The sequence below is a fragment of the Oncorhynchus mykiss genome, chromosome 21, assembly GCF_057628025.1.
Source record: "Oncorhynchus mykiss isolate SJ-2025 chromosome 21, ASM5762802v1, whole genome shotgun sequence".
Lineage (NCBI taxonomy): Eukaryota > Metazoa > Chordata > Actinopteri > Salmoniformes > Salmonidae > Oncorhynchus > Oncorhynchus mykiss.
In genome coordinates, this window is record NC_143042.1 from 39,153,697 (window position 1) to 39,297,875 (window position 144,179).

Sequence of the window (144,179 nt, forward strand, 5' to 3'; positions counted from 1 at the left end):
TATTTAATCCATTTTAGAATTAGGCTCTAATGTAACAAAATGTGGAAAAAGTCAAGGGTTCTGAATACTTTCCCGAACGCACTGTACCTTGTGAGTCCTCTGGATGTGAGTCAGTTTCAGACTACCCATGGAGATGGACTCGTCACAGCAAATGGGTTTCAATGATTCACCAATCATTACCATCAATTTCATGGTAAGACCTGATTTCAAAGAGAATAACATTAAAAGCTCAATGTACTTGTAAATGATTGCAAAGGATACATTTGTTAATGTAAGCAATACAATAATATACAACAAAATGCGTAACATACTGTACCTATCTATAGCTTCCATTGATTACATCATATAAAGGATCCATAGCACAAAACAATTGGAGGTCTGCTTTAGTGGTCTGTTTCACCATTTAATTAAAATGGCTATGAATTCACAAGACCTCTACGAAGTAAATGCCCCCTTTTGTCTGAAACTTCAGGATATTTTTATTTATTTTTATTTACAACAAATATTTCAATAAACTGAAGGGGAAGCATAGAAGTATAGTACATGGAACAGATCTGCCACAAAATGACAGATCTATAACCAGGGTCGGGGTGAATTCCATTTCAATTCCAGTCAATTCAGAAAGTTAACCAAATTCCAATTCCAAATGTTCTTCATTGAAAAGCATTGAATAGAATTGGAATTTCAGTGTACTTCCTGAATTGACTGGAATTTAAATGGAATGGACCCAAATCCTGTTTTTACAACCCATATTGTTTATCTGAAAATATTTTGGGTCGCTACAGACCTGGATAGTGCAGCTTTAAATAAACACTGCATGGAAAAAATGACAGATTTCAATGCAGTTGTAAAGCTAAACTTGACTCAGGATATGCACCCAAATCACTCGTCAAACAATAAATTCTTCAAAACAATGTATCGTTTGAATCCAATAATGTACACGGTTAGTGGATAGTAATTTAACACATCTGATGACCTGCAGACTGTAGAGTCCTTAGTTACCCTTAGACAATATGCTGATGTGTGATTTTGGATCCTGAGTGGCGCAGAGGTCTAAGGCACTGCATCGATGTTCTAGAGGTGTTACTATAGACACGGGTTCAATCTTTGGCTGTATCACAACCAGCCATGATCGGGGGTCCCATAGGGTGGCGCACAATTGGCCCAGCGTCGTGTGGGTTGGAGAAAGCTGGGGTATGCAGTCATTTTAAATAAGATTTTTTTCTTAACTGACTTGCTTAGTTAAATAAAGGTTAAATAAATAAATAAAATAACATTAAAATTGTTAAACTGAAACACATGTGGCATGTTTTGTTGAAGATGTTATCAATTTGACCATGAACAGGAATGCCAATATGCATTCCTAGTACCACATACATTTACCACTTTTTCTCCCCAATTTCGTGGTGTCCAATTGTTGTAGTATCTTGTCTCATCGCTACAACTCCCGTACGGGCTCGGGAGAGACGAAGGTTGAAAGTTATGCATCCTCCAATACACAACCCAACCCTGCTTCTTAACACCCAACCCTGCTTCTTAACACAGCGCGCATCCAACCCGGAAGCCAGCCCACCAATGTGCCGGAGGAACAATGTGCCGGAGGAAACACCGTGCACCTGGCAACCTTGGCTAGCGCGCACTGCGCCCGGCCCGCCACAGGACTCGCTGGTGCGCGATGAGACAAGGACATCCCTACCGACCGAGCCCTCCCTAACCCGGTCGACGCTAGGCCAATTGTGCGTCGCCCCATGGACCTCCCGGTCGCGGCCGGTTACGACAGAGCCTGGGCGCGAACCCAGAGTCTCTGATGGCACAGCTGGCGCTGCAGTACAGCGCCCTTAACCACTGTGCCACCCGGGAGGCCAACCACATACATCTTCTGTTGAGAAGTACTGCCATATAAAAATAAAAATAAAGTACATTGATGTAAAGGGCTTGTGCTAGACACTCCACTGGACAGCAGGAACTTAGCAATATCATCAGAGAGAATGCTCAACAGCATGGGGAGCAGAGAAGGGGATTTCATCTTTCACACACCTAGAGGTTGATTGCTTGATGGTATTGATGTCTCAAAGATAAGAGTCTGGCATTGGTTTATGAGTTGTTCGCAACACGCATTAAGCGAATTAAGTAAAAGGCGTTGATTTTGTTCACCCACACCAGAAGCGATCAGGACACACATGTTGAAATATCAAAACAAACTCTGAACCAATTATATTAATTTGGGTACAGGTCGAAAAGCATTAAACATTTATGGCAATTTAGCTAACTAGCTTGCTGTTGCTAATTAATTTGTCCTGGGATATCAACATTGGGTTGTTACTTTACCTGAAATGCACAAGGTCCTCTACTCCGACAATGAATCCACAGATTAAACTGTAAACCGAATTCCTTTCTCATCATCTCTGCTCCTTTCTCAGGCTTATTTTTTACTTCTTTGGACTTAATATGACGGTTGGCAACCAACTTTACGGTGCATTACTATAACCGACTGAAGTGTGGAGTTCAGTTCATCTTTCAATCAGCCATGTCGGTACATGCTCCTAAACACCAATAAGGAGATGGCACGTGGGTATATGCTCTTAAAAACCAATGAGAAGATGGGAGCGGCTGGACTTGCAGCGCGTTGGGCTCCACAATATGAACTATTTATATTTTAGCGCCTGGCCATGCAGACGCTCGCTCAGCATGTTAGGATGTTGATTCCCCAACACATAATAAAAGGCGAGGATTTGGTTTTTCGTCCTGTGGGACCCTAAGGGATTAACAATTTCAAATTCATCAGAATATAAAATAATCTGGAGTACAATATCATATTTAGAAAATATTGGATGCTTTTGAAATGTTTCTCCATCTTAGAAATCTGATAGGACGCCATCCACAGATTGGCGAAGACTGAAAACCTAATTTAGTACTGTCTTCATGGTTTCAAGAATTGTAAGGTGGTATTTTTATCAATCCAATTGCATCTGAATTTGAATTCATTTGGGTAAAAAAAATGAAAATGGGCCTCCTAATATTCGTCCCTTTTCTTCTGAGTGGACAGTGCTGATAATCCATGCTGAACAAAACTGCTTGATTGTCCCATATATGTGAGCTGCGATTGAATTGTCCAGTCTGTGTGATCCCCAAACCCTTTCAGCTTCACTTCACTGAAGGTCATTAGAGTCGTCAAGAATAGAGTTACACTTTTCAATGATGCTTTGTATTGTGCTTGAAGCAAGCATGTCGTCCTTGTAATTAAAAAAATGTCACAGCAAGGGTTCTTGTAATATAACAATGTGGATTATGGCTAGATGGGTAAATAGTTTAACAAGATTTGTGAAGTTTGTTGCATTGCACAGAGGACAAGCCAACATATTGCAAACAAGCTTGCATGGGCATCAGATGTTTGCCATACACTGTCCTCTCCGGTAGTTAGGATCAGTTATTTTCTCCGGTTGTTTTGAATGCTGACTTTTCTTTTTCTTTTTCATTTGTGATTGTTGTTTTGTTGTCATTTTTATTTATTACGGATAAGGTTGTGGGAGACAAAAAAGAAAGGGGCATGTGCTATCAAGCACTATTTCTGTCATGTGTGATCAGCATACAGAGTATATGACGTATTCTTACCTGGGTGTATTATATCAATTTTGAATATTAAGGAATCAATTTAGTTATTCCATGTCTAGGTAATTCCATGAGAAATGTTCCAGGAAATGGTGGTACCAGGAAGAATGCTATTTGTTTGTCACATGACATGCTGTGCATTCATTGAGATGGCTGTATTCAGTGGGAAAACCCACAGTGATGGGAACATTTCACATTGTGGCAGATAGAAGTATGACAAATAGAACTGACAATAATTTGTTGATCCTTTTATATAAACACTTTTATGTCACAACCCAAGGCTCAATGTCTGCCGTATTCTCTCTTTGTTCTTGTTTCCTTATTAGGATGCTTGTGGGCGGAGTTGGGAGGGTCGTCAGCTACATGGGAAACACCTGGGCCCGGTGTGTCCCAGGATAAATAGACCTCTTCCCCATTCATGGAAGAGACTCTCTCCATGCAGCCACCTTTATAGATTTTGTTGTATCTTGGTTGTTTGCTTTGGCACCTTTCAACACCCTGCATTATCACATTCATGCATGCAAATCACTCACTTACACTACTGATTACACACCATTGTATATTGTATTTAGTTTACGTAATTTAATAAATATATATTTTGTTGCTCCTTTTCTCCACGTTGTCTCCCTTTTGTTACGGGCTTTGAGCCGGTTCGTGACAATGTGATCCACCAGTTATGCTAATGTCTATCTAGGAAAATGCATGATTCTGTGTTAAGGTGTTTTCTTGAACAATAGGTTGCAGGTTGCGGGACCAACTCTTATAGTGGTGCTTCATGATCAGAGTTGTACAGGCTTGAATTCTCAATTGTGACTACCCTTTAAGAGTGAGACAATTTAAGATAGCACAATGTTTGAAGTTGACATATTGCCTTGAATAGAAATACGGTGCATTCTGCAAGTATTCAGACCCCTTGACTTTTTCTACATTTTGTTACGTTACAGCCTTGGATAAATGGATGAAATAAACGTTTTTCCAATCTACACACAATACCGTATAATGACAAAGCGAAAAAGGTTTTAAGTAATGTTTGCAAATGTGTTACAAATAAAATAACAAGTATTCAGACCCTTGCTATGAGACTTGAAATTGAGCTCAGGTGCACCCTGTTTCCATTGATCATCCTTGATGTTTCTACAACTTGATTGGAGTCCACTTGGTAAATTCAATTGATTGGACATTATTTGGAAAGACACACACCTGTCTATATGATCCCACAGTTGAGTGCATGTCAGAACAAAAAAAAAGCAATGTGTTCAAAGGAATTGTCAGAACTCCGAGACAGGATTGTGTCGAGGCACACATCTGGGGAAGGGTACAACAAAAAAATGTTCGCAGCATTGAAGGTCCCAAGAACAGTGGCCTCCATTCTTAAATGGAAGAAGTTTTGAACCACCAAGACTCTTCCTAGAGCTCGCCGCCCGGCCAAACTGAGCAATCGGGGGAGAAGGGCCTTTGTCAGGGAGGTGACCAAGAACCCAATGGCCACTCTGACAGAGCTCCAAAGGTCCTCTGTGGAGATGGGAGAACCTTCCAGGAGAACAGTGGCCATAAGGGAACCACTCCTCGGTAAAAGGCATATGACAGTCCGCTTGGACTTTGTCAAAAGGCACCTAAAGGACTCTCAGATCCTGAGACACAAGATTCTCTGGTCTAATGAATCCAATAACTATTTGGCCTGAATGCCACATCTGGAGGAAACCTGGCACCATCGCTACGGTGAAGCATGGTGGGGATGTTTTTCAGCGGCAGGGACTGGGAAACTAGTCAGGATCGAGGGAAAGATGAACAGAGCAAAGTACAGAGAGATCCTTGATGAAAACCTGCTCCAGAGCACTCAGGACTTTAGACTGGGGTGAAGGTACCTTCCAACAGGACAACGACCCTAAGCACACAGCCAAGACAACGCAGGAGTGGCTTGGGACAAGTCTCTGAATGTCCTTGAGTGGCCCAGCCAGAGCCCAGACATGAACCCGATTGAACATCTCTGTGCAGCGACGCTCCCCATCCAACCTGACAGAGCTTGAGAGGATCCACCGAGAAGAGTGGGAGAAACTCCCCAAATACAGGTGTGCCAAGCTTGTAGCGTCATACTCTAGAAGACTCAAGGCTGTAATCGCTGCCAAAGGTGCTTCAACAAAGTACTGAGTAAAGGGTCTGAATACGTATGTAAATGTAATTTCAGTTTTTTATTTTTAATACATTTGCAAACATTTATAAAAAGCTGTTTTTGCTTTGTCATTATGGGGTAGTGTGTGGATTGATGAGTGGAAAAACGTAACCGAATGTGGAAAAAGTCAAAGGGTCTGAATACTTTCCGAATGCACCCTTCTGACTTGGGGGCCCAGGCTTTACCTTAATGGGATTCACAAGTTCCTCACATGATACGCGGTTGTGTGGTTGAGTGGGAAACATTCCCAAAGCAAATGTCATGTTAATTTCCTGAGGTTGGGGGTTCTATTCTTCTGACTGTCTCCTTCTCTTCCGGTTTCTAATGTCTAAATAAAGCATTTGAAAATAATGTTGGAATTTCCATTGGTTCAAATAATAATAATACATGGGACTTATAAAGCGCTTTTCAAGGACACAAAGTCGCTTTAGAATTACAGAAAAAAAGACAAAAAACATGAGGCATAACAAAACATCAGACTAAACAAAACATGATTATGGCGAGGGAAGTACCTGGTTAGCTTAGAAGGATGTAGCTACCTAGTGCTAGCGCAGTAGATGGAGGCATTCACCCAATTGTTTGCAGACCACCATAATACCATAGAAGAAGTAGCTAGTTAACGTATGCTATGACACCGGCCCCGGCGAGGGCAAAGGACACTGTGTACCGTGTTCTAGCTAGCTAGCTAGCTAGCTACTTCCCTTGTCGTAACGTTGTTATCAAAACTGCAAAGGAAATAGTACATGTCCAAACTTTTGTGTTAATTATCCATAGCAAAGATGACGGATTTTAAAAGAAGACCCGTTTACCATTGAAAACAATTGTCAGGTACGGTCGGAGAGAATGCTCTGATCATTGGCTGATCCCTCCTGATGACCTAGATATAATCATGTGATCCTTCCTTAACCCATGCAGCGGATTGAGGGCTTCTACCATTTTACTGTAAAGGCAATGTCCATGCTAAAATGGCCTTTTGGTCACTAGAGGCCTCTATCTATCTCTTTGGCTTAGCACATTGACTTCTACTGAACCAGAAATAAAATGAGTCAATTTCCACATGACCGTTAGTCATGGTAATTAGGCTTCTCCAAGCTCTGCTGCTGCTGGTCATTAGTAGCCTACCAAACTTGCTAACTGCCTGGTACTCAGCACTCTATTGTCCTCTAATCACTCTGACATCAACGCAAATGTATTCGAAAATCTAATCCAACACTTCATGAGAGCCCATGAGCTCATGTTGCTCAACATTTCTATAGGCTATGCAACTGCGGGAGAAAACAGAGTGATGGCCGCAAATAAAAAGAGGAGGATCCCATCAGCTTTCTATAGGCTAGGCCAACTATATTTATTTCTCAACTTTTCTAATATTAAGCACATTGCTTATATTTACAACAGGAGTGTAGCCTACCTGTCTGGCATGAAAATAAATCACGGGGAAAAGTGTCTTTAAGTGCATAGATGACATATATTTATCCCCACGGCCCCTGTTTCCATCCATGCTAATGGTCCATTCTAAATCAAAACAAGTGTCACACATATGTTATTTAGTATATGTAAAGACAAGATTAAATCAAGATTAGTCTGATGGGTGACAATATTAGCCTATCACTTGTGAATGATATATTATCACTTGTGAATGTTGCCTGGCATAAGAAACAATGCCTCTTTTTGAGACTTTTTAGAATCATAGTCTCACACTTCATGTAGCTTAGCCCATTGGCCTATATGTTTTAATAAGGTTTGTATCACAACTAAAGTAGCCAAATAACTTCTTAAAATTAAGCACATTAACCCACTTTACAAGGGGTGTAGAGCCTAACTGGCATACATAAGCAGTGTGTGAGTTTCAAGTTTGGGGAAGATATTTTTCACCATAAAAATGCACCTTTATAATAAAAGCATTACATGCATAATTGCATTTGCAGTCACTTTTGATAATCGTGTTTTCCGCTAATGGGGCTTATTACCGTGTGCGCATTGCTGCGCTTATAATGTGAACAAATACACTAATAGTTTATCAACATTTTAAGCTAAACGTTCTGATCTGTTGCATCAGCCACATTGCATAAAAAAACATTTTTTTGATGCTAGTGGTTGTATGAATTTGGGATCTATTGTATCCCACAACTGTCCCAGGCTGTTTGTAATATTTATTTCTCGCACACAGTAGAATAGGTCGACTTTTGTACTGTGTGGGACAGTAGATTGGCATAGGCTAGTGCTTTTGCTGTTCGTTAGGCTTACTTATCTTGTTGGCTGGCAAATTGTGGACAGTTCTTCCAATGTTTTCAGTATGCACCTCAGATTTGGATAAGGACACGCCCAGTTGCGTCCCCAATATGTCTGTCTTCACTTGTAGCCTGTGAGAAAGACTAGATCACGTGACGGAGAGCCATGTGAGTGAGAGGCGCTTCTGATTGTGCAGCACACTCAGGGAGAAGGGCACTCCAAGCTGCAAAAAGCAAGGATTTTTTTAGGGTGCATTACGCCCACAAAGGGGATGCCACTGTGAAATTAGAGGCATTATAAAGCGCTTGTCAAATTGTGAATGAGAGACTATTGGAGTGTGTACAGCCTACGCAAAAAAAGCTGAGCAAATGCCTTTCAAGCGACTTTTTCAAATCATCATTATAGTCTCATCATGCAGCCTTACAATGTATTAAAAATCTAAACATATAGCCCAACGTTTGTAGAACAAATAAAGTTACATGAATAACTCTAAATTAAGCATATGGTAGTAACTATTTCTTTGTTAACTGCTCAACACAGAATAGCCACATGTGCGCACTCCCTCAAATCGTTTGGAGAAAATATTATAATTTTTTCTTCAGCGTTGTTCAGTTGTATTCTTCATACTATAAAATAATATAAAACAATACCATGGAATTATAAGAGAATCTTGTCTGCTAAAGGAACTAGTGTGGCCCACAACAATTTGGCATAGCCACATCAGGACCTAATATAAGGAAAACTCAGAGTATGCTATTCTTTTCATCTGAAATAGACTACATTTTCTTAATATCATGCTTCTTTAGAACTGTATAAAATGAATAATGGATTTATTGTTAAGGTGTAGGCTATGTTGCATGGATTTATTCGACTTTTTAATATGTCTTGTAGGCTATGTGTGGAAGCCAGGAGATCCTAAATGTGTTAATGTCATTAATTAACTGTCAATTACAGTGAGACCGACAGTTATTTGCTTGCCAATCACCAGCTGACAAAATTTCATGACCGCCTATGGAGTGACATGTCTTGCTTCCACTTCCGTCTCTATGTTGATGCATAGAAGGAGGCGTTTGTGCAGATGCAGAACCACCCACATGCAGGAACATCCTGAATTGCGGGCTGCAATTGCACCCTTCTCTACACATTTGGGGTGGCAAATAGCCTTGAAGTTAGAGAGTTGGTCTGAGTTGGTACATTTACCAGAATGTGGCTTGTTTGAATCCTGGTGCCGACACGTTGAACAATTTTTCTGTTCTTGAGCAAGGCACTTAGTCCCAATTGCTCCAGAGATAGAGTAAATAATGGCTGTGAGCAAATGTTTTCGTCACTGAGCAAATGTCAGGTCTGCTGAGAACAAACTTGTTCTATCGTTCAGCCTACAGTAGCAGCCAATGTGTGGTGTTCAATGTAGGCCTACATTCCATGAGACTTTTGAAACAAACCTGCAGGGCTTGACATTAACCTGTTTATCCACCTGTCTTTCAGACAAGGACGTGACTGAAAATGTTGTTGTGTTGTTTGATGCAAGAAACCACTTTACAAAATAAAATGCATTATTATTATTCCCATACCATTATTACAGACAATGAGACCAATTATACTACCCTCCGCCTATTGGCTACTTAGCTCATTCAAGCCTGTCTCAAAATACAACACGGCCCCTTTAAGGCAAAAAAAAGCTCTATACTTGACTCACTTTTCAAAGATGTCTAGAAATGCACATTTTGTACTCTTGTAGGAAGCAATCACTCCCCCATTGCTGACTACAAATGATCTATAACTGGGCTAATAACTCACTAACTAGCAAAACCACCGATTAACTGGCCCATCCATTTTGGCTAAATAGTTCAGATACAGGCATTCCTGGTAAGCACCGTAACCTCCAAACCTCAAAAGACTGACTTGAGCACAACAAATGGCAGGTACCCTAGTGGTTAGAGCGTTGGGCCAGTAACCGTAAGGTTGCTGGATGGAATCCCCATAGCTGACCATGTACAAATATGTTGTTCTGCCCCTGAACAAGGCAGTTACTGTTACAGGCACAGTTCCCCGGTAGGCTGTCATTGAAAATAAGAATTTGTTCTTAACTGACTTGCCTAGTTAAAATAAATAATAAAATATTAACAAATGTGCACAGGTGGCAACATGCAGCTTTCACTTTGATCTCAAAATAAGCACATCTGCTCAAGCTGTAAAAAACAGTTCAAAGTGAATGGCATAGACGTGGCTGAACGAATAAAACGGACAATATAGAGCTGGTGGGATTTTCCATGCACCGGCAGAACAGATACCTCTGGTAAGACGAGGGGTGGGGGTGTGTGTCTTTTTTTCAATAACAGCTGGTGTACGATGTCAAAAATGAAAGAAGTATCGAGGTATTGCTCTCCTGAGGTAGAGTACCTTATGATAAGTTGTTGACCGCAATATCTACCAAAAGAGTTCTCATCTGTATATTCGTAACAGTCTATTTACCACCACAAAGCGAAGCTGGCACTAAGACCGCTCTCAACCAACTCTGTAAGGCCATAAGCAAAGAAGAAAATGCTCACCCAGAAGTGGTGTTCCTAGTGGCCGGGGACATTAATGCAGGCAAACTTAAATCAGTTTTACCAAATTTTAAATGCATTTCACATGTGCAACCTGAGGAAAAACAATCCTGGACCACCTTTACTCCACACACAGAGAAGCATACAAAGCTCTCCCCCGCCCTCCATTTGGCAACAATATCCTCCTGATTTCTGCTTACAAGCTAAAACTAAAGCAGGAAGTACCAGTGACTCGCTCAATACGGAACTGGTCAGGTGACGTGGATGCTACACTACAGGACTGTTTTGCTAGCACAGACTGGAATATGTTCCGGGACTCACCAATTGCATTGAAGAATACACCACCTCAGCCATTGGCTTCATCAATAAGTGCATCGACGACGTCGTCCCCACAGTGACTGTACGTACATATCCCAACCAGAAGCCATGGATTACAGGCAACATCCGCATCGAGCTAAAGGCTAGAGCTGCCACTTTCAAGGAGCGGGAGACTAATCCGTACGCTTATAAGAAATCTCGCTATGCCTCAGACGAAACATCAAAAAAGGAAAGTGTCAATACAGGATTACGATTAAATCCTACTACACCAGCTCTGATGCTCATCGGACGTGGCAGGGCTTGAAAACTATTACGGACTACAAAGGGAAACCCGGACGCGAGCTGCCCAGTGACGCAAGCCTACCAGACTAGCTAAATGCGTTTATGCTCGCTTTGAGGCAAGCAACACTGAAGCATGCACGAGAGCACCAGCTGTTCTGGATGACCGTGTGGTAACGCTCTCGGTAGCTGATGTGAACAAAATCTTTAAACAGGTCAACATTCACAAAGCCGCTGGGCCAGATGGATTACCAGGATGTGTACTCAAAGCATACCCGGACCAAATGTCAAGTGTCTTCACTGATATTTTCAATCTCTCCCTGGCCGAGTCTGTAATACCTACATGTTTCAAGCAAGTCAGTAGCCATGAAGTGCTTTGAAAGGCTGGTCATGGCTCACATCAACAGCATCCTCCCGGACACCCTAGACCCACTCCAATTCGCACACCGCCCCAACAGATCCACAGATGATGCAATCTCAATCGCACTCCACACTGCCCTTTCTCACCTGGACCAAAAGGAACACTTATGTAGGAATGCTGTTCATCGACTACTGTACAGCTCAGCCTTCAACACCATAGTGTCCACGAAGCTCATCACTAAGCTAAGGACTCTGGTAAGAGTAGGCAAAAATATGTCTGCCATGCTGATCCTTAACACTGGGGCCCCTCAGGGGTGTGTACTTAGTCCCCTCCTGTATTCCCTGTTCACCCACGACTGCATGGCCAAACACGTACTCCAACACCATGATTAAGTTTTCTGACAACACAACAGTGGTAGGCCTGATCACTGACAACGATGAGACGGTCTATAGGGAGGTGGTCAGAAAACTGGCAGTGTGGTGCCAGGACAATAACCTCTACCTCAATGTGAGCAAGACAAAGGAGCTGATCGTGAACTACAGGAAAATGCAGGCAGAACAGGCCTCCATTAACATCGACCGGGCTTTTTATTTTAGCCTACATGGTAAATATGTTCTTCTTCTTGAGCTTCACTGTTGGTTAAGGGCTTGTAAGTAAGCATTTTACGGTAAAGACTACACTTGATGTATTCAGCGCATTGTGACAAATAAAGTTTGATTTTATTTCATTTTGATTGTAAGATAATTTATAATCTTACAATTTGCCTGGCAACTGTAGCCTATAGACTATTTAAACTACTATAGGACAATGATTTAGTTACCAGTGTCTTCTTTAAAGTATTAACATATTTTAGAAAATGTTGGAAAAATAAAGCAGCTCTGTATCTAAATATTTGTTTAATTGTTGTGTAGAATAAGATGTCAAACATTTCTGGAAAAAATTATCAATACTTATGCTATAAAATATTTGTATTTCACCATTTGATTCTATGATTCCAAAGCATTCTTTGTGTGTTTTGATGCTGTTTTGTACATGCATTGATACACAAACAAGTTTTTTCAAGACACTCTCTTAGAAACACCAACATTTAGATTGAAGAACCACGTTGAGAGTACTTTCAGAGTACTTCTACTCTGTTTTTAAAACACTTTCTGTGTGTCATAACATTTACACTTGGGTTTCCATTCAAAAACATCCCAAACACCAGATCTCAGTCTAGGTGCATTACTTCTCATGGTTTCATTTCACAGCCATGTTTTTTAAAATTGTCTTTCTATTTTGTGTAACAATGACCTATAATTTCAAGTTTGTCGTGCTCAGGTCACGTAGTCTTTTGAGATTTTGAGCTCACGGGGCTTATCAGGAATGACTATCTGAGAGTCTAAACTATTTAGCCAAACTGGATGGGCCAGTTCATGGGTGGTTTCGTCATCTCTGTGTGTGTGTTTGTTGAGACATTCCTTCGTTCTCTGTCCTACATTAAAGCATGCCACACTTCCTAACTGGGTTTCAGTCACTCAGCCTCCCACTTCACACTTCTCTTCTCTGAAGCTAACTCAGGTAAGACAAACATAAATATTTAATATTTACGCATATACTGTATGTCATTAACGTGTTACCTACTTTTTGTCATTTCAATGTGGAAATGTTGGTAATATTCGGTAAAGACGTTGATCAATGAGATTTCAACCTTTATTCACCCACTCAGCCAGAAGTTTGTTGAATTCCCAATGTGTTATTACTATGCCTACAACTATCTAAAAGCACAACCAAATTCCAATAGAAAAACAGTGTCTGATTTGATTTAGTTGTCATCTAAATGTGTTATCATATTGCTTCATCTAATATCAGAACCAAATGACCTGATTCGAGTTGAGATTACATTAACAGTACATAGTGCAAGTGATCAATGCTGTTTGAGATTCTGCTAGATTATTACAGTGCCTTTGGAAAGTATTTATACCCCTTGACCAATTCCACATTTTGTTGTGTTAGAACCTGAATTCATAATGGAATAAATCAAAAGAATGTCTTACCCATCTACACACAATACCCCATAATGACAAAGTCAAAACATGCTTTAGAAATTGTTGCACATTTATTGAACTGAAATACACAAATATCTCACTCACAGTGCATTTGGGAAGTATTCAGACCCCTCGACCTTTTCAACATTTTGTTACAGCCTTATTCTAAAATGGATTAAATAGTTATTTTTCATCAATCTACACACAATACTCCATAATGACATAGCAAAAACTATTTTTTAGAATTTCTTGCAAATGTATAAAAAATTAAATATAAGATTTACATACACTACCGGTCAAAAGTTTTAGAACACCTACTCATTCAAGGGTTTTTCTTTATTTTTACTATTCTCTACATTGTAGAATAATATAGGAAAACTAGGAAATAACACATTTGGAATCATATAGTAACCAAAAAAGTCTGGGATCTGAATACTTTCCGAAGGCACTGTACATTAGTATTCACACCCCTGAGTCAATACTCTGTAGAAGCACCTTTGGCAGCGATTATAGCTGTGTGTCTTTCTGGGTAAGTCTCTAAGAGCTTCCCACATCTGCATTGTGCAACATTTGCCCATTACAACAAAAAAAATCAATTCTGTCAAATTGGTTGTTGATCATTGCTACACAACCATTTTCAGGTCTTGCCAAAGATCTTCAAGTAGATTTTAGTCAAAACTGTTACGGCCACTCAGGAACATTCACTCTCTTCTTGGTAAGCAACTCCAGTGTAGATTTGGCCTTATGTTTTAGGATATTGTCCTGCTGAAAGGTGAATTCCACTCCCAGTATCTGGTGGAAAGCAGACAACCTGGTTCTCCGCAAGGATTTTGCCTGTGCTTAGCTCCATTCTGTTTCATCCTTTAAAACCCAGTCCCCAGGCCTTAACGGTTACTAGCTTACACAACATGATGCAGCCACCACTATACTATATAATTTTGGAGAGTGTTACTCAGTAATGTGTTGTGTTGGATTTGCCCCAAACATAACACTTTCCATTCAGGACAAAAGGTTAATTACTTTGCCACATTTTTTGCAGTATTACTTTAGTGCCTTGTTGCAAACAGGAAGCATGTTTTGGAATATTTTTAGTCTGTACATGCTTCCTTATTTTCACTCTATCAACTAGGTTAATATTGTGTTGATCCATCCTCAGTGTTCTATCATAGCCATTAAACTCTGCAACTATTTTAAAGTCATCATTGGCCTCATGGTGAAATCCCTGAGCAGTTTCCTTCCTTTCTGGCAACTGGGTCAGGAAGAATGCCTGTATCTTTGTAGAGATTGGGTGTATTGATACACCATCCAAAGTGTAATTAATAACTTCACCATTCTCAAAGGGATATTCTGTGACTTAAGGAAATTAAATCAAACATTGTCACATGCGCCAAATACAACAAGAACCTTAACATGAAATATTTACGTACAAGCCCTTAACCAACAGTGCAGTTCAAGAAGAGTTAAGAAAATTCTTGCAAAATAAACAAAAGTACTTAAAAATGTAACACCATAAAATAACAATAACGAGGCTATATACAGGTGGTACCGTTACCGTTTCGTCAGTGTGCAGGAGGTACAGGTTAGTTGAGGTAATTTGCACATGTAGGTAGGGGTGAAGTGACTAGGGGGGGGGGGGCTGGGGGGGGGGGGTCAATGTAAATAGTCCGGTGGCCATTTTATTAATTGTTCAATAGTCTTATGGCTTGGGGGTAGAAGCTGTTAAGGAGCCTTTTGGTCCTAGACCTGGTGCTCCTGTACCGCTTGTCGTGCGGTCACAGAGGAAACAGTCTATGACTTTGGGGACTGGAGTCTGACAATTTAATGGGCTTTCCTCTAACACCACCAGTTATATAGGTACTGGATGGCAGGAACCTTGGCCCCAGTGATGTACTTGGTCGTATGCATTACCCTCTAGCGCCTTACGGTCAGATGCCGAGCAGTTGCCATACCACGTGGTGACGCAACCGGGCAGGATGCTCTCGATGGTGCAGCTGTAGAACTTTGAGGATCTAGGGACCTGAGGGGGAATAGGTTTTGTTGTGTCCTCTTCACGACTGTCTTGGTGTGTTTGGATAGTTTGATAGTTTGTTGGTGATGTGGACACCAAGGCACTTGAAACTCTCAACCCGCTCCACTACAGCACCGTCAATAGGGGCCTGTTCGACCCACCGTTTCCTGTAGACCACGATCAACTCCTTTGTCTTGCTCACGTTGAGGGAAAAGTTGTCCTGACACCACACTGCCAGTTCTCTGACCTCCCTATAGGCTCTCATATCGTTGCCGGTGATCCAGTCTTTACTCATAGACTTAAGGGGTTGAACACATTTCAGGTTTTCCTTTGTAAACATAAGTCCACTTTGACATGGGTTATTATGTATAAGCCAATGACAAATCTAAATTTGATTCAGCCTGTAAAATAACATTGAAAAGAGTCAAGGGGTATGAATACTTTCTGAAGGCAATGTATAGCAATTGTGAAGATCGTAACAAACATGCAACCTATGCATGCCATCTTGAACATGCACGCTTTTTATGATTACGTAAGACATTTGTTAAGGTAGGTTAATGTTACATATGCCTCTTGGAGGGGGAACGCAACACCCTGCTACAACTCAACTCCCTGTGGAGTGAAAAAAAGTATGTGGCCGTAGGTGCGGAGGAAGGACGACAGAGCCAGAGAAAATGACCTTTTACAGGGAATGTATTACTCCTAACACGGTATTGTTGGGAAAAGGGCTGGACTGACCCCAAGCAAAGAAAGTTAAAGTTAAAGAGTACCCTCTCCTACCTTACCTGCCTACCCACTACTTACCTAATCTTTCAGCACCTCCTGGCATGCTAACCAAAATACAGGTGGTGGTCCGCCCAGATCTTACCTAGTGTGCGTACACAGTAAATAATACGGGTTACGCATGCCCGCAGGCCTCTAGCCTAAACACTCCCAATGTGCATTCCCCTTCACCCCCAGGAACAAATAAAACAGAATAATTACTAACTTAAAGTGAAGAATTTCAATCATCAAAAACTCTTAAGTCGTATTGGCATACACATACCTCAGAAAGCCGCTATAAAATACTTTTAACAAAACTTTCACAGCCTAACAACCAACACAGAACATCAAATACGCGCTCTCCTCCTAACAAAGGAACACTGGCTTTTATCCAGCTGGAGAATGAGTTGGTAATTGAAGACAGCTGTTTCCCCTGAGGAGAGGGAGGGTTCAGAGCTCTAATCATCGATGGGGCCGACCAATCAACTCCTTGAGGAATCCAGGATTCTGTTTCCTGAAATGCACATGCCCACAACAACACAGAAACTGGGGAACGTAACAGCTAACCTCAAAATGTGGCCATGTATGTGTTACTTTGATGGAACTATCCAAGCAGAAGATCTCCTTAAAATGTTGATATTTGGTTGCATTGACAACCAAACACAATTCCAAAGTGAATCCAACATATTAATGATTAACTTGAAGATGACATTTAAAATCAACCAAAGCTTGAAGCCCTAGGCCTATATATTGTACATTTTTTGTTGAACCCTGGATGGAATACAAACAATGACTGTTGATGACTTTGAATATGCTATGTAGGCCTAAATAGTCTCATTGATGATATATTACTTATAACGTATGGTTACATTTCATTTGCACTGTTAAACCTACCTTTTTGGAATGATTTTGATAGCAATAGTGAATATAGTTGTTAAGAGATCTCTCAAAAATCATTCAACAATCATTATTGAGCTAGCACATAGGTGACAAATATCAAAGCTAAGCAGAGCTGGGTTTAATTGGGATGGGAGACCCAATAAATAGCTGTAGATAGATCACCTCTCCAGTAGGAGGTGCTGCCTAGCCAATTGTCTTTTTGTGATACTGGATATAACGTTGAAGAATTTATATTGTTTCAAAGGTACAAATTCAACATATTTTATACGCTGAAAATAAATTACAATCATGACATAATCCTGTGGTTGAAAATCCACCATCAAAACAATAGTTTGCGTTGATTACTTTTTTCCAATCCAATGTATTTTCCACGTCACAATAAATTGACAAATTAAGTTGAAATGTTGACTAAACCAGTTTGTGCCCAGTGGGATATTACGGTATGTAATCGTAATTTACAGTTTACCTCAGACTATGATTGCTGCCATTTTCAAAGAAACAGTTATTAAACAAAGCTTAGTCTGGGGACAACTATACAGTAAGCACTTAGCACTGGACTTTTGTGTAATGAACATACAGCATTATGAAGAATTTCAACTCAGTTTGACTTCACAAACTATCTTGAAAACTATATAGCACTATTATTGTGGAGTGTGAAACATCCTCTCATATTAGTTTGCTGGTGGTGTGACTCCTGTCATAAAAAACAAATTAAAATCCCCACAGACACTGCCACCATGTCAAAGAAGATGGTCATTCAGCAGCCCAATCACTTTGTTCAGGCCGTCACATCAAACCAATGGAGCTCCGAAATCTGTGACTGCACCCAGGATATGTCTTCGTGTAAGTGTGTGTGTGTGTGTGTGTGTGTGTGTGTGTGTGTGTGTGTGTGTGTGTGTGTGTGTGTGTGTGTGTATGTGTGTGTGTGTGTGTGTGTGTGTGTGCGTGCGTGCGTGCTTGCATGTGTTCGTGTGCGTCTGTTACCACTCGATTCCATTCAATCGATAAACTATGCTTGTATCAATCAACAAAGAGAACATCCTGTTCACTGTGATTTCTTGTCCTCTATATCCTTCTATAGGTTGCTTTGCGTTCTGGTGCTTCCCCTGTTTTACCTGTATAACAGCGAGAGAGGCTGGGGAGTGTCTGTGTCTGCCTCTGCTAGACGGTTTCGGCTACATCCCCCCAGCCACCATGTCCATGAGGGTGGGCATGCGCCAGCGCTACGGCATCGAGGTACGGACACACAGAACCTCATGCACTAGTCTATTCTCTGAAGCCTTGATGTTTGCTTTAGATGTATTTTACTGACTTAGCTTGGCATGTCTTATGACTAGAGCCCTGGGTTGTTCCTGACTGATCATATGATCTGACCAGGAAATACTCTGGGCCTTATAGTTATAGGCAATATGTACAGGTATGACTATTGGTGAAGATGTTGTATTATGGAAAAATGTTGTGTCCATAGAAATTAGGTATATTTCCCAGTTCCTTTGACACTGTTCGTGTGAACGTGTGTAATGTCTCGTAGTAGTCTACATCTATCAGTCCCTCCATCTCTCCAGTAATTCATGATGTTTCCCTCACCTTAGCCAACTTCTAATCTGATCTCAGAACTGTCCTAACCAGTTTTCCGTAACTTCTTGCTCAGGGAGTAGCCTGGGTACCAGTCTGTCTGCACTAACGTTCCATTCCTTGCCACTCCCAGTCATGCCAAACAAGGAGTTGGAATGATAGCACAAACAGATTGAGGACCAGGCTAGTCGGGGAGTAATACATAATGTTCTGATGATGTCATAGTGCTGAACTCCAATCAGATATTCTACCCTCTCTTTGTAATTGATTGACAAATGTAGCCAGTACTAACAGATCCTTAATCAGGTGTAATGTGGAGTGTCTCTGTCTCTCCACTAATCTTAGATCAGTTATAATGTGTAACGATGTATCTCTGTCTCCTCCCTAACAGGGCACCATGTGTAATGACTGTGTCTATTCCTTCTTCTGCCTGCCCTGCACCTGGTGTCAAATGTCACGAGAGATGAAGACCCGCCTCCAACCCATCACTCTCATCAATGCACACACAAGATAAGGAAAGACCTCGCTCTTTCTCATACTCCTCTTCATCATCACTGTCGCGTTGAGTAGGTCAGAAGGCAAACTGAAAAACCTCACCTCTATCAAATAAAAGGATGGTGGACCAGCAAAAGTACTTCTGTGCAAGGGTGTTTATTTACATAATGAATCTGGAAGAAAAACAACGGTACTGCCATCAAAAGTATAAGACAGTTTAAAAAAAATAAATAAAAAAAAGAGGAGGAAAATATTATAATTAATTAAAAATATATTGGTGCCCCATCAACAGCTCCATCCAACATGCCCCCCTCCCCTTTAAACTGAACAGGCACTACAAAGCCAGTCAGTCCTATTGCCATAGCTCTGGTCTTTATCCCAGCATAACAGGAAGCTACAGAGACGGAGAGAGGAATAGAAGCAAACAAACAGCGCGCTCATTCATAACATTGATAAGTACAATAAACGTTGCTTAACATGAACGCGTGTCTGTATATTATGTATACCATAACAAACTGTTACTGACGGGAGGTAAGACTAAAGTGTGTAATAAAGTGTGTAATGTAGGTACTAAGATGGCGAAGTTAACTTGTGTGTCGAACCACATTGCTAACGTAGCTGATAACGGAGCCGGCGACGAGTGTGCATGTGTTCCAAACGCTGCCCGCGGCCAGTTGCGGACTTCTCTGTCACAGTCGCACACCACCATCATCATATATCAATCTTCCTCTTCATCATGGTCATTAGACTAATCATATTAAATATCATAAGACATATGTGAATGGAATACCAACAATATCATACTTATCGTGGACTACACATTATATCCTCAGTTGACTCTAATAAATCACTCACTGGCACCAAACCCCTCACCATGTAACGTCACTCAGGCACGTGTACTATTTCGAGCTAGTCTGGGTGTTGTGGAATGTCCAATCTTCATCTTTCATCATGCTGTCACAGGTAGTTCACATTCACAACTTCCTCCCTGTCAACAGCTAAATACAGTATGTTTGGTCCGCATAAATACATTTCCAAAACCCTTTTAAAACTGGACCATTGTATTGCAGAAACATACAATTGTATTACGAGAGAAAGTTATGAAAGATTAACAAGGAAAAACAGATATATATATATATACATTCAGTGCCTAAGGAAAGTATTCAGACTCCATGACTTTTTCCACATTTTGTTATGTTACAGCCTTATCTAAAATGTATTTAAAAAAAATAATCTCAAATCTACTCACAATACCTCATAATGACAAAGTTAAAACAGGTTTTTAAGTTTGATAATTTATAAAAATTTATTTACATAAGTATTCAGACCCTTTGCTATGAGACTCAAAATTAAGCTCAGATGCACCCTGTTTCCATTGATCATCCTTGAGATATTTCTACAACTTGATTGGAGTCCACCTGTGGTAAATTCAATTGTTTGGACATGATTTAGAAAGGCACACACCTGTCTATATATATTTGTCAGAGCCAAAACCAAGCAATGAGGTCGAAGGAATTGTCCGTAGAGCTCCGAGACAGGATTGTGTCGAGGCACAGATCTGGGGACGGGTACCAAGAACACAGTGGCCTCCATTCTTAAATGGAAGAAGTTTGAGCTGTCCGCCCGGCCAAACTGAGCAACCGGGAGAGAAGGATCGTGGTCAGGGATGTGACCAAGAATCCGATGGTCACTCGATGACAGATCTCTAGAGTGCCTCTGTGGAGATGGGAGAACTTTCCAGAAGGACAACCATCTCTGCAGCACTCCACCAATCAGGCCTTTATGGTAGAGTGGCAGACTGAAGCCACTCCTCAGTAAAAGGCATATGACAGCCCGCTTGGAGTTTGCCAAAAGGCAGCTAAAGGACTCTCAGATCCTGAGATACAAGATTCTCTGGTCTGATGAATCAAAGATTTAACTATTTTCTAACATCTCTGGAGAGACCTGAAAATAGCCACACAGCAACCCTCCCCCATGTAACCTGACAGAGCTTGAGAAGATCTAAATGTAATTTATGGTTCGGGAAGACCATATTCATAGTTTCCTCGTGCATAAAGGTGGTGGAATTATTAGGGAATTAAGTCAAGGTCAGACACACCTCCGCCACATCTTCATTTATTCGATCTCCCCCAAAACGAATAGCAGGTGAATAGCACGCTATTCTCATGCTTAAGTTTGATGTCAGAATATGCACAGAGAGAAAAGTGCATAAAAAGGGAATTACGTTCCATTTATGCACGCTTAAAACTCGGGTCGGAATCAGCATCCCTGAACAATAGAAGGAATTGCAAAGCCGTTAAAAAGCAAGTTGCAGCCAAGTAAAACGTATTTCATTTTTGACACAAGTTGGCATTGAGTTGCAGATAGAGCCAAAAGTTAGGAAAAAGTAACAGTCCATTGTTGTTGCTTGTTGTTCATGTTCTTCCTCCTCAGTCGAGCGGCTGGCCAGTCACCATGGCAACACACGTGATAATCAGCAACAACCAACAGTCTCAGCCTCCTCAGCCCTAGACACCAGCTCTAAAAGCCACCCACTCTAACCAGTGGAGCACTGGCATCTGTGGCTGCTTCGACGACTTACAAGTCTGTGAGTCTGTCGGTCAGAGTTCAGTTTACATCTGTATTTCAGAATGTCTTATTAAAACATGGCATATTTTGAGACATCAACCTCTTGATACAACCACTCTTTATATTCCATGCATACAAAATAACTTCATAAAAACACAGCGCTACACGCTACTAATCACGGTGAGTTAGATACGTCTCCTATCAGTGCTAGCAGATCTTTTCTCTGCCCTGCACACTCTCACCCCATCCTCAGGCTGTTTTGCCTACTGGTGCTTCCCCTGTTTTGCCTACACTACCACCTCAACGTTCGGAGAGTGTTTCTGTCTCCCCCTGCTGGACATCTTAATGAGATTTACCCTGGCTGGTAGGGGTGTCTTCCCGGACCCCTCGTGTCCATGTCCATGAAGGTGGCGGTGTGCAACCGCTATGCCATTCATGTAGGTTAACAAATTGAGAGCTGTACTATTAGTCTGAACGCCTGAATGAATATACTAAAGGGAGACTATCAGACTAAGCTTATGGACTTTGTGTAAGCGTGAGGCAGTGCATTCTCCACAGCACATGAGGGCTTATGTGGGCTTGTGCCTAATAATACAAATAATAATAATTTATTCAACTTATTTAGCACTTTTCAAAGAATCTCAAAGCACTCCAAAGCACAAAAAAAGACAAGTAATTTAAAAAAACAACATCTGAGATGGACAGTCATTAAGTTCATGGCTTGAGTGGTCATCTGAGGTAGGTGGTCAAGCGAGAGAGAAAGTCCGGAGGTAGGCAGAAAGCACTCGCTGTCTCTGGCTTTTCCATAATAGAACTCAGTCACATGAAGTTTGAGCTTAGTTTTAGCAGTCAATGTAATCATACAGTATTCCAGGTTTGGTACCCTTGCAGATACCTTATTGCAACTGTTTGTGACTAGAAACACTATAGAGTACTAAACATGACGCCTACAAGATCAAAAGATAATGACTGTTTGAGATTATAGTATTTAAGTCACATGTCACGTCTCTCTAAAGGGTGACATGATGGCGGACTGTGTGTACTCCACCCTTTGCAACATCTGCTCCTGGTGCCAGCTGGCCCGGGAGATCAAGAGACGCAGACAGACCTTCACAGTCATCAACGCCCAGTCCGTGATGCTGCCCGGTCAGAACATGGCGATGGCCTCCCAGCCTGGGGTCAATACATCTCAGACCACGGGTCATATCCTCTCAGCCTATAATCAACTCCACCCCTCAGGCAGTCTTGGCCACTAGGTTCAGGTAACCTTTGACCTTTGACCCTGCAAACACACCTCACGGGGTTAGCCACGCCCTCTGGTGGTAAAAGCTAAGGTATCTAATCTTTCAACTCTTTTAAAAATTATGCTCCCAATATATGTCAATGCCCCAATGCAGATGGAAATTTGTTAAATGTAGATTATGTAAGTGTTAATTATGAAAACATATAAATAGCTTTAACCATAGAATACATTTAAATACCATAGCCTGTAGCACTCACACTATGTAATTTAATGAACCTTTATTAACCTTTATTTAACTGGGCAAGTCAGTTAAGAACAAATTCTTATTTGCAATGATGGCCTAGCACCATTCTAAGCAAGCCTGTGATCACTTATTCTTACTACAGTTTAGCGTCTCTGTTAACTTAAGAGCCAGGCAGTTGTCAATGTCGTTGGATAAGGCCAGCAGAGCAAGTTAGAGGGGGAGGCTGTAGCCCTCTGATACGACTGTGGTAACAGTCACAGTGACTCATGTGCTGTGATTTTAATCATCGTTAAAGCTCACGTTTATTTTCCTTCTGCTGTGTCCTCCCTCCCTCCCTCTCCGTCCCTTCCTCCCTCATTTGACATTTTAGTCAGATTTACAATTAGCGCATTCATCTTAACATAGGTGAGACAACCACATATCACAGTCGTAGCAAGTACATTTTCAGTCAATAAAGTACTATAGTTATCCTCAAAGTCAGTGTTGGTAGGAAAAGGAGGGTGGGAGGCCCTGTGGGATTTATTCCAGATACTCATTGAAGAGATTGGGTTTTATACATTTTCGGAAGATGGTTGGGGACTCCGCTGTCCAGACGATAGGGGGAAGCTTGTTCCACCATTGGTGTGTCAGGACTGAGAAGTTTTAACTGGGCTGAGCAGGAGCTGACCCCCTGTAGGGGTAGAACGGCCAAGAGACCAGAAATGGCAGAATGGAGTGCACAGGTTGGGGTATAGGGTTTGAGCATAGTGTGCTCTGTCTCGCTCGCTCTCAATTCCATTCTCTCTCTCTCTCTGTCTTTCTCTCTCACCCTCCCTCTCTCCCTTCTCCCTCTGACTTTCCAAAACATAGAAGGACATTGCTGTACATTAGTGAAGGGAAGAGTCCATCTAATGTCAAATGGATTTATTGTCAAATACATTTTAATCAAAACATTATCTATACCAAATACTACCATGTGTTAATGTGAAAAAGAAAATGTTACTTTGCCTGCAACTTGTATATTTGTTGTTAAACAAAATAAACAATTGTTCGCTAAACAACTCTAAACTATTATCCTGCAACTTGTATATTTGTTGTTAAACAAAATAAACAATTGTTCGCTAAACAACTCTAAACTATTATTCTCCTGTTTCTGAAAATTTGACAATACAAAAAAATGTAAGAGAGACTCCCCTTAAAAAGGCCTACGAAGCATCATTATGAGTCAGAAACATGTATTCTAGTGTTAAAATGTACTACAAAGTGTAAATAGGATCATTTTGGTCATCAAGTCAGTTTAGTCTAAAACTGAGTTTGGAACCTGTGTGTGACAACAAGTAAATTAAGGTTGGGTTTGGATTACAATATCAACAAATCGTGCTTCCTTTTGCCATTCTCCACGTGCAAATCGTCCTTCCGCTTCCCTTCACTGAATGGGGCTCTGTTGTTTCATCGCCTCCCGCCGGTTTGAGACTGAAAATACCTATACACATTTGATCATGCCTCCACAGACAAAGTTTTGACTTTGTGGCTGCGGTAACTAGTGGAAACCAAAGTTCTATAGTTTGCATGCCCTGCCAAAGGACCAAAGATTTGTATAACTAGTCTCATTTTTCTAGCTGTGCTAGTACTCGTAGCCTAGTATGCTGAATAGGTGGTTGGAGTTTGTCGCTCCCCTAGTCTGCACCAGTAACGCTAGCTTGGTGTGCATCAAATGGTGGTGGTGCATATAACTATAGATACTGGAACATCATGTCCTAGCTAGCTGGTGTAATTTAGCCAAGGACTCTATATAACATTCTTGCTGGTTATGTAGGTAACGTTAGCTATCTGTTGATAGAGTGAGGCAGGCTAGCTAATATTTTGGCTACCATTAACGTAGTTAGTTAGTTGGATAACTAACTAGCTACCTCATGACAATTTATCATTTGATAACGCTAGCAAGGCAGGCTAGCTAACTAACGTTACCCTACTACAAGTCGGATTTGAAAGTCAGTTTGTAGCTCATACAAGTGTATTCTGTATTGTTTAGGGCAAAATTAAATAATGGATTCAGCTATGATGGTAGCTAATTAATTTCTAAGTCTGACTAATACAATGAACTAGGAACAACAAACCGTCACCGGCCTGAATCTAATCCAATCTGGAGCTAGTCAGTCAACATCTGTAAAGCATAAAATTAACTTGACCAGAGGTACTGCCCTGATGACACAGACAGCTTCATCAACAATGTAATGTGTGTTGTGTGAAAAGTTGTAATTACCCAGGTTTGATAAACTAGTAGGTCAAGGTTAATTACCCAGCTAAGCAGATACAAGTAGTAAGTCATTTTGGTTGTGAAGTGCATTATCGAAAAGCTTTGTCCTTTCCTGATAATAATTGACCACTTGGCTGGCCCTTGTATTACCGGCGCTCCCAGTCAGCACCACCTCATAAGATGAGGAAGTACATTTTGTTTATGAGAAATGTCCAATTTGCAGCTGAACATGCAACATAGAGAAGACCAGCAAACGGACCCTCAGCATCATGAAGACATGCCCTCGCTGTGAGCATTCCTATAAATGGTCAAAGGTCAAAACCGTTTAGAGTTTTGTCCCTATTCACCTTCATAACTTAGCCTGGTGGAACCAGCCTGATCGCTGCATTTGCCATTCTATTTCACTTCACGTATGATATCGGGAGTGAAATTGAAAGGTGAATGCAGCGATCAGGTTAGTTCCACCATGCTAATCATAACCGCCATTGATAGGGTTGTTTTTATCTGACCTGTTCAAACCTCTATATAGTATATGTTTGTTTCTCAGATATATAACCTATCCTAACTTCCGTTGGTAATATAACCGTGACTGTGTGTGTGTGTTCACAGAAACATGTATGGAGTCAGCACATGGAGACTTTCAAGATGAAGTCCAGACTGATAGACAGGCTTGATACTGATGTCTGAATTGGGGAGAGAGGCCTGGCACTTGGCATTACAATCTTACCAGACACACATTTTACATGTATTTTTTTTAATTATTGAATGCAATGTTATCAGTCAATATGGGGTGGGACAAACCCTGTGTGCTCTGCACCAGGATCTGGAAACTCCTATTGTATACGGGACACCACATGTTTGCCAAGGTCGCCCCAATTCCACTAGACCAAATGCAGATAATCACAGTATCTGTATCGGCTGGGAACGACAATGAAAGGTGCACATTGTTATATTAGCAGAACCCTGATTCTACGGTATTATGTGAAGGGCTGTTTATTTTACATGGGCCTGTTAATTAATTTGAAAGTTATCAAAACATTAGTTTAGAATATCTGCATAAATTCAGCAATTGCATTCTTCTCATATTACTCTGTAAGCTACTGAACTATTCAAAGGCGGCAGGTTGAGTGTTGGACTAGTAACCGAAAGGTTGCAAGATCGAATCCCCGAGCAGACAAGGTAAAAATCTGTCATTCTGCCCCTAAACAAGGCAGTGAACCCACTGTTTCTAGGCCATCATTGAAAATAAGAATTTGATCTTAACTGACTTACCTAGTTAAATCAAATAAAACATTTAAAAAGCGTACTCTGTCATCTCTCCATACTGTAGCCTGTAGTTATTGGGCAAGGATCTGACTATCATTAATGTGATGACTGCTATTTATCAGATAATTACCCACTACGTTTAATGATTACTCAATTAAATGAATCATGTAACAATTAACTCATTAGGAATTTGGGGCACCAGGGGAAAAGTTATTTACTGAGTTACTATCTCCCAACTTAAACTCTAAAGATGATCTCTTACATCCATAACAGTCAATTATTAATTATCAGTATCATTCTGAACGTCGTTGACTTCGTAAATCTGCATGAACCCTAAGTGATGAATCAGCAATACACAAATTGGCTTACTTATTTATTTACTAACTAAGTAAATAATCACACAGATATACATAAACACACACGGTATAGGTTATTGATTTTCTAACATAATGCAATGAAAACAGGTCCCTAGTGGACTGGCATGATATGACGGCTTGTTACACAATGAAAAGGGGGTGGGGAAAGATAAAGAGCAGGAGACTTAGTGTGGACTTATCTTACATACATTTGGAAACTACGATCACCGTAAATATGAATATTTAGCACCCTAACAACCGCTCATTCGGATACGAAATGCAACATATATTTATTTACATGTAGATGTCTTTCTCTGTCGTCTCTCTGTTGAAACCACTCGATCCGTCTATGGCACATATGTCAGAGTCAAGGCCCGCGGGCCACATCCGGCCCGCAAGAAGGTTTTTTACGGCCCCTGGGATGATCTTGATTTATTATTAGAACCGGCCCGCAGCAAGCCGGCAGCCCGCAGATCTTTTACACGCACCAATACTACATTTCCCACAATGCAAAGGTGACGCACCGAGCAGTAGGCTGCTTCATTTCAATATTTATTGGCACAGCAGTCGTCAGCATCACAGTAAAATTAACTTTCAGATACCCATCAAAAATGGCAAAACGGAAGGTGGATACTGAGAACCGGGGGTTTCAAACAAGGTGGGAGTCGGAGTATATGTTCACGAAGGTAGCTGGAAAACCTGTGTGTCTTCTGTGTGGAGAAAGTGTGGCGGTACTGAAAGAGTATAATCTGAGACGACATTATGAAACGAAACACGCGGACAAAAACAAGAATATGGACATGGAACAAAGGCTACAAAAGGCAGAGGAATTAAAACGAGGCCTCAAATCTCGACAGGCTCTGTTCAAAAAAGCCAAATCACAAGGCCAGGCTGCTGTCAAGGCCAGTTTTATTTTGGCAGAAGAGATCGCTAAATCAGCCCGGCCATTTACGGAGGGGGATTTCATCAAAAACTGCATGATTAAAGTTTGTGACGAAGTTTGCCCAGAAAAAAGGCAACTCTTTTTAAATGTGAGTCTGAGCAGAAACACCATTGCCGAGAGAGTAGACCAGTTGTCCATCAATCTAAAAGAGCAGCTTGTGAAAAAGGGAAAAGATTTTATTGCATATTCCTTGGCTGTGGATGAGAGCACCGACATTTCTGACATTGCCCAGTTGTCAATTTTCATCCGCGGAGTGGACTCCAACCTAAGCGTGACAGAGGAGTTTTTGGCTTTACGTCCTATGCATGGCACAACTACGGGGCATGATTTGTATGAAGAGGTGTCAAGATGTGTAAATGAGATGGAGCTGCCTTGGGAAAAACTCGTGGGTTTGACAACCGACGGAGCACCTGCGATGTGTGGACACAGGAGCGGACTGGTGGCGAAGATACGGGAAAAGATGCAAGAGGAAAACGCGACAGGTGAGCTGACAGCTTATCATTGTATCATACACCAGGAAGCGTTGTGCGGTAAAGCCTTGAAAATGGAGCATGTAATGAGCATCATCACGCGCACAGTTAACTTTATCAGAGCCAAAGGTTTGAATCACCGCCAGTTCAAGGCATTTCTGACGGAGTTAGAAACGGAGCATGGTGATTTGCCTTATCACACAGAGGTGCGATGGCTAAGCCAGGGAAAGGTGCTTCAAAGATGTTTCGAGCTTCGTGAGGAGATTTGTCTGTTCTTGGACAGCAAAGGGAAAGACACAACACAACTCCGAGACGAAATGTTTCTGTGTGAAATGGCTTTTCTGTGTGACATTACGAGTCATCTGAATGCAATAAACTTGCAGCTGCAGGGTCGGGATCGTGTCATCTCTGATATGTACAGTACAGTGAAGGCATTTAAAACCAAACTGACTCTGTGGGAGACGCAGATGCGGAAAGAAAATTTGAGCCACTTTCCCAGCTGCCAGACCATGAAAGAGAAGCTCTCTACCAGTGCGTTCCCGAGCACACAGTTGGCTGATAAAATAGGTATGCTTGCCGCTGACTTTCGACGCCGATTTGCTGACTTTGAAGCACAAAAAAGCAGGTTGGAACTGCTCGGTAACCCATTTGCTGTTGACGTGGAAAGCTCACCACCAAACCTCCAAATGGAGTTGATTGACCTCCAATGCAATGATGCACTGAGGGCAAAATATGCGGCAGTGGGTGCTGCGGAGTTCGCCCGTTTCCTCCCCGGCACAATGCCCCAGCTGCGCATCCAGGCTGCTCAAACGTTGTCTATGTTTGGCAGCACATACCTGTGTGAACAACTGTTTTCTTTGATGAACCTGAACAAAACATCACACAGAAGTCGACTTACTGCTGAACACCTCCACTCAATTCTGAGGATTTCTTCAGCTCAGAGCCTTACCCCGAACATTGATGAACTTGTGGAAAAGATGGGACACCACCAAGTATCACCCTCAACCTCAAACAAGTGAACATTACTGTGCAATCACATATTTAGAGTTTTTACTCAGTTCAAGTTTAAAAGTTAAAATTTAATATTTGTTTTCACTGCATGTTACTTCTCCTTAAACAAAGTGTTGTTTTTGATTAATAGATTTTTGCACTTTATTTTTTTGTATTTCAATCCAATTATATTTTAAAAATATTTCAGTTGAGTGGATGATAGAAAATTGCTATTATTGTTTTTTCTTTGAAGTAAATTTAGCCCACTTTTGCTAAAATAGAAAATATAGTCTACTGATGGTGCCTTGAATACCGGTTTCTTTCATTTAATGTTCATGTTATGGGGATATTTATATAAAGGAAATTTGTCTTTTGTGTCTGTTGAAAATTAAAGATTACTGACAGAGCCATAAGAAAATATTGCTTTATTTATCTGATCATATTGTAATATATTTGTTAGGTTTTCAGTAGGTTCAATTAGGTTCACTAGACTATATGCGTCATTTAAAAATTTTTCAATGAACATTCGAACAGTCCGGCCCTCGTCTTGTAGCTGATTTTTTTATTTGGCCCTCCGTCCATTTGACTTTGACACCCCTGGTCTATGGGCAGTAGTTTGATGTAAGTCACTGGTTGTCCACCAGAGGTCACAATGTCCTTCTTAGTTGTAGGCTTCTTTGTCTTGGAGTGTTCTTAGAATGGATAACTCCAGGTGTACCACACTGTGGTGAGAGGGATCTGTTCTTCCCTCCCTTCTTTGGTCAATTGTCCTAGACTACATTACATACCCAGCTGCAGACTTTGAATGTTTGGTCTAGTCTTCACCTTCTTCACTCGTCAAGAGTTTCAGCTGATCTTACCATTTTCTGGTTTTGTAGTTTTAACCATTTCAACATGTGGACCACGTCCTCACGTTCTTTGGTCGAATGTAAATTTCGTTACAAAGGGTTTTATACTCGGGAAGAAAGGGGGCGGTCTATCGCGCCAACACAATGTCTGTGCTCACTTGGGTGTGGCCACTGACTGAGCATAGGTTTACATGGAAAACAGTTTATCTAATTTTAGAAGGCTGGAATCACATTATCTTCACAAAAGTATTCTTGTACTTAATCATTTATTTTATTCAACATTTAGATACAAACCTGATAACTAGGATGTGTACACTTTCAGAGTTACCATTATCTTGTTATCCAATCCTTAATGACATCACTATTGTTTAGATCCCCAACAACCATTCCAAACGTTTGGATTTCAAAACTAATGTTCCAATGTCCAATCTTTTGACGTTAGAGTTCTCTACACACAGCACATTCCTTTGTTGGATACTGAGAGGCAGAAAGTTAGAAACCATTTATGACCGGTTAAGTCAAAACTGGGCCAACTCCCTCAGGAGACAGGGGTCTGGCTATCTTCAAACCTTTGCCTAGCCAGCACCTTTGATCCTCAGCAAGGAGAGAGACTCATGACAGCTCTGACAGATGGGTGTATCCTGGTGGTGGCGCTCAAGAAACACCCACATCAAACCACACCCCCCAAGCCAACTCATGTTTGGCTTCTGTCATGGCTGCCAGCATTTTTTGAGGAGCAAGCCAATGAATGAGTCCAACTCAGCGGGTGCAGTTCCCCTTTAAGGCAATATAGAAGTCTTACAAGATATTACATTGTTAGACAATCAAAATCTACAGAGTATTTCATCATATGGAAAAGAAGTAGCACATGTCCTCCACGCGCTGCCTCGCGCACCTGCAGCCGCAGGACGTTGTCAAACTGGTCGAAGAGGAGCAGCAGGTCCAGCACAGGGACCCCGTGGTAGATGGCCTCATACAGGCCTTTGGTGCCTCCGTGAGCCACGAAGGCGCGGGTCTTCGGGTGGCCCATGAGGTCATTCTGGGGGAGCCAGTACAGCAACAGGGTGTTGTTCTCCAGGGAAAAGGGTTGTTCTCCCAGGAACCTCAACACCACCTTATGGGGCAGCTGGGCGAATACTTGGGCCACTACCTCCTTAGGCATGGCAGACACTATTATTCCCAGAGACATGACCACCACCCTGTGCTTCCCAGAGCTCTGCATGTAGGCCTCTATGTCAGCAGGGAGCGGCCAAGCTGGACAGCACTGGAAGCCCCCCACATAGACCATGTTGGGCATGGTGGGCCGCAGGAACTCAAAGACAAAAGTCCACCCTCATCAGCCACACGTTCGCCAAGCGCGGCATGGAGTCCAGGTCAGCACCAGGGGAGAAGTGATGTTGGATGAGGCTTGTATACGCAGGGTTAATTATTAAATATTGCTCCACTAAACATAGACATAATGCAACCCATTCCTGGTTCTCTAAAGGAAGTCCATGTGGTTGGAGAGCTCTGGGCCCGACGCGGGGAAAGGATGAAGGTGAAGTGGCAGACCGAGCACATTGGCCAGAATGACCCCTATGGGCAGACCAGGGTCAGTCAGCACCAGGTCAAACCGGGCGTTCCAGAGTAAAGCCATGAACACCAATCATCAAATATGGTGGCTGCCGCTCTGGCCGCTCCAGTACTGCTTGCGGAAGGAGCGCAGGCAGGGTGGCAGGGACCGGACTCCCAGAATCCTTTGCATTATCTTGTTATAGTAGCTCTTGCCCACCTCGTCCTCCAACATGTGGACGGTGACGGAGGTGTACGGAGGGGAATTCTGGGGGATGTACCAGCTCTTGGCGGAGCGCAGCACGGTGAGGTTGGGACCTCTGGAGTGGAGCTTCCGTCTACCATCCAAGATTTACCCACCGCAGGCGCTACCGTGGCAACTGTTGCCAGGCGATAGGAGCAGGAAGTAAAGGGCAGACACAAAAGGAGTAGTCACTCCTTTTGGTGGAACCAGCCAGATCACTGTGAATGGCTCCACCAGGCTAGGAGAATCATACAACAGATATGGAATTGATAAAGGAGGAGCAAACCCACAAAACAAATACAAAATGAGTGTAAGCCAGAGCCAGCTCTGGTGTGAGATAATGTGATTTACAGGTAACTTCCAAGATAAAGGAAATACCAAGGTTTAGCTTTAGAGCATTTATTAGTCACACGCACAGGGTTGCAGATGTAAATGCAGGGTAGAGTGAACATCTTAAGCGTTGAGCTCCTACAGTGCTGGTCAAAGGGATGTAAATTGAACAGAAAAAATAATAATTTGAATGGATGGAATGAATGTGTCTTAATAGGGTGTTGAACCACCACGAGCCAGAACAGCTTCAACGCGCCTTCGCAAAGATTCTACAAGTGTCTGGAACTCAAACAACATTCTTCGACGCAAAATGTAATCCCTTTAAGAACAGGATCGCAGAGTGCTGAAGTGTGTAAATATCGCCTGTCCTCAACACTCACTACCAAGTTCCAAACTGCCTTTGTAGGCAATGTCAGCACAATAACTGTTTGTCAGGAGCTTCATGAAATGGGTTTCCATGGCCGAGCAGCCGCACACAAGCCTAAGATCACCATGCGCAATGCCAAGCGTTGGCTGGAGTGGTGTAAAGCTCACTGCCGTTGGACTCAGGAGCAGTGGAAACGCGTTCTCTGGAGTGATGAATCACGATTCACCATCTGGCAGTCCGACGGACGAATCTGAGTTTGCCAGGAGAATGCTACCTGCCCAACTGCATAGTGCGAACTGTAAAGTTTGGTTGAGGAGGAAAAATGGTTTAGGGCTGTTTTTCATGGTTCGGGCTCAGCCCTTAGTTCCAGTGAAGGGAAATCTTAACGGTGCAGCATAAAATGACATTCGAGACGATTCTGTGCTTACAAATTTGTGGCAACAGTTTGGGGAAGGGCCTTTCCTATTTCAGCATGATAATTCCCCTCTGCACAAAGCAAGGTCCATACAGAAATGGATTGTTGAGATCGGTGTGGAAGAACTTGACTGGCCTGCATAGAGCCCCGACCTCAACCCCATCGAACACCTTTGGGATGAATTGGAACGCCGACTGCGAGCCAGGCCTAATTGCCCAACATCAGTGCCAGACCTCACTGATGCTCTCGTAGCTGAATGGAAGCAAGTCCCTGCAGCAATGTTCCAACATCTAGTGAAAAGCCTTCCCAGAAGAGTGGAGGATGTTATAGCATCAAAGGGGGGACCGACGCCATATTAATGCCCATGATTTGGGAATGAGATGTTCGATCAGCAGGTGTCCACATACTTTTGGTCATAGAGTGTATTTAAGATTTTGTACATATGACTAACAATTGCCAATTTGCTGTCAACAATGACACAAATGGCTGAAACAAATCATAATGAGAAAGGACTTGAACATTTCCCAGGACATAGACATATCTGATATGGGTAGAAAGCTTAAATTATTGTTAATCTAACTGCACTGTCCAATTTACAGTAGCTATTACAGTGAAAGAATACCATGCTATTGTTTGAGGAGTGCACAATTAGGAACTTGAAAATGTATTAATTAAACAATTAGGCACATTTGGGCAGTCTTGATACAATATTTTGAACAGATATGCAATGGTTCATTGGATCAGTCCAAAACTTTACACATACATCTAGTGGCCAAAATCTAAATTGCACCTGGGCTGGAATAATCAATATGGTCTTTCTCTTGCATTTCAAAGATGATGGTACAAAAACAAAATGCATGTTTTTTTCTTTGTATTATCTTTCACCAGATCTAATGTGTTATATTCTCCTACATTCATTTCACATTTCCACAAACTTCAAAGTGTTTCCTTTAAAATGGTATCAAGGTTATGGTATCAAGGGTATGCCATTTTAGGTGAAAACTGAACTAAAGGGGCAGATCCTTAAGAGGGTTTAAGTTAAAAAAAAAAAAAAATTAAAAATGTAACAAATAATTAAACAGCAGCAGTAAAATAACAATAGCGAGGCTATATACATGGGATACCGGTACAGAGTCAATGTGCGGGGGCACCGGTTAGTCGAGGTAATTGAGGTAATATGTACATGTAGGTAGAGTTAAAGTGACCAGTCATAAATAATATACAGTGTAATAGAGGGTTCTGGGTAGCCCTTTGATTAGCTGTTCAGGAGTCTTATGGCTTGGGGGTAGAAGCTGTTAAGAAGCCTTTTGGACTTAGAAGGGCAGTGATTGGTAGATGGGTAACAATAACAAATCAGACATTGATGATCTCTTTAAGCATGGTCAAGAAAATAATTATGCTGTGGAGGATGAATTAAACCACCCAGACACATCAAAGATACGGTCGTCCTTCTAAACTGAGCTACAGGACAGGAAGGAAACTGCTTAGGGATGTCACCATGAATCCAATGGTGATTTTAAAACAGCTAAAGAGTTCAGTGGCTGTGATCAACAAAATTGTAACAACTGGGCACAGACCACGTCATTTCAACATAACATAATTGGGTAATATTTAGTTGAGACGTTGATCAATGAGATTTCAACCTATTTTCACCCACTCAAAAAGACAGCCAAAAGTTTCCAATGTGTTATCACTCTGCTTTCAACCATCTAAAAGCACATCCAAATTCCAATGGAAAAACAATGTCAGATTTTAGGTTTAGTTGTCACTCAAATGTCTATCACAGCGCTTGCAACTAAAAGCACAGCAAAGTTCAAATGGGAATACAATGTTAGATATTTTTTTAACTTATACAACAAATTAATGTATTATCACTGTGCTTCATCTAATAGCAGTACCATATGACCTGGATTTCAGTTGAAATTACATTAAAAGTATATGATGCAAGTGATCAATGCTGTTCAAGATTCTGACAGATTATTATAGCAATTGTGAAGATCTCCACAGACGTGCAACGACCTATGGATGCTATCTTGAACATGCAAACTTTATATAATTACACAAGATGAAATGTATAGTTACAGTAACCTCAAAATGTGTCCTTGGTTGTGTTACCCATTTTGAGGTTGAATGTTACATTCGTTTGTAAGGTAGCCTTAACTTTAGGCTATTTACTGTATTTGTGTTTGGTTGGCCACACAACCAAATATCAACATTTAAAGGAGATGTACAGTGTCGACTGCTTGGATATTTCCATCGGAGTCACTGGCTTAATTCTAGTCTTTAACTTTTATTTTTGGTTGAGTTGGAGATGTGAATCCAACATATCATTTGTTAACCTGTCAACAAAAGTAATATTGAATTGTGTTTCATTGTCAACGCAACCAGATATCAACATTCGAAGGAGATTTGTCTTCTGCTTGGATAGTTCCATCTGTGCCTCTGACTAAATCTGTCTAATAATTAACGTCTCCACCTCAACCAAAAATCTAAGTTAAAAGAATAGGACTAAATCAAATCAAACTTTAAATGCACTTTCAATAATGTTTTATTGCGTTGACAACCAAACACAATTCAAAATAACTACATTTGAAATCAGCCAGAGCTTGTAACCCTAGGCCTATTGTATTGTCCCCCCCAAAATGTTTTAATATATACAATAGCTGTTGACTGCAAATGTTATATAGAGTGATAAAGTATGGTCGCATTTAATTTGCTCTGTTAAACCTACCCCTTGGAATGACTTCAATAGCAACAGTGAATCTGTCTTGTTTTTAAGTGGAGATCTCTCAACAATAACTCTCACAATTGCACATTGGCAATAGTAGTTACAAATATCAAAGCTGGGCTTAGTTAAAAACCTGTATGGGAGACCAAAATTTTGCTGTAGATAGATCAACTCTCCAGTAGGAGGTGCTGCCCAGCCTATAGTTATTTTTTCTGATAGTGGATATAACGTTGAAGATCTGACGTTGTTTCCAAGGTACAAATTCTACATATTTTGTACAATGTTTTTCAATGTTGAAAATTGGTTACCATGATGACATAATACTGTGGTTGAAATTTCACTCTCAAAACAACAGTATGTTTTATTTTTCATTCATCTTTAAAAGTTACATTATAGAGTATTTAGTATAGATCGTTGACAAAAAAATGAAATTAATGTCACACCTTGACCTTAGAGATCCTTTTTATGTCTCTATTTGGTTTGGTCCGGTTGTGATTTGGGGTGGGTATTCTATGTTCTATTATTTGTATTTCTATGTTTTGGCAGGGTAGGGTTCTCAATCAGGGACAGCTGTCTATCGTTGTCTCTGAGAACCATACTTAGGTAGCCCTTTGTCCCACCTGTCTTTGTGGGAAGTTGACTTTGTTTATGGCACATAGCCTTTAGCTTCACGGTTTGTTTGGTAGTGTTTATTGTTTTGTTCGGCGTCTTTTCATTCTAATAAAGAAAATGTACGCTCACCACGCTGCACCTTGGTCCAGTTCTTCCAACGGCTGTCACAATTAAGCCAATTGTAATTCCACTTTGTAACACAATAACATTTTAAGAAATCCAAGGGGGTTGAATATTAATGATATCCACTGTACATGATTCAATAAAAACTGATGAAAAGCTCTTTCTATTCAAACTGCCCTTAGGGAAGATGGTATCTTGGAACTGTCAGCACCTATTGGATTTCAGTCTGGTGACATGCAGTATTTGAAGGAAAATACAAGATGAGAAAGATTACACTATGATATCATGTGTTAAAAATACAGCCTGGCCACCATTGTCTCACACTCCCATTCTCCTCAAACAATTTCAATTGTGCAGTCGGTGGCTTTTTTCCTGTGACTGAGCTACAAAGTTAATTTAGGGTGGGGGGGGGGGGGGGGGGGGGTGTCAATGTAAATTGTATGAATTGTTCAGCAGTCTAATGGCTTGGGGGTAGAAGCTGTTAAGGAGCCTTTTGGTCCTAGACTTGGAGCTCCGGTACCGCTTGCCATGTGGTTGCAGATAGAATAGTCTATAACCTGGGTGACTGGAGTCTTTGACAATTTTATGGGCCTTCCTCTGACACAGCCTAGTATATAGGTACTGGATGGCAGGAACTTGGCCCCAGTAATGTATTGGGCCGTACGCCCTACCCATCAAAGCAAAGGGTGGCTACTTTGAAGAATCTCAAATATATTTTGATTTGTTTGGTTACTACATGATTCCACATGTGTTGTTTCATAGTTTTGATGTCTTCACTATTATTCTACATTGTAGAATAATTAGTAAAAGTAAAGAAAAACCCTGGAATGAGGTGTGTCCAAACCTTTGACTGGTACTGTATATATATATTTTTAAAACTCCATTTTCTCTTCCACCTAAAGGCCATAAAATAACGTTTTACTAAAGATGACTGTCATCTGAAAGGAGTCCATTAACTTGTGTTGAATGTTGAGATTACACTGCCAATTTGGTCCACAGACTAGTGTTGAATGTTGAGTGTTGAGTTTATATTGGTCTCTTTGTTAAGCTCTTATCTCAGCCTGTCAATCACTTCCACATCTTCCGATGCAGAGGCTGATCCTCTCATCACAGAGCCTCTGTGGCATGTTATCTCTGACCCGGAAATACACCTCATGCACACACACACCTCTGAGGAATGCATTGTTTTAGAGAAGACAAAAGGGAAATATGTCGTGTTATAGAATCTAACCAAAAAATCGCAGTTGTTTCTCCAACCAACAATAAACTCACAGATTGTTAGAAGAAGAGAATCCATAACTGTTCATCAAATTACTGATTTCAGTTACACCTTTATTATGTAAGGACAAAGGGAGCCTGAGAACTACTCAATGACACATCACCCAAATGACCACCCTTGGCCCCCATAGACCTAATTTCTTAATTTCCTTTCCTTTCCTACACTCATAACAACCCTCTCCTTCTCACTCACTTTCTCCTCCTCTAATGGTCAGAGAACGAGGGAAGAGGGAGGAAGAGGGAGGAGAGGAGTGAGTGTTTTTGTTCAGGAGGAGAAAGGCGTTCTCCTGTGTTCTCAGGATGTGGCTGTTAAAGCCTGGAGAAGTGGGCTTCCTGTCTAGGGAAACGATCAGAGAACAGACAAGGCCCTGAGGTTAAGACGCTGTGTTCCCTCAGAGGACGCAGACACTTTGTGCTGCACAGATCACCAACAGATTGAGCAAAGAAGGGGTTCTGTGGAACGGTATGGGAGAGGTGAGTGAAAAGACTCTCAAAATGTTTTCTTGTGCTAAATATCTTTTTCATGCTTTAGTTGAGTGCGTTTTACCCTGAATATCATGCACCATTGCACCTGTTGACATGGTTGCATTGTACATGCATGCGTAATGTTCTGATTGAATGTTGTAGTAATGTTGTAGTAATGTTGAAAAATTATCCTTTCATCATCATTCTCCTCAGGTTTTCCACAAGGACTAGAGACACCCAATCAATAGATCCTAAGCAGAGCAATATATTGGTGCTGGACACCTGACTCTGGGAGCTAATAGAAACAATATGGACAGATCACAAGCATATGCATTTATGGATGACTTCGATTGGAGACAACTTCCTCGGTCAAACACATCTATTTTCACCTTTTCTACCATTCTACCATTGCATTTGTGAATGAATTTAATGGATATAAAATGCAGAGACTCTCACACCACCGTCTCTCTCTGGGAATATAGATCTGTATCAGAGGGTGATATAAGCACCTGTGTACTGTAGCACCTGGTTTCTTGTAAAAGGACTTTGAGGGTTCCGGCCCTCACCCAGAGACTGTCAGAGACCATGTCCAACAACAGTGACAGCTGCAACCTCCCCCTGAACACTGACACACTTGGTCTCACCTACATCTACAGCCTGGCCTTCTCACTGGGTCTCCCTTGCAACCTGCTGTCCCTCTGGGGACTGTACCAACTGGGTCGCTCCGGTGGGGGTGGCTGCCAGCTGGTCTACATTCTCAACCTGCTGCTTTCTGACCTCCTCCAGCTGCTCACCCTCCCCCTATGGATCCTGTACCTCCAGGGGGCTCACCGCTGGCCCTACGGCCGCCCCGCCTGCGAGTTTGTGGGCTATGTCTTCTACGTCAATGTCTACGCTAGCGTGGTGTTCCTCTGTTTGATAGCGTTGGACCGTTGCCTGGCTATAGTACACCCGTTGAGTAGTCGTGGCGTGCGGACAGTGCGGGTGGCGGCAGTGTCTGGAGTGGCGGTCTGGACGCTGACCTTCCTGTTCTGTTTAGGCGGGTTGCTTCCATCGGTGTTCGACGCAGAGAGGCTGCTGTGTCTGGAGCAGTACCCCGTCAGCCTCAGATATGCCCACTTTAAGATTGCTACAGTCATCATGGGGTTCCTTCTGCCCTGTGGTATACTGGGGTGAGTGGGAATATGAGGAATGATTGGCTGCCTGAATGTATGGTTTCATGAGGAAAAGGAGGAATGTTGCCTGTACTCCACAGAATGTATGTCCCTTTAATGTTTTTCAATAACAATTTGTCTATATTTGTTGATATTAGACACCCAACATTAAGTTGCTTTTATATACATGTAGTAACTATAGAAACTAGAAACACCACCATAATAACATTTTCTTGCATGGAAAAGTTTGAATGGCTATCAGAAAAGTATTGTCAAATGGTCACATCTAACATATTTATCTGATACGGACATGACCCTTGACCTTCGTATTTTTCTCACTTTCTTCAGTTACACCTCCGTCCGCATTGGGGTGACCCTCCAACAGTCGCCCTCCGTCTCCAATCAGGACCGCCACAAAATCACTGGCATCCTTGTCGTCATCACCGTCATCTTCATTGTCGTCTTCGGACCCTACCATCTGGTTGGGGGGTACCGTTTTGTCTCCCTCCTCCTCATAGACAACCCCTGTGAGTTGGAAAGGTCCATTTTCCTGTGCTACCGGCTGTGCTACGGTCTGACCAGCCTCAACACTCTGCTGGACCCTCTGTTCTACATCTTCCTGTGTCACAACGCCCGTCTGGAGCTCCGCAGGTCCCTAACGCCCTGTCTGGGACGGGGGCACACAGCCCCCAAACAGGTCAGACTCAGTCTCAGAGGGAATCCTGATCCTAGTGACAATGTGTAAAAACACTGGATTGGACAAACTGTTTTTGAATGAAGAAAACCTGGATAATCTGTATTGTGTTTCCTGTTTTTTGATGAGTTTGAATTCAGCAGGAGGACACATTGTGTAGCGAGACTGGACATACAGACAGTATATTACAGTGTTTTCTTGGACTTGCTCAAGGAACTGACTCCACTGGTTTGACTGCTGAGCATTAGTGATGGAAAAAAGCAGCAATTGTGCCACCCAGTGGGGAGAGCATGCATGTTGCTAGCTGAAATTGGAAATAGCGTTCCATCTACTTCACTTTTCTGCTGTGCCCGTCCTCTCTACCTGTTGATGCACTGCCATAGCCGCCTCAGTTACTACTGTCTAATGAATGCACTATAATAATAATCTCATAATGTCTTGACTGTTTGCTTGTCATGATTTTTATACTTTCATTTGCTATTCGCAGTAAATAACGTCAATTGAAATACATGATTTATTCATCATAGATATCTTTCAAAAAAAGAAAAAAAGAAAAGAGTATACCATCCTCAGCTGCTGAAATACATACCAACACACACGTACAGAATCAAACCATTCCTCGCAGCTGTTCTCTCTTAATCAGTACAGTAAAGGTTGTCCAGCTTCAGAGCAGAGGTTTGAATAATGGGATGCCAGTATATTCGTAGTTCACTGGTAGAGCTGAAACCGAGTGACCGTCATGCAGTTTTGTGGATCATTTTAATGCTCCTGATTGTCTGTCAAGGCTGTACTACAAGACCATCGAAAATATACCAGATGTATTTAGCCTATTCGGAATGAGTACCGTAAAAAAAAAAATCAGCAAGCAAATATAAAAGCATACTAGAGTACATCTGAGCCTATACTTCACAGTTCACATTGCTCTACATATCAGTAGATTAAACACACTATGAGAAGCGTTGCAAACACACACAAAATATGTCCCTCAGTACTGTATGTTGTACATGATACTGATTCAAAATTCTATGACATATCAATCGATCATTATGTATCCCACAGATGCAGAACCTGGACCGGAACCAAATTTGACAGACCTCTCAGTCAGCAGGGTGTGTCTTCTCCCACTTCGGCTCCAGCTCCTCCTCCGCCCTGGAGTCTTCTCCTCTCAGGCAGGGGGCGTTGTTGTGGGACCTCATCCCCCTCAGCAGCTATGAAGCACCGATAGAGGAGTGTTGGGTGCTGCGTTGCCGTGAGAACTCACCTAGGTCTTCCGCCAGCACGCTCTCAAGCACCGCTCCCAGAGACTGTCTGATCTTACCACACAAATCCGGGCAGCTGAACACATAGAGGATGGGGTTCAGCACACTGTTGAGGAAGGATAGACTGGCGGCAGGGGGTAGGCCGTGGGCCACGAGGCCCCGGAGGGAGGGTTGGTAGTGGGCTACAGCCTCCAGTGCACTGAAGATGTGGTACGGAGCCCAGCAGACCACAAAACTCACTACCACAGCTACCACTAGCCGCACAAAGCGGAAAGAGCGCCTTCTGCGGCCACGCCGCGTGATACCAATGTTCACCAACACGTAGCTCCCCACAATGACCACCAGGGGAAGTATGAAGGCCAGGAGGAGCTTAGAGAAGGCCAGGGCATCCTGGCGAGCCTCACACAGCTCTCTTAGGTCAAACTCCCTAACATTGAGGTACTGGGCGTAGTTATAGTAACACATGACCCGCCCGTCATGTCGGCGAATAGTATCCCGGAACAGATAGTACGGTAGTGTACAGAGTATTGCCAGGGCCCAGATGACCCCACACACTCTTCCGACCAGGCGTACATTCCTCCGGTTCTGGGTCCAGACGGGCTTCAGCACCACCAGACAGCGGTCGAGGGAGATGGCTGCCAGCAGGAAGGCGCTGACGAACATGTTGAGGAAGAAGACGGAGGAGTGGAGCTTGCAGAAGGTGGTACCCAGGGTCCAAGTGCTTCCACGGGCCAGGAAGATGGTGAAGAAGGGGAGGGAGGCTGTGGAAAGGAGGTCCGAGGCAGCCAGGTTGAGGATCCAAACACTGATGACTGTGCGGCGGACGCGGAAGCCCACCACCCCCAGGATGAGGAGGTTCTCTAGGATACTGAAGGCGGAGACCAGGCCGTGGAGACACACCGTAACCAGGCTCAAAGCCCCCACCCTGGCCGAGGAGTTGGATGGCATGCTTACGTTCACCATGGCCTGGATGAGAGGGCAGTAGACAGGGCTGCTGGAAGTGGTCATCTTTCAGATTCTGGTTCTGACACCTTGTCCACTTTGGCTCTGAATTCCTGTGCCCAACATTGCAAAGAAAACACAAAGAGGCATTAAGGATTGTAATGTTGTTGGTAGTCATGGCGATCACGAACTTGGCAGGTGACACTGTTGTGCAACTGTTGAACATATTATTAGTCATTGTGGTTTCTGTACAAAAAGTTAACTTGAAAACATTTCCCTGCCATCTCAAACTAATGAGAGAGAGAGAGATGTGGTTTATCTCTCCATCTCACCCTCTCCACATCCTCTGTTCTCATTGTAAACACATTGTAGGCTGGCTTTGACTGTAAATGTGTTGATGAAAATGTAGTCTATAGTAGACCTTTTCCAATCTTTAATATCAAATTAAGAGCTTTTGTGTAAGCCTACATTTCAAGTTAAATGGATCCAGATCCAAAAATTAGTCTTTATTCTGGAATTCAGCTACACTGAACATAAATATAAATGCAACATGTAACATTTTATAAGATTTTACAGAGTTACAGTTCATATAAGGAAATCAGTCAATTGAAATAAATTAGGCCCTAATCTATAGATTTCACATGACATGGGAATACAGATATGGATCTGTTGGTCACAGATACCTTTAAAAAAAAAAGCAAGGGTGAGGTTAGGAATCAGTCCGCATCTGGTATGACCACCATTTGCCTCATGCAGCGTGACACATCTACTTTGCCTAGCGTTGATCAGGCTGTTGATTGTGGCCGTGGTATGTTGTCCCACACCTCTTCAATGGCTGTGCGAAGTTGACAGATATTGGCGGGAACTGGAACACGCTGTCCTGCAAGTTGATCCAGAGCATACCAAATGTACTCAATGGGTGAGTATGCAGGCCATGGAAGAACTTGTGCATTATCACGCTAAAACATGAGGTGATAGTGGTGGATGAATGGCCATCTCACAGTATCTCTGTGCATTCAAATTGCCATCGATAAAATGAAACTATGTTTATTGTCTGCAGCTTAAGCCTGCCCATACCATGACCCCACCGCCACCATGGGGTACTCTGTTCACAACGTTGACATCAACAAACCGTTCACCCACATGATGCCATAAATACTTCCTGCCATCTTCCCGGTACAGTTGAAACCGGGATTCATCCATGACGATTACACTTCACCACCATGCCAGTGGCCATCGAAGGCGAGCATTTGCCCACTGAATTCGGTTACGACGTCGAACTGCAGTCAGGTCAAGACCCTGCTAAGGACGACATGCATGCCAATTGCACGGCCCCTCAAAGCTTGAGACATCTGTGGCATTGTGTTGAGTGACAAAACTGCACATTTTAGAGTGGCCTTTTTATTGTCCCCAGCATAAGCTTCTTGATATACCACACCTGTCAGGTGGATGGATTAACTTGGCAACGGAGAAATGCTTACCATCAGGGATGTTTAACAAATTTGTGCACATTTGAGAGAAATATTTTTGTGCGTATCTAACATTTCTGTGATCTTTTGTTTCAGCTCATAAAACACTTTACATGTTGCGTTTAATATTTTTTTTCAGTACATTTTAATTAAACATTTAAAATGAATGGATTACAAATAAAAGCACACGTTACCTGAGAATTTTGTCTCCTTATTGCGCTGGTTGTGATGAGTGTAGTTATGAAGGGTGTGCATTCAAACGCACTGACGCACCTACATTCACACCTGCTAGTCAGTTGAACAAGGGGATGATAAGCTTTTGACAGATTGAAGACAAAAATCTTAATTTCCTCATTCCTCTCTGTAACCTGATTCGTTCTGATACGCTCTATGAATCTTTTGATGCATTCAATCTCTCTCTCTCTCTCTCCCCCTCTCTCTCTCTCACACACACACACAAACACACACTTTCTTGGAAATGTTGATGAAGAGATTGCTGAAGGCCACAGCAAGACAACGTACTGCAATAATCATGTTTTTCTGATGGCTTTGTTAGTCGCTATGTTTGGTGTGGAAACTTTAAATGCCTTTCAGCAAAGCTCCAAACCCAACAATCCAGTAATCAAAATCAGCGTAGCACTAAAAATAACATAAGATAGAACAACAAAAAACCTCCATAGACTCCTGTGGACCCTGGTCAATGGAAGTGCACTATATAGAGCAGGACTATCCAACCCTGTTCCTGGAGAGCAACCGTCCTGTTGGTTTTCACTCCAACCCTAATCTAGCGCACCTGACTCTAATAATTTGCTGGTTGATAAACGAAATTGGGTTAGTTACAACTGGGGGTTGGATTGAAAACCTACAGGAGGGTAGCTCTCCAGGAACAGTGTTGGAGAGCCCTGATATAGAGAATTGGGTGTCATTTGGTATGTAGCCCCACAATGCACACTGTGATCTGAAGGTTGCACCTGTGTTCTTCTTCAAATAATCCTGCCAATCAGATCCCGTGCCACCCATTTGTAGCACAAATATGTGTGTACTCTGTTTTATTATACAATTTATACACGTAAAGGATAATTAAAGGACAACTACTATCAAAAACGGCAAATCCTATCCAAGCAGTCAATGTGTTGTTTTTGTCAATCTACGAGGTATAGGAGTTGCAAAATGTATGTTCTGGCACTGTGGTATACATCCTCCCCCAGTTCCACTCTAATCTTGAGAGGCATTTCTTTAAAACATGCATCCAATCCCCTTGATCCCTCACATAACTAGACCAATCATATGCTTCAATGTGCCGCGGTTGAAACAGATGTGGCAAGACAGGAGAGTGATAGAGGTTCTGCTCGTGATGTTACATTGCAGGAGCAGATCCTCCGATTTCAAAACGATTTGGATCCTAGTTGAAAAGTTAACGCGCTAATGGACTAATTAGATAAATACATGCAGTAGTTTACGATGCGTGAGATATAAGAGGTGTTCTGTGGGAATAGGGTCAGATGCGTGTGTCTCACGGCCAATGCGTGAGACAACTGAACTGTTGGCAGCTCTGCAATCAGATGTTCCGAACTCACTTCAATCGCGCTGTTAAAAGGCCTCGCTCGGCTGGTGCTAGCAGACGAGCAGATCAAATACACCGCAGGAACGCCTTTTCCTAATAATTCGAAATATTCGCACTGAATAAAACAAGTGTAGACTTTACCATGAAAAGCTTACTTACAAGCCCTTAACCAACAGTGTAGACTTTACCGTGAAATGCTGACTTACAAGCCCTTAACCAACAGTGCAGTTCAAGAAGAAGAAAATATTGACCAAGTAGGCTAAAATAAAAAGTAATAATAAAAAGTAACACAATAATAACAATAACGAGGCCATATACAGGGGGCACCAGTACGAGTCAGTGTGCAGGGGTACAAGCTAGTTGAGGTAATCTGTACATGTAGGTCGGGGCGAAGTGACTATGCATAGGTAACAAACAAACAGTGAGTAGCAGCAGTGAAGAAGAGAGGGGGGGTCAATGTAAATTGTCCGGTGGCGATTTGTATGAATTGTTCAGCAGTCTAATGGCTTGGGGGTAGAAGCTGTTGAGGAGCATGTTGGTCCGAGACTTGGCGCTCCGGTACCGCTTGCCATGCAGTAGTAGAGAAAACAGTCTATAATTTGGGTGACTGTAGTCTCTGGATGACAGAAAGTTTGGCCCCAGTGATGTACTGGTCCATTCGCACTACCCTCTGTAGCGCCTTATGGTCAGAGGCCGAGCAGTTGCCATACCAGGTGGTGATGCAACAGGATGCTCTCGATGATGCAGCTGTAGAATCTTTTGAGGATCTGGGGGCTCATGCCAAATCTTTTCAGTCTTCTGAGGGGGAAAGGTTTAGTCCCCTCGTTAGATCTAATGAGGGACTAAAAGGTTTAGAACAGTACTGTTATTCCCCAAATGTATTTTATTATTATTCCACTTCTTCCCAATTTTGCCAGTGTAATCACATATTTTAAATCTGATATGCCTACTCGTGTATTTGAAAATGAATGATAGGAGGCTATACATTTTTGCAGCCATACAAATAAGCATTGGATATTAAGTACTCCAGGAATTAAATATAATTTTTGACATTTTAGTATTGTGCACATGCCAGACAGAGATGGTGACTCACAACTCATAAACACGTCATATTGTGTCTATGTAGAGTAAAATGATGGAAAGGATCTTCAACTAGTAGGCGTAAACCACATTAATATATTCATTAGATTGTTCTTGAAGTTTGGGTGATTTTGAGAAATGAATTGCTAAACAAGAACATTTTCAAACACTCAGCACTTGGGAAACATAGATCAGGGAGGGCCAACCGTCCTGGAGAGCAAACAGGATTTTCTTCCAGATCTATTTTAAAGAGATAGTTCACCCAAATTACAAAATGTTTGTGTCCTAACCTTGAAAGCAGTCTATGGACAAGGAGATTGTGGTCTATGATTTGGTTCCCCTCTGCCATCAACCATGAATATAAAACATTCTTGTGCAGAGCCTTGATGTAGTGGCAACACTCCATGGTACGAGTCACATAAATGTCCTCTCACTGTCAACTGCGTTTATTTTCAGCAAACTTAAAACCTCTTGCCGCTCAGATCCCTTTAGCGGGATAATTTTTGTCTACATTCGGTGAATTGCAGAGCTCCAAATTCAAATTAAATTACAAAAAATATTTAATTTTCATGAAATCACAAGTGCAATACACCAAAACACAGTTTAACTTGTTGTTAATCCAGCCGGCGTGTCAGATTTCAAAAAGGCTTTATGGTGAAAGCAAACCATGTGATTATGTGAGGACAGCTCTCAGCAGACAAAACATTACAAACAGCTAGCAGCAAAGTAGATTGGTCACAAAAGTCAGAAAAGCAATAAAATTAATCACTTACCTTTGATCTTCGTATGTTTGCACTCACGAGACTCCCAGTTACACAATAAATGTTTGTTTTGTTCAATAAAGATTATCTTTATGTCTGTGTCCCTGAACAAAGGGGGGAGGGTCAAAATCAGAAGTAACAGTCAGTATCTCCTTATCTCAGTGGGAAGTGTGCAAAGGGGGGCTACTTTGAAGAATCTCAAATATAAAATATGTTTAGATTTGTTTAACACTTTTTTGGTTACTACATGATTCCATATGTGTTATTTTTGATGTCTTCACTATTAATCTACAATGTAGAAAATAGTCAAAATAAAGAAAAACCCTGGAATGAGTAGGTGTGTCCAAACTTTTAACTGGTAATGTGTATATTTTTGTTGTTGTTGCTTGTTTTGCATGCTATTTTGGCATTAATATGTGTCACATATCAGTTTGCAAACAATGTAAAAAATATCATAATGGAGTTAATAAAGCTGCATACAAACATGGTCTCTTTTTTTGTTTTCTTGAGTAAGGCAGCTCCAAAATGCAGGTGTTTCAGCCTAGCTCAGTGCTTTCTGTGGTGGTGGGTTTGGTAATGTTCTCTAGTTGCACCGTGATTGGCTCAGTGTTCTGTCACTCATGGGGATACTACATTACCGCAAAATCTACAGATAGAGCTTGAAAATTCAAACCCCTTGGGTGCTGCCATAGAGGTACATTAGAAGTGCTCATCCAAGGAGGCTCAAGGTCATTGGCCATAGATACAATTATGTCAAATCACGATATACATCTACATTGGACTGATCATGACAACATCATACTTTCAAAATCTTAGCTAGCAAGCTAGCAGTCATCATCACGAATTATGTCGACAATCTACTGGCAAATCCTTTTCCATACTTGTCAAATTATAGATAAAACATATCGGTGTTAATTGGTGCTCATTGGACACATTACACAACAAGTTGCAAATTCAACACTGAGTAGTTTGAAATGAATCAGTGGCTAACTGCAAGCATTGCAAAGCAATCACTAGCCTGCTATTCAGTGAAGTGGGTGTGTGGTCCAAGTCTGGGTTTAAGGGTCTCTTTTACAAGCTTAAAAGGATAAACATTCAACATTGGCCATGCTGTCAATCCAGCATGATTTATGCTGAGCTCAGCCAAGCTGAAAACACCTGGAAACTCAGAACTGGGAAATCTCAGACTTCAGTGAGTTAAAAATAAGCTCCGACTAGGAAAATACGTTTTTGCAAGTCGGGAACTCGGGCCTCTTTCTAGAGCTCCAACCTGAAGATTACTGACATCATCATGATTCAACTTAGTTTTTTTCCCAAGTTCCAAGTTGTCTTGAAACCACCATAAATCCAGGGAATGCCAGACTTTGATGACAAAGTTTAATGACAAAATTTGCCAACAAAGGTCCACCGCGCCACCTTCCTGTTCAAGTGAGCACAGCACAACAAGGTGAGACCAACAATGTACTTTGTGCTGCTGCATAAATTGTGTAATATGCCAGGGAGATATGTATACTGTAGCTAAGAAAGTAATACTAAGTGTATGTTGTGTAGTAAGCTGTTAGTAGCCCATGTGCCTCACCCTAATAATTTGGTCAATTTTCCCCTCATAATTTAGCCTACTGTTCTGACTTGGTGGTGCACATGTAGCCTATAACATCCTATGGCGTTCTGCATTAGCATCGAACAGCCCCCATGATATGCAACTTTTCAGGGAAGCTAGAAACCAATATACACAGGCAGTTAGAAAAGCCAAGGCTAGCTTTTTCAAGCAGAAATTTGCTTCCTGCAACACAAACTCAAAAAAGTTCTGGGACACTGTAAAGTCCATGGAGAATAAGAACACCTCCTCCCAGCTGCCCACTGCACTGAGGATAGGAAACACTGTCACCACCGATAAATCCACTATAATTGAGAATTTCAATAAGCATTTTTCTACGGCTGGCCATGCTTTCCACCTGGCTACCCCTACCCCGGTCAACAGCACTGCACCCCCCACAGCAACGCGCCCAAGCCTTCCCCATTTCTCCTTCTCCCAAATCCAGTCAGCTGATGTTCTGAAAGAGCTGCAAAATCTGGACCCCTACAAATCAGCGCGGCTAGACAATCTGGACCCTTTCAAAAATGATCTGCCGAAATTGTTGCAACCCCTATTACTTGCCTGTTCAACCTCTCTTTCGTGTCGTCTGAGATTCCCAAAGATTGGGAAGCAGCGGTCATCCCCCTCTTCAAAGGGAGTGGGTACACTCTTGACCCAAACTACTACAGACTTATATCTATCCTACCCTGCCTTTCTAAGGTCTTCGAAAGCCAAGTCAACAAACAGATTACCGACCATTTCGAATCCCACCATACCTTCTCCGCTATGCAATCTGGTTTCAGAGCTGGTCATGGGTGCACCTCACCCACGCTCAAGGTCCTAAACGATATCTTAACCGCCATCGATAAGAAACAACTACAAATACCTAGATGTCTGGTTAGACTGTAAACTCTCCTTCCAGACCCACATCAAACATCTCCAATCCAAAGTTAATTATAGATTTGTCTTCCTATTTTGCAAAACAAAGCATCCTTCACTCATGCTGCCAAACGTACCCTTGTAAAACAGACCATCCTACCGATCCTCGACTTCGGCGATGTCATTTACAAAATAGCCTCCAATACACTACTCAATAAATTGGATGCAGTCTATCACAGTGCCATCCGTTTTGTCACCAAAGCCCCATATACTACCCACCACTGTGACCTGTACGCTCTTGTTGGCTGGCCCTCGCTTCATACTCGTCGCCAAACCCACTGGCTCCAGGTCATCTACAAGACCCTTGCTAGGTAAAGTCCCCCCTTATCTCAGCTCGCTGGTCACCAGAGCCACACCCACCTGTAGCACGCGCGCCAGCAGGTATATCTCTCTGGTCACCCCCAAAACCAATTCCACCTCTCCTTCCAGTTCTCTGCTGCCAATGACTGGAACAAACTACAAAAATCTCTGAAACTGTAAACGCATCTCCCTCACTAGCTTTAAGCACCAGCTGTCAGAGCAACTCACAGATTACTGCACCTGTACATAGCCCATCTATAATTTAGCCCAAACAACTACCTCTCCCCCTACTGTATTTATTAATTTTGCTCCTTTGCACCCCATTATATCTATCTCTACTTTTCACATTCTTCCACTGCAAATCTACCATTCCAGTGTTTTACTTGCTATATTGTATTTACTTCGCCACCATGGCCTTTTTTTGCCTTTACCTCGCTTATCTCACCTCATTTGCTCACATTGTATATAGACTTATTTTTCTACTGGATTATTGACTGTATGTTTTGTTTTACTTTGCTGTTGTATGCGTCGAACTGCTTTGCTTTATCTCGGCCAGGTCGCAATTGTAAATGAGAACTTGTTCTCAACTTGCCTTCCTGGTTAAACAAAGGTGAAATAAAAAATAAATAAAATAGCCTGTTTTAGAGAAATGTAATCATTGAATATTGTAAGAGCATTCATTGTCTGCTTATATGCTCCCTTTTCTTATCCTACGGTTCTGACTTGGTGTACAGGGAGAATAATGTAAGAACGGGCCATGTTCTGAATTCTGTTGCTGTACATTTCAAAAGTGCTGAATAAATAGTTATATTGACTATGTCCGTCCTAGCTCGCTCATTTATGTCTTAATCGAAATTACGGATTCCCTCTCCTCTGCTCGTCATCACCTTATGCCATATTTTGTACATCTCAATTGTCAGTAGAAACCACATTTGTTTAAGCAAGTTAGCCATATCAGTTATGTTTTTTTTTAAAGGCAGTAAATTAAGCCGAATGAACTGTTTCGATGCCAGACAAGGCTCCACTGATTGCCAGGTGTGGAAGTGGTAAGGTGTTGGGACTGCTGTTGGGACTCTGCTGTTGGGACAGCTTTATGTTGGCCCTAACAGTTTGTGGGCACAGTTTGTCACCGTTATAGTGCAATTAATGTATTGTTTCATGTTGTGTTATGTAGTGACTTTGCTGGTATGCATCCCCCCCAAAAATGTGGGCTAGTTTGCCCCACCAAGATTTACATGATAAAATTGCAACTGGGCACAAACCATGGCAAAATAACATAGAATTGCTGGAAATGAGCTTTAAAACAGTAACATTTTCCAAGTTCCCCTTCTAGGGATTGTGCAAGGGGGGCAATGAAATTCACATAGCAAATCTCACTCCAAGTTTCTTCAAAAGTTGCCAGCCCTGCTGAATGTATGTACCTTAGAAATTGTTTTCACACACACACACATTTTATAGGTCCGAACTCAAAAATAGCTAGTTTTTTCCCCCCGAGATCCCAGTTGTCTAGAATTCACTGAAGTCTGAGATTTCCCAGTTTCCAGTTGTTTTGAATGGGCAGAAGTCATGCTGGATTGACAGCATGGCCAATGTATTTAACCTTTTCCGGCCCATTGTGTTGCATGTGAATGTTTAACTTTTACGTTTGGAAAAGAGACCCTTAAACTCAGACTTGGAATTTCCAAACCACTCATTGTTGAATTTGCGATTTCCAACTTGTGTATTATTTATGTCCAATGGCCGATGAGCACGGATACATTTTATCTATCATTTCTCTTCATATGAAGAATTGAAAAGGATGTGCCAGTAGTAGTCTTAATTCATGATGATGAAAACCTGTCTAGCTTGCTAGCTAAGATTTTTAAAGTATGATGTTGACATGATCCGCCATTTGTGTTTGTATTTATTTTAATTTTAAATGTGTCATTTATTAGACGCTCTTATCCATAGCGATTTACAGTAGTGATGCATACATTTTTATACTATACGTTTTTTTGTACATCCCAATCAAAGCTATGGTAGATATAACGTGTTTTGACGTCATTGTATCTGTGGCCAATGACCTTGAGCCTTCTTGGATGGGAACTTCTGATGTAAATCTATGGCAGCACCCAAGGTGCTGCACCAATCACGCGCATCTAGAGAACATTACCAACCCCTACACTCTGTATTTTCCGCTGGCTGCCCCACCACAGGAAGCATTGAGCTAGGCTGAAACACCTGCATTTTGGCACTTGCTCAAAAAAACAAAAAAAAAGAGATAATGTTTGTATGCGGCTTTATTAACTCTTTTTTAAAATTTGTTGCAAACTGATGTGACACGTATTAATTCCAAAAATAATCTAGAGCACCACCTGCCCCGAATGACAGGTCGCCACTGTGTCAGTGTGACTCCCAATTGTTGACAATACATGCTCTAATTGCATATTATGTGCCCCGCCCGACGCAGCTGCAGGAGGCTACATCCAATAATACCACACAGCCGGGACAGTGGTATTAGAACTCTGTCACATTCATTAGTCGGATTCCATTTCAAAACGTCTGTTGCAAAACGTTCTGCAACAGAAACCGTTTACTCCAAACGCTCTTCAACGTGACGTAAAAGCTGTTAGGTTCTTAAAATGAAGTTGTAGTTTCCACACGTTGCCATTCCAATCCGAATAGTCTGCAATGTGTTTGGGACAAGCTCAGCTGCACATCTATACATTATCGATTCTTCAACGCTCTAAAGTGGAGTGAAGTCCACAGGGTTCCTTCCAACTTCTCCCAGACGTTTTATTTTTTGGAAGACTCAATTGAACTACAATTTCAGTTTAAGAACATTTGGAGTAAACAGCCAAAAGTCTTGCAACAGAATCCGACTAATGAATACACCACCGATTCCCTCTTGGGCAGGTGTACACTGCTGCCCCTTGTTGGACTAATTCGATCTGCCACCTAACTGCCGTAAAAAACTTGAGGCAGCCTACACAATTTCCTTTACTCAAATCTGGGACATGATTAACCTTGGGGAGTGACTATCGCTGGGTTTATTTTTTCCACTACTTGGTATTGGCATCAGATCTTTTTCAGAGCTGATCTGATTGGCCAAAATACCAATTAGTGGAAGGAAAAAATATAAATTGGGCTTCATGTCTAAACAGAGCCTGTACTGGTTTCATAGTCACCTGGCCATTTATAAAATTCATCAGTCCCCTTGCAGGCAGTCTTCTGGCTACGGCATCACATCCCTCCTGGGTTCCTTAATCCACAGAACAGGCTGCTTAGACATTCTGCATCCTTAATGGAACGCTTTTCCCCATATAAAACACTGAACAAAATATAAATGCGACATGCGTTTGTTTCATGAGCTGAAATAAAACATCCCAGAAATGTTCCATTCGCACAAATCTTATTTCTCTCAAATTTTGCGCACTTTTTTTTTTACATCCCTGTTAGTGAGCATTTCTCCTTTGCCAAGATGATCCATCCATCTGACAGGTGTGGCATAGTAAAAAGCTGGTTAAACAGCATGTTTACACAGGTGCACCTTGTGCTGGGGATAAGGCAACTAAAATGTGCAGTTTTGCACAACCCAATGCCACAGTTGAGGGAGAGTGCACTTGGCATGCTGACTGCAGGAATGTCCACCAGAGCGATTGCCAGAGAACTTAATGTTAATTATCTACCATAAGCCAATTGCATTGATTTAGAGAATATGTCAGGTTGTTCAACCGGCCTCACAACCACTGAGTTGTGTGGGTGAGCTGTTTGAAGTCAAAATTGTTAAGAGTGCCCTGTGGTGGTAGGGTTATGGTATGGGCAGACATAAACAATGAACACAACTGCATTTTATCGATGGCAATTTGAGTGCATAGGTACCTGACAAGCTCCTGAGGCCCATTGTCATCCGCCGCCATCACCCCATGTTTCAGCATGATAATGCACATTCCTATGTCGCAAGGATCTGTACACAATTCCTGGAAGCTGAAAATGTCCCCGTTCCTCCATGGCCTGCATACTCACCAGACATGTCCCCCATTGAGCATGTTTGGGATGCTCTGGATCGATGTGTGCTCCAGTTCCCTTCAATATCCAGCAACTTCACACAGCCATTGAAATGGGACAAGATTCCACAGACCACAAATGAACATCCTAATCAACTCTGAAGATGTTGCACTGCATGAGGCAAATGGTGGTCACACCAGATACCGACTGGTGTTCTGATCCACGCCCCTACCTTTTTTTAAAGTTCTGTATTCCCAGTCATGTGAAATCCATAGATTAGGACTTACATTTATTTCAATTGACATTTCCTTAAAATTGAAATTGTTGCATGCTGCGCTTATTTTTGTTAAGTGTATATATAATGCCATAAGACTAACGAGATCCAGGGTGACGTGCTGCCTCAGCCATAATGGACCAGATCTAAATGCTCAGCGACTGCTTTTTCACCCTTATTAACATAAAGCCCATTTCTGTATGTAGACATTATCAATGTAAGCTGCTGTACAACAGGGTTTCCTAGGGCCCCCCGGGAGCACATTTAGGTTTTTGCCCTAACACGACACAGCGGACTCAAAACCAACTCATCAAACTTGAATTATTTTCAATCAGCTGTGTAGTGCTAGGGCAAAAACCAACCCAGGACAGAGTTGAGCGAAATTCTGCTAAAGGCTATCAATGTAAAGGTTGGCATTAGACTAACCTATTCAATTTACATGTCATCAGGTGAGTGATAACGTGGATTTCAGTTATCAGTCCCAAGGTTTGTGTGTCAAATGTTCTTGATTTAGCCAAATGGACAAATGCTTATCAAACAATGAAGTCCTTTATTGCCATCAGAACATGTGTGAAGACCAGCCTACCTGACACTGAGGAGTTGACAGTACCTGAACAGTACTACTAGCATACACACACAGAAAGGTCAACATTCTCTCCACCCAGAAAGACATGGGGATAGTGAGCCACAAGCGGCAGATAGTATTAAAGACAACGGAGCGAGGTACACATTTCACACTATAACAAGACAAAAGTGATCCATCTTTCCCAATCCTACATGCAGGCATGCACACATGAACCAAATATAGAAATACTCAGTGCGCTGCTGACGCATTAACACGCAGACAGTTGAAACGAAAAAGGGGTCAATCAATCTGGGTGATTGTAATTCAGTAAACACAATCCCTAACTAGCCTCAATACTTGTGTGAACATCTATCATGCTAAATGTTACACTGAGTATTACAATAAGTATTTAATGAGGGTAAGAAACAATTACACTAAGGAAATGGGGTTTCTTTTATTCTTAGTCATCCTTGTAAAAAGGCAGCCATATTGTGGGTGAATTTGAGTGGTGGAAAGCTATTCCGAACAGTACTTAAGTGTCTACGGTATGGATTCTAAAACACATTCAAGGTGGACATTAGCAGCAGTTCTAGTAGCGGATAAAATGGTGAAACTGAAACGTGAACCCTCTCCCTCGTGCAAAGCTACTGCTGAATGATCATGCAGTTGGTTTGTTGATCATTTTAGAAAAATAGTGCAAACTCAGAAGAAATCAACCAGTTCATCTCAAAAGACAGTTGATTTCATTTCCATTTTATTTCATATTTTCTATGTGGAAAGAACAAAACGCAGTTGAGAGAGGTAACCAAGACAGTAACATGAGCCACCAAGGGTTTCTGAGTCACACAACCCCCCCCCGCCTGTCGACCGCCACCTTTAGGAACCGGACAACCATCTCGCTTATAGTTCCATCTCAAAACACTGTCATTTCTCCTTTGACCACAACGCACAGTCGACCACACTGACTGAACCCCTCCGCCTGTGACTGAATTGCATGGTGCGGTCGTGCATCTGTGTAAGCCTGTGTGTGTATGGCTCTACTCATCCCTTTTGAAGCAGTGAGCATCACAGTCAGTCTGCCTGTCTCCTCCCCCAGCCACGACCACATGGACCATTCTAGAAGGGTGAAACAACGTGGCTCGCCTTCAACCCGTCTACCTACCTCCCCTCGTGGTCGTCGTGGCATGTGCGTTCAGACCGCGATTCTGCAGTTCACCCAGGCATTAGTAAGTGTGGCTGGAAGCTAGAGCGCCGTGCTACCCTACCTCTCTATTCCACACTGCTAGTGGGCCATGAGAAAAAGAGGCACTAAAATTCTCATTTTTTAAAGTCTAAATCGATCCATATATCATCAAGTCCTTAACCTCTCATTGTTTGTCGGTCAGTCGGTCTGTCAGGATGTATAGGGACAGCCCTGGACACTAGTGTCGAGCATGGGAGACGGGAAGTGATGCAACACTTCCTCCTACCCCGCCCGGCCAAAAGAGCGGCCTCGCCTGCCTTTGTGACCTCACCACCGACCCAGGGCTATGTTCCAAGAATTCTGTGTTCTCCCCCCCCCCCCCGATTTTAATCCTGTGGTTGCCAGCTCTCTCAACTGTGCACACGTACGTACAAACACAATCTCTCACACACACACACACACACAGCCCAAACGCTGTCCAGTCCACTCTCACTCAGGACAAGCGCCTTGAATTTTTTTGTTTGGCACCAGACTTTCTGGCCAGTCACTCGTTCCCTTGTTTTCTGTCCTACCACAGTTAACACCTCTACACTCTTAACTCCCATTCCCTCACTACTGGTCTGTTCTCTGAGCAAAAATAAAAGAAAAACCTCTTTCCTGTGACACAAAACTCAACAATGAACTTTTTCAAATTCAAGGCACAATGTCTATCAATAATCACATCGGTCTGTCCGTCATCACCAACCGACATTTAGGCCAGGGTACGTAGCACTCCTGACACTTGTTCTTCACCGCTTGGACTCATCCGCCTATCCCTCCCTTTCTCCAGCTGGCATCTATTCTCCTCTCAACTTTTAGAGACGCTTCTGTTTGAATGGGAGAGCGACCACAAGTCCAAAGCAGTAATAACATAAAAAAAAAAATTTGTCTCGTCCTGTTTTCTGAGATTCAGTTCTCTTTTAAATCAAGTCATATCCACCAGCCCTTTTGGCAACCTAGTTGTTTTTTAAAATAAGCACTAAGTACTGATAGATAGGATAACATACACCGTTACGTGTGTTTAAGTAAGATGCGACTGTCGTTTTTTTGTACTTTTTCTCTCCCCCCTCTCACTCAAAGTATGAATCCGGTATTTTGTTGTTTTTCACTCATCTGTTTTAAGGTTTAAGTAAATGCAAGCAGGGACAGAGTTTGCCATGAAGTCTTGCTCTAGACCTGGGTTTTTAGGGGGTGGGACCTAGTCCTCTACGAGACGCCGTTGACCAGGGTCTCGCTGGGCGTGGCCATGCCGTTGCTAGGGGAACGCTTGGAGGGCACCATGCGCTCATCCTTCTTGGCGCTGCTCCCGTTCTCCTGGGGGAACAGCAGAGGAGGGGAAACTGTCAGTTTAACAAGTTGCTATAAGCCGGTATTTTCTACGGTCTGTGTGTGTGTGTTTGTACTTTAGGCTCGGAAGCAGCAAGTGTCTCCTGGGGAAGGCTCTGTCGGCTCTGCGACTCGGCGCGGGATATGTAGTCTGCCACGGTCACTACAGACAAGAACCCAGAGAACAGTGATTTAAACAGGATATACTGTTTAATGACACATCCAGCACAACACAGTGACGAATGAGACTAAGGAAGGATACGGTAGACTAGATCAGACTACCCTTTTCCTCTAAGGTCTAGACTGACAACAGGGAGGGAGGTTTGGGACGTCTGACACACTGCTCACCCTCGGCTGGCTGTCTGTCACGGCTGGGGGATCCTCCCTCGGGGTGGTTGCCGCGGTTACGACGGCGGCGGCTCCTGTTGCGGCGCTGGGGTCGGCCCTCCTCATCTGATAAAGGAGAGAAAAAAAAAGAGGAAGTATGAGAGACGTAACTTTAACACTTCAACTTCAAACTAGTCACACAGCATAACTAACACTGGTACTCTCCAGACTTCCTACCCAGTCCGTTCTCGTTGGGTCCGACCTGGCTGTCTGACTCTGTGGCGGCGGCGTCCATCACGCTTGGCTCCTGGTCATTACGGCGACGGCGGGAGCGTCTCCTGCGGTCTACTCCTCCCACTCCCTCGCTGGTGTCCGTGTCGCCCTGCTCACTCTCACCCTCCAGCAGGGAGAACGGGTTGCTGTCCGGGTCCCTCAGCACTGGCCAGGAGAGAGGAGAGAAAGAAAGAGAGGCCTAGCATATCAAACTGTACCACCTTCCAGTCGTAATGAAGGAAAACTTGGCCATTAGGTTTGACCCGAAACATCCCAGTATCACCAAGGACCAATTTGATTCATTAGAGCACACCGGAACAAAACATTGTTACAGAACACTCAAAAGAGCATTTCTCATTGGACAAGGTCACAAAGTCCCTGCCAATTTCAGTTTGTTTCCCTCTATATTTGGTGCACAATGAATACAACCCTGTACCCCATTTGGACTATTAATAGGCCTGCTGTATTGCACCATTAATAAGCCTGCTGTATTGCACCTGAGCTGATAGAGTTGGTAGTCCTTGAGGCGGGTCCTCCGCGACCCCGTCCGGTGTTGGATCCACGGCCCCTGCCACCCCGACGGGAACCCCTCTCATCTCCGCCCACGCCTCGGGGCCGCTGGTCGCGCTCGTTGAGGTCCTCTGACTCAGAAGCGTTGGACTGCTCAGAGTTAGTACCTGGATAACAGAGTAAGGGGCAGCTAGAGACTAATCTTCAACTGACAATAGTATAGATTACGATAGTAAGTTAGCAGCTGTTTTGTCCTGACAGAGAAATGGAGTGAAATGAACAAATGGCGAGAGGGGGATGAAGGCAGGAATGATGGAATGTGGAGTGTTTTGTACAAAACTGTAGTTTTTAGTCCCAAGTGTGTGTGGTGTACCAGTTGTCTCAGCAGAAAACCCATGAGAGAGAATACCAAATAAATAGTCAGACCAGTTGGTGTTCACTGCAGCAAAGCACGTTACCAAATCGTCATGTCGACTGACGGAGTGTAGCCTGCAAACACCAAGTTCACACAGAACCAAACTATCCACTTGTAGTCAAAATAATAATTTGCCGTTTTAGATGGAAGCATGTGAGGATCGTTGGGTTGATTGTAAATGACTGTTTTATATCTTTACATTTTCTTAACATGAATAGATAGGCATCTCCTGACTGAAATGAAGTAGGTTGAAGGATGAAGGAGCATGGAGAAATCCTGAGTGATGGAGAACTACATCTTTGTGGAAGGGAGGGGGCAAGAGTTCAGGGTACAAGCAGACACTGTTAAAAAGGTATGTACACAGCTGTACACCGTCGCTGAGTAAACATTTGAAACGCCACTCAAAGTTTAGCCTCGTGTATGATAAATATGTTTGTATATTGAGATATTGGTCTTATCAGATGATAGAATGCAGTTAGAGCAGTAAGGGATCTTGGGAGTTGTAATCTCGTCTCACCATATCCAGAGTACTGGCTGTTGGAGGGCCTGCGTCCTCGTCCGCGGCCTCCGTAGGTGCGGGAGGTGTGGAGGTTGGTGGAGTTGCTGCTCTCGTCTGTGAGGTAGCCCTTCTCCCTGTCCCCGGGGCCGGTGCCTCCGACCCGACTAGGGGGGGCACGGTACCCCACCCCGATCTGACGGAGCTGCTCGTCAATCTGCAGCCGCTCCAGACGCAGCTGCTCCACTTCCTGTTAGAGACGGACATGTCAGGACATATATCATTAGGTATATTCCTATAGGGCAGAGAGACAGCGATACATGTCAGGACTTATATCATTAGGTATATTCCTATAGGGCAGAGAGACAGCGATACATGTCAGGACATATATCATTAGGTATATTCCTATAGGGCAGAGAGACAGCGATACATGTTAGGACATAGTGCCTATAAAAAGTCTACACCCCCTTAAACTTTCTAAATTTTGTTGCGTCATGAAGTGGGAATTAAATAGATTTAATCGTTATATCAGTCGCTAGGCTTCCATCCAATTTGGCAGATTTTCATGCGAATATTCTCAAATCTGCATAAAAACAAAGCACATTATCCCACCAGAGATATTTCCATCAGAGTTTTTGCGGATAAAAGGCTGTGCGTAATGACAGTGCACACAAATAACTTTTGCCATTCAATTCCCATGTACTGAATGAAAAATAAAAGTTAAATGGGTTTCCATCACCTTTTCAACTCTGCCGGTTGCATTGCCAATGTGCCAACTCTGGTCTTGGCAAATTAACTCTAGCCAATAGCTTGCAGAAGCAGTGCGGGTAGGCTAACTACATTGAGATTATGGAGAAGAGCGATATTATTTGCATTTGTCAAACAGCAGCCAAGCATCGATCATCATGTCACCAGAATAAGACCCTCGATATTTGTTGGAAAGGAGGATCAAGCTCATCAGGAATACAGTGTAGATGTTGTTAATGTTGTAAATGACTATTGTAGCTGGAAACAGCAGATTTAATAGAATATCTACATTAGGCCCATTATCAGCAACCATCACTTCTGTGTTCCAATGGCACGTTGTGTTAGCTAATCCAAGTTTATCATTTTAAAAGGCTAATTGATAATGGGCCTCGGTACGCCGATGTAGATATTCCATAAGAAAATCTCCAGTTTCCAGCTACAGTAGTCATTTACAACATTAATGTCTACACTGTATTTCGGATCAACTTGATCCATTGAAAAAAAAGCTTTTCCTTTAAAAACAAGGACATTTCTAAGTGACCCCAAACTTTTGAACGGTGTGAGTTATATATAAAAATCACACACACACACACCGTAAAATTCTTATGAGCACATAACCAACAATGCATTAAGAAATTTGCTAAATATTCTAAAAGGAAAAAGAGTAACAATAATGAGGATATATACAAGGGATACAGGTAGTCAATATGCAGGGAGACAGGTTAGTCAAGGTAATTAAGGTAATATGTAGGTAGGGGTAAAGTGGCTATGCATAGATAAGAGGGTAGCAGCAGTGTATGTGAAGAGTGTGAAGGAATGAGAATGTATGAGTGTGTGGCGTCAATATGTGTGTGTGTGTGTGTGTGTTGGAGTGTCAGTGCATTTTGTGCGAGTGTGTGATTAGAGTTCAGTGAGTGTTCATCGAGCCTGTGCAAGAGTGTCAGTGCAAAAAACAAGGGTCTCAAGGCAAATAGTCCAGGTTGCCATTTGATTAACTGTTCAGTAGTCTTATGGCTTGGGGGGGTATAAGCTGTTCAGGAGCCTTTTTGTCCCAGACGTGGCGGTCTGGAACCGCTTGCCGTGTGGAAACAGAGCAGTTCGACTTCAGTGGCTGGAGCCTGACTATTTTTAGGGCCTTCCTCTGACACCGCCTGGTATAGAGGTCCTGAATGACAGGAAACTCTGCCCAAGGGCAGTGTGGAGTGTAGCAGAGATGGCATCATCTGTAGATCTGTTGGGGTGGTATGCAAATTGGAGTACGTCCAGGATTTCTGGGATGCTGGTGTTGATGTGAGCCATGACCAGCCTTCCAAAGCATTTCACAGCTACAGATGTGAGCACTATGGTCAGTAGTCATTTAGGCAGGTTACCTTAGTGTTCTTGGGCACAGGGACAATGGTGGTCTGCTTGAAACAAGTAGGCATTACAGATGTTAAGGGAGAGGTGGAAAATGTCAGTTGGTCAGTGCATGCTCTGAGTAGGCATCCTGGTAATCAGTCTGGCCCTACAGCCTTGTGAATGTTAACCTGTTATAAAAAGCTCTTAAAGTGGTTGCTCCACTAAAAAAAGTTTTGCGATTATGCTGCGGTACTTAGAGGTCATTTGTGGTTTAGTACGGTACCCTGCATCACAACTTCATTGCTCCAGATCAGCGCAAGCAGGAGTTAGAGCACTGATTATGCTTTTGGGTCCCAAGGCGCAACTGTGTCTCTGTAGTACTGTAGCCTACTCCTGACAGGTCACTTTGTACAGCGCCTTAGTGGCGCGGCAGTCTAAGACACCGAATCGCAGTGCAAGCTGTGTTGCTACAGAAGCTGGTTCAATACCTGCGCTGGCCTCGACTGGGAGACCCATGAGATGACTACAGGTTTTTGGTTTCTCGCCCTCAAAAGCAACACAATTCTAAATAAAAGCTGGCTTTATTTACAAATTAGTAACAATGTCAAGAAATACCCCCCCTCAAGTTATTTGAAAAGTTATATTTTAAACACTGATTATAATTATTATTCATTTTGAATTATATAAAAGCCCCTTGGATATTCTCACAGATCTATTATTACCCCTGTTATTAGAAGGACAATATATATATATATAAAATATTGGTAATGGCACCCAAATGGCGCAAAAGGGGATTGCTTGGCAGATCTCCAGCCTTATCCACTGAAATAGCGGTGGGCGCTCGCAAGGTTCAAGGCATGGGGGCAGGGGATGGGCCGCAGAGCCACGCACAGAAGACAAACCTAGCCCATGAGGAAGGGGTGGGGGTAGACCCCCACTCCACCCCAATGGGTAGCACAGAGCAACACTTCCAGGGGCATTGCACTAATAATGGTGCTGACTAGGGAAACGTTCCTGCTGTTCTTAGTGCCAGTTTGCACGTTCAAACTAAAACAATGTAACTAATAATGGCGTGAAAAACACCCCGTAGATATTTATTCAGAGGGCAGATATGGTTAAATATTAAAATACATTAGACCTCTCACTAAAGGCATAAGACAAGTTTTTTTTTTAAATGACATGAAATGCACACATTTGTAAATCCCAAACTCTGAAAGTAAGTGGTTACAATAAAGAAAGCAAACAAAATGTAAACAAGCTGTGTTTTATTTACATTAGCGAGGGACAGCTGGTGGCATTTTGAAAACAGGTTTTCAAACACTTGTAGCCAGATTAGCAGGACACTACTCTTTATAGCCCGGCTACTGAAAGTCACCTTTCCAGTACTCTTCACCCCGGCCCATACTGCACCCATAACAGTTACCATTCGAGCTGTTTACCCCCCAAAAAAGGACATTGTGACCAAAGAGAACAGACATTGTTTTCATCAAGCCAGCTTCTTTCTATGGTGCTACCCGTTCCAGGGTTTGGATTTTCAAGAGGACTTGAAAATTAGCCGGAACTGAGATGATCACCAGAACTAAAAAAAATATATAAATAAAAAAAATAAAAAAGGTATTTTGGTTTAAAAGCATTTTCTATACAAAAAAACAAACATGTATATTGCCTATCAATGTGGAGGCATACTGTGTAATAAAATCAATTAAATAAAGGTTAAATAAAATAAAAAATGTGAATGTGTTTTTGCAGAGAATACAACCATGCCGACAACCATCCGTGGAGATCAGTGGACAAAGGGCTGGACAACACGCCGCACCGAGACAAGACAAAAGGTTGCCAAGAAAGCGGTTAGTTTGGCTAGATTCTTAAAATGTGTACACAGCATTAGTGTTGGAGTCAATTAATTCTTAATCGATCTACCGTTTCTATCATAGGCCACTGTAAATTGATGGGGGCTCAGGGGTGGTACCATTCTGCTCATCTGATGAAGGTGCACATGGATCAGATTCAAACTTTGAATATGAGATCAAGTCATTGAAGGCAGACCAGCAGAAAAAGAAACATTATCTGAGGGAAGAGATACGGGCGACAGCTAATGCATTGGTCCAGAGCGAGGCAGCATTGGTGGAGAATGACGCGTTGAAGAGGGCGAGGAACAAGAAAGTTACAATCCATGCCAGGCACACCTGTGAGCTCTGGAACTCCACCTCCGACAGGCAGAGTCAACATACCTGGCGGGTTCATCAGGTCATCCTGACATTTCCATTCCTCTTCTGACAACAGAACTTGACCAACTGCTCACTGGGCAGAGCAAGTGCCATCCGGACCATTATGCTGTTCTGCTATGTTTACTTGTCAGACTGCACAGTAGCCTGATAAGATATAAGCCACCTGCATTTGTTTAAATACTTTATTATCCAAATGTAAAAGCATATACTGTACAATACTGTATTTCTTCATCAGCATCTTTATAATAAAATGATAAAAATACTCATTCAAAATGCAGATGTTTATTAGTTATGAATCCATAAAATGACTATGGGAATAAATATCACAGAATGACAGAAATATTGGAACAAAGTTGTCTAATGAAGGTAAACTAATTTCAGTTTACTGGAAAATACTCTTTCAAACACACACACGGTCACGTTGTACAGTGCCATTATGGCTATTAGCAGGTAGCTGGACAATAGACTTGCCTAGGAGGGTAAGGGGGAGAATTCTATCGTCAAATGTATTTCTTAGTTAGGTTGGCTGTACTACAACTAGGCGTGATTGGATGAAACTGAAATTGCAACCACCAGAAAAGTTAAAACAAAAAAAGTATTATGCATCACATCTGACCGTGATTGGGAGTCCCAGAATTGCCAACTTGCCCAGCGTTTCTCTCCCTCTAAAAACATAAATGTTTTGGCCTTTACTCAGATTACAATCACTCACTTTCATTCTCCCTCCCAAACAAAATAACCTCCAAAGTATTGTTATATATTATCAAGTTGATGGCACAGTCCTATAGCCCAGCACCTACATAAAGCTGAGTGACTCACTCATTCATGGCTTTGGATCAAAATAAGTACCAACATTCTTTCTGATAGTCTTTAATAAATAAAATGTTTTGGTTATCCTGACCTGGACACCATGTACAGTATTATAATAGCCCCTTATGGGTTATAAGCAGGACAATATACCTTTACCAACACCTCTGTTTTGTTACTTTGTGGATGGGGCCTCCCGAGTGGCGCAGTGCAAAATGCGTTGCTACAGATGCAGGTTCGATACCCGTGCCGGCCACCACCGGGAGACCCATGAGGCGGCTTTTGGTTTTAATTTAGAATGTAATTATTGGCGGCGAGTCACGCCATATTTTCCAATATACTGTAGGCCTACCGTAGGTGACATGAGTCCCACTAGTGTTGAGTAATGTGCTGTTAAAAGTGGTGTACGTCTTATTTATTTAAAGAGCATATTGAAGTTCGAAGCAATAGGATTTGAAGCAATAGCCTACAACTATTTTAGCACAGTTTCACACTGCGCTGGGGCAAGCATGGGCACTGGTCTTGATAAATCAATGAGAGATTTTTATTTTCACTGAATCTCCATTTGGGTATTGGTTAGACAAAAATTATGGTGTAGAAATGTTATGCTCTTAGTGTAACCTTTATTTGACTAGGCAAGTCAGTTAACTTCTTTGATATAGGGGGCGCTCTTAATTTTTGGATAAAAAAATGTTCCCGTTTTAAGCGCGATATTTTGTCACGAAAAGATGCTCGACTATGCATATAATTGATAGCTTTAGAAAGAAAACACTGACGTTTCCAAATCTGCAAAGATATTGTCTGTGAGTGCCACAGAACTGATGCTACAGGCAAAACCAAGATGAAATTTCAAACAGGAAGTACCCCCAGATTTTGAAGGCGCTGTGTTTCAATGAGTCCTTATATGGCTGTGTATGGGTCACGAATGAGCTTAGACTTCGTCGTTTCCCCATAGTGTCGACAGCATTGTGACGTATTTGTAGGCCTATCATTGGAAGATGGACCATTTTACACTACATATACCAGGTGGCCGCTTGGTGTCCTCCGTCGCAGTTATTGCGTAATCTCCAGCTGCATGTATTTTTCTGTATGCTTCCGAGGAGAAACCCAACTGCCACAAATGATTTATCATCGAATAGACATGTGAAAACACCTTGAGGATTGATTCTAAACAACGTTTGCCATGTTTCTGTCGATATTATGGAGTTAATTTGGAAAAAAGTTTGGCGTTGTAGAGACTGAATTTTCTGGGTTTTTTCTTAGCCAAACGTGATGAACAAAACGGAGCGATTTCTCCTACACAAATAATATTTTTGGAAAAAATGAACATTTGCTATCTAACAGAGTCTCCTCATTGAAAACATCCGAAGTTCTTCAAAAGGTAAATTATTTTATTTGAATGCTTTTCTTGTTTTTGTGAACATTTTGCCTGCTGAATGCTAGGCTTAATGCTATGCTAGCTATCAATACTCTTACACAAATGCTTGTGTAGCTATGGTTGAAAAGCATATTTTGAAAATCTGAGATGAGTGTTGTTAACAAAAGGCTAAGCTTGTGAGTCAATATATATTTCTCTTTTCATTTGCGATTTCATGAATAGTTAAAGTTGCGTTATGGTAATGAGCTTGAGGCTATGATTACGCTCCCGGATACGGGTTTGCGCGACGCTAGAGGTTAAGAACAAATTCTTATTTACAAGGACAGCCTACTCCTTCCTCCTAGTTGGGGAATTGAACCCTGGTCTCCCGCGTGCCTGCACGACACAGCATTCTTTAGCTAAATAGCCCAGTACTGTAGCCTACTCCCTACGCTGCAACTTTTAAAGAACGAACCACTGTACATCGGCTACGGCGAGTGAGATCACACAGTCGTCCTGGACAGCTGGTGCTCTGATGCAAGGTTCAGTGTTGCTTGCCTTGAAGAAAGCATAGAAAGAATTATGCCCGTCTGGTAGGCTCACGTCACTGGACAGCTCGCAGCTGGGTTTCCCTTTGTAATCCGTATAAGTTTGCAAGCCCTGCACATATGATGAACGTCTCAGCCGGTGTAGCAGGATTCAATATTAGTCCCATAGACGCTTTGCCTGTGATGGTTCGTCTGAGACGTTTTACATTTTTTTGTAATTTAGCAGACGCTCTACTCCAGAGCGATTTAGTGTGCATAAATTTTTGTACTGTCAAGTATTGGTCCCCCATAGGAATCGAACCCACAACCCTGGTGTTGCAAATGCAATGTTCTACCAACTGAGCCACATGCGAGACATGCATATGTATGCAACAACGCATGATTGTTGTCTGTGAAACACAGCAAAGGCCTACACTTTTTGGCCTAAATGCAAAGTCTTATGTTTGGAGCAAATCCAACATGTCACTGAGTAAATACCTCCTTATTTTTCAGCACAGTGGTGGCTGCATCATTGTATGGGTATGCCTAATATCAGCAAAGACAGGATAGTTTCTCAGGAAGAAAATAAGCAGGATAAAGCTTCGAACAGGCAAGATTCTAGAGGAAAACCTGCTTCAGTTTGCTTTACACCAGACACTGGGATAGGAATTCACCTTTCAGCAGGACAATAACCTACAACAAAGCCAAATCTACACTGCAATTGCTTTCCAAAATAATGAACGTTCCTGAGTGGTTGAGTTACAGTTTTGACCTAAATCAGACTGAAAATCTATTTCAAGACATGAAAATGGCTTTCTAGCCATGATCCAACAACTTTACAGAGCTTGAAGAATTTCACCCAAAAATGAAAATGGGAAAATATCGCACAATACAGGTGTGCAAAGCTCAGACTAACTCAAGAAAACTCACGTCAAATCGCTGCTAACTGTTAACACATGCATTGCCTCAGGGGTGAATATTTATCTAATAAAGGTATATTAGTTTTATTTTTCATTAATCCTTTAACACATTTGGAATTGTATTCCACTTGACATTACAGAGTATTGTGAAGATCGTCGACAAAATTACAATGAAGTCCATTTCAACTCCACTTTGTAACAATAAAATGGCAATAAATCCAGGGGGTGGGGGTGTAGTCTTTCTATAGGCATTGTGTGTAAGATTCCTATAGGGCAGAGGCCAAGGTACATGTTAAGTTAAAAAGCATATGTGTAGCTAGAAGTGGAGTCGGAAGTTTACATACACTGAGGTTGGAATCATTAAAACTTTTTTTCAACCACTCCACAAATTTCTTGTTAACAAACTATAGTTTTGGCAAGTCGGTCAGGACATCTACTTTGTGCATGACAAGTTATTTTTCCAACAATTGTTTACAGACAAATAATTTATTTCAAACTTAGTGCCTCTTTTGCTTGACATCATGGGAAAATCTAAAGAAATCAGCCAAGACCTCAGAAAAAAAATTGGAGACCTCGACAAGTCTAGTTCATCCTTGGGAGCAATATCCAAACGGCTGAACGTACCACGTGCATCTGTACAAACAATAGCACGCAAGTATAAACACCATGGGACCACGCAGCCGTCATACCGCTCGTGAAGGAGACGAGTTCTGTCTTCTAGAGATGAACGTACTTTGGTGCGAAAAGTGCAAATCAATCCCAGAACAGCAAAGGACCTTGTGAAGATGCTGGTGGAAACAGGTACAAAAGTATCGATATTCACAGTAAAACGAGTCCTACATCGACAGCCTGAGAGGCCGCTCAGCAAGGAAGAAGCCACGCTCCAAAACTGCCATAAAAAAGCCAGACTACAGTTTGCAACTGCACATGGGGACAAAGATTGTACTTTTTGGAGAAATGTCCTCTGGTCTGATGAAACAAAAACAGAACAGTTTGGCCATAATGACCATCGTTATGTTTGGAGAAAATAGGGGGAGGCTTGCAAGCCGAAGAACACCATCCCAACTAGAGGTCGACCGAATCATCGGAATGGCGAATTAATTGGGGCCGATTTCAAGTTTTCATAACAATCGGAAATCGGTATTTTTGGACACCGATTTTTATTTATAAAAAAATATATATATATATTTAACTAGGCAAGTTAGTTAAGAACACTCTTGTTTTCAATGACGGCCTAGGAACGGTGGGTTAAACTGCCTTGTTCGGGGGCAGAACAACAGAGTTTCACCTTCTCAGCTCGGGGGATCCAATCTTGCAACCTTACAGTTAACTAGTCCAATGCAATAACGACCTGCCTCTCTCTCGTTGCACTCCACAAGGAGACTGCCTGTTACTTGAATGCAGTAAGCCAAAGTAAGTTGCTAGCTAGCATTAAACTTATCTTATAAAAAACAATCAATCATAATCACTAGTTAACTACACATGGTTGATGATATTACTTGATATTATCTAGCGTGTCCTGCGTTGCATATAATCTGACTGAGCATACAAGTATCTAAGTATCTGACTGAGCAGTGGTAGGCAGATGCAGGTGCGTAAACATTCATTCAAACAGCACTTGTCAGTTTTACCAGCAGCTCTTCGTTGTGCGTCAAGCATTGCGCTGTTTATTACTTCAAGCCTATCAACTCCCGAGATGAGGCTGGTGTAACCAAAGTGAAATGGCTAGCTAGTTAGCACGCACTAATAGCGTTTCAAACGTCACCCGCTCTGAGCCTTGGGGTGGTTGTTTCCCTTGCTCTGCATGGGTAACGCTGCTTCGATGGTGGCTGTTGTCATTGTGTTGCTGGTTCGAGCCCAGGGAGGAGCGAGGAGAGGGACGGAAGCTATACTGTTACACTGGCAATACTAAAGTGCCTATAAGAACATCTAATAGTCAAAGGTATATGAAATACAAATGGTAAAAGAGGGAAATAGTCCTATAATTCCTATAATAACTACAACCTAAAACTTCTTACCTGGGAATATTGAAGACTCATGTTAAAAGGAACCACCAGCTTTCATATGTTCTCATGTTCTGAGCAAGGAACTGAAACGTTAGCTTTCTTACATAGCACATATGGCACTTCTACTTTCTTCTCCAACACTTTGTTTTTGCATTATTTAAACCAAATTGAACATGTTTCATTATTTACTTGAGGCTAAATTTATTTTATTGATGTATTATATTAAGTTAAAATAAGTGTTCATTCAGTACTGTTGTAATTGTCATTTTTACAAATACATGTAAAAAATAAAATACAAATCTGCCGATTAATCGGTATTGGCATTTTTGGTCCTCCAATAATCAGTATCGGTGTTGAAAAATCATATTCGGTCGACCTCTAATCCCAACCGTGAAGCACGGGGGTGGCAGCATCATGTTGTGGGGGTGCTTTGCTGCAGGAGGGACTGGTGCACTTCACAAAATAGATGGCATCATGAGGGAGGAAAATTGTGGATATATTGAAGCAACATCAAGACATCAGTCAGAATATTAAAGCTTGGTCGCAAATGGGTCTTCTAAATGGACAATGACCCCAAACATACTTCCAAAGTTGTGGCTAAATGGCTTAAGGACAACAAAGTCAAGATATTGGAGTGGCCATCACAAAGCCCTGACCTCAATCCTATAGAAAATGTGTGGGCAGAACTGAAAAAGAGTGTGCGAGCAAGGTCAACACTCCTGACTCAGTTACACCAACTCTGTCAGGAGGAATGGGCCAAAATTCACCAAACTTATTGTGGGAAGCTTGTGGAAGGCTACCCGAAACATTTGACCCATGTTAAACAATTTAAAGGGAATGCTTCCAAATACTAATTGAGTGTATGTAAACTTCTGACCCACTGGAAATGAAATAAATAAAAGCTGAAATAAATCTCTACAATTTTTCTGACATTTCACATTCTTAAAATAAGTGGTGATCCTAACTGACCTAAAACAGGGAATTTTAACTCAGATTAATTGTCAGGAATTGTGAAAAATTGAGTTTAAATGTATTTGGCTAAGGTGTATGTAAACTTCCGACTTCGACTATGTGGACTGGCAAACATTTATATGATTTTATTATTTATTTAGCAACATAATGGGACCCACCCATACTTATGGGCCCTGCTCAAAAGTAGTACACTATAAAAAGGGAATAGGGTGCCATTTGGGATGCACTTTCAGTGGGGAAAACCCCATCACTGCAGAATTGACACAGCCTTAAGTCATGTGACTTTACCATGTGCAGCAGTTTGATGTGATTTCCCAGTGGTTTTGTGAAATAAGCCATGTAGGAGCCAAACACTAAGTTCTGCAGTGTGTACAAGGGGGGGGGTCAGTTTAGGCGTTTTAGGGATTGGGCTAAAGTACAGACAGCAGTTTACTGGGAACTTTTGGTTAGGTGAGGTGGTTGAGGGTGGAAGGGTTGGAGGGTGTCACTTCAGAATGCGACAGCTGTCGCCACTGAGCCTTGTGTGAGGTGGCTGACGATGGGTGAGGGGGTGCAAGGATGAGTAGAGGGTGCGTTATTTTTGGAGGCTAGGGTCCAGATATCCTGTAATCTACACCCCTACCCCTCGTCCCAACCCTGAGTAGGGGGCTATTTTTAAAAGCACAGGGTAAGGGCAAAATGGAGCCGCTCTCAGCAGCTTTCACATGAGGTAGGTGGAGGAGGGCGGGACAGGTGACCAATTTGGAATGATCTGACACAACCTTCTACACACTGCATCTACTCCCCTCTCCCCATACAGAAGTGGTGGTGTGTAGAATACACAGAAGAACACCAACCAGTGTAAGACAACGTCTTCCATGAATGTCCACTCAAGAGTAGCTAGACTAGAACTTGCCCTGGATTCAGGGTCAGATATTTTTTCCATTCCCTTTAACGGTTATGGTTAGGGAGGGGTTGGGTAATCTGATCCTAAATCTGTGGGTAATGGGAACTCCTACCATGCGTCTATATTCTGGCCATTGGCCCACAGTATGTATGTAAGCATGTATAAAAAAAATACACAGGCATATAGGGTCAATATATATCTTAACGTGTCGTAACAGAGAGGGGTCCAATGTTTAATTGACATGAGCAGAGGTCAGGCCTGAGAGCAGCAGTGATCTCTCCCCTCTGTGTGTGTGTGTGTGTGTGCGTCTCACCTGTAGGTAGGCCACATGGTACTCCAGTAGGGCCTGGGCGTTGCTGATGTTCTCTTTAGTTCCCACAAAGACAAAGGGGACCATGCCCTGGAGAGAAGGACAGTGTAAGAGAGTGGACTGGTAGACCGTTACGCTTCATTATACATTTGGAGGCGGACGAGTCCTGATGTTTAGTCATGGACATTTGGACACATTTGTGCATTTACACAAGGGCCAAATACCTGGTGTCTTTAAATTGATGTAGAAATACATAGAGGTTTCTCTTTGAAGGGACATTTCTTTTTAAATAAAGTGGGGAAAAGCACACTGAACAACAGTGATATACACCAACCGATGGAGTGGGCCCAAGCAACCCCTCCTAGAATGGGTAATGTACAGTACAGACATGCAGTGGAAACTGAAATGGGACAACTGACAGCGTCGACAGACCAAGCCTATGGATTGCAAAATTCCATTCACCTCTTGTTTAGGGGCAGTGTCTTCTCTGCCAGCCCCCTGCTTGCCTACCTCCTCACGGGGAAGCTTTTTGTCATTGTCCCCCTCGATCCGGACCCGCACCACCCCGGACTTGTCCACAATCTCCTGGATGACTTTGCCATTCTTGCCGATCACTTTTCCTGGGAGAGGAGAGAAAGAAGAGGGGGCATTTGGAGACCAAGGATTAGCTGGATGAATCCGTAAACATGGGCACCCTCATAGATATCATCCTGACCAACTTGCCCTCTAGTTTATTTCAAATTATAAAAGATGCCACAATTCAGACAATCTTTGTTTCTCAGTACATGTGTATGCAGGAACTTTCCTGATTGACTAAATCATGGGGGTGGGGCATCACTCACCTACGAGGTTCCTGGGCACCTGGAAGTAGTCTTCTTTGAACTCCAGGAAAACCCTGGCCAGCTTCACTGCTTCTGGGGTCTGCAACGCAAACACAACATCAATCCAACCTGCCATTAAACACATACAGAGAGAGATAAAGGCTGACAGCCTGCCACACAGACGCTGACACACACCAAGACCCCACTCTCACCACAACATACCCACCCACCTCTCCGTAGATCCTGAAGGTGCAGCTCTCCTCCTCCAGTTCGATGGCGGTGACACCAGGCACCTTCCTGGCCTGCTGGATGTTGGCACCGTGGGAGCCAATGGCCAGACCCATCAGGTCTTCCCTTACCTTCACCTCTTCCTGGTACGCGGACGCCAGCTGCTTACTTGTCTGGGGGACAAGGACAATAGGGTGTCTGTCTACATGTTGATGGCCAGTCTCCAAGTTACATTCTCAAGCGTGTTTGATTCTAACTGAATGAACATGGGGGGAGAAGTGTGTGTGTATACCTCAAGGTGTTTAGTGGCTTCTTCGTTGCGGGACATGAGCATGAGCTTGGTACGGATGCTGCGGAAGTGCATGTCGCTCAGGAGAGCAGCACGCTTCACTGTTGTCTCATTTGTTGACTAGAGAAAGCAGAAGTGTTAGTCTGAGAAAGCTGGTTAAAGAAGAAAAAGGGACATTACTAAAAATGCTAGCCTTGAAGCACTGCTCTCAGAGTAGGAGAGCGGATCTAGGATCAGGTCCCCCCAGTCCATATAATTGCCTAATAATGAACTAAAAAAGGCAAACTGATCCTAGATCACTAAGCTTCTCAGAGTAGGAGTGCTGAATACAGGCCCTGAAAGCAGTAGTGGCTGTGATACTGACCAACACGATGAGCTCGTGTGAGGCTGCACTGTAGAAGATGCAGTTGGCTCCAATGGCTTTCCTGAAGTCTTTATGGATGTTGTCGTTCGCACAGCTGTTGGTTAAAAAAAGAAGAAAATAACTTGGGTCAAACCACAGTTATTCACAACAGTGCACTATGCTGCTACTGTGAAAGGCTGATGGCCTGCCCAAAAGACAGCTCAAAGACAAAGCTCCAATGACAACATTTCGATGTGTATAACTGTCTAAACAAGAAACCCTTCACAAATAGCACCCTATTCCCTACACTATGTAGGAAGTAGCCTTTCAACAGTGCCGCCCCAGTGGTGAGGATGGTGTAGTGCACTGCCGGGGTCAGAGGTCAAACACTCACATGTTCCGTAGGTCTTCTGGGATGGCGATGGGGACCTTGTGGAAGGAGTTTCGGGAAGAAGGGCTGTTGGGGTTGACGGGCCGGATGCGTTCGTGCGTGACGATCTCGTTGTATGTGGCGTCGCACGCTGCGTACTCGATAACGTAGAACTAAAGGGTTCAAATAGAGAGACAAAGGTTCTCAGAAATGGCGAAATTGCAAGAGAAAGAAAATATTTAATGAATAGAAATAGACCCAGATTAATATAAATATGGGTAAAATAACAAGAATCATTCAAAAAAAAGAGTATATTTTACACAGAGCTCCACCATATACCTTTATTAATAAACAACGTTTCAATCCTGCAAGGATCTTCGTCAGATCATTTCAAATAACAAGGGTTTTCAGAGATTGAGAAATGGCAAGAGAAATAATGTGTGCCGAATAATAATAATGGGGACTATAGTGTGTTAGGCTAGATGAGGTACTTCTACCAAACTACCTAGGGAGCAAACAGAGCAAACAGCCCAAAAGACGTCAATTATTCATTCCACACAAGACAACTTGCATTGAATATTTATAGGGCTTTGGGTCAAGGTTAATCAGAAATGGCACTTCTCTTTAAAAATGTAATTCAGCTAAGGTTTTATTCATGTGATAAATTAACCAATAGTCATTTTCTTAGTCCCGTCTGACAGAGCGAGGGCAAGAGAAAGAGCGCGAGAGAGAGAGCGAGAGAGATGGAACTCCACACAAAGCACAAACCACACAAAGCTGACATTCCAAACCTTTATCACTGATCAAAATAGTGGTCAAATCCAGCATCAAGCCTCACTAACGGCGTCCGCATGTTTCCCATTCGAAACAGTTTGTGCATATATTATGACGACAATGTGACGTTTGTTAGTTTTGGTCGTCGGCAAGGTTTTTTGGGGAACTGCTAATAATACTAGGTACATTTCATATTCACAAATGCAAATGGTCTAATTCAAAACCAAACTTTATTCACTTTATAAATGAACTTAAACAATATGGCACTACTTTAACTAAAATGAAAAACACAAAAAAAATTCTCGAGCCAAGCGGAAGTTCGGAGCCAAAGTCCACACTCCATTGGTCATTAGTAGGGATTCTTCAATTAAGTGTTTGTTGTCATTCAACGATACTCGTTTTCATGCACATTGACAGCACCAAACATCTTGGACGTAAAATTGCACGACTTAGATCCCCTCTGCAAAATCATAAAAATGTACAACAGATTTCTTAAATCATCTAAGATTAATTCTGAAAACTTTGAAGAAGCATAGACTGGCTACAGCTTCTTAAGACGAACAAACAGTTCCATTACCGCCTTCTCGTTTTCCAAGCAAAGGTTGTTTTTTTTTTTTTTTAAGTATGCGAGTGCACTCGTTCTGTTGGCCTAGCCGAGTTCGGTACAGCGTCAGCCAAACTGAAGCATGCGGAAGCATTAACACCCCCTCAGTCACATTCTACTGACCCAGTCTGGAAGACAAAGTGGTTGCGTCCCAATAGTGCACTATATATATAAAAGTGTCCCAAATGACACTTTAATGTTTTTTTTTTTAAATGTAAAAAAAAATTATATATATATATATATATATATATATATATATATATATATATATATATATATATATATATATATATATATATATATATATATATATATATATATATATAATTTTTTTTAACATTTAAAAAAAAAACATTAAAGTGTCATTTGGGACTCCGTGTGCCAGACAGGGAATAGTGTTTAATGTTAGTCGCTAAATTCCTAAATCAACCCTCGGCCCCTACTCAATAGCCAAGCCAGAAGATCTGAGAGGATTGGATAGGTATATAATAATATATAAAACATATATTTTTTTTAAGGTAGTTGCTTCAGCTTTCCTTCTCAAAGACTAGGTGGGATCTACAGAAGTGCTAGGGGTAAATATGGAATGTTGAATCTGTGTGTAGTCTAGGTGACCCTACAGTACGTGCCTGCCTGCTTTAAACAAGCTATGTGCTTCCTGCTGCATTAGTTATCCCAATTAGCCTACATTAGAGTGCTGTGTGTGGGTCTATACAAGGGATGACTGAGGGGTATCCCGTAGTGGACGGAGCGTGTGTGTAAAACGCTGATGCATCACACAACATGCACATGACATTGCACAAATGACTACTTGGACTGATCAAGAAAATTAAAAGGGGACTATTTAGCAACAGTACACCAAAGTCTTGGTTGAGATATGGGGATGTTCATCACCTCTTCACACAGAGTGAGACCCGACCATGTTGCATGCAAGCACACAGAATTGTTTTTAAATCACACACACACAGTGCCCCCCCCTACCGACCCCATGCCGGCCCCAGCGTGCACCCGACCCCTAACTCACCAGTCCCTGACTCACCTCTCCCTTCATCATTCTCACCCGGGCCAGCCACCAGCCACATGGCTCCTGCTCATTGGCCCTCGAGTACACCTGTTGGAGGGGTAGACAGGAGATGATTATACCGGGACATACAGGTGTTTATACCTGCTCGGGTTGCAAAATTCCAGTAACTCGCAGGTTTTACTGAAATTCTGGATTTCCTGATCATTTCATCATGCTTAGGGATGCCCCAGAGCAATGATACCAGAACAATTACAAGAAGAGGGGAAACTTTCTGAAATCTACCATGTAACATTAACCAAACAGGTCAGGCAAAATATTTAGTAAAGTGATTATGTAATGATATGATAAACAGTGAGATGGAGTGTCTCTCCATGGCGAAGATGATTAGAGTGCTGCTGTGCTGAAGAATGGAATCCTAGCTGGCTAATCATGTCTAAATTGGACTGTGGTTAATCCGTCTCCACATCGCTCTGCCGTAGTGAACAGGACTCTGGGTAATCTCTGGACTGGCTGGGACCTGGGCTCATGGGTAGTAATCTCCAGCTATGAATGGAATCACGACGGAGGAAGCAAACTAAACCACTGATAGTGATATGGATTAATGCGTGGTATGGAATGCTTTATGACATCACATGTGGGTAGGGTCAGTGCTATCCGGGATCCTTGAGAAATCCCTACCCTTACTTAAACTTAACCATTTAAAAAATGTCAACTTTAATGGGGTAGGGACATCCCAAGTATCCGAATAGCACGGAGCGTGTGGGCAATGGACTAAACAGGAGGTAGAAACCAACCAAGGAAGGAGTTTCCACTGTTTTTCTGGTCAGGTCACACAGTGAGGAAAAACTCCTGGCCCTCAAAAAATAATGAGGGGAATTAGGTTGGAAAATTCCAGAAACATTCCCAAATTCCACAGTTTTCTCAGAAATCCCAGGTGGAAGATTCCTGGAATGTTTCTGGAATCTGTTTTGCAACCCAAGTGGGAGATAGTGGGATCTGGAGAATTTGGGGACATAACATGAGCGGGCAGACGTACCTCCACCTCCTCTCCCTCACCGATGTCCTTGTGGTAGTCGGCTGGGGGAGGCAGCCGAACGTCACTGAAGGGCAGCTGTCTCTCTGGTTGCCAGCTTTTTTTGGCGGGGGGGGGGGGGTGGCAGCGAGGTGGAGAGAGCGAGGGAGACAGATGGGGAAAAGGGAAACAAACACCTTTCAGTTACAACAGTAGGAGGAACATCAGCTGACCCCCCCCCCCCCCTCTTCCTGTCATGTGATTTATGAAAGTTCACCTCCTGTCCAACACTTTATATTACATTGACAGACATCGCCACACCAGTTCGGTCCAGAATAAAGTCTGGGTGTGTGATAGATCAGGCTGATGGAGGAGCTATAGGAGGTCGAGTTCATCGCAATGGCTGGAATGATACCAAACAAACACATGGAAACAATGTGTTTGTTCCATTGATTCCATTCCAGCCATTACAATGAGCAAGTCCTCCTATAGCTCCTTCCACCAGCCGCCTCTGGTGTGTGCGCATGTGTAGCAGAAACTTCCCGGAACACAGACCCTAATGAAAGTACCATAAAGAAACAGGAACGAGACCCAAAAGCGTGTCAACCCCGAACATAACTAAAGCTTAATAGTCATTCTGCCTGAAGCAGTGTTCTCTAGCTGACAGACAAATCACTTGGTGACAGGCAGTCAGTGGGGGCCAGGAAGTGAGATGAATGAGCGTTTACAAGAAGGGGAAAGCCATAAACCTAATAGAGTTACTGGATTACATATGGTAATGATCCTAAGACACCACCTATAATGTACATTAGATCATTTATCTATGGGAAGACTGTGTGGGTGAGAATCAAGCATCATATAAAACTAGGATATCCGGTAGGTAGTAGCGTGTCCTTTTACATAAAACACTCCAAATGAGAGCTCAATCTAAAAACAGTTCAACCTACTGGCTTCAGATTCACAGAAAGATATTTATGTCAAATGTGAGGGGGTTCATCATAGTTGTATTTAGGGATGAAACGGTTACCGTTTTCACAACAAAAAAAATCCTGACGGTTAGCATTACCGTTTCAATTTTTAATAATTAAAACCATGTTTGATTAGCGAGGTTTGAAAAACTCACGGTAAAAACTGTCCAGCATCAACCAAAGTTAGCAACAGTCCGCCATGTTTTGTGTGAAAACATGGAGGAAGGCAGTGACAGGACCAAATCTGAAGTATGGTCGTATTGTGGGTTTTACAAGCGTGCTGAGGGAAACTGAAATCGAAGATGGTTCCCGGTTTACAGAACATGCAAAATAAATACGTTTTTATTAATAAAGTAAATAGCTGCGAAAAGGGGGCAACACTTCAAATCTCTTGAGTAATTTTCATGACCACCACCTACTACTTTATAGCGAATGCAAGGTAATTTAACTTTTAGCTCAATGCATGATGTGGGGACTTTGGAAAGGGGGAAAATGTTATGGTTTGTCTGTAACTTACTAATAGCTTGTCAATAATGTAAACCGAAGCTGTCAGTGTTACCTACTCCTGTAAAAACACTTCACGTTGTTCTGCTGTATGTGTCGTGTGTCTGCAGACTATTTGCCCATTGCACACGATAACACGCTATGTAGTCGTCACCCTACCTAACATATTTTGTTCATTTAATATCTGGCAGACGTCAACTTGGTTTTAAAGTGTTCCAACAGGAAAAACACTATAGACTCCTGTATTTATGTCAATTGTTGGGCTCATTGCAATTTGTGTTGTTATTTTAAAATGTCAAAACTGCACATTGGATTTGTTTACATATGGTTGTATTGTTCTCACATGCACATTGCTTTACCCGTGTTGTTTTTATATGCACATTTGATTTGCTTACTTTTTTTTATTTTACCTTTATTTAACTAGGCAAGTCAGTTAAGAACAAATTCTTATTTTCAATGGCGGCCTAGGAACAGTGGGTTAACTGCCTTGTTCAGGGGCAGAACGACATTTTTACCTTGTCAGCTCGGGGATTTGATCTTGCAACCTTCCGGGTACTTATCTTACGCACTAAACACTAGGCTACCTGCCGCCCCAACTTAAGGTTGTGTTCATTAAAAATCTGCACTTGGGAAACTTTTACCTCTCATGGCTACATGGTGCCATCTTTAAAGTTATTATTTTAATGTTTACGCACAAAAAAAGTGCATAGTGATTCTAATTTGATTGGTCATCTTTCAATATAAAACTTGGTGAAATTATTTCAGTGTGTATCAGTACACTTAGAACATTTCCAGCACATTTGAACAATACCGCGATAATACTGATAAGCATAAATTGTCACTATAATCATGATATGAAATTTAAACCCTGTTTCATCTCTAGTTGTAATATAGGCTAGCTAGCCAATATAATGTAAAGGTCAACCCTATTTTGAAGTCAGTGGTTCAAATATGAAGGAGAATGGTGTCAAGGAGCAGTAGCCAGCAGTCTCACAGAAAGCATGGCTTTTCATTCATTCACGTAGTATCTCACAACCAGCTACTCTTACACTTCCACAAGGCAAGAGGACAGGAGGGAGGTTGTTGGAACAGTAGAGCCATCCCAAGAATGGCAGGGGCCACTGTCCAGCCCCCCTGCCTGCATACCATAGGGAACTATATTTAGCAGGGGACTATATTTATTTACAGAGTCAACTAGAGAAAGAGGAACAGGGGGTAGGAGGAGGGTGGCTAGCGAGCTGGGATGGAACAGGACAGGGGGATATGAGTTCCAGAAAGAAGGGGGTGGCGGGGAGACTATAAAGGTTTTGTGGACAGCTGTGTCCGGACCACAGGTGGTTCTGAAACGGGGATTTCAGGACAGTAAAACTAGGCCAAAGAACTGGGGGAGAGTGATGACTTGAGCAGAGTGGCTAGACTGGTGATAGTGTGCAACTCGGACAGATCTTCCATGAGTCAGTAACTACACAAGCAGAGGGTCAACTCTACACGTTATGTCACGAGAGAGAATGAAAACTTACTTGTTTTCGAATACTATTGTGAGTGAGTCTTCGTGGACATCTTTGATGAACCCCTGAAAAAGAAGAGAGAAACCCCAATCGTTATGTTAGGCAAACGTCTACGCCACTGACTGATGGGAGGGCAGAGGGACTAATGGGTAGACTCATAACCCATGAAAGAACTATGACTGTTACTGAAAAGACTGTGTAGCCATCTTGGGGACAGGGAAATATAACTGAAACTCTCTGGATGTGTGAGAGCTCTGGGGATGTGGCAAAAAAACATAATTATCTTGACAGCAGTAGACAGTCCTGCTGTGCTGGACATCTCTCATTTCAATGTAATAAATGTGGCTTTGCGTGTTGTCAGAGGGTAAAAACAGGTCTGACTACATGGGTATCAAAAGCGCACACGACCGTGCCCACTGGAGAAAGTAATGCGATACCATATCCTTGATCAACAACCATTACGAGACCCCCTCGCCCAAATCTGTTCCTCATCCATCACAGTCAGCCATTAACAGATCTATCACAGTGGCATAAACTCTCCATCAGGGTGGGAGTAGAGCGGAGACAGGGGGGGGGGTTGCCACGGTGCTCAGTGTTACACTGCCTTATATGGGGCCGATGTCGCTGGCAGTGGCACTAGGGCCTGAGAGGGAGTGTCAGAGCTGAGGTGAGGAAGTTTTACCTGCTGGAAATGAAAGGGCCGGCACTTCCCAGGAAAACCTGCTTAGATTTCAGGAGGCAGTCTAAGCGAGCATTAGGCTATGTATGAAAGCCCTTAGCATTAGATTCCCTCATATTACACAATCTCACAGTAACTTCACAGCTCTGCTGCCACTTTCTCAGGCCCCAGAGAGATGGCCAAAGAGCCAGATGGAAGCCAGATTGAACTGCAATGTCACAACACAAACAGCCACCATTTGTGTCGCTGTCACGCAAAAGTGCAGGCATGGGCACAGACTGGATAGGTAGTACCTACCACAGAGGAAAAACACTGTCCTGATAGCTGCTGTGATGGAAGAAAGGAGGTAGGCCTAATAGCTATATTCCATTACAGGGCCTACTGAAGTAGCCACGTGTTGTGTGATGTAGTGAACAGTGTTCCATTCTACTATCAGGTCAAGGGTCAGGCAAGCCATTTGGCATGGCAGTCGTGGTCACATGACCCCAGGAGAGCACAGCGGTTAGAGTGGTCATTCACGGCCGTACAGTGATGTCACTCCTTCTCCGGCCATGTGCTGTTCCAGGAGGACTAGAACTCCCCACATGCCCAAAGAGGGTCTCCTCTGGGGGTGCCAGGTCTGTGTAGAGTGGGGGTGCCAGGTCTACACCCCTGACATTACTGGTAACAGCAGGATATTCCTTTTGGCATCTGTGTATGGGTTACTGTAACTGTGCAGAAAGGGCAGCGCTGAAGGGGATTGTAGTTTGTGTGTGTTACGCATGTGCAAGACATCAGGCATGTCGTCTTCACCTAAATTATCCAACCAATCTGGTTCCTCTGGAAATCATAATCACACCTTTAGAATACACAGGGAGAACTCGTTCTCAAATAGCTTACCTGGTTAAAAACGTGAAATATATAAATAAAATCTGAACAAGAGTGAGGAGAGAAATAAGCACGAATGGCCAGAATGCAAAACTGTCAGCCAGTAAACAGAACAGGTGAGAGGGAGAGGAGTGTAAAAATAGTCTAAACCACGAGTCAATGAGAGGGGAGAGTGGAGCTAGAGAAGAGACCGGAAAAAGTGAGGAAACAAATGAGACGAGGCTAAACAAGAGGTAGAGAATGACAGAATGGAAAGATGAGGAAAAGAGGGATAGGAAGAGAGCATGGAAAGGGGGAGGACTATGGTGTTGACTGACTGGCGGAGTGTTGAGATTAGGATAATCTGTTCTACCAACACCTGATTCAGTCCCTCAGTCATTGTCAGCCCTGGGCCATTCAACCCATAGCAAATCACTAGGGCCTATTCAACTGTCTGCCAGTACACACACACACACACTTACACTACAGCAACCATTTGGCACAGACATTGAATCAAGTCATTTGACTCAATTTGAGGAGTCACTAAATAAAATGACTGAAATCGTTGACTTCCCCTTGTTGTGTCACGTATGGTTATTAAGCCATTGTGGTGTGATGATTTTTTTGGAAACAGTCATATGACTGACTGCCTGACTAACTAAGTAAGTAATTTGATTCAATGAAATAATGAAGGCTGACTCAGCCCACTCCTTGGAAAGATAATTGAAGGGGGGGTTATTGCTCGGGATAAACCGGGCGAGCAAACAAACAGATCGATATTTCATTAGGTATCACCATTTCAGATGTGGCATCATTCTCCAATCCACATTCTCGCCAATTTGAGAGGTTAGCTAGCAACTCCAACCAAAGAAAGGAGTGCCCGGGAAGATGTTAGGTGATGCCAGACTAGGTAGCTAACTGGCTAACGTTAGCTAACTGAACAGCCCAAACAGAAAACATAGTTAAGACATTTGGAATTTAGCTAACAAAAACAGGCCACGACAAGCGTTCACCACAATGGCAAACCCTGACGAAGTAGAAATCTATGAATAGCGACCTTATCATTTGATGTTGGGCCTACTCAATGAATGATGCGACCCGAATCTGCCAACTAACAACGAAGATGAACTCACTACCTAGCTAGCTACTCTAGTTAAAACAAAACAATGTCGACTGATTAATATTTGTGGTTGTTTAACGTTAACGCATGACTATCATAATTACACCGGTCATTTCCTTTACCTTGTAGAAGGCCCCGTTCGAGCCGCGAACCTCCACCGCCAACCCGTCCATAGTAGTCGGTAGGTCCCCACGACTAGTCTTTTCTGAAGCCGCTACGACTCCGTGCGGTTCCGGTACCACCCCCAGCTTCCCTGCCGCTGGCCCGTCGCCGCTCTCCAACCGTTTGTGGATTTCCAGTGTTTCGGGTGGTGGAGGGAGAGGGGTGAAGGGGCTGGGGAGTTGGGTGTTGATGGGATCAACAGATACCGTTAGGTAGATAGTCTCCAGCGGTCAACTTGACGTTTGCTCACACTAGTTAGCAAACTATCGATAGCTTTGTTAGCTGGCGTGCAACGGCAAAATCAAGGTGCTGTCCTGCGTTGAGACGGGGACCGCGGCAGTCAAGTTGCAATGTGCTTCAAAGCTAGTAAACTAATGATGTTAGCTATCGCTAATTACCTAAGTTAGCTATCACCAACACCTTGACTCCGTCACTTGCGGGGATGTTAAAACAGGCATACAAATGCAGCAGTCGATGTAATGTTTTTGTATAAAGTCGTCAAAGGGATTCCTTTATTTTATATTGAAGTACAATTCTGCTAGGAAGACTCCTCCCGATAAAAACGTATGTGGTGCACTATCGCCCGGCAACTCCTTTTACTCCAACCGCCCGTCCCCTCAAACGCACGCCGAGTTACGGAATGACCTCGAAAATCCCACCCCTCTTGAAAGATCCACCCAAAACGACATCCTGAATGATCATTGGTCAAAATAATCGTCAATCAACTCTGGATTTGTTTTTATTGGTTCAATAGTTAGAGGTTGGTCAGTGTATTATCCAATAAATGAACCAAATATCAATTGTTGTAATATCTATTGGAGATGATTCCTATCAATTATGTTGGCCAAATTAACGTGCTCTTATGCTGCGTTCGTAACCAAGTGGGAATTTACCATATAAACTGAGAATTCCAATTGAACTGGCCTCCAACTCATAATTAATTACCAGTAGGAAACAAATTTATCATCCTGAGCTCCCACTTCTCCCACATTCAGTCCTCTGACGCCACCTACTAAGGAAATTACCATGATAACAGCATTTTCGGCAGTTAAATGCAACAACAAAACATTATTTATAAAAAGCAATCTCTTAATATGGTTTTTGAACACTATAATTTGTTTCCTAGCATGATTGCTGTACTTTTAGTGTATGGTTGACACCGTTTGTTTGCTATTAACCAATCAGTGTTTCTCAATGAGTTCAAAGCACGTAAATGCATCTAACTGGGGCCGCAGGTAGCCTAGTGGTTAGAGCGTTGGGCCAGTAACCGTAAAGGTTGCTGGATTGAATCCCCGAGTTGACAAGGTAAAACTCTGTCCTTCTGCCCCGGAACAAGGCAGTTAACCCACTGTTCCCCAGTAGGCTGTCGTTGTAAATACACATTTTTTCTTAACTGATTTGCCTAGTTAAATAAAGGTATACAAATAAAAAATACACTCAGATTTACTACTTCACAACTGGAAATTACCACCTACCTACGTGGTTATGAACATAGCATTATGGCTAGCCAATTTTGTGGACAACTACATGCCACCATTAGTCTATGGGTGGTCTGCAGTTTCTCAGTGAAATGTTATTGAATGAAATATGCAATAAATCGGTATGACACTTCTTACTGCTCTAAAATCTATTTGCTGGAAAAACAACATTTTGACTGATTTCACTTTTCTATGCATTATTAGAATATCAGGTATAATTCAGTTAGGAAATGCAGGTATTTATATACATTTCGCAACATGTAAAATCATTTCAATTTCTAGTCCTAGTTGAAGAAATAAAAACAAAAGCTTGTAACCACAGATTCCTCCTATTCTACCCTGGTTGGTCGTTATGAAAGGACCAACCTTACAAAAACCCTATCTGAGGGACCATGGATGGCCATGACAAGAATACGAGTTTCTTAAGCACAATGTTATAGTTTCAGCACAATGTTATGGTGTGTCTGTGATAAAGTGCTGCTTTGCTTTCTTGACATCATAATAGACCAAACAAGTCCTACAGGCCCTAGTTTTATCATACCTGGACTAGTGCCCAGTTATATGGTCAAGTGCTGCAAAGAGGGACATAGGCAAATTACAGTTGGCCCAGAACAAAGCAGCAACATCTGGCCCTTATATGTACTCGGAGTGCTAATATCAATAACACGCATATCAATCTCTCCTGGCTCAAAGTAGAGGAAAGATTGACTGCATCACTACTGGTCTTTGTGAGAGGTATTGACGTGTTAAAAGTACATAACTGTCTGTTCAAACGGCTAACACACCTCAGACACTCATACATACCACACAAGACATGCCACCAGAGGTCTCTTCACAGTCCCCAAGTCCAGAACAGATGCTAGATTACACACAGTACTATACAGAGCCATGACTACATGGATCTCTCTTCCACCTCAAGTAACTCAAGCTAGCATTAAAATCAGATAAAAAAAAAACCCAGATAAAACAACACCTCATGGCACGACGCAGACTTTGAAGAGACACACACTCTAAAACGCACACTCTACACACACCCACGCACTATTCTTAGTAATTAAATGTAGTATTGTAATATTGTAATGTAACAATGGAGCAATGTCAATTTGTATAATGCGCAATGTTTTGTATGATCTAATGTTGTATCTCTGTTTGGACCCCAGGAAGAGTACCTGCTGCCTTGGCAACAGCTAAAAATACAAAATACTAATTATGGACCAGGGCCTGTATTCAAAAAGCATCTCACTGTAGTAGTGCTGATCTAGGATCAGGTCCCCCTCTGCCAATATTATATTATTCATTATAATCTCAAAGATCAGCACTCCTAGTCTGAGTTACTTAAGATGACATTAAGGGATATGAAGTACTAGGGGGAAGGCTTGTCCGGCCTGAGTGGCAAGCTGTGGTAACCGAACATGAGGGGTCACAGGTCAGCTATAACAGCTATAACAACTTTGTCACATGGGTCTGACAGACCTATGATTAAATACATCCTTTGGTTGAAAAAGAGCAAGTATGGAGATGTCATTGCATTTTCTTTGCTCCATGCAGGAGGAAGACAGGTCCCACTGGGCACACGTCCTTTCACCATGTAAATGTGGGTAATATTTGGCGAGAGATTTCAACCTTTATTCACCCACTCAAAAAGACAGTCTGAAGTTTATTGAATTCTCAATGTGTTATTACTATGGAAAAACAATGTGTGATTTTTGGTTAAGTTGTCAACTAAATGTGTTATCACTGTGCTTTCAACCATTTAAAAGCTTAAAAGCACAACAAAGTTCAAATGGGAATACCATGTCAGATATTTTATATTTATACAACAACTTAATGTGTTATCACTGTGCTTCGTCTAATATCACAACTAAATGACCTGGATTATAGTTGAGATTACATTAAAGTCCCCCGCCTTCTCTGCACCAGATAGGACTGTTTCGGGTTTTGCCATGTTTATTGTTTTGTAGTGTGTTCATGTTTGAGTTTCTCTTATTAAGGAACCATGGACACCTACCACGCTGCACGTTGGTCCTCCGATCCTTCTCGCCTCTCCTCTTCAGACGAAGAGGAGGTGGAAAACCCTTACAAAGTCAGTGGCACAGATGGAACTATCCAAGCAGAAGATCTCCTTTAAATGTTGACATTTGGTTGCATTGAAAACCAAACACAACTCAAAATCCAGTTTGTCTATAAATTAATAATTGATATGTTGGTGTCACGCCCTGACCTGACTATTCTTTGTTTTCTTTATATATTTTGGTTTGGTCAGGGTGTGACGGGTGGTATGTGGGTTTTGTACTGTCTAGGGGTTTTGTAGGTTTACGGGGTTGTTTACCATCTAGGTGTTTATGTAGGTCTATGGTTGCCTAGATTGGTTCTCAATTAGAGGCAGGTGTTTATTGTTGTCTCTGATTGGGAACCATATTTAGGCAGCCATCTTTCGGTATTTCGTGGGTTATTGTCGCACGTTAGCGCAGTGTTAGCGCAGTGTTTCGTTAGCAGTCATGGTCGTTTTGTTTTGTTCAAGTGTTCTTCCTTCAATAAAGAAGAATGTATTCACACCTCTTTGGTCCCCTCCATACGACGACTGTGACAGTTGGATTCATGTCTCCATTTCATACAAAAATAAACATTTTATTCAAGGTTTGTCTACGTTGAAAATTTGTTACAATGATCAAATCGTATTTGTCACATGTGCCGAAAACAACACTGAAATGCTTATTTACAAGCCCTTAACCAACAATGCAGTTAAGGAAAATACCCCCCAAAAAGTAAGATAAGAATAAAAGTGCAGCAGTAAATAACAATAGCAGTTGAAATGTTTCCCTCAACGAAACAGTTAACTTTTTCAAATGCAATGTATTTTCTACATACATTACTCATCACAACATTGATTCAAACATGTTGTGTCCAGTGGTGTACTGCATGTCAAGTTCAGACATCAGCTCAGTCAACTAAAGGGGTCTGCTCTCAGATTTCCTCAATGCTTCTCCATGGTTGGTTGAGCAAGCTCAACAAGCATCCATTGCATCCAATGATTTGGGCCCATTTTACTCTTACAGTATGTAAGAGTATATTCCCATAGTATGATTGTTAACTTAGTCCTTCACATATAGGCTTAGAGAAAGCTTTTCTTAAACCCAAACACTTTATAGCATGGGGAAAACTCCCCCTTCCCCCACCAATAGTTTTCACCCACAACCACAAGGCATAATACCATATTGCTGATATTTGCTCAATCTCAGGGCGTAGGCTTGCTGCCATGGCTTTCAGAGTCAGTAAATATTAGCAAATACATTAGTAAAGGGTGACATACACAGACAATAGTAAATGGGCTGCCCTTTACAGTAACGTAGTATGTAACAAGGCACTTTTGATCCCTCGCAATCACCTCCATATTAACACCAGACAGTCACCAAGTCAAGACCAGCACAGACCTCTCAATAGGTGGGTCATTTTTCCTTGTTAACTCTCTGATGTTGTTACATGGACTGTTATTGCCACATACATATGACAGCAAAGACATTACTGTGTTACACAAAATTGACACCGTGTGCTAGAAATCAAGATTGATTAACGATTCTGTGTTTGGTTTATGCCAAGGTGCCATTTCAGTTCATATAAATCTAGCACTTTGTGACATCTGCTGATGTAAAAAGGGCCTTATAAATACATTTGAATTCAATTGATTGATGTACAATAGTGTTTTGGCTGTTACAAGTTAATGTACAATGTACAACAATGTCATGATTATGGTATTGGATCACAACCAGTGGAGGCTGCTGAGGGGAGGATGGCTCGTAATCATGTCTGGGACGGAGCAAATGGAATGGCATCAAACACATAGAAACCACGTGTTGATGTACAGTATTTGATACCATTCCACTAATTCCGCTCCAGCCTTTACCACAAGCCACCCTCCCCAATTAAGTTGCCACCAACCTCCTGTGATCACAACATCAAATCTAATAACCTGCATAACACTCAACAAGTGGTATTTTCCTTGTAGACATTTTGTGGTCTTAGCAGAGATGGCAGACGTTGGAGCAGTTGCCTGCTGTGAAGACATGGGCAGCTGTAAGAGCACAAACCTGTCTGTCTGTCTGTCTGTCTGTCTGTCTGTCTGTCTGTCTGTCTGTCTGTCTGTCTGTCTGTCTGCCTGCCTGCCTGTCTGTCTGTCTGTCTGTCATCTGTCTCTCTGAGGGACAGTCCTATCTCAATTCCATATTGAAATTAACTCAAATTATGATCATATACGAAGCCTTCATCAGCACTATTTACTCTGTTGAACTATATATAACCTCATAAACACCCAGTCCATCCTACGGGATGCTGTGGCTCCTGGTGCTCCTGTTGTCTGTGGTGTCTCACGGACAGTGAGCTTGGCCAGTGTGCGTGTCTCCCCCTGCTGGACGTGTTCTACTGTGCCCCAGTCCCATCTGTTGCTCTATCTGTGAGTAGCTCAATGAGGGAGAGTTACCACATCCAGATAAATACAACAGGTGTCATGACAACTACGGCCATGTGTTTTTCCTGAGCAAGTCACCTGACCGGGAAAACCTCTAGTTAGCTCTAGTCCTAGTTTTAAATTCTCTCTCTGTATGACGGGCAGACAATTTTCTGCGCTGCCCTATTTGGGTGGGTAGTGGACTGAATATCATCACAACTGTCCATTACAGACAGGTCCCTGACCTGTTCCTGAATTTCTCTCTCTCTTCCCTATAGGGGTCAATGTGTGATAACTGCCTAGTGGTCACATTCTGCAGGCTTTGTGCTTCGTGTCAGATGTCTCGGGAGCTGAAGACACGTCGGATTTTCACAAAGTCAAATTAATTTGTGTTATATGGTTCATGGTGATTGTATTTAAACCAAAGTGGATTGTTTTGTACATCAGTTGGGGTCTCTATAAGTTACAATATCAGGTCCTGAACCTAGCATGAAAGTACATCCTTGTAGCGGTGTGAGTCAAAATGTTTGCCTTGGGTTAAATTGAGCCAATGGCCGCCATACCCAATACAAATTATAATTACATTTGGTCAGTTTTATGCATAATATGCATAGTGTTTTTGCAGTGTCATGCGTATAAACTCAAGATAGTGCATTTTTATTCTTTCAGAGCAGACATCGTCATGCATCTCCCGTGTATACAAACACAAAACAACAAGGGGTCTAGCCCCTCTTGAGGTTCTTGAGAGAGCAACCACGGTAGTGAGAGAAGAAGTCCATTCTAGCAGCAGCAAGGGATGAAAAATAGACCATGACGCTGAAGAGGTACATTGACAAAAAAATTTAAATGTACCAGTGCAAAATATAGGCCATGATAGAGTAGCAGAGGCACTCAAGGTCTTATCTGATGACATTGGGTCTGAGCTCACAAAATATATCAAGAATCTCACAGACCAGTTTCATGGTACTTTTTAAAATCTTTACTAAACGACATGTTACTACTGGCTTTTAGTAAAGCCAGTGTGTCTGTGCATACGGATGACTCAGCAATATACACGTCAGCTACTACAGCAACAGAAATGACTGCAACACTTAACAAAGAGCTGCAGTTAGTTTCAGAATGGGTGGCAAGGAATAAGTGAGTCCTAAATATTTCAAAACTAAAAGCATTGTATTTGGGACAAATCATTCACTAAACCCTAAACCTCAACTAAACCTTGTAATGAATAATGTGGAAATTGAGCAAGTTGAGGTGAATAAACTGCTTGGAGTAACCCTGGAGTGTAAACGGTCATGGTCAAGACATATTGATACAACAGTAGCTAAGATGGGGACCTCTCCTGGCTCAAAGTATAGGAGATTGACTTCATCACTACTTGTATTTGTGAGAGGTATTGACATGTTGAATGCACCGAGCTGTCTGTTTGAACTACTGGTACACAGCTCGGTCACCCATACATATCCCACAAGACATGCAACAAGTGTCACGTTCAATCAATCAATCAATCAAATTTATTTTATATAGCCCTTCGTACATCAGCTGATATCTCAAAGTGCTGTACAGAAACCCAGCCTAAAACCCCAAACAGCAAGCAATGCAGGTGAAGAAGCACGGTGGCTAGGAAAAACTCCCTAGAAAGGCCAAAACCTAGGAAGAAACCTAGAGAGGAACCAGGCTATGTGGGGTGGCCAGTTGTATAATGCTAGGAGACAAGTGCCGGAAAACGTAATAGGGGGTTTTATTTTCCCTACCCAAACAAAAGAGCGAGGTGTAAACCTCTAAATAATGCACAGGACGAGACCCATAAAACAAATGCACAATAACACGCTGCATGGAAGCCAGTACAACAGCACAGGTGCTCACAAGACCAACGGACATGGTAACAATAACCTACAAGGACAATGGGGAACAGAGGGCACATATATCCACATACTAATCAGTGGCAATGGGAACCAGGTGTGCGAATTGAGACAAGACAGTCGGGGGTTGGTGGTAATGAATCCAGTTCAGTGACGCCTAGAAGGCCGTTGACATAGACCTCTGGAGCTGGTGAATGGAATGAGCAGCAGTACCAGGGGGATCCGTGACAACAAGAGGTTTCTTCACAGTCCCCAAGTCCAGAACAGACTATGGGAGGCGCACAGTACTACATAGAGCCATGACTACATGGAACTCTATTCCACATCAAGTAACTCAAGCAAGCAGTAAAATTTGATTAAAAAAACAGATAAAAATACACCTTATGGAACAGCGGGGAATGTGAAGAGACCTCTGGTGGCATGTCTTGTGGGGTATGCATGGGTGTCCGAACTGTGTGCCAGTAGTTCAAACAGACAGCTCGGTGCACTAAACGTGTCGTGAAATCAGTTGTGTTATGTATTGTAATGTTTCTACAATTTTATAAATGCCTTAATTTTGCTGGACCCCAGGAAGAGTAGCTGCTGCCTTGGCAGGAACTAATGGGGATCCATAATGAATACAAAAAATACAAAATATCAATCGGCCTAGTAGCCTAGAATGCTGAGAACTTGCCTATGAATTGGCATATCGAAACAACATCCCTGTCCCAAACAACTGGTCAAGAAATGGAAGGGTAAGTGATATTGAACAGAGAGATCGACACTGAGTATACCAAACATTAGGAACACCTTAATTTGGAACACGTTCCTAATATTTTGTCCTCGGAACAGCTTCAATTTGTATAGGTATGAACTAACTCTACAAGGTGTCAAAAGCATTCCACAGGGATGCTGGCCCATGTTGACTCCAATGCTTCCCACAGTTGTGTCAAATTGGCCGGATGTTCTTTTGATGGTGGACCATTCTTGATACATATGGGAAAATGTGGAGCATGAAAAATAAAAAAGCGTTGCAGTTCTTGACACAAACCAATGCGCCTGGCACCTACTACCATACCCCGTTCAAAGGCACTTAAATCTTTTGTCTTGCCCATTCCCACTCTGAATGGCACACATACACAATGCTTGTTTCAATTGTCTCAAGGCTTATCTGGTCAGTCTATGTCATCAAAAGAGCAGGTGTCCTTAATGTTTTGTGCCAAGAGACCACTTTTTTTTGGACAAGCTATGTTTTCAAAAGTGTTGTGTTTACATGAATTCAGATTTTTTTCCCAGATGTACACAACATTCTGAAATATATATGAAAACTGAACAAAAATATGAATTCAACATGTAAAAGTATTGGTCCATGTTTCATGAGCTGAAATAAAATACATTTTCCATACGCAAAAAAAGGTTATTTCTCTCAAATTTTGTGCACAAATTTGTTTACATCCCTCTTCGTGAGCATTTCTCCTTTGTCAAGATAATCCATCCACCTGACAGGTGTGGCATATCAAGAAGCTGATTAAAACAACATGATCATTAAACAAGTGAACCTTGTGCTGGGGAAAATAAGGAGCCACTCTAAAAATGTGCAGTTTTGTCACATAACACAGTGCCACAGAGGTCTAAAGTTTTGAGGGAGTGTGCCATTGGCATGCTGACTGCAGGAATGTCCACCAGAGCTGTTGCCAGAGAATTGAATGTTCATTTCCCTATCATAATCCACCTCCATCGTTTGACAGAATTTGGCATTACGTCCAACTGGCCTCACAACCGCAGGACACGTGTAACCACTCCAGCCCAGGACCTCCACACCCGACTTCTTCACCTGCAGGATCGTCTGAGACCAGTCGTCCTCACCAGGGTCTTGACCAGTTTGGCGTCGTAACCGACTTCAGTGGGCAAATGCTCACCTTCGATGGCCCGGAGAATTGGATGAATCCTGGTTTCAACTGTACCGGGCAGATGACAGACAGCGTGCATGGCATCGTGTGGGTGAGTGGTTTGCTGATGTCAACCTTGTCAACCATGAGTGCCCCATGGTGGCGGTGGGGTTATGGTTTGGGCAGGCATAAGCTGCATTTTATTAATGGCAATTTTAATGGACAGAGATACCATGACGAGATCCTAAAGCCCATTGTTGTGTCATTCATCCACTGCCATCACCTCATGTTTGAGCATGATAATGCACGGCCCCATGTTGCAAGAATCTGTACACAATTCCTGGAAGCTGAAAACGTCCCAGTTCTTCCATGGCCTGCATACTCATCAGACATGTCACCCATTGAACGTGTCTGGGATGCTTCGGATTGATGTGTACGACAGCGTGTTCCAGTTCTCGTCGATATCCAGCAACTTTGCACAGGCATTGAAGAGGATTGGGAAAGGATTCTACAGACCCCAATCAACAGCCTGATTAACTCTAAGTGAACGAGATGTGTTGTGCTGCATAAGGCAAATGATGGTCACACCAGATACTGACTGGTTTTCAGATCCACGCTCCTACCTTTTCTTTAAAGATACAGATGCATATCTGTTTTCCCAGTCATTCATGTGCAAGCCTTAGATTATGACCTAATTTATTTATTTGAATTGACTGATTTCCATATATGAACTGTAACTCAGTAAAATCTTTGAAATTGTTGCATGTTGCGTTTCTATTTTTGTTCAATGTCTTTGTTAGAAAGAATACTGTATTTCCCTTGATGTAGCGATTCTAAATGTAAAAGATGAACTCTTACCCCACTCTCCCCTATGACAATGCAAATTTCACAAGTGATAGTGACACACACACACACACACACACACAGGTTCCACCCACCACACCGATACATTTGGTTGCCAGAGAGAACCTCAGGTATACACTAACCTGTGCTCACCTGAGATATCATTAGCTGTGTGTCGACCCATCCGTCCATGTGAATTGGATTCTGTGTATCCAGCCTTGTTTTCTGCATCTCCACCCCTCCGAGACACGCCGTAGACCTGACCATCACCATCACCTCCAGAAGTAGGTAGGCTGAGATGTATTTTGTGGTTCTTCGATGATAAGTAAACTTTTATTTTTATGTCATAACTGAAAACAGACAATATTAATGTTGATGTGCAATGTGAGGTATCTTTCAAGCAATTTGGAAAGGAAAATTGTTTACAGAAATATAGTGGGTTAAACCCAATATCATTACCATTAATGTGGTTATATCATAATCAATATAGTATATCCGGTAATTTGTATGTGAAATAAATGATGGATGGTGTTTTTGCTTTTGAAATAATAACTTTATATTCGGCTGTAGAGCTGTTGATAAGTTATTAATAAGAGACGGAACGCTGTCATTGCATATAGTAATACGTCAAAGTAAATGCTAAAGTTATCATAGCAGAAAATCTGTGACATTTACAATAGATCAGAACATTAACCGCACACAAAGTTGACCCATGCTGTGAGTACCTAAACCAGTTTATAACCACACCACAATTGAACCACAACTTCAATTGTTTTGAGTGCTCTGAGAGACCAGTTCCGTAGTCTCTAAAATCCCAGACCTAGAGCAACACATAGGCAACAGCACTAGTGAATGCTGGAACATTGTTAATGTGGGAGGCAACCCGGCAACTGACTAACAAGACTACCAGTTCCCTAGAGATGAATTGAAGGGGAGGAGACGTGCTTCTGGTCTTCTGTTTACTGTGAAAAGACCAGGCCCGCCCCTCTGAGCCGAGTATACACATACTTCCTGACAACCAGCCTGCTACTACAGTTTTTGCTCGTCATACCAACCAATAAACACTGTTGTATTAGCTACTGACCTGCTCCCTCTGGCAATAGTGAAAGGAGATGTATTCTTTGTGACCTCAAGTGTTTAAATTCCAGGAGTATCTTAGCTGAATAGCAGAATAACCTGATAACAAAAATACAATTTAATAATTGTGTATTGAATCAGCATGACTCATGTATATTATTTTCAGTTCCTCATATAACTCAACTCCATATTACCTGGGCAGATCTCTGGCAGTGCTTTTGATTTGCATTGTCCTCTGTATATCCATAGTGATGGCAGTCCAGCCGATGCCTGTAGTGAACATACAGCCAGGCATTTTTCGGTCCCCTGCTGACATAAAGACTGAGGTGTGGAGCAGCAGCATCTGTGACTGTTGTGATGACATGAAGATCTGTGAGTGTATTTCATGTGCGTGTGTGTGTGTGTGTGTGTTGCCGTGTGTGTGCATGTGTGTGTGAGTAACTTGGTCTGTCTGTCTCCTGTCAGGTTGCTTTGGGTTCTGGTGCCCATGCTGTCTGAGATGTCAGACGAGTACAGACTTTGGGGAGTGTTTCTGTCTCCCCCTGTTGGACATTTCCACCAGCTGGCTCCCAGCTGCTTCTCTGGCCCTCCGGAGCGCCATGAGGGAGAGATACCGCATCCAGGTAGAGTGATACACCCTTGACATTACTCTTTGCTGATATCATAACATCTCCTATTATACAATTAACTAGTGCCTCATACACACAGAGCTGTCAGGTGATGCTAGACAAGATCAATAAATACATAATCATAATGACTGCAATAATAGAGCCAATGGCGTATATTATATAATGGAATAGGGTCAGTAGAAGAGATGTGATCATGGGAATGAAAGCCACTGTATTAACATGATCTGACAACCCATCTGTCTAATTAATATCTGTCTCATATCCTCCCCACCTACCACCACCGCCTGTAGGGGTCCATGTGCGACGACTGCCTCTTGGTCACCTGCTGCACCCCCTGTGCATGGTGCCAGATGGCCCGAGAGCTGAAGTTACGTCAGCGCACTCTCCTCCTCGTCAATGTCCCATCCCCTGTCCAGATCAACATGCATCCCCCTCAAGCCTTTTCTAACCCCTCTATGCATCTACAGCCTATGCCTGCAGGACTCTACCCCTCCGCGCCACAATAGAGCCAGCATAAGCAAGAGACAAATTAGGGGGTTGTGGATGAGTGCCATTCTAGAATGTGAAACAGCCAGCCAACAATGCATCACATAGATATCTGGGGGTTTTTTATTGTAGGAAAGCAAACACTTTTAGAGAAATCATAACATGATCAGGAAATCATAACACTATCAGAATGACATTGATTGCAATGAATTAATTAAACAAATAAACGTCCTTAGTGTTTTATATAGCTTGTTAAAAAAATTATAGGAAAGCAAACACTTTTAGAGAAATCATAACATGATCAGGAAATCATAACACTATCAGAATGACATTGATTGCAATGAATTAATTAAAATATAAACGTCCTTAAGTGTTTAATATAGCTTGTTAGACGCTAACACTTAAATTGACACGATTAACACAACCATGCAACTACGGTATCTGATTCATGTACCATATCAATTTTGTACTTTAGAGAATATTAATGTAATTAATAAAATATTTTAACTTTAATTGTCTGAAAATGAATTATTTGGGTGTAGGTATACTGAGATGTGTGAGCACCTATTTACATTGTTTAGCACTGAGCAGCACATTGGTTGAAAAAAGAAGACCAAAGTTGAGTCGATTTACCGGAAGATTAATTTGAAAATCACTTTGTTGTGATTGGGCCAGTTCGTTTCATATGGGTCGGTTCCCCGGTTTAAGTGGAGATTTCACTAAAGGGCCAATGGAATGGTCTAAAAAAATGCAAACGCTACATACACGGAGCACCGGGCCTTACAAAACGAATTGATCCCTTTTTTGTCCTCCGTAAATTCATTTTTTTTTGCCAGTTTGTCCAATCAAGCTGCGTATTTGACAATGAAGACTTTACTGGTAAGGCCATTCACCAATCAAACTTGTTAGTGGGCGGGACTTGTTGCATTGTTAAAAAAAAAAAAACGGACGTGAGGTGTTATATCGGCTTCATGCACCTCAAACGTTTGTTTGTGGACCGCCATTATACGCATAGAAGAAGGGTTGGTGTAACGTTAACGTGTGTCGTCGTCCTAGTAGCAGTGAGGTGAGTTTGTGGAATTTTACTACGGCAATAATGTATTCTTTATTTCTATCTTTTTATGCCAAATTAACTGTCTGAACTTGCTTTACGATAATTGTATTGCATGAATTTGACATTTTTATTTTGGTCGTTATATTGAGCTAGCTAGTTAACTATCATAGCTAACGTCCTTAGCTAGCTAGCTAACATTAGCTAAGTTGGCTTGCTAACGTTGTTAGCCACCCAGTCGACGCTGTGATGGAGGAAGTCTTGCCTACTTTTGATATTCCACAGCTAACCCCGCTTTCCAACTTTGCTTACCAGACAACAGCTTGCCAGACTTTAGAAATGTGAACTTAGACATTGAAGATAGTTTGTTTAACTAGTATTCAGCAATTGTTCGGCCAGTTTGAATTCAATTGCACTAGTTAGCTAGCTAACATAACGTTAACCATTGCACTTCCTGTCCATGCCGCCCACTCACTTGACATCACGGTTTTATTTGCAGCCTAACTGGTATATTGACATGCCTCTCCTATCTCACAGGCTCTGCGTTAACATAAAGATGGTGAAGATCTTTATTGGAAACCTCCCTAACGAGGTCGAAAAGGATGAGATTGAGGCCCTGTTTACTGAACATGGCACAGTGACAGAATGTGCAAAGTTCAAAAACTATGCCTTTGTCCACATGGATGACCGCAAGTCTGCAACCAAAGCCATCCGCACCCTGCACCTCTTCAAGCTTCATGGCAGGCCAATCAATGTGGAGCCGAGCAGGGGGAAGAACCAGGGTCCAGTGAAACTTCATGTGGCCAATGTGGAGAAAGGCAACGGCGATGAGCTCCGCACTCTGTTCGAGGAGTATGGAACAGTGACAGAATGTGCCATCATAAAAAATTTCGCATTCATCCACATGTCCAACTCCGATGAGGCCAAGGATGCCATAAAGGGATTAGACAACACTGACTTCCAAGGTAAGAAAATTACCCTCATTAAGATTTACGATTGAACTGTTGGAAAGTCCTGACGTTAAATATGGACTTGCGTGTCACTGTCTGACTGTTAATCATGGTTTTCCTCTCTAGGCAAACGGATTCACGTTCAGATGTCAAAAAGCCGTCCCAGAGGGGAGGAAGAGGATTACGGCCCCCCACCAGATAGGGGTGGATACTGGCCACCTCCTCGTGGCTACCCTGGGGACAGGGGTCTGCGTGAGCCCCCTCATTACAGAGGTCGCATGTCAGGGGGTTACCCTGGCCCCCCTCCACCTCCACCTCCCCCTAGACGAGCCCCTTACCCCCCAGAGCGTGCTTATGAGCGTGAGCGGGAAAGCTACGGGGTGGTCGATTACTATGAGAAGTACAGAGCGCGCCCTGCCCCTTACGGTGGCCTTTCAGGCTATGGAGATGAAAGGCGTGTTGGCGCCATACCCCCTCCACCACCACCCCCTTCTGCCATGGTTAGGGAGCGCCTTGGGGCCTCCTCCCTCAACCCGTACGAGCGTCGCCCCCTCCCTCCTCCGTCCTCCTACTATGCCCGTGATCGCAGTCCCATCAGAAGACCCCCTCCCCCCATGCCCCCCGCAGGTAACGGCTACTCCTATGAGCGCTCTCGGCTCTCTCCTCTGTCCAGGCCAGCGATGTACAGCGTACCACGTACCAGAGACCCCTATGCTGAGAGGGTGCCTCTGCCCCCTCCTGCCCGCTACTCATATTGAAAGCACACTGGTGCTTGACTCAAGGTGAGAAATCAGAAACAGGATAGTACACTATGCAATTACACTCCATATCTAGCTCACTTAAAACAATGGGGAGTGGAAGGGTTGAATTAGGGGTGACTCCTCGCATTGACGTTCAGTGTCTCGCTTAAAATACCAGACTAGAAAAGCTCCAAATGCATTGTTTCACCATATCCTTAGCTTTTTACAAACTCTCCAAATCTGCTTCAACTGAACAATGTAAAATCGTAATATGCCTTTTAAAGAATGCTGGAAGTTTTACTGAACCTCAGCGCGTTCCTCCATGAGTAAAATGCGCTTGACTTGTGTGGTTTGCTCTCTTTCCAGGGTTAAATTATCCGACAAGATCGTCGTCTCCTGATGCACGTGGCACTATACCCCCCCTTCGTCTGTGGCGTTGCGTTCACCTGCGACTTACTGGAAGATACTCTATTGCTTGCGGCCACCCATACAAAAAAATACGCTTTTGTCTACGGTTTCGTCCTCTTTCTTGAACTGTTTTACATTTGTTCTGCTTGATTTTATTGTTCGAGGTTCATAAGCTGTTTTGGGGCAAAGGATAAAGGCAGAGGGGGTTACTGTATTTGAGGTGTTATTCTATTTTGAAATGACGCAGTACTCCTAAGGGCTCTATGTTGGCCTAAGACCTAACATAAAATTTCTTCCTTTATAAAATAATTTTCATGGATACAAACCCTCTAAACTGTGATATTCATGAAGGGACTATTTGAATGTTAATTAAATAGCAATCCATGTAATTTTGGTAAACATGAATGTTACGAAGATTCTGCAGATGTCTTTTTCAGAGCTGTACCTAGCTTCAGTTTGATTAATAAACCACACACTCATTTGCATAATTAGTCCAACAACGTGTTAGTGTAATATCGCTTTAACTGGTGTGATCTTGGTTTTGGGTGGTACTTGCCAGTATTCAAGACGTTTTGCGACGCAACTGTTAGCGTAGTGATTTAACTACCTATGCAAATTTGATTTGTTAGACATTTTGTGTTCAATTATATGCCGATTTACATACCTAGATACCCCAAAGCTGCGTTTTATGTATGGTTTTCTTTTCTTTACAGATGCCATTTTTGATTTCAAAGCTTTTTAATAAACAGATTTGAACTATCGTCACTTTGAACTTCCCCATCTTTCCTCGTTATTATAGGCGCTTCATGACGATGCTCATTGCAGTCAGTGAAAGCCAATATGCAGCAGCACTAACTTAATCTATGGCATTTCGGTCCATTCTGAAAAATACGCTTTTCAATGTTTAATTTATATTCAAAGTAGTGGGGAAATTACCCTCTTATCTTTTTCTTTGCGATGGCAAATGTATTATCTCTTGCGCTCTCTGAAGGTGCTTAATTTTACAATGTCAGTTTCCATCTTTCAACCACTGCATACCCTACCATGTTCTTCACCATCATTCTCTTAAATAAATGTAATATTTTGGCTTAGTGATCTAACTAATGCCCTCTCCCATGATACATAGGACAATAAGCCCTGGTATGCTTAGCACTTCTGCTTTTTGTAGGTTGTTAGAACCATGATCTGTGGATAGGTGTTGTGGACACAATGTAGGAGACGGCCGTGCTGTCTTTTGCTGTATCCTACGATATGGACATGTGGAGGTAATGTTCAATTAAGGTCATTTATACAGAACTAAGATTTATTGTACTTTAAAGGTGCTACAAAGGATAGATTGTTTTGTTTTTGCATTGTACATTTCAGGTTTTCATTATCTGCAGTATTAGTGGAATGATAGTGTTTCACAGTATTACATACCCACCAGTGTGATTTGCTGTGCTATTTGTCTATTGGTTTCCCCGCTGAAGCGGCACTTGTCAAAATGGGAAAGCTGTTCTGACTTTGGCTGTTTACCTAGTGGAAATCGCTCTCATTTCCTGGTTGGTAAAATTCTACACTGTTCGCTCAATTTCAGTTTGTGAAAATAAGCCCTGGATAGTGAAGCGACTCATTGTACAATCTTAATCTCTGTGAAAAATCTTTTCAGTGAAACAAAGGTTCAGCTTCAAACAGCTGTACAAACTATTTTTGTTTATGAAAATATATTTTGCAGTGATTTAGATGGTCAAAGTCAAACAGCTTTCCCAAATGATAGGCAAATATCACAGCCAACATTAGCGGGTAAGTGTTTCAGAGTATCATTCCGCTATTAGCGGCAGATATATTTTGGAAATTCTGAAATGACAATGCAACAAAAATAAAAAACCTATGTTTAGTACCTTTTTTAATTCCCATTTGACACTTTGCCCATGCTTAGTATCCTTTTCTATCAAACTGATTCTCCCATCTTATTGCTCCAATCCCCCGTATCTCAGCCTCTTGTTCTTTCCTTGCACAAGAGGTTGGTACGGAAGTGGAATTCTGCTAGGGAAGGTATTGTGAAATTAATTTAGCAGAATACTGTAACCATGTAGGTATCAGTAATGAAATGTTGGAATAAGTGTCATGTTGGATGTACTAAATTTATTTTTGTAATTGTATGGATGAACAGACTTCCCCAATGCTTAGTATGTCCTTTTTAATGATACTTGCCTTCCATCCTATTTCTCCAATCTCTTCCTCTCTAGGCCATGGTCTTCTTTCCAGTGGTTGGTACAGAAGTGGACTTCTGGTACAGAAGTGGACTTCTGGTACAGAAGTGGACTTCAGCTCCTCTTGATATTCTGACACTGCTCTTCAGGGTTATGTATGCTGTGAATGGGTGCCACCACTACCAGATCGGTCCTTATGCAGGAAGTGCAATGGCCCATCATGGTCAGACATCTCTCTGTGCCATTTTGTGCCTTAGGTTTAATATTTCAGTGAGGTAAAAAAAAATGCATCTCTTCAGGCCTCCCGAGTGGCGCAGCGGTCAATCGCATCGCAGTGTTGCGGCGTCACTACAGCCTGGGCTCGAATCCCAGGCTGTGTCACAACCGGCCGTGACCGGAAGTCCCATATGACGGCGCACAATTGGCCCAGCGTTGTCTGGCTTAGGGGAGGGTTTGGGGGCGAGGCTTTACTTGGCTCATTGCCCTCTAGCAACTCCTTGTGGCGGGCCAGGCGCCTGCAAGCTGACTTCGGTCGTCAGTTGAACGGTGTTTCCTCCGACACATTGGTGCAGCTGGCTTCCGGGTTAAACGAGCAGGTGTTGAGAAGTGTGGCTTGGCAGGTCATGTTTCTGAGTACTCGACTTTTGTCTCTCCCAAGCCCGTTGGGGATTTGCAGCAACGAGACAAGATCGCAATTGGATATCATGAAATTGGGGAGAAAAAGGGGTTAAAATTACACACTTTTATTTTATTTTAAATAATCTCTTCTTTCTTCAGGAGGGACTTGGGCAGGACCAGCTTGAAGAAAGAATACTGTCTGACTGTTGCCTAATCATTTGCTGACCAGATGAGACTCCTTGAGTTGAAGTGGCATCAGCATACTGTTGTCCTTGATGCTCACCATTTCTATGTACTGTCACCATTAAAGTCATAAATTTTGAACAATTTTTACTGTTGCCATCAGTGTTGCTTTTGCTTAAATGCTCAACTGCAGAAATATTACTTGAAAGCACTGATTTTCAAATGTATGTCATTTACCAATCTAACTACCAAAAATGAATAAATTATTTTTTATGTATAATTGATTATTTTATTTCTTGAGTATGGACAAAATATCCTGTCTTTTTGAGGCACCGTTCACACTATCACAGCTGTTTGATGAGATCACAGAATGGTAAAGGACTTCCTAATATAACTCTGGGGAAGTACAGAGGCATTGAAATGCAACACTCAATGGTAAAGAACTGCAAATGATCCCTGAGTAGGTGCTTTCCAGACATAAAAATACTCTAGGCTAGTCCTGGAGGACAATGGATTTTGTTACTGTGAGCTTATTGGTCATGCTCCTGTCTGGGGTGTGGCTTACTGTTTTGCTGAAGCCCCATTGGTTGAGTGTGGCACTGGCAATACCTGCCTTGTGGCTCTACTAAGCCCTCAACCCTGCCACTGGTTTGCCCTGGTTCCTCGCTACATCCTTTGAGACCTGGGTTCATGACTCTGGAGTCTTATTTATTCCTGTCAGTCAGTGATGTAACCCTGGCTTGTTTGGAGCTGGGGTGCAGGGAGAACTTGACAGTGAGGCTAGGGGAGGTGGAGGTGTTTACATCAGGGTTGCAATCGCTGTGGGGAACTTTGAGAGAGGGTTGAGTGATTCAGTGTGTAGTTGCATAAATGCTGTTAAGAAAGAAGATACTATGATATTAATAATACATTGATACCACTTTGTTTCGATTTTGCTACTTCCTGTGACAGAAAGAGTTGTAGTGTCATGTTACACCCTCTGAGAAGTGCTATTTCCTAGTTTCCTCTGAGAACTGCTATTTCCTAGTTTCCTCTATCCTTTACCTAGGTTGTGCTATACACACTATGTGAGCACAGGAGAGGGGAAGCCCGGGGAAGCTCTCCATGTGGGATGGTTCAGAGACATCTAGAGAGGAGGTTGCAAGTTTTCTCCATTGTCCGGGGCCCAGAGCTCATAGTGACATGTCGGCAGGACTGCCCGACCTCTCAGCATGACGACCATGACGTTCCCACTCTACAACGGATGCTCCACCTGTCACTCCTGAAGCCTGTTGAAATCACCGCCTCCTTGTACATTGCTCACGTGTCCCTCCGTCTGTGTACAGGTGAGCTGATGGACCCTTTCCACTTCAGGGGCTCTTTAGTAAGGTCATATTAAGGGAGCACCGTCAACATACCAATCAACACATCTATAATGGCTTATTCGTGAACATTAAAATGTATACCTGGATATTTCCGAGCCCACTAGTCACTTGTTATAACTCACTCTTTTTTACATTTCTGTCCACATCCCTGTATACGGGGAACGAGACACATAGCCTCTAACCCAGTTGGACCTCCAAAAGAACAGAACCCACTCCCTGGATCACTCACAATGGGGAAACAGCTACCTCATCCACCGGTCCTCTCCGTTCGACTCTGGGGTTTATCGCTGTTTCCAGGAGGGGCAGCTGACAGGGGGTTACCTCCTGCAGATGGATGAGCAAAAGAGAACTGACAGGACCAAGCCCAAGTCCAGATGAGCCATACCTTCCTCAGAGCTAGTGGCCCTTTGCCTGGCTACCCAGACGCTCAGGCCAAACGGCACGCTACTTCTACACAGATTTCTGGATCACAGTGCATTCGGAAAGTATTCAGACCCCTTGACTTCTTCCAAATGTTACGTTACAGCCATATTCTAAAATGGATTAAATTGTTTTTTTCCCCTTATGAATCTACATACAATACCCCATAATGACAAAGCAAAAACAGGTTTTTAGAAATGTTTCCAAATTGATTAAAAATACAAAACTGAAATATTACATTTACATAAGTATTCAGACCCTTTACTCAGTACTTTGTTGAAGCACCGTTGGCAGTGATTACAGCCTTGAGTCGTCTTGGGGCCCTTCTCCAAGGCCCTTCTCCCCCATTGCTGTTTGGCCGGGCAGCCAGCTCTAAGAAGAGTCTTGGTGGGTCCGAACTTCTTCCATTTAAGAATGATGGAGGCCACTGTGTTCTTGGGGACCTTCAATGCTGCAGACATGTTGTGGTACCTTTCCCCAGATCTGTGCCTCGACACAATCTTGTCTCGGAGCTCTAAGGACAATTCCTTCGAACTCATGGCTTGGTTTTTGTTCTGACATGCACTGTCAACTGTGGGACCTTTATATAGACAGGTGTGTGCCTTTCCAAATCATGTCCGATCAATTTAATTTACCACAGGTGGACTCCATTCAAGTTGTAGAAACATCTCAAGGATGATAAATAGAAACAGGATGCACCTGAGCTCAATTTCAAGTCTCATAGCAATGGGTCTGAATACTTATGTTATGTATCTCTTTATTATTTGTAATAGTGAGCAAAACAAAAATACCTGTTTTTGCTTTGTCATTATGGGGTATTGTGTGTAGATTAAATAAATAACAATTCTCAGCAATCAATTTTAGAATAAGGCTGTAACTTAACAAAATGTGGGAAAAGTCAAGGGGTCTGAATACCACTGTATGTACCTCCCTGACCCTTCACCAAATGCAAACACATTCAGGGCCGTCTGATTGGTTCAGAAACCTTGGTGCCTTGCAAATAAAAGTTGACTTACTTGTTAAAGGCTTTGGCAAGTATACGACGTGTAACACAATAATCAAATAAAAACAGTTTTATTATTATAGTCAACATTTACAAAACAGTTACAAAACCATATGATCCTTCCCCATCTTTCATTTAACACTGATACTTGAACTACATGAAAAAGGTAAATATTCAGAAGCTTTAGTTTCACATTTTATATAATAACGTAACAGTCTTAGTAACACTTGCGGAGTGATAAGAAAAACTACACTTGAGGTCCCAATGGCTTGGCCCTACATTCAGTCAACAGTATGATTAAGTTTACAGAATGTTAAATCTCGGTTACCCAGAAGTAAAATTATTGTTAAGGTTTGTCACTTCCTGTCCACGAGAGATTATACAATGTTTAACATCAATATTGTTTAAAGACAACTGCTACTAGGTAAAGAGAAAATCATTGTCTATGAGAGAAACATACTGCATGATTGGTACATGATTGTCTCATCCATCTCTATCGGCCCATGGCTCATGAGTGGTGGGATGCCATTGTTTGAATGGTCTGAGCCTGTATCCATGACGGGAACAATACTTGGCACGCCCACCTCTCTGGAAGGAGGCACTGCCAGCACCCCAAACTCCACCTCGAAGCTCCCCTTTGCCTCTCCATTCTCACGACGTATCAGCAGCTCATACTCCCCGAACCGGACCAGGGCCTTATTCGGCAGCTCTGCCCTCTCCAGGTACCCCAACTCTGACCCGTTGACCGTCACGTGTCCCTTCTGGCTCAGGTTCTGCACAGAGAACAGCATGTCAGGGCTGTTGGCGGTGTGGTAGGCCTGCAAGGCCAGCTGCTTGCGGGAGACCCGTGGGTCGGCCAGGGCAAAGGTGCATCCGTGGACGTCCCGGCCCAGCCTCAGGGGGTCCTCGGCTGGGTGCTTGTGCCTGGCGTCCACGGGCAGCAGGCGGTAAAGAGCCTTAGAGGCCTGCTGGGGGTGGTAGAGCTGGATCTGGAGGTAGGTCATCAGCTCCTCTGTTTCCATGGTGTGAGGAAGCTCCATGATGTGTGTTATGATAGCTTTTGCAATTGAAAGGATGCTGACTTTCAGTTTCAATTGGTCTGAAAGAAAAACAGAGATAATTAAATGGACTATTTTTTGTTATTCTGGCACTAAACAAGTCTTATTACTAGAAATAGAATAACAGCTCAGACAGAGGGTACTGAAATTAAAAACATTTCATTCTATTGCACAATTCCATAGGGAGAAATGTCAGGGTATTTCCATAAAGCAGTAGAAAATCTCTTGTTTTGTTAACACTTTTTGTTCTCATTTTAAGGACGACTTGTCAGAATTGCATCATTCCACACACCCAGCCTCATTCAGCATTTCCTCTAAAACTTTCACTTGATGAAAGTAATTTCACTGTGCTATGAATGTAGCCTATTTTATATGGGTCGTTCCATGAAATGAGTGCCTTTTGCCTCAGATATTTTAAGTAGAAATTGTGCACCAATGTTGAATTTTAAAAGCCTGTTATATTAAATGAAGTGCTCTTTACTATAGACCACATGGAAAACGCAATACATCAAAAACAAATGTATGAATAAAGATATGCTAAAGTGTCAATATTCAGCATTTTGACATGTTCCACTGCATCCTCTACACTATTAGAAAAAAAGGTGCTATATAGAACCTAAAAAGGGTTATTTGGCTGTACCCACAGGAGAACCCTTTGTAGACCCCTTTTTGGTTCCAGGTAAAACCCATTTGGTTCCAGGTAGAACCCATTTGAGTTCCAAATAGACCCCTTTACACAGAGTTCTACATGGAACCCAAAATAGTTATACCTGGAACCAAAAAGGCTTCTTCCAGGAACCATAGAAGTTACACTACTCAAAATACACCTAATTGGTGGAACAACCCATACTCCGCCAGTTTAGGAAACAGTTTTTCACAACAGCCAGTCTACTATATTGTCAGAAGTGAAGAACATGTTCGATCTGCAACATTCTTGCACACATGTTTTTCTATAGCTCTAATAACATGACTAGACTTGTCGAAGATTTTACTGATATTGAAATGTCATGACATTCAATCAAACAACAAAACCATTCTGAATGTTCACTACCAAACTTGCTAGGCTATATCTTACCTGTAAAATTAGGTAGTTGTAGCAATTGTACACACACGTCTGCAAAGATCAGGCTACATACAGTAAGTATGCGTCTCCGACTGTTGACTTGCTTACTTGAAAGGGTACAACAACTATTGCCTGCCTACTGGCGCACCAACCTTTGTGCGAACTATAATGGGTGTCGGAGGATAGTAACAAAGATATGTTCTATCTATGATAGTACAACAGCGTTTCTAAACCATACTGTACTGTGATAGTACTGCCGAGAGCAAAACAACAGGAAGGGGATAACCGTTGAGTCAGCAAGCACGCGCTCCACCATTCATGGTTATGACTAGATGGGATACAGTTTTTTGTCAGATTTGACTTTTTGTAACAGGTTAGGAGAATTTGAAGGCTATGAGAATTTATGCAACAGTTTATGAGAGTTAACGTAGCAGGTTAGAATAATTAGGTTAAGGTTAGGAAAATGGTTAGTGTTAGCTAAAATGCAAAAAAGGTCAACATTTTGACGTTCATTTGACAAAAGCCGTATACCTTCTAGCATTGACCATATTACATCGCACCACCGTAGACAGTAAATTGCTGCTTGCCTTGGGAAATTCCAGAATTCCCCAATAGCTCTATCTCTTTAGGGAATGTCTGTTTATGATTTCAATTTTGCAGGCTCCATGCAACTTCCTTACGACTTTCAGTAACCCCATATGGAAAAGTAATATATGGCCTTTATATATCAGCAAGGGAAGATTCTGAAAACTCTCAATGGGAAGAAAATCACAGGTCATGTCCCTAGAGCTTTGGCTAGCCTTAGGATGGTCGTTTCTGGGGTTCCACCATAGATTATATAAAATAAAATGTAGATGGGTCATAGTGGTTGATGCCAAAAGGCTGTTCAGTAAGAAAGAGAGGCAGAGAAGTGAAAGCCTGTCAGTGTTATTCATGTTCGAGAAGGTTGAACCAAAGACAGAACAGATGGGCTTCCTGGCTTTCACTGTTACAAAGAGTTTGCCCCACCTCAATTAATGTGTTTTAAATGCCAAAGAATGGGACATGTAGCGGCTCTGTGCAAAGGAAAGAAAATATGTGCCAAGTGTGTAGGGGATGATTATGTTATGTTGAATATGGAAACAATGTCAAGGTTAAATGTTGTAAATGGGGAGGGGGGGGGGGGGTGCACACAGTACAGCAGTTGGTGGATGCCAGAAAGAGGCTAGAGATGCCCAAAGATATAAAATCACTCATAATGTCTCTTATGCAGAGGCATCAAGGCAGATTGGTTTAACTATTAGGCAGAATGATGGAGATAATATGGCTACTGCTGGAATTAGTGGACCTACTGTAAGAAATGTTACTTATGTTGGTCCAGACACGGATAGGATACCTGTTCAGAAATCTTGCGCTCACAAATATGTGTTGTTTCAAAGGACACCTTAATAGTTAATCAGATTGACTTTTTTAGCCTTCATTGGAAAGGTTATCAACCTGCCCGCGTTTTTGGAAAGAAGAACTGCCAAGTTGAAGATTGTGGAAGCAGCTACAGAGTTTTTAGGGGTAACAGATGTTACTGTCGCCATGATTGTTGATATGTTGACTCCTAATAATCCTAATGATGGAATGTCTCAGTATGATTATAATTAGTGTTATTGTTTTTGTTATCCATCAGTGTAATGCTAGGAGCCTTATTTCTAACGGTTAGGAGTTTAACAAATATGTCATTGATTTAGAGATCAAACCTGAAGTGATATGTGTTCTAGAAACATGGCTTTTACATCTTGATTTGATTATTTCTGGTTATTGCTCAATCAGACCTGATAGATCAACTGGACAGGGTGGTGGGTGTGTTAAGTTCATAAGAGAAGGTCTTGTATATCGTCATTTAACTGTGCCATCTGAATATGAATGTGTGATTGTGGAAATCTACATTGCAGGTAGTAATATTAAGTGACACAATTTTTGCAACCCTTGTCGTCAACTATCTGTAGTGATGTTTCATGAAATATCAGGAAAATTGGGCACTTGAGAGATGTGGTTCGCCGACTTTAATGCACATAGTAGTTTATTGGAAAGCACACATACAGATGCTAATGGTACTATTGTGGAAGATATGAGCATTAGTATGTCTTAACGATGGATGTGGTACAAGAGTTGATGTTTTTAGAGGGGTTACATCCTGCCTGGACCTCACAATGGCTTCTAACTCTATTGCATTTATGTATGAATGGAATATAATGTGTGTCACGCCCTGATCTGCTTCACCTGTCCTTGTGCTTGTCTCTGTCCCCCTCCAGGTGTGGCCCATCTTCCCCATTATCCCCTGGGTACTTATACCTGGGTTCTCTGTTTGTCTGTTGCCAGTTCGTCTTGTTTGTTCAAGTCAACCAGCGTTTTGTCTCAGCTCCTGCTTTTCCCCAGTCTCTCTTGGTTTTGACCCTTGCCTTTCCTGACTGAGCCTGCCTGCTGTCCTGTGCCTTTGCCCCTACTCTGGATTACCGACCTCTGCCTGACCTGACCCTGGTTCTGCCTGCCACCCTGTACCTCGGGCCCCACTACTCTGGGTTATCGATCCCTGCCTGCCTTGACCTGTCGTTTGCCTGCCCCTGTTTTTGCAATAAACATTGTTACTTCAACACAGTCCGCACTTGGGTCTTACCTGAAACCTGATACAATTATTCTACTGTTGGAAGTGATCATTTCCCGATTTCATGCACCATGAACTTTGATGTTACTATTCCAAATGGGGTAACAGTCAGAAGATGGTGCTTTCAAAAAGCAGACTGGGAAAAGTTTGGTGATCATTGCTTAAAGTCTGTTGGACAGTTGATGTATGTGCTGCCTCTGTGACCTCTCTGATTTTGAGTGCTGCAAATGTGTGCCAGTGGGCGAGAAAAGGAAGGTGGCTCCTTGGTGGACTGAAGAGGGCACTGTGGCTATTTGAGAAACAAATAGGGCTTACAGAGTGTTGCGTAGGAATATGACTCCTGAGAATCTAGTAGCTTTCCAAAGGAAGAGAGCTTTAGTACATAGGGTCATTAAGCCTGTCAAGAAATGTATGGAGACAGATCTGCTCTACAATAGGCAGGATTACTGAGCTGGGGGATGTATGGTCTATGTAGAAGAAGATGACTGGAAGAAGCAAGCATCTCGAATTCCATTTTGGTTGTGGGTCAGAAAATGGACGTAACTGATAAAGAAAAAGCTGATTTGTTGGGGAAGACATTTGCTAGGGTACATAGTGGGGTTACTTTGGATGAAGTATATAAGCAACGCAGGGGTGCGGTTTTAAATGCTCATGTTAATGTGTATAAGAATAGGGATACTGTATTTTCTTTGGATGCTGTTTTTTACCATACATGACATGCGTTCAGCCTTGATAGGCTGTGGATTTCCAGCCCCAGGTCATGATCAGTTGTGCCATGTAATGATTAAGCATCTACCCGATGAGGTCATACATGTTTTCCTGGGATTATTTAATACAATTTGGAGTGAGGGAGTTATACCTTCTGGTTTGAAACGTGCAGTAATGTTAACTTTTGTAAAGCCTGGTAAGAACCCTTCATGTGCTGATTAGTTATAGACCAATAGCACTGACCTCTAACTTGGCCTACTGATTAAGATGGTTAAGATAGCCTTATTTATTCGCTCTTTTAGGCCGCTCAGCAAGGAAGAAGCCACTGCTCCAAAACCGCCATAAATAAGCCAGACTACGGTTTGCAACTGCACATGGGGACAAAAATCGTACTTTTTGGAGAAATGTCCTCTGGTCTGATGAAACAACAAGAGAACTGTTTGGCCATAATGGCCATTGTTATGTTTGGAGAAAAAGGGGGAGGCTTGCAAGCCGAAGAACACCATCCCAACCGTGAAGCATGGGGGTGGCAGCATCATGTTGTGGGGGTGCTTTGCTGCAGGACGGACTGGTACACTTCACATATAGATGGCATCATGAGGGAGGGAAGTTATGTGGATATATTGAAGCAACATCTCAAGACATCAGTCAGGAAGTTAAAGTTTGGTCGCAAATGGGTCTTCCAAATGGACAATGACCCCAAGCATACTTCCAAAGTTGTGGCAAAATGGCTTAAGGACAACAAAGTCAAGGTATTGGAGTGGCCATCACAAAGCCCTGACCTCAATCCTACAGAAAATGTGTAGGCAGAACTGAAAAAGCGTATGCGAGCAAGGAGGTCTACATTCCTGACTCAGTTACACCAGCTCTGTCAGGAGGAATGGGCCAAAATTCACCCAACTTATCGTGGGAAGCTTGTGGAAGGCTACCTGAAACATTTGACCCAAGTTAAACAATTTAAAGGCAATGCTACCAAATACTAATTGAGTGTGTGTAAACTTCTGACCCACTGGGAAAGTGATGAAAGACATAAACTGAAATAAATCACTCTCTACTATTATTCGGACATTTCACATTCTTAAAATAAGTGGTGATCCTAACTGACCTAAAACAGGGAATTTGTACTAGGATTAAAATGTCAGGAATTGTTTAAAACTGAGATTAAATGTATTTGGCTAAGGTGTATGTAAACTTCAGACTTCAACTGTATACTGCAGCCTATACTGTAAATAGTTGTAGTGGTTTTTACAGCTGTACTACTTGAATACTTGGATTTAAAAGTATATAGTCCTAATAAACTTTTTTCCCTGATATGTCATGCACTCATAATAAAATAATTAAAACCATAATCTTGTTTCTTCACTCTGGTTTGATAGTGTCCTTTCCAAACAACGGTACTGTACATAATGTTGGAAGGCTAGCCAGGCCAAACTACAGATAATCTATCCTTTTCTATAAACCAACATATGGCCATCATCATATGACTGGTAATGGAAAAGTATGAACATGTAATGCACTCACTACTGTAAGTCGCTCTGGATAAGAGTATGCTAAATTACTAAAATGTTTTAAAAAATAAACGTGAATGATGAGATCCTTCCTTTGCCTGTAGTCTGTTCCCTTTGTGGAAGTTTACTGCCCTCTGCTGGATAGGTGTTGTACACACAGATCAGGGAAGTCAAGACATCGCCGAAGAGCAGGGTTTCCCAAACTCGGTCCTGGCTAGCCCAGATTCCCAATCACCGAACCTCATAACTAGCTACCAAGAAGCCATTTCAGGCTATCAATCATGTTCGAGTAGCTAGCTTGTCTTACGATCTTAGCTGGCATGCCTGCTGACAAGGTTGGTAGACTTTAGAAAAGCAAGCAATAACTAAATGTACTGAATAAGACTCACATTCCTTTCAATCTTTTACCCAGATTTTAACAGAGATACAGAGACATGCTTAGACATGCAGAAAAAATTAAAATAGACCGGTTTTTATTTTTTCTTTTATATAGAATTAAGCACAATGATTATGACTCTAGATTGCAGGAAAAACGTTTTAATGTGTTTGAAAAAATTAATGTACGGACGGGGGCCTAGCCCCCCTACCGACCACCACTCAGACATTCTCACGTACTTTGTGCGCCCTCAGATTTTTTGGGTGCATGACGTCCCTGGTCACATGTGAATGACCACACAAAATGGCAGGAGCCATTTAAGTAGAAACACAAATCACTAGTAAAAGAGTTTTACCCTGTAAGGACAACGATGGCGATCAAACTCAAGATGTTGGACACAATTAAAGCTAGCAGTTTGGGGTTTAAAGGAAGTTGTTGATATTCTTTCTTAGAAACACAGGTATACATGTCAAATTTTGTAAGCTTCGTCTTCGACCCTTTTACAATTCAGAGTTGCATCAGCAAATGTATTTTAGTTTGATTTGTCTTGAATTGTTACAGATCAGAGATGAATTATTACAGAACAAAATCTAAATTTAGAGGTTCAAAGCAAAATACCTTCAATGTCCAGCTTGGTCCCGTTCCCAAACAGGATCTCCCCACAAAGCCACAGCACAGTAGTAAGTTCCAGCATCAGACAGGCTGAGGTTCCTCTTGGGGAGGTTGTAGACACATTGATCACTTCTATTTTCGTGTGGGTAAATTATTCTGGATGGGATTCTCCTGTGCCATGTCTGAACCAATAGACACTGTGTTCTCCTGCACAGGTCTCAGTGTGTATTATACAGTTCAGAATCACAGAGTCTCCTGGCTGGACTGACGAAGACATAGGCTGCTGAGTAAGATGCTGGTTCCTGGAATCTGCACCCTTTATAACACAGTAAAACCAAGGTTCTCATAATTGTTTTTGTTTTAATATAACCACTGAAAAGAGCCTGATAGGCACATGATAATACATATACAGTGCCTTGCGAAAGTATTCGGCCCCCTTGAACTTTGCGACCTTTTGCCACATTTCAGGCTTCAAACATAAAGATATAAAACTGTATTTTTTTGTGAAGAATCAACAACAAGTGGGACACAATCATGAAGTGGAACAACATTTATTGGATATTTCAAACTTTTTTAACAAATCAAAAACTGAAAAATTGGGCGTGCAAAATTATTCAGCCCCTTTACTTTCAGTGCAGCAAACTCTCTCCAGAAGTTCAGTGAGGATCTCTGAATGATCCAATGTTGACCTAAATGACTAATGATGATAAATACAATCCACCTGTGTGTAATCAAGTCTCCGTATAAATGCACCTGCACTGTGATAGCCTCAGAGGTCCGTCAAAAGCGCAGAGAGCATCATGAAGAACAAGGAACACACCAGGCAGGTCCGAGATACTGTTGTGAAGAAGTTTAAAGCCGGATTTGGATACAAAAAGATTTCCCAAGCTTTAAACATCCCAAGGAGCACTGTGCAAGCGATAATATTGAAATGGAAGGAGTATCAGATCACTGCAAATCTACCAAGACCTGGCCGTCCCTCTAAACTTTCAGCTCATACAAGGAGAAGACTGATCAGAGATGCAGCCAAGAGGCCCATGATCACTCTGGATGAACTGCAGAGATCTACAGCTGAGGTGGGAGACTCTGTCCATAAGACAACAATCAGTCGTATATTGCACAAATCTGGCCTTTATGGAAGAGTGGCAAGAAGAAAGCCATTTCTTAAAGATATCCATAAAAAGTGTTGTTTAAAGTTTGCCACAAGCCACCTGGGAGACACACCAAACATGTGGAAGAAGGTGCTCTGGTCAGATGAAACCAAAATGGAACTTTTTGGCAACAATGCAAAACGTTATGTTTGGCGTAAAAGCAACACAGCTGAACACACCATCCCCACTGTCAAACATGGTGGTGGCAGCATCATGGTTTGGGCCTGCTTTTCTTCAGCAGGGACAGGGAAGATGGTTAAAATTGATGGGAAGATGGATGGAGCCAAATACAGGACCATTCTGGAAGAAAATCTGATGGAGTCTGCAAAAGACCTGTGACTGGGACGGAGATTTGTCTTCCAACAAGACAATGATCCAAAACATAAAGCAGAATCTACAATGGAATGGTTCAAAAATAAACATATCCAGGTGTTACAATGGCCAAGTCAAAGTCCAGACCTGAATCCAATTGAGAATCTGTGGAAAGAACTGAAAACTGCTGTTCACAAATGCTCTCCATCCAACCTCACTGAGCTCGAGCTGTTTTGCAAGGAGGAATGGGAAAAAATGTCAGTCTCTCGATGTGCAAAACTGATAGAGACATATCCCAAGCGACTTACAGCTGTAATCGCAGCAAAAGGTGGCGCTACAAAGTATTAACTTAAGGGGGCTGAATAATTTTGCACGCCCAATGTTTCAGTTTTTGATTTGTTAAAAAAGTTTGAAATATCCAATAAATGTCGTTCCACTTCATGATTGTGTCGCACTTGTTGTTGATTCTTCACAAAAAAATACAGTTTTATATCTTTATGTTTAAAGCCTGAAATGTGGCAAAAGGTCGCAAAGTTCAAGGGGGCCGAATACTTTCGCAAGGCACTGTATTTGTTACTTACCCTAATGCAAAAGAAACACACCCTTTCCGAAGATCATGGCATCAATTCTCGTGTGGCACAGTAACACATCCCCTTATCTGATGGTCTGGCGTCTTCAATAGTCAGCACAAAACTAGCTCCACTTTCCTTGCTACAAACCAGGTGCTGTTGTTAAACTCCCCATAGAATGTTGGAGTGAATGTAAAGTGATAGCACGCAGACTGAAGCTTGTCCCACTGTCATCTTGAACCAGTTGAAGTAACTTCCTTCGGTTTCTGAGATGAAACATCTCAAACCAACTGTGCATCCAGAGATGAATGTATTTAGGGCATTAGACTGTCTGGTGGTAGTAGACCACCCTTTAGAAAGGATAAAAACAAAGATTTACATGACTTGAATATCTTCACGTTTTTTAGTCTCTTCTCATCCCTCTATTCTGTCAGCATTTTCTAATGCAGTTAGTTTTCATACATATGGATTCCTTAAACCTACCTGTACTAAATGTCAGCAAAGAAAATAAACGTAGTTGGGTCATTGTATAATTCCACCTCCGATGACGGCATCTTCTCATGCGTAGACTAGTCGTCCTGTGTTACAGATGGGGGTGAGAGTCAAGAGGTTATGGGTGTCTTTTTATACACTACTGGAGTGTGGGTCCACAGGCCTGATTGGCTGCTATGACATCAGTAAACAGACAGAACCCTCCCCTCTGACCTTTTTCTGTCCTCATGCTACATGTCTTCGAAAAGCTATCGAGAGATAAGCACACCCTATGGAACATATGCAAATATTGCTTGCCCTCATTTTAGATCTTGAATTTGAATTTTTATGGTAATACGGCATTGACTATTATTGGAAAGCTCCAATTTACACACTCAAACAGTGGTGGAAAAAGAACCCGACTGTCATACTTGAGTAAAAGTAACGATAGCTTGATAGAAAATGCCTCGAGTAAAAGTGAAAGTCACACAGTAAAATACTACTTGAGTAAAAGTATTTGGTTTGAAATATACTTATGTATCAAAAATAAATGTAAATGCTAAACTATAGTCAAGTATCAAATGTAAAAAATCATTTCAAATTCCTTATACTAAGCAAACCAGATAGCACCCTTTTTCTTTTTAAATTTACAGATAGCCAGGAGCACACGCCAACACTCAGACATCATTTACAAACAAAGCATTTGTGTTTAGTGAGTCCACCACATCAGAGGCAGTAGGGATGACCAGGGATGTTCTCTTGATAAGTGTGTGAATTCAGTAACTAGTACTTTTGGGTGTCAGGGAAAATGTATGGAGTAAAAAGTACATTCTTTTCTTCAGGAATGTAGTGAAGTAAAAGTTGTCAAAAATATAAATATTAAAGTAAAGTACAGATACCACAAAAAAACTACTTGAATAGTACTTTAAAATGACTTAAATACTTTACACAACTGCACATAAAAAGGTATTAGTAGCATTAACATTATCATTAACATTATTCATTGGTATCACAAAGGCTTTCTCCAGCAGTTTAATTCAGGAATCTTGGACATTGTGGCGAATCATTTTACATCAGACAGAATACCATTGGTGCACTTATATATATATATATATATATATATATATTAGACTATTGAATGTATACACTGAAGACTGTTTTTACATTTACATATTGTCTAATTCTGGTGGATCTCAAAATTACCAATATAGGCCCTGACCAGCAGGGGGAAGGTTGCTCTGTACTTCCTCATACCTACTTTCACTACATCTCTATAGTGCTCACACAAAGAGATTGTATCTATACTATTTGTATATCCTCTCAATACTTTCTCAAGTCATCGAAAGCATTCTGATAGATATCAGGCATCAAATGTGATAAAGTATTTTGTTTACTTTGTCAGATGACTATCGTAACAACATCAGGTTCTGGTCTGCATATAAACATGTGGTATGAGTGTGGTTCAGGAAGGAGTTTTGGTGTGATGGTGGGGGCTGAGATCTTGGTTGCATCCAAAATTGCACCATATTCCCTATATAGTGCACTGCCTTTGGCCAGAAGCACTTCTTTTGAGCAGGGCCCACAGGGTGCCATTTCAGAAGCACACTTGTCATTTGGTTGATGCTGTAGGTAGTGTGACAAACCTCTTCAAGGTTAGGAGAGTTTGTCACAAGTTTAACAGGAGACCGTCACCAAAATCACCCCAGAATGAGAGTTCTTTCAAACAGGACAGTACCTGTATGTTGGTTTCTATGTCCTAGTCCACCCAGGCCTCAGGCATGGTCAAGGATAGCAGGGTTTGGTACACAAATCGGGTTCTCAGTCGGTCCAGGTCAAAATACCAACAGGTAAGTCCAAACAGTCCAGGTCATATAAGGTAAATCCAGACAATATATATTGTCTCTTTTTCCCCCATCCCCTTCCTCTCTCTCTTCCTGGTTTGTCTTGACCTGTTATCTGTGGGTCGGCCCCACCTTCCGAGCATTCCCCTTGCTTCTGGGGATTGTAGTTTTTGGAGGCCGGCCATTTTGTGATCTGTAGTTCTGGCCGGGGTGGCCATTTGAGTGAGAGGGCAGAGCCCGTTTATTAGTTCTGCCGTCACTTATCTGCCATTTATCACTCTGCCCCCTTCTTTGCCACAGTGTGTTTTTGTCAGCTAAAAGTAAACCAAGTCTTGATGAGTGCACGGTCCACCCTCCTGCCTCCCTGAAAGTAACAACATGAAAACTATGTGCTGAAAGTGTTGGACCTGAGGGCAGGTTATCATCCTCCTCAGAATCCCTCAGTGCAGCATAAATAGTGAAATCGAGTGCATGTTGATCAAAGACATCACAAGGCTTTTCAAAGGCATTATCAACACAATTAGCAACATCATTATTTGCATGCAACATCAAACTGCCTTGGTAACAAACCATAACAAATCTCAGAAAGAGCTCACACTTAAAAATATACTCCTTGATATTTGTATACTCCCCAAACGTTCCCAAGTCATTGAAAGCTTTTACGTTATGTCATTTATGTGTTATGCCATTTATAACACACTATTTCCTCTGCAAGATGAACATCGTGACAACAACAGGTTGTGGTCTGCATAAATGTGGTGCGAGTGTGGTTCGGAGAGACAGAGAGTTTGTAGAAGGTGGGGGTGGTTTCATCTAAAAGGGCACCCTGTATTCCTTACATAGTGTACTACTTTTTGCAAGGGTCCATAGGGCTCTGGTCAACAATGGGTCCTGCATGGTCAAACGTAGTGCACACCCCAGAAAGTATTCACACCCCTTGACTTTTCCACATTTTGTTGTGTTACGGCCTTAATAAAACATTTATTACGTTTAGATTTCTTGTCACTGGCCTACACATAATACCCCATAATGTCAAAGTGGAATTTTTTACAAATGAATTAAAAATGAAAAGCTGAAATGTCTTAATTAAGTATTCATTATGTTTTCAATCCCTTTGTTATGGCAAGCCTAAATGAGTTCAGGAGAAAAACTTTGCTTAACAAGTCACATAATAATAATGTTTAACATGAGGTTTTCCAATGCCTTGCAAAGAAGGGCCCCAATTGGTAGATGGGTAAAAAAAAAGCAGACATTGAATATCCGTTTGAGCATGGTGAAGTTATTAATTATATTTTGGACGCTATATCAATACACCCAAAGACCACAAAAATACAGGCATCTTTCCTAACTAAGTTGCCGGAGAGAAAGGAAACAGGTCAGGGATTTCACCATGAGGGCAATTTTGACTTTAATAATTCTTCGGGATCGGTGTCCTGTCAATTGGACAGTTGTAAATCATGTAGCGCAGTGTGTCATGTACGCAGATTTTAGCGAAACAAAACATGTCGGTACATATAAGTGTCTTATATCGGTTCAAAGCTTAAATTCTTGTTAATCTAACTGCATTGTCCAACTTACAGTAGCTATTACTGCGGAAAAATGCCATGCTATTGTTTGAGGAGAGCACAAAACAACAAAACACTTTTTCACCGTGACAGGTTTGATACATTCACATCTAAAGGTGAAATGGGTACTTACATTCTGAAATCTGGCTCTGATATGTCATCTTAAGGGTCCCAGAGATAACATTTAGTATTGTTTTGTTAGATAAAATCCTTTTCCATATCCTAAAAAGGTCCATATAGCATTCACGATCTATTTTGTATTTCCACGCATTCAACTTGCAAAGAAAGGAATTTGTGAAATGTTGTTTCACCAGTCACATTATGTTCGTATTTATTCTTCAGACACCCTAGAATGTAACCAGATTTCGCTATATCGTTTGACATATAGTATATCCTATAGGACACCAATTTTAGTATTTTAGTAGTCATGGCACGCCGATCACACGGGCAGTGTTCACTTGATCGACTGTAACTTTGTCAAATGAGCACCAATCAACAAAGCTAGCTAGATAGCCAATGAGCTGGGCTTTACAAGAGTATGTGGAAACCCTGTATCCATCGCACAATCGTCCAGCTAATCTTGTGCACCAGAGGGCTTCTTCCTTTTGGACATTCATGCAAGAATCTGGCGAAGCGCGTTACGCATATCTGTGAGTTATGAAGTTATGAAAACTAAGTGTTTTGCAAATGTTGAACAATATGGCTACTAATACTGGAAAAGCTAAATCAAAGTCCAAGTATACAGATTTTGGACGATATTCTTGCAGAAAAATGTAATAGATAACAGCTAAAGGAGAGAACGCTAACGTTACTTGCTAACGTTACCTTAGACTGGTAAGTAAAATACAAGTCTTTATATTTAAATGATTTTATATTGTAAATCCGAAAGCCACAACATGTCAAAGCCAACATACAATACACATTGGGCACCCGACTGGCACAGTCGTCTAACACACTGCAGTAGCTGGTTCAAATCCAGGCTACACCTCCTCCATAGGGAGGCGCACAATTATAAGCGTCATTGTAAATAAGAATTTGTACTGACTTGCCTAGTTAAATAAAGGTTAATTAAAAAAACAAAAAAGATTATTGGTACACAACCTTCACCACAGTGTTCTCCACTCAAATATAATATATGTTCATAGATGTGCTGTTGTTTATTTGATGTATTGCTAAAATAAAGGTTCAATATAATAAGTAATAAACTTGAGTTCTTACTGATTTTTCTAGTGGTAAAGACTGACTTCAAAGAGACCTCATTCAAGTTTTCCATCCCCCACTCAGCCTAACTTCTGCTCTCTCTGGCTCCACAACAACCCCCCCGCCTGGCCATCTCGAGGTGTGAATACCCAGCCAGCCTACAAGTGCTTTACAGCTGAAAGGGACTTGGGACCAGCAGCATAATCTTGTGTAGAGGGCGTGTTGTAGGTACAGTCATTGTAAATAACGTGTACATTAATTTATTCATTTATTTATATATATTTTTACTTTGTGTTTGTAGTGTCTTCACTTATGACATTAGATCAGTGTTGGCTGCTAACTTGGCCCTTATCTTAAATATTTCACCTCTGTGTTTGGAGACCAATTTGGCTACTTGGTTACATTTGGGCAAATTGTGAAGGACACCTGGGTGACTTCATACTAAATGTCATGTAGCTTGCTCATTCTTCAAGTTATCAGTACAACAAAAATACAAAAAAAGGTTGTTTTTTTCTTTGTATTTTCTTCTACCAGAGCGATTGTGTTATATTCTCCTACATTCATTTCACATTTTCACAAACTTCAAAGTGTTTCCTTTCAAATGGTACCAAGAATATGCATATCCTTGCTTCAGGGCCTAAGCTACAGGCAGTTAGATTTTGGTATGCCATTTTAGGCGAAAATTTAAAGAATTATGCTGATCCCTAAGAAGTTTTAAAACAGTTACAGAATTGAATGCCTGAAATAGGAGAAAACTGAGAATGGATCAACAACATTGTAGTTACTCCACAATACTAACCTAATTGACAGAGTGAAAAGAGGAAGCCTGTACAGAATAAAATATACCAGAACATGCATCCTGTTTGCAGCAAGGCACTAAAGTAATATCGCAAAAAATGTGGCAAAGCAATTCACTTTTTGTCCTGAATACAAAGTGTAAAGGGAATGGAGCTAAGCACAGGTAAAATCATAGAGGAAAACCTGGTTCAGTCTGCTTTACACCAGACACTGGTAGATTAATTCACCTTTCAGCAGGACAATAACCTAAAACACAAGGTCAAATCTACACTGGAGTTGTTGAACAAGAAGAGAGTGAATGTGCCTGTTTTGACTTAAATCGGCTTGAATATCTATGGCAAGACCTGAAAATGGGTGTCTAGCAATGATCAACAACCACTTTGACAGAGTTTGAAGAATTTCGAAAAGAATAATGGGCAAATCTTGCACAATCCAGGTGTGGAAAGCTCTTAGAGACTTACCCAGAAATACTTACAGTTGTAATTGCTGCCAAAGGTGATTCTAACATGTTTTGATTCAGGGGTTGAATACTTATCTCATCAAGTTATGTTAGTGTTTAGTTTTTCATGAATGTTTTACACATTAGAATGTGTCTTCAACTTTGACATTAAAATAGTATCTTGTGTCGATCGTTGACAAAAAAATGACAATTAAATCAATTTGAATCCCAATTTGTAACACAACAAAATGTTTAAAAAATCTAGGGGTGTGAATACTTTCTGAAGGTACTGTATAAGGAATAGTGTGCCATTTCGGATGCAGACCTTGTTTGATTGATGTTATAGGTCGATGTTTTTGTCAGTTTGTCAGGTAAGTGTAAACAAGGCTTTGATTGGCGGCAATATGAAACTATGAACAGAAAGTGTTGGAGGTCAAATAAGGTCAAAAGCATTGTTTGTGGGTAATCAGAATCCCTGTGTCCAGAAGAAATACAGATTTCCTAAAAGTGCATGTTGACCAAAGTTACCACACGGCTTATCACAGGCCCTAGGAGCACAATTAGCAACATCGTTATCTAGTATGCAAATCAAACTGCTTTGGTAACAAACCATAACAAATATAACTCAATGTCTCAGAAAAGATGAGGTGTGATCTCAAAAGCACCGAAGAAGAAAATGTTGATGCCAAATTTGTGATGGCTTGATGTCGGATTGTTTTATTGTTCCGTGGAAACTTCTGACCACAAAGATGTATGTGTTTTTTCTTCCATCGAGGTTCACACCAGCAAGGTGACACTGACCACAGTTTGAAGATGCTGAGTCTGCAGCGAATGCATGAGATGAGTCTGCTGAGAGTATTGACATCTGCCTCGGCACATTCAACATTAGCGCAGTAGGCCTAATGGTAATGGATCCATTCCCCATGCACTCAAACACGTCACTATGCTATGCACTATGGTTGAAGTAGGCCTACAAGTGTTAAAGATGTGGAATAAAACACATTAAATGTGTGGTTATTTTACTAAGCAGCAGATGGCGGTGTACAGGTGTCCCAAACCCCAGGTGTCCACCATACATACCAATGTACATCATGCATTCATATAAATTAAACCATAAAAATTGTGATAACAGCAGATAATGTTTTGAAATATCATAGCGTCTGTCTGTCTGTCTGTCTGTCTGTCTGTCTGTCTGTCTTTCTGTCTGTCTGTATGTCTGTCTGTCTGTCTCTGTCTTCCAGCGGTTCAGGTTGCTTGTCTTTCTTCAGCAGAGAAAGCGTGTTTACCACAGTGTATATTAACGTGGCCTAACAGTGTCACCATTATACACACAACATAAAATTAAATAATTTTATACAAACAATATGTATTTTATTGTTTATTTTACCTTCAAGATACATTACAGGTATTATGAGTTTGGTCAAAAGGGACCCAGTTTTGTCGCAGTTCGCATCCTAAATCTTATTTATACAGAATTAGAGATATTCACCCATGTCAAAGTCATCTTTAATTTAAAAAAAGGTCAAAGTTAAAAGTTTTAGAATAAATTCAAAATAATAGTTTTTAAGATTGATTGCTATCTTTCTGTCAAGACTAGAAGAGACCCAGTGATGTTCACCTCAGCAGGTCTCGCTCTACACTGAGCTGCTACTTTCTGTCATTCACAGCACAGGAAGTGATGCTCCCCTCCTCCTATATTTAAAAAAAATATATAGATGTATATTTAACCTTTATTTAACTAGGCAAGTCAGGATGGGGGGCAGTATTGAGTAGCTTGGATGAATAAGGTGCCCAGAGTAAACTGCGTGCTACTCAGGCCCAAAAGCTAAGATATGCATATTATTAGTATATTTGGATAGAAAACACTCTGAAGTTTCTAAAACTCTTTAAATGATGTCTGTGAGTATAACAGAACTCATATGGCAGGCTAAAACCTGAGAAAAAATTCAACCAGGAAGTGGGAAATCTGAGGTTTGTAGGTTTTCAAGTCTTTGCCTATCCAAGATACAGTGTAAATTTGGCCCGATTGTACTTCCTAAGGCTTCCACTAGTTGTCAACAGTCTTTAGAACCTTGTTTCAGGCTTCTACTGTGAACGGGTAGCAAATAAGAGCTGTTTGACTAAGGTTTCTGGCAGAATGCCATGAGCTAAGTCGCGCGCGGCCGTGAGAGCGAGCTGCATTCCCTTTCATTTCTAAAGACAAAGGAATTATCCGTTTGGAATATTATTGAAGATTTATGATAAAAACATCCTAAAGATTGATTCTATACAATGTTTGACATGTTTCTACGAACTGTAATGGAACTGTTTTGACTTTTCGTCTGGACCTAGTGCTCGCGCCTTGTGAATTTGGATTTGTGAAATAAACGCGTGAACAAAAAGGAGGTATTTGGACATAAATGATGGACTTTATTGAACAAAACAAACATTTATTGTGGAACTGGGATTCCTGGGAGTGCATTCTGATAAAGATCATCAAAGGTAAGTGAATATTTATAATGCTATTTCTGACTTCTGTTGACTCCATAACATTGCGGGTATCTGTATGGCTTGTTTTGGTCTCTGAGCGCTGTACTCAGATTAGTCCATGTTGTGCTTTCACTGTAAAGCTTTTTTGAAATCTGACACAGCGGTTGCATTAAGGAGAAGTATATCTTTAATTCCATGCATAACACTTGTATTTTCATCAACTTTTATGATGAGTATTTCTGTAAATTGATGTGGCTCTCTGCAAAATCACCAGATGTTTTGGAAGCAAAACATTACTGAACACAACTTGCCAATGTAAACTGAGATTTTGGATATAAATATGAACTTTATCGAACAAAACCTACATGTACTGTGTAACATGAAGTCCTATGAGTGCCATCTGATGAAGATCATCAAAGGTTAGTGATTTATTTAATCTCTATTTCTGCTTTTTGTGACTCCTCTCTTTGGCTGGAAAAATGGCTGTATGGTTTTCTATGACTAGGTGCTAACCTAACATAATCATTTGGTGTGCTTTCGCAGTAAAGCCTTTTTGAAATTGGACACTGTGGTTGGATTTACAAGAAGTTTATCTTAAAAATGGTGGATAATAATTGTATGTTTGAGGAATTTTAATTATGGGATTTCTGTTGTTTTTAATTTGGCACCCTGCAATTTCACTGGCTGTTGTCGAGGTGGGACACTAGCGTCCCACTTGTACCAGAGAGGTTAAAGTGGCATTGTTAAAGTGACTAGTGATGCATTTATTAAAGTGTCCAGTGATTGGGTCTCAATGTAGGCAGCACCCTCTCTGAGTTAGTGATGGCTGTTTAGCAGTCTGATGGCCTTGACATATAATTTGATTAACCATGTGATTATTCATGTCTTTATTCATGACTATTTATTATTCATAACTTCAGAGTTCACTGTTCGAAGTAGGACTATGATAGAGTAGGCTGTCCTCATCCTTCTCTGTTGGTCTCAGAATAGCCAATCAGTCCTGGCCTGGGCCCAACACTCCAGCCATGTAAGACAGTCACTGTAATCTGACAGACAGAACGACTAGTCTACACATGAGGAAGATAATGACGAAACTGTCTTTCCAACCCTCTGTTATTTCCAGCAGGTAAGGCCAGGTACACTATATATACAAAAGTATGTGGGAAAAAAAGTATATTCAGATTACCTTCACAGTACAAAACATGTCCTACCATTGTTTTCAAAACCTCCACACAATGACTCTCCATACATCAAATCAAATTTAACTTCTGACAGTCCATTGCTTGCTCAAAGCCATGAGTGGGCCTGTGGCTGTGACATTTAGCCTCCTTCTGAGGCTGTTCGGAAGACTATGGCTGTAGTGTCTATTTTTTCATTTTGAGTGTTAATAACAATAACCTGGGTGTCCTCTTTAGCCTTGTCTACAAGGCTTGCTGCCACCAAATGCGCCTTGGTCTGGGCATGAAATATTTTTTTCCGAGGGGTATTTGTTTTATAAAAAATAAAAAAATGTTTACTTCTGAGGCTTAGGATGTTAACCTACTGAACATTCCACCCACTCTTTTGCTTGTTTAATCCCTCCAGTCGTTTTGAGACCCAAGCTCCCCACCTTTGCATGTTGTACAGCCCAACTTTGAAATTATGAATGACAAGCCAGGGGTTATACATTTGCTTGTACTTGAACTGCAAATTACGCCTGCTCCGAGTACTTCGCCAGGGGATGCACTGACCCCCTCCCCCAGATCTCCATCTCCCGCTGAGTCTGACTCGCTAGCAGCCCTACTAGCTAGTGGAGGTGCCAGTGGTTATGCTGAACTGGCAAGATTAGCAGTGCTGCTAGCTAAGGCATCACCATCAGGAACAGTTTGCCCCTCACTCCTCTCCTCCGGCAATAACAGTTCTCTGGCTCATTCTGGGTTCGATTCACCATCTTTCTCTGGATTTTTCGACTTGAAAATTGTCATCAAACTCGATTGTCTTTTTTTACCCATTTTTTTTTTGGGGGGGGGGGGGTTCCTACGGTTCAAATTCAGTAGTGAGACGACTAAGCCTACGCTAAGTGATGTGATTATGTAGGAACCTCTTCACTAGCTGACCACCACTACCAAGACCTGTGTCAAGATCAGTTACTTACAACGCTGGCCCTCCCCATAACTTATGTACAAAGACGAGAGCAGGTCTGGAATCAGTGTGACAGTATAGGATGATTACACAGAATATTTACAGCACTTTTACATTATGGTCTTTCTGGGGGGCAATTTGATTTAACGCGGATCGCTTTTATTAGAACGTCTACAGTGCGAATAGAGAAATAATGAATAATTAATGCCGCGAGAGGTATCCGGGCAAGTAGGTGCCGGAACAAACAAGTTCAAATCTGAGAGGTGCCGGATCCTGTTCCGGCAGGATACAGCTCAAATTAAGATCTGACAATGCCCCTGTGCACAAAACGAGATCCATACCAAAATGGTTTCTCAAGATCGGTGTGGAAGAACTTGCCTGGCCTGCACAGAGCTTTGACCACAATCCCATCGAACACCTTTGGGATGAATTGGTGCAACGACTGATTCCGGTGAGAGTTATCTGGCCCAAATGTATATATTACTAGGGGCTCGGGCCGATTCGGGTGAGAGTTATCTGGCCCAAATGTATATATTACTTGGGGCTCAGGCCGATTGGGGCTACTCTCTGGCAGATGATTACACGGACTGTTTTATATAAATAACATTTCATTATTTATTTTTCCATATTGTCCTCATTGTTTCTGTGATCAAAAAATAGAATTAACATTTAAATGAAATTCTTTGAGTCATATTTTTAGTATTTTTATTCTTTGTGCAAGGCAATTGATAAGCATTACAACTTTGTGGATGGAACCTCCCAAGGGGCCCAGCGGTCTAAGACACTGCCTCACAGTGCAAACTGCGTTTCTACAGATCCTGGTTCAAGACTCTTGCTAGCTGTGACCGGGAGACCCATGAGGTGATGGGCAATTGTCCTTGTCCCATCGCGCTGTAGCGACTCCTGTGGCAGGCTAGGCGCATGCACGGTCACCAGGTGTATGGTGTTTTCTCCGACACAACATTTTTGTGGATGGGTATAATTTGTATGTATAATAGTAATATTTAAAATGACTGAATCGGGTAATTTTGTATACATTTATTTAAAATTGCATCGGTACGCTTCTGGGGGGGATTCTGGTAAGATGCCGGCAAAATCGGCTGAATTCTGGTAGGCAGAAACGGTCTGATGCACTTGGGCCGATTCTGGGCAGTCGTTCATTGTGATTCCCGGGCTGAGTCGACACCCGATTCTGGGCCGATTCAATCAGTTCCGGCCTCCTGGAAGAGGGCCGCATCTGGGGCCGATTCCTCATTGCTAGCTGGGAAATGTTTGATGAGCAGGTGTCTACATACTTTTGGTCATGTAGTTTATATTGTGTGTTCATGGTGTTCACCGTATAACTATTATGGACTTGTTACAGTACATGCTTGAACTATGATATGTGTATTCTTTATTACAGTTTTTTTCTGAATGCTTAAACACTAACAGTGATTGCTTGAAGCAATTTCCCTGAAACCATTAACACTTGTAGCCAATGCATTTACCAAGTGTGCCAAACTCAATGTACGTTCTCTGCTTTACACTCAGTTTTAAATTCTATAACACACTTTTTGCAAAACTGTAAACACAACTGATTGCTTTACACCCAGTGTGCAATTTAATAACACACTTTTAGCGAAACTGTAAACATTGATCTCTACATTGCTACACTATTTCGCCAATTGCCTTTCCACTTTGACACGTGAAAACACTTTTAGATAATGAATTCACTTACAAATCAGAGCTTGACCACTATAAATAGGCCACATGTAAACATTTGGTTTGGACAACAATGGTGGCTAATGTTGGACAGAGAGTCAGAGGGGTGAGAACTAGAGGAAGACGAGGAGGAGGAAGAGGAGGACGAGCAGGACGATGACGAGGAGGAGAAGGAGGAGAAGGAAGAGGTGAAGTAGGACGGGGGAGAAGGAGAGGATGGGGAAACTGCTATGCCCTGCAATCAGAAAAAGCAAAAGTGTTTTTCATTTATACTATCATTGCGTAGTTTGTGCTTCGTGTGCTTATTCAAATGATGGTTTGTGTGTACTGTACTGACGCAAAAACAACATTTTTTAAAAGAGTTTGAAGAGTTTTGCATGAATTGTTTCCTTTTGCAAGATATGTATAATGTTTTGCCGGTTTGGTGTAAGGCTTTGTGGTTAGTGTGTAGAGTTTTGCAAAAATAGCCTATAGTTTCAAAGATAATGCCTAAGCAATCAGAAAAAACGGTAATACAGGCCGTAATTGTTCTTAACCGACTTGCCTAGTTAAATAAAGGTGAAATTAAAATTAAAATGAAAAACATTTTTTGAAGCATTATCTCTTGCTGTCACTCAGTCTGATGTTTGGAAGACCTTCATCCCTGGAAAAACAGTTATTTTAGAACGCTTCATTTCGGAGTGCTTACCACAGTCTAATGGTGTATGCTCACAGTTGAACAAGCTCCAATGATAATGCTTTATGCTTCCAACACAGTTACATTCAATTGGGAGTTTAATAACCTCGGTTTGCTGCGGGGAGGAGCAGGAACCTTTTTGTGAGGACTATTTTAGATGCCATGGTGTCAGACGTGGGGATATATTACTGTCGTGAACGCCATTATGACCCCATGAATTTCGGTTTCACTGGCTGTTTCACTGGCTGTTGTCGAGGTGGGGACACTAGCGTCCCACTTGTACCAGAGAGGTTAAAGTGGCATTGTTAAAGTGACTAGTGATGCATTTATTAAAGTGTCCAGTGATTGGGTCTCAATGTAGGCAGCACCCTCTCTGAGTTAGTGATGGCTGTTTAGCAGTCTGATGGCCTTGACATAGAATTTGATTAACCATGTGATTATTCATGTCTTTATTCATGACTATTTATTATTCATAACTTCAGAGTTCACTGTTCGAAGTAGGACTATGATAGAGTAGGCTGTCCTCATCCTTCTCTGTTGGTCTCAGAATAGCCAATCAGTCCTGGCCTGGGCCCAACACTCCAGCCATGTAAGACAGTCACTGTAATCTGACAGACAGAACGACTAGTCTACACATGAGGAAGATAATGACGAAACTGTCTTTCCAACCCTCTGTTATTTCCAGCAGGTAAGGCCAGGTACACTATATATACAAAAGTATGTGGGAAAAAAAGTATATTCAGATTACCTTCACAGTACAAAACATGTCCTACCATTGTTTTCAAAACCTCCACACAATGACTCTCCATACATCAAATCAAATTTAACTTCTGAGAGTCCATTGCTTGCTCAAAGCCATGAGTGGGCCTGTGGCTGTGACATTTAGCCTCCTTCTGAGGCTGTTCGGAAGACTCTGGCTGTAGTGTCTATTTTTTCATTTTGAGTGTTAATAACAATAACCTGGGTGTCCTCTTTAGCCTTGTCTACAAGGCTTGCTGCCACCAAATGCGCCTTGGTCTGGGCATGAAATATTTTTTTCCGAGGGGTATTTGTTTTATAAAAAAAAAAAAAATGTTTACTTCTGAGGCTTAGGATGTTAACCTACTGAACATTCCACCCACTCTTTTGCTTGTTTAATCCCTCCAGTCGTTTTGAGACCCAAGCTCCCCACCTTTGCATGTTGTACAGCCCAACTTTGAAATTATGAATGACAAGCCAGGGGTTATACATTTGCTTGTACTTGAACTGCAAATTACGCCTGCTCCGAGTACTTCGCCAGGGGATGCACTGACCCCCTCCCCCAGATCTCCATCTCCCGCTGAGTCTGACTCGCTAGCAGCCCTACTAGCTAGTGGAGGTGCCAGTGGTTATGCTGAACTGGCAAGATTAGCAGTGCTGCTAGCTAAGGCATCACCATCAGGAACAGTTTGCCCCTCACTCCTCTCCTCCGGCAATAACAGTTCTCTGGCTCATTCTGGGTTCGATTCACCATCTTTCTCTGGATTTTTCGACTTGAAAATTGTCATCAAACTCTATTGTCTTTTTTTACCCATTTTTTTTTTTTTGGGGGGGGGGGGTTCCTACGGTTCAAATTCAGTAGTGAGACGACTAAGCCTACGCTAAGTGATGTGATTATGTAGGAACCTCTTCACTAGCTGACCACCACTACCAAGACCTGTGTCAAGATCAGTTACTTACAACGCTGGCCCTCCCCATAACTTATGTACAAAGACGAGAGCAGGTCTGGAATCAGTGTGACAGTATAGGATGATTACACAGAATATTTACAGCACTTTTACATTATGGTCTTTCTGGGGGGCAATTTGATTTAACGCGGATCGCTTTTATTAGAACGTCTACAGTGCGAATAGAGAAATAATGAATAATTAATGCCGCGAGAGGTATCCGGGCAAGTAGGTGCCGGAACAAACAAGTTCAAATCTGAGAGGTGCCGGATCCTGTTCCGGCAGGATACAGCTCAAATTAAGATCTGACAATGCCCCTGTGCACAAAACGAGATCCATACCAAAATGGTTTCTCAAGATCGGTGTGGAAGAACTTGCCTGGCCTGCACAGAGCTTTGACCACAATCCCATCGAACACCTTTGGGATGAATTGGTGCAACGACTGATTCCGGTGAGAGTTATCTGGCCCAAATGTATATATTACTAGGGGCTCGGGCCGATTCGGGTGAGAGTTATCTGGCCCAAATGTATATATTACTTGGGGCTCAGGCCGATTGGGGCTACTCTCTGGCAGATGATTACACGGACTGTTTTATATAAATAACATTTCATTATTTATTTTTCCATATTGTCCTCATTGTTTCTGTGATCAAAAAATAGAATTAACATTTAAATGAAATTCTTTGAGTCATATTTTTAGTATTTTTATTCTTTGTGCAAGGCAATTGATAAGCATTACAACTTTGTGGATGGAACCTCCCAAGGGGCCCAGCGGTCTAAGACACTGCCTCACAGTGCAAACTGCGTTTCTACAGATCCTGGTTCAAGACTCTTGCTAGCTGTGACCGGGAGACCCATGAGGTGATGGGCAATTGTCCTTGTCCCATCGCGCTGTAGCGACTCCTGTGGCAGGCTAGGCGCATGCACGGTCACCAGGTGTATGGTGTTTTCTCCGACACAACATTTTTGTGGATGGGTATAATTTGTATGTATAATAGTAATATTTAAAATGACTGAATCGGGTAATTTTGTATACATTTATTTAAAATTGCATCGGTACGCTTCTGGGGGGGATTCTGGTAAGATGCCGGCAAAATCGGCTGAATTCTGGTAGGCAGAAACGGTCTGATGCACTTGGGCCGATTCTGGGCAGTCGTTCATTGTGATTCCCGGGCTGAGTCGACACCCGATTCTGGGCCGATTCAATCAGTTCCGGCCTCCTGGAAGAGGGCCGCATCTGGGCCGATTCCTCATTGCTAGCTGGGAAATGTTTGATGAGCAGGTGTCTACATACTTTTGGTCATGTAGTTTATATTGTGTGTTCATGGTGTTCACCGTGTAACTATTATGGACTTGTTACAGTACATGCTTGAACTATGATATGTGTATTCTTTATTACAGTTTTTTTCTGAATGCTTAAACACTAACAGTGATTGCTTGAAGCAATTTCCCTGAAACCATTAACACTTGTAGCCAATGCATTTACCAAGTGTGCCAAACTCAATGTACGTTCTCTGCTTTACACTCAGTTTTAAATTCTATAACACACTTTTTGCAAAACTGTAAACACAACTGATTGCTTTACACCCAGTGTGCAATTTAATAACACACTTTTAGCGAAACTGTAAACATTGATCTCTACATTGCTACACTATTTCGCCAATTGCCTTTCCACTTTGACACGTGAAAACACTTTTAGATAATGAATTCACTTACAAATCAGAGCTTGACCACTATAAATAGGCCACATGTAAACATTTGGTTTGGACAACAATGGTGGCTAATGTTGGACAGAGAGTCAGAGGGGTGAGAACTAGAGGAAGACGAGGAGGAGGAAGAGGAGGACGAGCAGGACGATGACGAGGAGGAGAAGGAGGAGAAGGAAGAGGTGAAGTAGGACGGGGGAGAAGGAGAGGATGGGGAAACTGCTATGCCCTGCAATCAGAAAAAGCAAAAGTGTTTTTCATTTATACTATCATTGCGTAGTTGGTGCTTCGTGTGCTTATTCAAATGATGGTTTGTGTGTACTGTACTGACGCAAAAACAACATTTTTTAAAAGAGTTTGAAGAGTTTTGCATGAATTGTTTCCTTTTGCAAGATATGTATAATGTTTTGCCGGTTTGGTGTAAGGCTTTGTGGTTAGTGTGTAGAGTTTTGCAAAAATAGCCTATAGTTTCAAAGATAATGCCTAAGCAATCAGAAAAAACGGTAATACAGGCCGTAATTGTTCTTAACCGACTTGCCTAGTTAAATAAAGGTGAAATTAAAATTAAAATGAAAAACATTTTTTGAAGCATTATCTCTTGCTGTCACTCAGTCTGATGTTTGGAAGACCTTCATCCCTGGAAAAACAGTTATTTTAGAACGCTTCATTTCGGAGTGCTTACCACAGTCTAATGGTGTATGCTCACAGTTGAACAAGCTCCAATGATAATGCTTTATGCTTCCAACACAGTTACATTCAATTGGGAGTTTAATAACCTCGGTTTGCTGCGGGGAGGAGCAGGAACCTTTTTGTGAGGACTATTTTAGATGCCATGGTGTCAGACGTGGGGATATATTACTGTCGTGAACGCCATTATGACCCCATGAATTTCGGGACTGGCATATTTCTGATTCATGAGGGTAAGTATTTCAGAAGTTCAATTACGTGGCCTTGTCAGAATCTTTGTTTATGATAATCTTATAATTAATATTTAATTCAATATTTTCATTCAGTAGAACCTTTCTGTTTTTATGTGCAATGAACGGTGCAGATACCAAGACCTAGCATGTTGTTCAGGAGGCTGTGTTTGAGACAGTCCAGCCAGGAGACTCTGTGACTCTGAACTGTACAATACACACTGAGACTTGTGCAGGAGAACACAGTGTCTATTGGATCAGACATGGCTCAGGTGAATCACATCCAGGAATCATTTACACCCATGGAGACAGGAGTGATCAGTGTGAGAAGAGTCCTGAGGCTGGGTCTCCTACACAGAGCTGTGTCCTCCCCAAGAGGAACCTCAGCCTCTCTGATGCTGGGACTTACTACTGTGCTGTGGCCTCATGTGGGGAGATACTGTCTGGGAATGGGATCACGTTGGACTTTGAGGGTGGTGACTTTGCATCCCAGATAGGAATCCTGTTCCCTCTCTCCATCATAAGAAATGGAGTTCTCCTATGCTGCCTCATCATTTGCATCCTCCTCTATAACACAAATAAATAGATAAAGCAAAGGACAGTCACTGGAGGGGAATATGTTTTCCTAGTATATATTACCTAGCATATTGCTTGCACGTTTTTTGTATATGCTTTTGCCAAATCCCTGTGTTTGCACCTATTGTAAGCATGAATAAATAGCATTGTAAACTGAAGTCATTATGTATTGAGTTCATGAGTCAGAGGTGGGCTTTGTACACTTGCTGAATGCTTGAGAATGAAAATGGCCTTGTTTGTTTTCTTTACACACTAATCTTATTGAGCAGCGGGGTCTGGTGTTTTGACCAGATGAACAGATGAAGAGAGGTGTGAAAAGCAAATGTGTGGTTTTGATGCTTGATGCTCTGAGTGGTGTGGTGAGAGCTGAATGCCAGACATCCTGTGGCCCAGGTTGCTCATTTTCAATACGGAGATAATGACGCACAGTGGAAAGTTACTGGTGGTGTCCCTCAGCCCCAACCCCACAAGTGCTTCACCATCCATAGCATCTGTTGGCAGGCACATTACGACTGGTGAAACATACTATTACTGGGACAAGACTAATCATTACTGAAAAAGAGAAAACAATAAGTAAATTGATAGTAAATATAAATGCATAGGTGCTAAGCATTCATTTATTTTATGGCACTTCTATAAGAGAGATACTCTCCTTCAGAGTGTAACATACAAAGGCCATTTCATCCCCCCGTGATAGTCAACGAGAGCCATGTAATTTTCACCTCAGCAGGTCTCACTCAACACTGAGCCGCTCCTTCCTGTCACAACAGGAAGTGATGTGTTTCTTACTGGCCACTACTCTACACAAGGTCCCAATATGTTTGAAATGACACGACATCTCAGAAAAGGTGCCTAAGGTCAGACAATATTAACAACAACAGGAAATAGAACATTAGATGTATTGTGTATATTAAATTTTTTAAATTGTATTTAATTTTATTAGTGATAAAAACCTCTTCTGACATTGGCCTTAGCTTTATCTATTTCCTACTAGATGCCCAAGCTGCAAAATCAAAATGGTCTATGTTCTAAACATTTATGAAAACAAAACGGAGCCTTTTGGTCTTCATTTAAAGTTTTCAAATTTCATTTTCGAAGATAAATTGGAGAACTAGGCGGGTCTTCTGACTTTGTAACTTGGCCAGATAGTGACTACTCTATTTCCTGGTGGTGTAGATGATGATGAATATGGTCAGACAGCAGAGGAGAACTGCAATTCTTATGATGGAGAGAAGGACCAGGATTCTGATCTGTGAAGAAAAGTCACACCCACCTTCTCCATGATGCTTAGTGACCTTCTCTTCACCATACTCAACAGAATTTGGACATACATTATGTTCCCCTTTTCTCTCACAGTAACTTTCCATACACAAAGCTCATCCTCCCCATTAATTGACACATAACAAATACATTCATTATGCAGATAACAAATCAATGTAAATAGTTTGGTGGCCATTTGATTAATTGTTCAGGATGTTAAGGACCCTTTTGGTCCTAGACTTGGCGTTCTGGTACCGCTTGCCATGCGGTAGCAGAGAAACAGTCCATGACTTGGGTGATTAGAGTCTTTGACCATTTTGTGGGCTTTCCTCTGACACCGCCTAGTATATAGTCCCAGTGATGTACTGGGCCGTACGCACTACCCTCTGTAGCGCCTTACGGTCAGATGCCGAGCAGTTGCCATACCAGGCGGTGATGCAACTGGTCAGTATGTTCTCGATGGTGCAGCTGTAGAACTTTTTGAGGATCTGGGGACCCATGCCAAATCTTTTCAGGCTCCTGAGGGGTTAAAGGTCTTGTCGTGCCCTCTTCACAACTGCCTTGGTGTGTTTGGACCATGATAGTTCGTTGGTGATGTGGACACCAAGGAACTTGAAACTCTGGACCCGCTCCACTAAAGCCCTGTCGATATTAATGGGGGCCTGTTCGGCCCGCCTTTTCCTGTAGTCCACGATCAGCTCCTTTGTCTTGCTCACATTGAGGGCGAGGTTGTTGTCCTGGCACCACGCTGCCAGGTCTCTGACCTCCTCCCAAATGGCTGTCTCATAATTGTCGGTGATCACACTTACACTGTTGTGTCATCGGAAAATGTAATGATGGTGTTGGAGTCGTGCCTGACCGTGCAGTCATGAGTGAACAGGGAGTACAGGAGGGGGCTAAGCACGCATCCCTGAGGGGCCCCTGTGTTGAGGATCAGCGTGGCAGACGTGTTGTTACCTACCCTTACCACCTGGGGGCAGTCATCAGGAAGTCCAGGATCCAGTTGCAGAGGGAGTTGTTTAGTCCCTGAGTCCTTAGCTTGGTGATGAGCTTTGAGGGCACTATGGTGTTGAATGCTGAGCTGTAGTCAATGAAGAGTATACTCACATAGGTGTTCCTTTTATCAAGGTGGGAAAGGGCAGTGTGGAGTGCAATAGATCTTGCATCATCTGTGGATCTGTTGGTGCGGTATGCAAATTGGAGTGGGTCTAGGGTTTCTGGGATAATTGTGTTGATGTGAGCCATGACCAGCCTTTCAAAGCACTTCATGGCTACAGACGTGAGTGCTATGGGTCGGTAGTCATTTAGGCAGGTTACCATAGTGTTCTTGGGCACAGGGACTAAGGTGGTCTGCTTGAAACATGTTGGTATTACAGACTTATTCAGAGACAGGTTGAAAATGTCAGTGAAGACACTTGCCAGTTGGTCAGCGCATGCTTCGAGTACTAGTCCTGGTAATCTGTCTGGCCCTACAGCCTTGTTTAAAGGTCTTACTCACATCTGCTTCATCTGACAACTTTTTTATTTACCGAGTCACTTGTGCTTTCTTCTTTAGTTTTTGCTTGTATGCTGGAATCAGGAGGATAGAGTTATGGTCAGATTTGCCAAATGGAGTGCGAGGGAGAGTTTTGTACGCGTCTCTGTGTGTGGAGTAAAGGTGGTCTAGAGTTTTTTTCCCCCTGGTTGCACATTTAACATATTGGTAGAAATGAGGTAAAATGGATTTAAGTTTCCAGGCATTAAAGTCCCCAACCACCAGGAGCGCAACCTTTGGATGAGCATCTTCTTGTTTGCTAATGGATGTTTCCAGCTCATTGAGTGAGGTCTTAGTGCCAGCATCGGTTTGTGGTGGTAATTAGACAGCTATGATGAATGTAGATGAAAGCTAACATGGTAAATAGTGTGGTCTACAGCTTATCATGAGATACTATACCTCAGGCGAGAGAAATCTTGAGACTTCCTTAGATTTCGTGCACCAGCTGTTGTTTACAAATATACATAGACCGCCACCCCTTGTCTTACCAGAGGCGGCTGTTCTATCCTGCCGAAAAGGTGTAAAACCCGCCAGCTGTATGTTTTTCATCTCGTCATTCAGCTACGACTCGGTGAAACATAAGATATTACATATTTGTAGGATTATACATGCTCGTAGTTCGTCTACTTTATTATCCAATGATTGTACATTGGCTAACCCGGCAATTCAGTTAATAACACAATTTTATTTACAATGACGGACTACCAAAAGGCAAAATAACTCCGGCAGGGAAGGGAACTGGGATTAAACATATAGGACAAATCACACATCACGACAAGAGAGACACCACAGCACTACATCAAGAGAGACCTAAGACAACAACATAGCATGGCAGCAACACATGACAACACAGCATGGTAGCAACACCACATGACAACAACATGGTAGCAACACAACATGGTAGCAGCACAAAGCATGGTACAAACATTATTGTGCACGGACAACAGCACCAAGGCAAGAAGGCAGAGCTAACAATACATCACACAAATCAGCCACAACTGTCAGTAAAGTTCATGATTGAGTCTTTGAATGAAGAGCTGGAGATAAAACTGACCAGTTTGAGTGTTTTTTTGCAACTCGTTCCAGTCGCTAGCTGCAGTGAACTGAAAAGAGGTGCGACCCAGGGATGTGTGTGGTTTGGGGACCTTTAACAGAATGTGATTGGTAGAATGGGTGTTGTATGTGGAGGATCAGGGCTGCAGTAGGCATCTCAGATGGGAGGGAGTAAGGCCTAAGAGAGTTTTATAAATAAGCAGTGGGTCTTGTGACGGGTATACAGAGATGACCAGCTTACAGAGGAGTATAGAGTGCAGTGATGTCTCCTATAAGGAGCATTAGTGAAAAATCTGATGGCCGAATGGTAAAGAACATCTAGCCGCTCAAGAGCACCCTCACCTGACGATCTATAAACTACATCTCCATAATCTAGTATGGGTAGGATGGTCATCTGAATCACGGTTAGTTTGGCAGCTGGTGAAAGAGGAGTGATTACGATAGAGGAAACCAAGCCTAGATTCAACCTTAGCCTGCAGCTTTGATATGTGCTGAGAGAAGGACAGTGTACCGTCTAGCCATACTCCCAAGTACTTGTATGAGGTGACTACTATTTCTAAACCCTCAGAGTCAATAAAAAGTCAATAAAAATAGTTGCACAACATTGCTTAGAATCAAGGGCAATGGTAATAAAATTGGGGACCTTTGAAACCTGTTAGTGATCCCTTCCCGCGCCAAGTGAAATTGCAGAGCACCAAATTCAAACTACAGAAAAATCCATATTCAAGATTCACAAAAATATAAGTGTAATACAACAAAACATATCTTAAATTCTTGTTAATCCAGCCGCAGTGTCAGATTTCAAAAAGGCTTTACGGCGAAAGCAGACCATGTGATTATCTGAGGACAGCACAAACACATGAAAATCCTTTTCAACCAGGAAGGTGGAGACACAAAAGTCAGAAATAACGATATAATAAATGCCTTACCTTTGAAGATCTTCTTCTGTTGGCACTCCAAAATGTCCCAGAAACATCACAAATGGTCCTTTTGTTCGATAATGTCCTTCTTTATATCCCCAAAATGTCAATTTATTTGGCGTGTTTAATTCAGAAATACACTGGTTCCAACTCGCCCAACATGCCTACAAAGTATCTAATAAGTTACCTGTAAACTTGGTCCAAACATTTCAAACAGCGTTCCTAATCCAATTTTAGGTACCCTAAACGTAAATAATCGATAAACTTTAAGACGGGATAAACTGTTTTCAATACCGGATAAAAACAACGTGAAGCGCGTTCCAAAAGACTTGAGCGGGCACCAAAAGACTTGAGTCCATCTGAGTGACACATGGAAAGAACAGGACAACTTCTTAATTTCTCAAAAGAAAAACATCAACCAATTTCTAAAGCCATAGGAACTGCAGCCAGATTCCTATTAAAAAGGGCTTCCCATAGAAACCTGGAAAACACATTGACCTCAAACAATGTTTTCCCTGGATGGATTGTGCTCGGGTGTCGCCTGCCAAATCAGTTCTGTTATACTCACAGACATTATTCAAACAGTTTTAGAAACTTCTGAGTTTGTTCTATCCAAATCTACTAATATGCATATCCTAGCTTCTGGGCCTGAGTAGCAGGCCGTTTACTTTGGGCACGCTTTTCATCCGGACGTGAAAATAGTGCCCCCTATCCCTAAGAGGTTTTTAAGGTTGCAGTCCATAACCAGAGTGGAAACCAGATTGCATACCAGAGAGAATACTATAGGCATCAAGAAAGCCAGTCAGTTGATTACTGACAAGATTTTCCAACACTTTTGATAAACAGGGCAAAATAGAAATTGGCCTATAACAGTTAGAATCATCTTGATCTCTCCCTTTAAATAAAGGACGAACCGTGGCTGCCATGAAACCGAGAAAGGATCTCAACCTGACCCAGATGTTGTTTTCATGTCAAGTTTAAGGAGCTCCTTTAGCACCTCAGACTCAGTGACTGCCTGCAGGGAGAAACCTTGTAGAGGGGGACAGGAAAAAGAAGGAGGAGCATCGGGGATAGTCGCGTTAGAAGGGATGTGAAATTTGAATGTGCATCACATGGCAACAAGATCATATTGTACAGCAATTTCATCAGGAAACATGAATACAAAGCCCGTGAGAGGTGGTTAGAATAGGATGGAAGGCCAAGATTCCTTGTAACCAATAAAGAGTCGGAGTCCCGAGTGTGGGAACAAACATAGTCTGTCCCACAGTTGGATAAACAAGCAAGTTAGTCAACAAAGCATGAGGCAAATAGCATAAAGCACAAGAAAAAAATATAATGACTTGGGGCTAGCCATTGTAAGTTCAAAGAGTCACTCGCACCAACAAGATCCCTGTTTATAAAAAAAATACCTCTATTTATCTAGGCAAGTCAGTTAAGAACAAATTCTTATTTTCAATGATGGCCTAGGAACAGTGGGTTAACTGCCTTGTTCACGGGCAGAATGACAACCTTTCGGTTACAAGTCCAACGCTCTAACCACTAGGCTACCTGCCGACTCTATGAGTCCAGTAGGCTATAAAAGTATAAGATAAAATAAATAAATAGTAGGCTTATACTGGCCATTCTGTGTGTAGATCTATTCTGATCTGTCTGGTTGTGAATCAGAGAACACCTCTTCATTCACTCTGAGATCACAGTGAGGGATTTCATTGGTAGGGGGTGTGGTTCTTGTTATTGGACAGCAATGTCAATTTACAGAAAGCTGAACTGACACATTTAAAGGCATTTTATGTGGAATATCAAAAGATAAGTGTTTAAATATATGTGCACATCAAAGTAAGTGACCTACAGTTGAACACACCACAAGGTTTAACATGTTTGAGGAAGCGTTTGGGTTCGGTTGAGTTCATAGGAGACCACAAGGCTACAGCCTATCAGAGTTAGTGCTGGTTATGCATTATTTAGATAGTCCCCTACAGATGGTTTATAGATGTTCAACTAGCTATCCACTTACCCTAAAGCGATTCCATAACCCCTAACCCCAGCCCCAACCAAAGGCCTAGCCTAACCTTAACCCTAACCCTTGCCTGGCTGTAGCTACAGCTACAAAAGTAGACAGATCTTTTCAGAAACAGGGCTTTTGGCTCATGATCAGAGCCTTCAGATAAGTCTGGGTGTCATGGCTACTAACCAATAATATCAGGCCATCACTGGCTCCAGCCTTCACGTTCCTGTCACCTCACGCTGTGGTTGAGGCACTGTAAACTTTTATATTGTCAATTAGACCACGAAGAACAAACTGCAGGATATGGGCGTTAACTGACACTTACAGAGGACCCAAATCAGGCCTGTGGATCATCACTCCATTCATGTAAGACCGCCAGCCCCTTGACTCTCACTCTCATCTGACAGACCAGTATACATGACCAGTATACACATCATGGGGCTCTATCTACAGAGGAGGGCAATGACAAAACTCTGCCTGGCCAACTCTCAGTTATCTGCAGCAGTAGGGCCAGCTGTATTAATGCAAACGTACTATTCAAACGAAAGGGAGGATCATGCCTATGTATTTAAGATTTAAACATATTCTTTCTGACAATACACTTTGTATCTACTGTATTTTACAGTATAGTACCTGAACTAGATTGAGATTGAGGTCTTGAATTAACATTTTATTGCTCTGGAAAAGGTGCAGATTCCAGGACCCAGCATCTTATTCAACAGCCTGTGACTGAGTAAGTTATTTTATTTTAAAAGGTGACTTGGGAATCCTTATCCTTCTCTCCATCATAATAACTGGAGGTTTCCTCTGCTGTCTGACCATCTTCATCATCATCCACACCACCAGGAAATAGATACATATAAGACAAACGTCAGTAGATTTATGTAACATGTTACTTGCTTTTGCCATATCCCTGTGTATATGCAGCTATTGTATGTAAACATGAATAAATATCACTCTGCACATTGATACTGATTAAAGTTGTTACAGTATGTATTGAGTGCATTGGTCAGAGGTGCCAGATGTTATCATGAAGGAAAATAGTTTTTTTATTTCATGAAAAGTGACAGAGAATCTGGATGTTGTAGTCTTGTTGAATGCTTAGGGTATGGGAAATCATTTTAGCTTGTTTATATTCTTCACATACTTTTCACATCTAACTGAGGGGCATTGGTCTGGTATTTATCGTCCAGATGAACAGATGAAGAGAAGTGTAGTGCTGGGTGCTCGTCTTAAGCAGAGAAAGAGAATGATGCATTAGGCCTAATGCAGTGGAAAGTTACAAGTTACAGCTGATCAGTGTCTCTGTCTCACTTCACCGTTATTGTCAAATGCCTCTCAAACCACCCACACATTTACACTTGGTGGAAAAGTGACCAGGGTCCGGTTTCCCTAAAGCATCTTAAGGCTAAATTCATTATTAGAAACATAGGATCCTATGGTTCTAACTATTAACTTTGCCTTAAGATGCCTTTGGGAACCCGGATACTGGTTAGTTTGGATCTGGGTTGAGCAGGCAGAGTAAAGTAGAGGCGGACAACAGTTATAACAAACAACACTTTTTAATAGGGAATAGCGGGGGTCACACGTTCCCTTTCATCGTTGTTTTCTAAATTTCCAAATCACAAGCAAAACACAAAATTGAAAAAACAAAACAAACAGAAAGTGACACAGGAAGTGGTGAAGCCCTGAAAACATATTCTCTCTTTAGTACCATTGCTTCAACTGAAAGTCCTCTGTGTGATCTCAACAAACGCATGCGCTCTCAGCCAACAAAGGGATCCACCATGCCACTGGACTGCCTCAATTCCTGTGGGTGGCCGTACCTCAAACAAACAGAAATAGGGGTTAAAAGGGATATTTAGTGAGGCAATCAGTCACACCTGTGACACACACCTAAATATTTTGCCCATTTTTTAAAAAGAGATTCAAAGATTAGATGCTTCACCAACAACACTCGGTTGGCAGGTGGACAGTAAATCTGGCAAAACATACTCAGAGAGAGAGAGAGAGCGACAGAGAAAGATACATAATAGCCATCTCATCGCTCAGTCTATGAGAGGCCCAGTGATGTTCACCTCAGCAGGTTTCACTCTACACTGAGCTACTTCTTCTTCTCACTCAAACTACAGGAAGTGATGTGTTCCTCCCTTGCCCCTCCTCTAACTCAGACCCCAATCATATTCTCCTTAAAAGGTGCTTCTCGAAATAGGGGGCTGTGATCAGTGCAAAGCCAAGAGAGGAAATACTAATTGACGAATAACATCATGACAAAGGCTATTTTGGTTTAACTCTTTATTTGTCTTTAGAAGTGATCAGTATAATACAGTTTTCTACTGCTGGGTACTTTGACCCTCAGGGTCACCCTATAAAAAAAATAACCAAATCACTAACACACACAACAGAGATCTAAGTTAAGAGAGTTGTGTTTTTACTTCTAACTCCTCCTCTCTAACCACACTCTATACCACTGACCTAACTGAGTTGGAGAGGGCTACAGTCACCCTGAGGTACAATTCACAATTAGAAACTCCCTGAATGCTGATTGGCTGACAGCCGTGACAGTATACCACGGGTATGACAAAACATTAGTTGTTACTGCTCTAATTACATTGTTAACCAGTTTATAACAGCAAAAAGACACCTCTGGGGATTGTGGTATATGGCCAATTTACCACGTCTAAGGGCTAAGAACAGCCCTGAGCTGGGGTATATTGGCCATATCACACACCCCCTCAGGCCTTATAGCTTAATCATACACTGCAGAGATTCATTTTGATTTCAATACATTTAATTTAACTATACAGATACAATATAGCAAGATTTGAACTTATATTCAAAGATATGGCCAACCAATTGTCCTCCTCTTTCATCCTCCTCCACTTTATCATCTTGTAGCAGCATACACTACATGGGGGTCCAGCTCCTTCTCTCTTCTCCTCTCCATCTTCCTCTTCTTGGAGGTGAAATTCAGGGCGGCATAATTCAATGTATCTGGATCTTGTATCTGTAGATTTATAAATATCATCACATACAATTATAATTTACAGTGTTTCTGAATAGTATTTCTGAATTGTATTTCAAAAATATGGCTGAACATACAGTATTTAATCATACAGTGTTTACCTGATCACTTTGTGGTTGTCGTTGAGAATCAGTTCCTGAATAGGATATGAAAGAGAGATGGGATGAGAGAAGAGGTGAACAGATAATTTCATTCTAGATCACAGGCCCCATATCATCATGAAATGGGCTTCTACCTGTGTTGTGTCTTTTTGTGTCTCGTCTGATCTTGAGGACCAGGATGAGGAAGACTATAGGTAGTGCCGCAGTTACAACAGCCAGGATCACAACCAATGGAATGAGGTACATTCCTACAAAACCGATTTCAATCAGAATCAGAACTATTTAAAACATAACCCTGTTTGCTACCAATGGAAGATTCTCAGTCTTGATTGCTTTAAGATGCCGTTGCACTTTATTTCTATTCTGCTGTACTTTAATGGTAGATAATATTAATTAATTTACGAAAGATTCTCACTTAACATAACAGAATAAACATACCTTCTTCACAGTTCTCTGTAAGGTCCTTTTCTGAAATGTTGTGACCTTTTGGACGATTAGGAGAGTTAAACATTCCTGCAGTTATTTCCACTGTAGTACGATAGAGTTATAACTCCAACATCTTCTCGATAATATCTCTGATACATCAGATACATGTTAGTGCAGTTGGAGTCATAGCAGACAAGTTGTTGAAAAGATTACCTTGGACCTTCAGAACAGTCGCATTGGTGAAGATGATGTATTTATCAAACATCCCACAGAAGTAAACACCAGAATCAGCTTCATCCACCTCTGTGATTTTGAGGAAGATTTTTCTATGGCTGATGAACATTTCCATATGGCTGGGCTGAAAACCATTATGATGTTGGACAGTTGGCTCAGAGCTGTACATAGACGCGATGCATAGGAGCTCTGAGCCGTTGTCTTGCTTGAACCAGCCAACATGTCCTGGAGCACCAGTGACATCCGTGCAGTGAAAAGTGACATTATCTCCAGGTTGGGCTACCACTGAGGGCGGAGGAGAGGCAGGCACAACAGGGGTCAGACCTGAAAGAGAGAAAACAAAGGTTTAGAAACAATCCCAAACATAGAACTTTCTGTTCACTCATGCACTACTATACCTAAACCTAGTCTTAACTATGAATCACAAAATCATAATGGCTTAGATAACTCACACAAGCCGTAGATGACAAGAGCTGATAAATATATGTGTACCATTCTGTGTTTAGATATACACTGCCAGTCCATGAAGGAAGAACTACGTCTTTAGATGAAAGTAATTTGTGATTAGGGGCGGGACATGGTGTGAGAGCTATAGCTGCATAAAATGACAAAAGATAAAAAATGTCTTACCACCAACCACTGATTTTCCACTCTTACATTTGGTTTGAGAGAGAGAATGATAAGATATTAGTCTGTAGGCTGTAGTTTATCATCATAGAAGTTCCCAGAATTTACCATTTTAAGTTTGTTAAACATAGTGTATATTGTCAATTATAACATTTAAACAAATGTTCTGGGTTACAGTAAACATAAAAAAT

At 42.0% G+C, this 144,179-nt stretch overlaps 8 protein-coding genes, 1 long non-coding RNA gene and 2 pseudogenes across 24 annotated transcripts; 6 read left to right on the forward strand and 5 right to left on the reverse strand.

The window, feature by feature from the left end:
• Window positions 1–12,905: 12,905 nt before the first annotated feature.
• Window positions 12,906–19,761, forward strand: LOC110500535 (cornifelin homolog B). Its single transcript, XM_021577939.3, has 4 exons — window positions 12,906–13,072; window positions 17,936–18,052; window positions 18,291–18,445; window positions 19,176–19,761. Exons 2-4 carry the CDS (start codon window positions 17,947–17,949, stop codon window positions 19,296–19,298), a joined length of 384 nt encoding a protein of 127 aa, XP_021433614.2. The 5' UTR covers window positions 12,906–13,072; window positions 17,936–17,946; the 3' UTR covers window positions 19,299–19,761.
• A 1,835-nt stretch (window positions 19,762–21,596) lies between these two features.
• LOC149973228 (placenta-specific gene 8 protein-like) lies at window positions 21,597–23,254 on the forward strand (annotated as a pseudogene).
• Window positions 23,255–24,712: 1,458 nt separating this feature from the next.
• Window positions 24,713–26,876, forward strand: LOC118942934 (uncharacterized). The gene is made up of 2 exons (XR_005038614.2): window positions 24,713–25,858; window positions 26,180–26,876. It is a non-coding gene; the product is annotated as an uncharacterized LOC118942934 (long non-coding RNA).
• Window positions 26,877–31,166: 4,290 nt separating this feature from the next.
• LOC118942804 (UDP-glucuronosyltransferase 1-2-like) lies at window positions 31,167–33,223 on the reverse strand (annotated as a pseudogene).
• Window positions 33,224–38,339: 5,116 nt separating this feature from the next.
• On the forward strand, window positions 38,340–44,274 carry LOC110500538 (G protein-coupled receptor 4). Its single transcript, XM_021577945.3, has 3 exons — window positions 38,340–38,565; window positions 38,770–39,728; window positions 40,059–44,274. The coding sequence occupies exons 2-3, from the start codon at window positions 39,142–39,144 to the stop codon at window positions 40,453–40,455; spliced, it is 984 nt and encodes a 327-aa protein (XP_021433620.1). The 5' UTR covers window positions 38,340–38,565; window positions 38,770–39,141; the 3' UTR covers window positions 40,456–44,274.
• On the reverse strand, window positions 40,908–44,530 carry LOC110500537 (prostaglandin D2 receptor 2). Its single transcript, XM_021577944.3, has 2 exons — window positions 44,269–44,530; window positions 40,908–42,718 (listed from the first exon to the last, which is right to left on the reverse strand). The coding sequence occupies exon 2, from the start codon at window positions 42,669–42,671 to the stop codon at window positions 41,613–41,615; it is 1,059 nt and encodes a 352-aa protein (XP_021433619.3). The 5' UTR covers window positions 42,672–42,718; window positions 44,269–44,530; the 3' UTR covers window positions 40,908–41,612.
• A 10,555-nt stretch (window positions 44,531–55,085) lies between these two features.
• LOC110500856 (FMR1 autosomal homolog 1) lies at window positions 55,086–83,685 on the reverse strand. Of its 7 annotated transcripts, none has more exons than XM_036957944.2 (17): window positions 83,000–83,685; window positions 80,245–80,297; window positions 77,277–77,370; window positions 76,256–76,327; window positions 73,863–74,011; window positions 73,490–73,583; window positions 73,129–73,245; window positions 72,839–73,009; window positions 72,630–72,708; window positions 72,250–72,407; window positions 71,791–71,877; window positions 59,711–59,939; window positions 58,766–58,945; window positions 58,233–58,433; window positions 58,017–58,121; window positions 57,746–57,831; window positions 55,086–57,656 (listed from the first exon to the last, which is right to left on the reverse strand). In XM_036957944.2, exons 1-17 carry the CDS (start codon window positions 83,048–83,050, stop codon window positions 57,549–57,551), a joined length of 2,034 nt encoding a protein of 677 aa, XP_036813839.2. In that variant the 5' UTR covers window positions 83,051–83,685; the 3' UTR covers window positions 55,086–57,548. The 7 variants fall into 7 exon arrangements, with proteins under 7 accessions (XP_036813839.2, XP_036813841.2, XP_036813840.2 ...); XM_036957946.2 differs by having other exon boundaries at window positions 72,298–72,407; window positions 83,000–83,681; XM_036957945.2 differs by having other exon boundaries at window positions 72,298–72,407; window positions 76,241–76,327; window positions 83,000–83,681.
• A 9,994-nt stretch (window positions 83,686–93,679) lies between these two features.
• ponzr6 (plac8 onzin related protein 6) lies at window positions 93,680–96,233 on the forward strand. Of its 3 annotated transcripts, none has more exons than XM_090214627.1 (4): window positions 93,680–93,812; window positions 94,855–94,977; window positions 95,071–95,228; window positions 95,525–96,233. In XM_090214627.1, coding segments are annotated over exons 1-4 (498 nt in total). In that variant the 5' UTR covers window positions 93,680–93,811; the 3' UTR covers window positions 95,741–96,233. The 3 variants fall into 3 exon arrangements, with proteins under 3 accessions (XP_090070753.1, XP_090070752.1, XP_036812390.1); XM_090214626.1 differs by having other exon boundaries at window positions 93,695–93,816; XM_036956495.2 differs by lacking the exon at window positions 93,680–93,812 and having other exon boundaries at window positions 94,647–94,977.
• Window positions 96,234–96,486: 253 nt separating this feature from the next.
• On the forward strand, window positions 96,487–102,142 carry LOC110500539 (RNA-binding protein 4.1). 7 transcript variants are annotated; one of them, XR_016490330.1, is made up of 7 exons: window positions 96,633–96,786; window positions 97,309–97,736; window positions 97,848–98,503; window positions 100,038–100,134; window positions 101,098–101,141; window positions 101,180–101,284; window positions 101,839–102,142. XR_016490330.1 is itself a non-coding variant. In XM_036957948.2 (4 exons), exons 1-3 carry the CDS (start codon window positions 96,692–96,694, stop codon window positions 98,477–98,479), a joined length of 1,155 nt encoding a protein of 384 aa, XP_036813843.2. In that variant the 5' UTR covers window positions 96,487–96,691; the 3' UTR covers window positions 98,480–98,503; window positions 98,828–99,630. The 7 variants fall into 7 exon arrangements, 2 of the variants coding, with proteins under 2 accessions (XP_036813843.2, XP_090070751.1); XR_002470122.3 differs by having other exon boundaries at window positions 101,098–101,284; XR_016490328.1 differs by having other exon boundaries at window positions 100,038–101,284.
• A 2,562-nt stretch (window positions 102,143–104,704) lies between these two features.
• On the reverse strand, window positions 104,705–116,971 carry LOC110500540 (TRAF-interacting protein with FHA domain-containing protein A). Of its 2 annotated transcripts, none has more exons than XM_036957951.2 (2): window positions 116,845–116,971; window positions 104,705–105,748 (listed from the first exon to the last, which is right to left on the reverse strand). In XM_036957951.2, the coding sequence occupies exon 2, from the start codon at window positions 105,687–105,689 to the stop codon at window positions 105,093–105,095; it is 597 nt and encodes a 198-aa protein (XP_036813846.1). In that variant the 5' UTR covers window positions 105,690–105,748; window positions 116,845–116,971; the 3' UTR covers window positions 104,705–105,092. The 2 variants fall into 2 exon arrangements, with proteins under 2 accessions (XP_036813846.1, XP_021433623.1); XM_021577948.3 differs by lacking the exon at window positions 116,845–116,971 and adding an exon at window positions 106,783–107,104.
• A 24,884-nt stretch (window positions 116,972–141,855) lies between these two features.
• Window positions 141,856–144,060, reverse strand: LOC149973229 (uncharacterized). Its single transcript, XM_090213371.1, has 3 exons — window positions 143,303–144,060; window positions 142,702–142,794; window positions 141,856–142,582 (listed from the first exon to the last, which is right to left on the reverse strand). The coding sequence occupies exons 1-3, from the start codon at window positions 143,528–143,530 to the stop codon at window positions 142,463–142,465; spliced, it is 441 nt and encodes a 146-aa protein (XP_090069497.1). The 5' UTR covers window positions 143,531–144,060; the 3' UTR covers window positions 141,856–142,462.
• Window positions 144,061–144,179: the final 119 nt, after the last annotated feature.

Coding starts and splice junctions, on each gene's coding strand:
- LOC110500537 (XM_021577944.3), bottom strand. CDS start 42,671: ATGACCACTTCCAGCAGCCCTGTCTACTGCCCTCTCATCCAGGCCATG.
- LOC110500540 (XM_036957951.2), bottom strand. CDS start 105,689: ATGGAGCTTCCTCACACCATGGAAACAGAGGAGCTGATGACCTACCTC.
- LOC149973229 (XM_090213371.1), bottom strand. CDS start 143,530: ATGTACAGCTCTGAGCCAACTGTCCAACATCATAATGGTTTTCAGCCC. Junction 142,795..143,302: donor TGTCTGCTATGACTCCAACT/GCACTAACATGT, acceptor CCTGTGATCTAG/AATGAAATTATCTGTTCACC. Junction 142,583..142,701: donor GACAACCACAAAGTGATCAG/GTAAACACTGTA, acceptor ATAAATCTACAG/ATACAAGATCCAGATACATT.
- LOC110500539 (XM_036957948.2), top strand. CDS start 96,692: ATGCACCTCAAACGTTTGTTTGTGGACCGCCATTATACGCATAGAAGA. Junction 96,787..97,308: donor GTCGTCCTAGTAGCAGTGAG/GTGAGTTTGTGG, acceptor CCTATCTCACAG/GCTCTGCGTTAACATAAAGA. Junction 97,737..97,847: donor AGACAACACTGACTTCCAAG/GTAAGAAAATTA, acceptor TTTCCTCTCTAG/GCAAACGGATTCACGTTCAG.
- LOC110500856 (XM_036957943.2), bottom strand. CDS start 83,050: ATGGACGGGTTGGCGGTGGAGGTTCGCGGCTCGAACGGGGCCTTCTAC. Junction 71,878..72,249: donor ACACTGCCCCTAAACAAGAG/GTGAATGGAATT, acceptor CCTTCTCTCCAG/GGCATGGTCCCCTTTGTCTT. Junction 58,946..59,710: donor CAGCCAGTACTCTGGATATG/GTGAGACGAGAT, acceptor TCTGTTATCCAG/GTACTAACTCTGAGCAGTCC.
- LOC110500538 (XM_021577945.3), top strand. CDS start 39,142: ATGTCCAACAACAGTGACAGCTGCAACCTCCCCCTGAACACTGACACA. Junction 39,729..40,058: donor CTGCCCTGTGGTATACTGGG/GTGAGTGGGAAT, acceptor CACTTTCTTCAG/TTACACCTCCGTCCGCATTG.
- ponzr6 (XM_036956495.2), top strand. CDS start 94,755: ATGTATATTATTTTCAGTTCCTCATATAACTCAACTCCATATTACCTG. Junction 94,978..95,070: donor TTGTGATGACATGAAGATCT/GTGAGTGTATTT, acceptor GTCTCCTGTCAG/GTTGCTTTGGGTTCTGGTGC. Junction 95,229..95,524: donor GGGAGAGATACCGCATCCAG/GTAGAGTGATAC, acceptor CACCGCCTGTAG/GGGTCCATGTGCGACGACTG.
- LOC110500535 (XM_021577939.3), top strand. CDS start 17,947: ATGTCAAAGAAGATGGTCATTCAGCAGCCCAATCACTTTGTTCAGGCC. Junction 18,053..18,290: donor CACCCAGGATATGTCTTCGT/GTAAGTGTGTGT, acceptor ATCCTTCTATAG/GTTGCTTTGCGTTCTGGTGC. Junction 18,446..19,175: donor GCCAGCGCTACGGCATCGAG/GTACGGACACAC, acceptor CCTCCCTAACAG/GGCACCATGTGTAATGACTG.